At 40.4% G+C, this 144,179-nt stretch overlaps 6 protein-coding genes and 1 long non-coding RNA gene across 8 annotated transcripts; 3 read left to right on the forward strand and 4 right to left on the reverse strand.

Annotated features, from left to right (window-relative positions):
* Window positions 1-9,180: 9,180 nt before the first annotated feature.
* On the reverse strand, window positions 9,181-10,568 carry LOC116313131 (gastrotropin-like). The gene is made up of 4 exons (XM_031730706.2): window positions 10,440-10,568; window positions 10,156-10,331; window positions 9,938-10,027; window positions 9,181-9,314 (listed from the first exon to the last, which is right to left on the reverse strand). Exons 1-4 carry the CDS (start codon window positions 10,504-10,506, stop codon window positions 9,264-9,266), a joined length of 384 nt encoding a protein of 127 aa, XP_031586566.1. The 5' UTR covers window positions 10,507-10,568; the 3' UTR covers window positions 9,181-9,263.
* A 17,006-nt stretch (window positions 10,569-27,574) lies between these two features.
* On the reverse strand, window positions 27,575-34,494 carry elovl8a (ELOVL fatty acid elongase 8a). Its single transcript, XM_031730733.1, has 8 exons — window positions 34,482-34,494; window positions 31,776-31,832; window positions 31,493-31,680; window positions 30,640-30,720; window positions 29,907-29,963; window positions 29,703-29,817; window positions 29,457-29,584; window positions 27,575-27,742 (listed from the first exon to the last, which is right to left on the reverse strand). The coding sequence occupies exons 1-8, from the start codon at window positions 34,492-34,494 to the stop codon at window positions 27,575-27,577; spliced, it is 807 nt and encodes a 268-aa protein (XP_031586593.1).
* Window positions 34,143-38,386, reverse strand: selenop2 (selenoprotein P2). Of its 2 annotated transcripts, none has more exons than XM_031730731.2 (5): window positions 38,278-38,386; window positions 37,407-37,665; window positions 36,477-36,689; window positions 36,044-36,152; window positions 34,143-35,159 (listed from the first exon to the last, which is right to left on the reverse strand). In XM_031730731.2, exons 2-5 carry the CDS (start codon window positions 37,631-37,633, stop codon window positions 34,878-34,880), a joined length of 831 nt encoding a protein of 276 aa, XP_031586591.1. In that variant the 5' UTR covers window positions 37,634-37,665; window positions 38,278-38,386; the 3' UTR covers window positions 34,143-34,877. The 2 variants fall into 2 exon arrangements, with proteins under 2 accessions (XP_031586591.1, XP_031586592.1); XM_031730732.2 differs by having other exon boundaries at window positions 37,407-37,661; window positions 38,278-38,376.
* Window positions 38,387-39,682: 1,296 nt separating this feature from the next.
* Window positions 39,683-44,621, reverse strand: si:ch73-382f3.1 (uncharacterized protein LOC100151273 homolog). Its single transcript, XM_031730730.2, has 4 exons — window positions 44,209-44,621; window positions 43,806-43,965; window positions 43,176-43,351; window positions 39,683-42,989 (listed from the first exon to the last, which is right to left on the reverse strand). The coding sequence occupies exons 1-4, from the start codon at window positions 44,356-44,358 to the stop codon at window positions 42,606-42,608; spliced, it is 870 nt and encodes a 289-aa protein (XP_031586590.1). The 5' UTR covers window positions 44,359-44,621; the 3' UTR covers window positions 39,683-42,605.
* A 243-nt stretch (window positions 44,622-44,864) lies between these two features.
* toe1 (target of EGR1, exonuclease) lies at window positions 44,865-48,655 on the forward strand. Its single transcript, XM_039602503.1, has 9 exons — window positions 44,865-44,989; window positions 45,069-45,216; window positions 45,334-45,374; window positions 45,477-45,573; window positions 45,799-45,957; window positions 46,305-46,418; window positions 46,764-46,912; window positions 47,339-47,501; window positions 47,690-48,655. The coding sequence occupies exons 2-9, from the start codon at window positions 45,103-45,105 to the stop codon at window positions 48,443-48,445; spliced, it is 1,593 nt and encodes a 530-aa protein (XP_039458437.1). The 5' UTR covers window positions 44,865-44,989; window positions 45,069-45,102; the 3' UTR covers window positions 48,446-48,655.
* Window positions 48,656-49,916: 1,261 nt separating this feature from the next.
* tmem53 (transmembrane protein 53) lies at window positions 49,917-52,087 on the forward strand. Its single transcript, XM_031730727.2, has 3 exons — window positions 49,917-50,252; window positions 50,483-50,586; window positions 50,733-52,087. The coding sequence occupies exons 1-3, from the start codon at window positions 50,198-50,200 to the stop codon at window positions 51,432-51,434; spliced, it is 861 nt and encodes a 286-aa protein (XP_031586587.1). The 5' UTR covers window positions 49,917-50,197; the 3' UTR covers window positions 51,435-52,087.
* Window positions 52,088-77,165: 25,078 nt separating this feature from the next.
* On the forward strand, window positions 77,166-82,500 carry LOC120434521. Its single transcript, XR_005609145.1, has 3 exons — window positions 77,166-77,682; window positions 80,308-80,398; window positions 82,379-82,500. It is a non-coding gene; the product is annotated as an uncharacterized LOC120434521 (long non-coding RNA).
* Window positions 82,501-144,179: the final 61,679 nt, after the last annotated feature.

A 144,179-nucleotide genomic window follows, 5' to 3' on the forward strand; every position in this document is an offset into this window, starting at 1 on the left:
TTACTCACCTTTAAACTGATATGTATTTTTGGTATGTGTCAGCATGCTTGCATCACAAGAGAAAGATACTTTCAAAAAGGAGTCATGACAACGTTGTTCCTTGTAGCGCCACTGAAAGGTGAAGTCACCAGCATGTTGCTATTTTCATTTGCTTTCACCAATCAACAGGTAGCAGTTAATGTGAATTTTTGTGAATGGAGACAGCAGCAGATCTGGAACAGACTTGAAAGTTTCACTTATTTATCGCTGTTAATTACTGTATTTATCACAAACAGACTGTGTGTAACTTCACTCCAGTTGTACACTGAAGGCAGATAGATAGCAAACTGACTCTGTCTCATTGTTTCACCACTTTCTTAATCAGTGTTGGTGTCGTTGCTCAAAGAAAAAAAGTACATTATTCATTAATTTTCACAAAAGTAATTCAGTAGATTACTTAATTACTCACTTTAGAGACTTCAGAGTGATGGCTCTGAAGCCTGACTGCTCATCACTGCCTTTGTTACCTGCTGAAGTTCAGGCTCTGGCTGCTGGACTGGGGTTGCCATACACTCAGCTTTAACATCACTCTGGGTTTTTGGCTAGCTTTGTGTTAGCATGCTGTCAGTGAAGATGTTTGAAAACGAGCAGAGTTGTGTTAGCAGTACTATGTAGTCTGTAGTCTTGAAATTTCACCGTCATACTCACATCGTTATGTGCAATAAAAATACAAGTATATCCAGGGGTGCACATACGTGGTCCGCAGGTGCGCATGCACTGGCAAAATAAAAGACGCGCACCAGATAAGAAGTTGCAACGCGCGTTTGCGTACATAAGATTTTCTGGAGGAGGACAGACATTTGTTTAGAGCTCTTAAAGACGTCGAAGAAGCAAGCTCCTTTAAGCAATTACTTTGTTATCAGGTAGGACCAACCAGATTTCACCAAGACAGGGGGGAAATTCCAGCAAATTACCAGGGTTACCACAGTTGTTTCAGGTAATTCTGTGTTATTAACGCCTAGGGTGCCAATCACATTGTGGTATGTCACCCATTCATTATCCTTTCCTGAGTACTTTCGCTCTCTGGTTGTTGCTAGTTTTTCTTATTGTCTCAATCTAACTAACTGTCTCATCCCAACTAAATTAGTTTTTCTTTTTCTGCATCTTGTTATTCAGTTCTGTAAAACACTGTGATTTCAGCAGCTGCAACTGAAACTGGAACAGATAGAAACACTTCATTAGCAGCAAACAGAAAATCTTATTGAAGAGACTGAAAAAGAAACACAAACATATTTGGATCCACCTCGCTTGAAGTTTACTAGTTAGGGTTAATCTCAGGAATACAAAGGGTGCTTTATGTTTTGCCAAAAGTAGTCATGACAACAAACCATATAACGTTGATTTTGCTGTTTGTGATTTTTAGTGTGCATTTTACCTCCTGTCATAGTGTATATGCGTGTGTGTGTGTGTGTGTGTGTGTAGCCACCGTTCAAAAATTCTACACAAATCCTACAAAGAAAAAATTAAAAATTGTTTGATTCTTTGTGTCTTAGGGGATCCAAGTAAACCTTAATGTGAAGCCATTTTTATAGCAGGGATGAAATTTCGTTTCTCTGGAGTAAATGTAGAGATAATACAAAGGACAAAAACTTGTGCAAAGTAGCCTGAAAGGGTTCAATGCTGTGAGGCTACCCAAATTTCAACATGCCCAAGCTGAACGTACCACGGCCACATCTACTGTGGATATTTAAAAGTCAGCCACAGAATAACAAAGCTGATGCTTAGCAGTTATTTTTAACACTTCTTTTAATTGCCAACTGTCAAAAAAGAACCTGTGATGAGGTAAAACAAGTTAAAATTTATTTTGAACCATGCTATAGATGTATGAAGTTAATGAAGATGGAGGAGGGAGGACTACTGTCCCTTCTCGTTCACTTCTCCAAGGCTAGTGCTAGAAACAGCTCTCCCTTTTGTTTTTTGCTTCTCCATTTTTATCAAACACTAGATGTGCGCAGCTCGATACTGAAATATGGATTCTTCTGATACCAGATAATTATGTTCTAGAATCAATTCTCATAGAAAAAAATATCAATATTTTAGTCATTTTGGATCAATTTGTAGTTTGTCATTTCCAGGAACACAGTGGAAAGTAACTATACTACTGGGACTGTCTAAATGATTGGTAGGAACTACTTCTTCTTTCGCCTGCCATGGTGATATATGAAATGTATAAATACGTCACGTGTGCTCACTCGCTTAGTTGACAGTAATGTTCGATCATAAGCGGAAGCATGTGTGGAGCTATTTCAGCTCCATAAACAGCTAAGACGCAGTTTGTGACACATGTGCCAAGGCCACAAACCTTGTCAAACATAAACAAAAGTAAATCATTACACAGAATGTGATGAGTTTATGATGAGGCGAACGGAAGAGGAGAGGGACAGGTGTCGCTCATGGAGTTCTTCGGCGCTGCAGGCAGGCACTATCCCGGTACAGAGGGTGAAAATGTAGCGCTGTTGCATCTAGGTTCAGATTTTTGTGTTGATGTTTAAAGGCTGGGAATTCCCTGCATCCTTAAAACTCTGTTATCCCATTTGTTCTGATTTGCATACATAAATATGTTTATAAAATAAGTAATGAAATAAATACATGCTATGTTAAATAGCTGTATGAGTTTAGCTTTAAGTAATGTGTGTGTCCCCGAGATCACCTGACAGCAATTCAGTTGGCCTGATTTAGTCAGGTAAGGTTGTAGAGTAGAGCATTTGAAGTGGATTAACATAGGCTAGGAATCATTAAAATATACAGCGTACTTGCAGTACTATCTATAAAATGTTTCGCAGCTGTATTATTATTTTTAATCAGTCACATTGGTTTTGAGTTTCTTGTGTGATAATTCTTCATAATTAAACAATTACAACAAGTAGTCTGATGTCTTGTATTCATTATGAAAGTATAATTTGAAAGACACTGCTTTTAATTCAGATTTTCCAAACATGTTTTTGTACTACATATCGCCGACACCAGCCTGAGTTTTACTTGGTTTTAGATCGGAATGGAAATCAGTGGTATCGCACGTCGCTATCAAACAGTTCCTCCACATGAATGAATTTGTTCTACAAGGTGCAGGAAAGGTAGGGCAGGGCTGGTTGTATCATGAGATTTGATTGGGCAATATGAGTGGGTCAGCCCACTGGGCAAATCCCCGGTATGGCAGTTTACCAGTGCAGCTGTGAAGACGTGTGTAGCACACGTGAACGAAGCAGAAGAAGTAGAAGTGCTTCTTGAGTCACTCATGTGCTTCTTGTTTGTAGTTCAACTGCTCCTTCACTTGTGCCAGTTCTTCTGTTATGGAGAAACCAAGAATTCTGTCTTTCTTTTTCCCATCCAATCACATCCAACCAGCCATTAGTTTTCTTCTGCTTAGTCAATTCAGGGGTGAATTGGGCTAGAGGCTATCTTAGCAGTCGAAGGGCGGGAGCAAGCTCAAAATTTGTATGCAAAAGATGAAATTAGGGAGCGTCTACTTCTATACTTAGTAAAAAAGAAGTAAGTGAAAATCAGGCTGGTACACGTGGCTTTTTAATTACGACTCTGATGTTTAATGCCACCACAACCAGTGATAGCAAAGGAGTTGTTTTTTGTTTTGTTTTTCGCCTTTGCATTTGTGCAAATGCCTCCTCCAGTTTGTCACAAGTTAATCCTACCACGTGATTTTCATAAATGCACAGCCTAGAACACAATGGCACAGATTACAGGTCAACTTGTTTGGTCTCTGTGTTTTTCAGGATCCGTTCCATCCATTCACTTCCGCTTATCCTTTTCAGGGTCGAGAGGGGTGCTGGAGCCAATCCCAGCTGTCATAGGCTGAGAGGCGGGATACACCCTGGACAGGTCGCCAGTCTGCCGCAGGGCTAACACACAGGGACAGACAACCATTCGCACTCACATTCACTCCCACATTCACACCTATGGGCAATTTAGATTTTTCAATTAACCTATCCCCACAAAGTGCATGTCTTTGGTCTGTGGGCGGAAACCGGACTACCCGGAGAGAACCCATGCAAACACGGGGAGAACATGCATACTCCACACAGAAAGACCCCGGCCTGATGGTGGAATTGAACTCTTGCTGTGCGGCAACAGTGCTAACCTCCGTGCCACCGTGCTGCCCTGTTTTTCAGGATGTTATCCAAGAACTCGCTGTTGAGAGGTTGATCCTAAGAAATTCACAGTCCATCGGTCTGTGTGCGGAGAAGAAGATGAACGCGCTCCTTGTCATAATCCTTAACTAGTAAACTGTCTCTGGGCCCGAAAACTGAATATGTTTGCTCTCTGCAATGCTTTTAGGGGCACAGTGACAGTGTCGTTTTTTAGGAAGCAATATGACAATAAAAGCACTGGAAGCATCCTGGAGGTGCATCAGAAGAGAAAAATTGGCCAAATTTAAATATTTTAAAACATGATTTTTATGGGCTAGTTTATGTAATTTCCCATGTGTACATTCACCTGAAAGAGTTGTAGTGTAATAATAATCCAGGTATCAAGACCTCCAATTATACTGACTTTTTTTTGTAGTTAACCAAGTAAAGCATGAGCTCGTCATGTTTTACTTATCATCATGTTTTAATCTATTAATGAAATTAAATTACTAACATCCACAATGCTTGGTGATGCTTGTTCATACTTGAATAACACGTTGCCAGCTTAGGTAGAAACACAACACTGTGTTGACAGTCTGAGTCACAGACATGCAAGTACATATTGTGACTTGTCTCCAAGAGCACTTGAAGGTGCAGATCACAAAAACAGAAAGAGAAACACAATATGGAGATGTTAACAAGCCATTTTCTCGCCACTTCTGGTTGCAGAGATGGAGGCCAATCAGAAAAAGGCAGAATGGCCAATCAGAAACAGTAGCCTTGGAAATAGCCAATTAGGCCTGTTTGTCTGTGAGGACAAAGGAAGTGATATTGCAGAGTGATTGCGCCAGCGCCGAGCTACACAAACACGCTCAAATGACACCTTGCTTGTTGCCTTCCAACCCTAATTTCGCAGGAGTGCGAGATCTTGATTGCATCTGTGCTGGCGAGAGAGGACGTCTCATTATTACACCAAAACAATCGCCACCTCAGAGGCAAAAAACAGAGTTTTTGTTTTCATTAGGGAGCTATTGAGTCACCGGCTCTCGAGTCAAGGCCATCAGACGCACACGCACTCACACACATGTACATGCACCGAGGGTGTAGTCTGGCAATTTTACTCAAAAGATTTGTACCTTACTCCAGTCCACTTAATGAAGCTGTAAATTTAGAGACGTGAGGGCCTTTACAGTGCTCCTTTGAGAGCTGCTACAATGATCCTGGGACTGAGCTGGTTAATTAACTGATTGTTTGCTTGGCTTGGAGCCACAGAGAAAATGGGTGGATGTGGAGCGAGACAAGGAGATGAAAAGAGGGGGCATGAGGGGAGAGGATGGAAAAGAATGGGTGTGAAAGGGAGAAGAGAGCACAGAAGTGGTCAGGGGGCAGTAAGAGAGAATCAAAGAATAGAACAGCGAAAGGGGGGAGAGGATAGAAAATCACAGGAAACGGGCTTCAAGGGCAGCATCTCATATTTCAACTAACATGTGGATGCTGAACAGATAACTGTCTTTTGTGCTTGCGATTGCTAATTGAAGGTACAGCTGAGGCTGAGGGAAATGGCATTAATACAAATGTCTGTACCAAATTTCATGGCTGTGAATCATTTTACATTTCAATTTCATGGTGATGCTATGGGAAAAGCTGGGGGATCACCAAAGTTAGGAGGGTTTACTACCTGACACCAAAAGCACACGTCTGACCTCGGAAACATGTGATCCTCTTTGAAACGTTGCCTGTAGGCAAAGGTTGGGTGTTTCAAACAAGGACCTTTTCTAAACAAAATAAAAAAATAAAATAAAAATTAATAAATAATAATAATATTATTCATTCAAAAAAACAGACCTTCAGCGGGAGATGCTAGTGCCTCCTTTATCAGAAGTAACTTCTTGGGTGTTTTGAGACTGAAATCTTTAAAGACGAGAACTTCTCTATAAAGAAACGAAAACTTTAAAATCATAAAAACTGGACACCCAGAAGTCCCATGTCTGTGACCTGATGGTTCAGAGCTTGTATAATGACCTAACTGTTATGGCGGTTAGATTGTTGTTTGCTGGCTAGCTGTCGTGCTCCACTGTTCTTTCCAGACAGCACTCTCTTTCTAATCGTGGATATATGCATGAAGTGTCACATAGTTAAAAGACCTGCAGATCCTATGTCATCATTTCTCAGTTCTTCAAGGCTTTTTTTTTTTATGTTGTGCTCAGTAGCTATCTGTAACAAACCCACGACAGACCTGACCACATCATTTAGACTATTAACCCGGCAAGGCGTGATTGCGGATGCTGCTCAAGTGCGTCCCCCTCCCCCGCAGGCGTGCCACCGACCACGCCCCGCCACATACCCCCATTGCCCGACTGAGGCCAGGGAGCCATTCTGACGAACCTACCCCCCCAGAATCATCCCCAACTGTCGGCATCCCCATCCCATGGCCCAGCGGTGGAGACGTGTTGGTTCCGTGGGTTGGCCACGTGTACAGCAGTGACGATGATGCTGGTCTGGAGGCTGCCCGTGTGACCAGAGGCGACGGCGTAGCAGTCGCGCCCATGATCCGAGGCTCCCAGGCGGCTTGGCAAGCAGCCGGCGCACAGGACCACGCACCGGCCTCACTTCCACCAGAGGCCGGTGCGCTGTGTGGTCGGTCCGGTCCCGCAGTTCTTCGCACTGGTGGCATGCCACCGCCGGCTGCTCCTTCTGCGGGGCCGCGAGCTCAGCCACCATTTGGGCCAGCGCCTTCCCTGGCTGGCCCGGTCCTGGGTCTACCGTGCCCCAATCCTGGGTTTCGGCACCAGTGTAACAAACCCACTACAGAACCAACCACAGCTCACTGCTTTTCAGCATACTTTCTTTATTACGGTTGCTTGTTTACAAGCGGCTGCAGCTTTTCAGCCACCAGCCAAACACACACCAACAACAACAAAACCGGTGTTAGGCGTGATCGCGGATGCTGCTCGGGTGCGTCTGCCTACTATGCAGCTGCGGCGCCGACCACGCCTTGCCACACTATCTTAAAAAATATGCAGTTATTTTGAAACTATGAAATTCTTACAATGAAATGGATTACTTGTGGAGAACCTCATATATACCAGACCAGACTCAGAGGCATCCTTCATCATTTTTGATGGGTGAGCTCTTTGATCTTAGATTGATGGCACCGCACGCTTAAATAACAAAAAGACAAACAAACCTGAGATGTCAGAGATTTAAATCTGATATACAGGACGAACTTGCCCCTGACTTGGGAAGTCACTAATCATCATCTAATCATCCAAGTCTAATTACCTCCGCACAGGAGGTTATGTTTTTGGCAGCGTTTGTGTGCGTGCATGTCATTCTGTATGTGAATTCGATCGCTCAAAAAGTTTTGAGTTAATTCTAATAAAACTTTGTAGGGCATAGACTGGGGTCAGATTGAAAGGTCATTAAATTTTGCCTTACATCCTCCAAGGTCTTCAAGGTCACAGATTTAGGGTGTAACATGTAACACGTTAACAATCCATTCAAATTTGGCTTAAGGTCAGAGTTTAATGATTTATAGATAGAGAATTGACAAAAAGTCTGATTCATAAAAGCATGATGTGTATTGCTAACATGTACAAAACACCTATAAATAGAAAATAATTAAAGAGATATAAACTATCATGTCACATTTGACCTCTCCATTATAAGAAAGTACTGTCAAGACAAAGAGAATGACTTGCCTAGTTAGACATACACCTACATACTGTTTGTATAATCAAAGTAAATATGTGTCATGCTACTCTAATCTGATTTTTACTGCACTAAAAAACTTCCTTAAGTACATTTAAAACGAACAAAGAAAACAAAATCAGTATAAAGAAAATACAATACTGTTCCATCCATCCAGCCATTCATCCATTCTCCTCCACTTATCTTTATCAGGATCACAGGGCAATACAATTACCTTCAAAGTAAATACTGCCCACAGAGCGAGCTGCGTTTGCTTTACAAATCTTGTTTACCTTGATTCTAGTTCAGTGAATTTAAAGAGGTGGGATATATGTAGGAGAGTACTTACTTTTCTTTGTGAGCAACCTGTTTTATTCATTTAAATGGCAAAAATGTGTACAAAATGGGAACTAGGTGTTTGTCTGATATATATATATATATATATATATATATATATATATATATATATATATATATATATATATATATATATATATATATATATATATATATATACATATATATATATATATATATATATGTAAGTGTTGTTTGAGTACATCATCTTGTTTTTGTAGTCCCTCTTTCAATGCTTCAGTGCTTCTCTGACTGTGCTACTGAAAAGTTGTACTTGTTACTTGTTAAATTAAAACTCAGCGTCACTGTACATGAAATAATTCATCTTCTGGGAACCAGGAATTTCACAGTGATCCAATACTTATTCAAATTGTTGAGATATTTCAGTCCAGGCCAGTATGACTGATCACCATGTGTATTGATAAAGTCAGCCCAGGTCATGTGTGCAGAAGATAGATGAGTGTTTGCTGCACGCTGGCTTTGAGCCACCACTGGTTGCAATATAAACATTGGAGCTGAGAGGCATAGCACTTAGTCAGACTTCAGTTTTTTCTTTGTCTGAGATAAAAGTTTAAATTATTCCCTTCCTCCAGTTTCTACGAGAAATGACACCAAGTAGGTCTTTTTCTTAGAAACACTTATATGAGAGCAATTTCAATGCAAGCACTTGTAATTTACTGTCACATCTACTAACTGTAGCTGAGAAAAGTTCAGATCTTTGTCAGTGTCTTTGTCAGTCAGCTGTCAAACTGTCACTGTTCTGCTTAAACTCCCATTTCTGTCAATCTGGCAAATGTTCTTTTCTTATAGAAAACTAACAAACTAATAGACGTGTTTAAAGGTCACGCCGCTGCTATCCCCTGCAAAGTCTGAAGCCACAGTTGTGTCTTTATCGTACCCTGATTCTTTGTCATCAACTCTTGTAGCTTGAAAAAAAGCATGAGTTTAAACTTATATCGTCTAGAAATCACATCATATCCCCCAGAGTAGAAAACATAGACAGAAACACAGGTTCAAGTTGGCACGATGACCATAGTTTATTAATTAACACAAATATTGTTCCAAGGTCTCCGTTGTAACTGTTAAAGAGGAGAGTTAGATCTTCTTGCTGATTCTCTTCAGCACTACAGAGCCGGCTTTGGAGGTCTGCAGAAAGACAGGAAATGACTTCAATTAGCTTTTGCATTGCTTCTTTAAATCTGGTTTTATATTATGAAATGTTTCTTTTTTGAAATGTCAGACAAATTAAAAAATACCACTGTAACAGTAACTTTATACTTGTCAGCTTCTGGCCAACCCTGACACCTGAAAACTGCAGACTTTAGCAAATTAAGTATTTATAAATTAAGCAATTGTGTCAGTCAGCTGAAACAGGCTTCATTTTGAATTTTCCAGTCTTAGTGTGTTTGGCTTCCTTTGAACTGGATACATTTGTGCTGTTTTTCTCAAAAAAAGTGTGAAGTGTTGAAAATTTCTGAAAAGCAGACTATAAAATGGAAACAAAAAAGAGATAACCTGCAAAGAGAGAAGTGTCTCGTATAAATTCTCAGGATTAAAAGGTTGAATATGGGAATGAATTGGTTGTTAAAGTGCATTCAGTAGCAATACTCTGTGTCTCAGAGAGTTTTTTTTCTCATTAGCCGTTCCTGGTCTCCAGCTGAAGAAGTATAACTTTGATGACTCTAATGATCCCTGCGGGGAGTTGAGTGTAATAACTGCTGTCACTGCCCAACGTTCGCACCACTAAAAGCCTAAGTGAGTGTGTTTACCTCGATGAGTTTGCCACCACTGATCTCAGAGGTGTGGTGGTAGTTGGGGAAGGTCACGCTTATCTTGCCTCCTTCCATTTGTACTGTAGCCTGTAAACAAAATTGTGATATAACCAGTTAGGAGAGTAGCATTCATAGCTTTATGCTTCTGCTAGCTATAGCTAAAGCTTAAGACTAAATAAAGTTAATGATGATGCTTTGGATCATTTCCTTCCAACCTTGAATTTCTTTCCTCCAATGGTCTCCATGTCGGCCTCCTTGCCGATAGTGAACTTGTTGGTGACCTTGGCATTGGCAGGATATAAGAGGGTCCAGGTGAAATCGTTGCCATCCTGGGTGACCTCTGTGATCAACTTGTAGTCACGGCCCCTCTCGATGACATCATCTGGAATGCCTATAGTGGGACGGGAAGAGGATGCGAGGTCAAAAAAGGCCAAAGATGTGCAGAAAACAATGGAGAGCAGAAGCAGAGGAAGTGGAAAATTTGAGCCTGCGTTCTCACCTAGCACCTTGCAGAAGGCGTCGTATCCCTCCTGGGTCTCGGTTTCCCATCTTCCAGCGAATGCCATTTTGGTAGTGTTGGTGGGTGGAGAAGTGAGATCAGAGATGCTGAGGCAAGCTGAAGAAAGAGCAAGGTACTGAGACCAAGAATATTCCCTGTTTATATACTTTACATCTCTCGCCACCTCCTTCATTTGCATGTGATGACACAAGAGAGCAATTACAACTGAATATGATGAGTTCAACAGGCTACGAGGGAGAGGCCAATAAAAAGCATAAACGGTCGTTCATGGAGTTCACAGGCAGGGAGTAAAACGCTGACTGCTCTCTGGGTGAGCTGCAAGCTCACCTCTAGGTCAATGAACTCACCTGCAATGGCTTTATGGACATACCCTCCACTTTTACTGCTGCTGATTCGAGAAGTAAATAAAAAGACAATAAAGGCTCTATTTCAAGATACGATCCATCTTTTTCAAAGTACAGTGTTATGTCCAAAATGGAAACTGTCTGGGGTGTAATAGGGTCATCATTACCTATAAAAAGGCTATAATCATTGTCTGGCACCGAGAAGGCTCGAGAATATGATCTAATGTAATTGGAGCCATTTCACTGTTTTAAAGGTGTAATTTTTACACAGTCATCGCATTAGTATAAAGTCTGAAGACGTTAAGACAGAATTTTACACACAATCAATTATAACATAGTGCATGTAAATTCAAATGCATTATAATGTAATCCTTTCATCTAGCAGATGAGCTCCTTTACAGAATGTGGTTACATGGCATGGATTCAAAAGGGAAGTGTTTAAAGGATTAAGCTAGCATTTTTTTTTTTTACAGTCACCAAATCCTAGAGAAAAAAATAAAAATAAAAATAAAGACCAATAAAAACCAACAATGTATCAGCACATTTCCTCAGTTCCTTTCACTGTCTTTGGAATTCAGACCCAAACCCAGGGTTACCAAAATACAGACAAAACACGCAATAAACACAGTTAATGATATAGTTATTAACCTGTTCTTGTGAACGAAACCCAGTCACCAAGTATAGCATCATGACTTAAAAGTAAGATTGTGTTAATAAGGAAGCTGTACAGTATGGAAGCTAATTTCCAAAACTGGAAAAACTTTCCAAAAGTCAAAATTTGGGGTCATTATCTCAAAGTTTCAACTTAGAAACCCCAAATTAGGGTTAGAATTAGGTGTTAGAATGATTGGTGATAGGACAGGGGTAGGCAACTCCAGGCCGCGAGGGCCGGTGTCCTGTAGGCTTTAGATGTGTCCTTGAACCAACACAGCTGATCTAAATGGCTAAATGACCTCCTCAACATGTCCTGAAGTTCTCCAGAGGCCTGGTAATGAACTACTCATGTGATTCATGTGTTGACCCAGGGTGATATCTAAAACCTGCAGGACACCAGCCCTCGAGGCCTGAAGTTGCCCACCCCTGTAATAGGATCTCTTCTTTGCTGGTTTTGGTCTCCTCCATCGGTCCTACTCCCACTTAAACAAGGAATTTATAGAATGAATCATAATTATGGCACAAATGAATGTTTTGGCACTGAGGTAAAAATGTAGTTATCAAATACTTTTGTGTAAATAAGTGCATTTAATTTGTTTTTATGTTTTCTGATGAATTATTGATAAATATGTGATGCATCCTTGGTTTTTTGGATAAGAACAACAAAAAGAAAAAAATATTTGGTCATAAAAATGTCATTTTGTTGTCAGTGTAGGATGTGGCGTAATGTCATTATAGGAGATATGTTGATTTATTAGTGGAATATTACTCCATATAGATGACTGAAAGGCTTCTGACAGATGTGTGACAGCAAAACAGATGAAAGCAGTGAACCAGTGACAAAAAGCACTTGCTGAATCTTTCTTAAAGAAAAAAAAGTACATAGCCACAGTGCTAACACAATTACAGTAAAGTGTTGCTTATACTGTTGGTGGCTGAAAATTGTCCATTATGGTGACTATATGACTGAAGCACACTGGGCTTTCAGTTCTGACAAACTGTGAATAGGTAAAAGCTTTTGACGCTGCACTTAACTTTGATCTCACACAATGCAGCCATTTCCACAGATCGCTGATAGCGTTTTTTAAACCATGAAAAGTCAACTTGGCCTTGGAGCTCTTTATAGATACATAAAACATCATATTGGCCAACATCCTATAAAAGACACCCACTATCTCTTTCTTTTATTTCACTGTCACTCTCTGCCCTTTCTCACTCTTGCACACACACACACACACACACACACACACACACACACACACACACACACACACACACACACTAATCAGTGTGCAGAAGCAGATCAAATCCAGTTTGAAAAAAAAAGGAAAACACACACACGATATTATTCTATATTTGTCATGAGAATTTAACCTGCTGAATCTTTATCATTACAAATGCATAGTTAAAAGTGCATAGTCATCATAAATGTGTAGTTCAAACATCATTACACACTTTAAACACACTGAAGAGGAGGCATGGTCGAGAGCTTGCTTCAACTTCTAAGTGTGACATTAGAAAGAAAAAATATATGAGTTCAGGAAACAGAGAAAGTCGCAGTTCAGTCCCTCCTTGCCTGATTGCACCAATCTGCACCCTAAGCACTGCACAATGGCACTGCACTCTATGGTTTTTGATAGGCGTTTTAATAGCCTACAATACACTTGCTGAATTCGGGGTTTTTGTATCAGTGTAGAAGATTTTACAATATAGAATATATGGCTTGATCATAAGCTGAACATGTACCACCATGTAACACTGTGTAAGTGCTGGTGTGGATCCAGTTCTACCCTGGTGCTTTCTGAGAACCAGCTCAAGTCTTTAAGAACCAACTGTTAAGAAATATGTCTGTGTAGGTTCTCAGTCATCAAGGTCATGGTAGTCTATGGAGCTTGGAAAGAAAGCAACTGGACTTCTTTAGTAAGTTTCATCTCTCACCCAAGAGGCTTCTTCAGTTCTAAAACCAAATGGTGGAGAGTCCCGGGGACTCTACCAATTGCTGGGACTCACCACCATTTAGTTTTAGAACTGAAGAAGCCTCTTGGATGAGAGGTGAAACATCTTCACGAAACTGTCGTTCTTTAGACAACTATTAAGAAACAAAGAAAATCACGATAAGCTTCTCTACTTTAGCCCCTCTAATAGCCACTGGCAAGAATGGTTCAACTTTGGTAAAGTAGTTTTTTTGGTGGCGCACTGGTGATGGAAACGTGTGTAAATAGTTCCAGATTGAGAACCAGCAGCACGTTGGTGGAAAAGGACTACTAGACATCTGTGAGAAGTTGTTAAGTTCTGTGATTTTGGATAACTGGTATCAGATCAGAGTCTCTGGATTAAATTTCAAATAAAGAATAAACCATCACGATATTCACATTATTATACTGAATACATTTCATGGTGTAGCATTAGATTTAGCCCTTTATTATCCGCAGACGCCATGCCAGACACATAAATCTTAAATATATTTTTGAGTCATTGCAGTGATTCAGTGTGGCGAGCAGTGAGAAACTGCAATGTCAGGTACTCATTTTTCCTGCCATTAAAATCTGATGTTATGCAGAACATGCCAGACAAAACAAAGATTTCAGCCTGTTTCTGTCCGTCTGTCTCGAGGTCAAACTTATTCTCAATTCACAGTGAATAGTGAGCAAAGTGCACTTGTCTCTTGAGTTTATTGTCAGTGTTGTAATTGTGTTGGTTACATTTTAATAGTTGGCCGTAATTTCAACTATTGCCTAAACTTTTTTTTCCACTCTCCTCCCTAATTCCCCCAAGTGCGATTCCAACTAGATAATAAGTAACTAGGATTACTGGCCATTACGTTATTATGTCCAATCACATGTCGATGAAGTCATGCTTTACTTTTCCCCTCTCCTCATGTCTTATGAAAGGCATCTTTCGATATACACAAGAAAGGGGCACAAATAAAGGCAACTTAAAGGTAATGATGAATACTAAATGCAAGAAAAGAAAAAAACAAGGATATGAACAAACGAACAAGTAGTTAATGAAGAACAAGAGGGGGAGAGGAGGAAAGGAAGAAAAGATTCTAAAGAAAGATACATATAGATAGATTCCTTTTATCTACAGCTCTAAAGAGGGGATTTGCGATGGAGGAATTAAAGGAGGGGAGGCCTTGATATGCAAATGAAGCCCCTGCTAATCAAAGCAATAAGATTAGCCTTCCAAATTGAGATGAAGAAAGGCTCCATTATCTGGGCCGAGTGTCATGTTTAATAACGCGGAACGGCATGGTAATTCACTAGTGATGCAACTGGAGCCTATGTGTGCGTTTATGTGTTATGCGAGAAAAGTGGCTGTCTGCGATTTTTCGATGTGAAAATAGGAAAAAAAGACAAAGATGGTTATATATATATATATAGACAGAGAGAGAATTAAACATTTGAAAGACAATTCATGAACTTGTCTGCATATCATCCAGTGTGAGACGGAGAGTAAATGTGGCAGCATGAGAAGAGAAAGTGTGTGTGAGTGCGCGCGTGCTTGGCTTTGATGCTAAAGTTTTGTGCTATGTTGTACAGGGAAATGAAAACTCTGTGGAAAATGCTTCTGTAGAGGAACACTGGTGTATGCTCACACATTATCAGATAACAATGAGCCACGTGGTTTGATCAGGTACACATTTACTCAAAGAAGGAGTGCAACGCTTTACCCAGAATCCCATCCCAACGTGCACACTGCTAAAATAATTTCTGCTTTTCAAACCACAGTGTGACTGTAGCATAAGGTTTGCTCACTGCTGCAGCAAAGGAGGAATATTTGGTTATAAAATGCACATAAACAAAAATGTGAGATGTGTTTTGCAGTTACCAACCAGCAATCTCTAACTAGTAGAGCATGTGGAAGCTTACAAGCTGGATGTCTCTCCCAGGAGTTGGTGAAAATCAAAACAGCCCAATTGGAGAGGGACTATTGGGTTGATAGATGTGCAAATAGGATGCTGTTTGTATGATACCACATGGTAACATGTCAATATGGTATTTACACAATAAACAAGAAGCGCTGTGAGAGTGCAAAACTCCACCAATGCAGCTCACTCTCTGGGCAGTACTTGGGTTGAAACCCATTTTATTATACATGAAATAATTTTGAACATATTTTTTTTTAAATGTATACATGGTGTAGAACATGTGGAGCATTGATTTCATCTTTTAGTTAAATTCATCCAAATGTTTAGTGATTATAACTAGTGTTCAGGTTATCGAGGAACATTGCACATGTGTTCAAATTGTTATTTATTTAAATGGTTATAACCTGGCACTGTACTGCACTCGACAGCCCTACAAAGTTTTATCTGAATTTATGCAAAACTTTTTGAGATATCGTGTTTGCAGGCAGAATGACATGCATGCATAAACATAACCGAATTTATGTTATATAAGCCAAAAATGTAATGTCATTATGGTCTTATATGTCAATACTTATATAGCTGATCAGATTAGAAAAATGTATTGAAAAAGGGTATTAATCCACATGCACCTAGCAGACATTTCTTTCTTATTTTGGGATGTAAACAAACCTGCTCAGTGTTATCATCAAACCCGGTATCACTAAGGGTGTAGAGACAGAACATAACACTGAACGCATTTGCTTACGTTCGAATTTACAAAAACTGAGGGGAAAATACAAAACAGCTGAATTGTGAATTTATGTCTGTTTTACAGTGTTTGTTTTTGTAATCAAATTTACATAAGTGATATTTATCAATTCAGTATCACATATTAACAAAATTAATGGCTTCAGCCTAAACTTTACACCCACACAAAGGGGATCATCTCTTCGACTGTACAGTTTTAAAAAGGTAAACCTTTAAAAATGAAAGCTGAATGGATCAGTGAAAATTTCCGTAGCACAATTTGGAAATGCAAAAGCTGGAAAATAGTGGGGTTCCACTAAATTAGAAGAATTTCACCTAGCTTTAAAACGTAGCCTGATAACCTGCTCCAGCCGAGGCAGAGGGCTGGCCTCAGTGAGCTTGGTTCTGTTGGGGGATTCTTCCTGTTAAAGGAACTGTTTTATTTCTTTCTATCATCCAGTCAAAATCTTTACATTACAATATAAACTAAAACTGGGGTGAATTATATACTTTTCAGTGGTTTAATCATTGCATGCTAAAATCATATATATATAACGATATGTAATATAGAGGGGTAAAAAAGTACAATATTTCCATTTGAAATGCATTGGTGTAGAAGTTTATATTCTAGTGTAGCACTAACTATACTTATATGTTTTCCACCTTCTACTGCTTTATATAACAGAACAGCATCTCACAAGGACATAGGGTAGATTTAGTAAGTCAATAAAGTTTTTTTATCCTCAGGAAAACAAGTGAAGCAAACAGAAGGAGTGAGGAACAAGCAGAAACAGCTTCTCTGAAGCAAACGTGTTTGTGAGAAGCAGGACTGGCAATATCACTGGTGCGCAAGAGAGACTACCAATTGTTTATGGTAATTATACCAGTCTATCACCACTAATTTGAGCATGACCACTGATGGTTGAAAATGCTGCACATGGCACCTTTAACTCTGAAAAGCCTGAGAGGGAGAGCTGCCTCAGTAACTCAGGCAATGAGCCAATATAACCATTAAACACCAGGACAGAAATAGGCCACAGTAGCCGCCAACACTTAGCATTCTGTTGTTGTTATCTTTGCTGTTTCTCAATCCTTCCTGACAGCCTTACCATCCTTTGGGGAAGGAAACAGCAGTCACTGGTGATTACGGAGAGCCCACCACCCCCACCTCCACCCCTCACCCAGGGAGCCAAATTATGCCTGCATTAATATTTCATATTACACAAGAGAAACCACATGTGTACTCAGCCCTTTGTCTTTATGTCAAATGAAATGTGCTCGGCAATCATCAGAGGGCGAACCGACGTGGAGGGAGGAGGGGTGAGGGCAGGAGAGGAGGAGGAGGAGAAAAGGAGGAGATGAGGGAAAAGGAGGAGGGCAACAAGTGAGGCAAGAAGCGGAGAGCTGAGGGAAAAGATGAGGCGAGACCAGGTGAGATGAGCAAAGGGACGGGGAAGAGAGGATGTGTGGATGCCAACAAAGATGAGGCAGGAAGAGGAGCAACAAGACATGAAAGTGGTGGAGAGTGTGGAGATAAGGGATTAGGAGAATAGATGAAAGTAAAGGAGAGGAAGGGAAAAGGGAGGAGAAGAAAGGGGGGAATGGAAATACCTTTGTGCTTTAAATAATGTAGAGAGGTGAAGAAGTAAGCCAGGCTTTGCCAATGGACAAAGAGCCTAATTTGACATTTCGTCTCCATAATAGAAGAAATGCCTTTGAAATATAATGTCAAGCATGCACAGAAATGAGCATTAAAAATATTAATTTGGTAGTTTTACAACAGTAACTCCCCCCTCATTTGTTTCACAATAGTTTGATCCAGTAACTACCATTCTCTGACTCCTGAAAGGTGAACCTAAAAATATATATTCATTAATTTTGCTAGAATTTGTTTTCAAATGTTCAAATTTCCCAACTGGATTCTTGCAAATCTCACACAATAGCAAGTGAGGAAGGTTGATATGGATCCAAGAGGCTAGTTTTACAATGGAAGTGTGGTTGCATGTGGGACATTTTTCAGCACAAACCAAAAATTAAATTTTAAAATCTAATTTTCAGTAAAAACAATATTTTCATCCTAAACAGCTTGATTCAATTATTGCCATAATTACAGAAACGCTTTACACACCATTGCTGTGACAAATGCAGCAATGATGTAGCTCATTGGTTTTTGTGTCTTGCAGAGTTAATGAATTATGGCTTAATGAATCATCTAACTGAAGTTTAATATGAGAGGCCTCAGAGATGTAAACTCTTCTCTGGTTGGTGACAAACCACAGTTTGTTTTATAGTAAATATGGTTTGTGTGTTGCAACTGTGTGTGACACCTGTCTCCACCTCCCTTTTTTAAAATCTGAGTAGATTTGATTAAAGAATCGAATCAAGTTTGGAACAGTAATTGGATTGGTGATTGATTTAAGGCTTTCTTATAAAATGCCTTGCACTTCATAGTTTTCAGTGTCATATAAATTTAACTTGTTTGACCTCCAACATTTACTGAAAGTATACAAAGAAAACCATAAAATACTCTGGCTACTGAAAACTTTATAAAAGGTTTTTCATTTGATGAAATGCTTTAAATACCTAATATCAAACCTCAGGCGTAAATGTAAATGTAATTAGTGCTTAAGGCGGTACAAACCCTAACCTTGGCTATTGTGTTGTCCATCTTAAAATAATCAACTATGAATGAAACTGAGTAAACAGTGAAGGCGCTCAAATCAGTTTGAATTTGCAATCAAACCGCAGAGCCGAATCCAACCTTTCCCTTATCCATGATTAATGTGAGTTCACATCACCTGTCATTCATTTCACCATTATGCCTTCTGTTAGTTCTCTCCAGTTTTGAAAATGGGAAACCGCATGTAACGAGTAGACACACACACGCGCACACACACTGATCAGGCATAATATTATGAACACCAGCTAATATTGTGTTGGTCCCCTTTTTGCTGCTATAACAGCCCTGACCCATCCAGGCATGGACTCCACTAGGTTCCTGAAGCTGTGCTGTGTATCTGCACCAAGATGTTAGCAACAGATCCTTTAAATCCTGTAAACTGTGAGGCGGGGCCTCCATGAATCAGACTTGTTTGTGTGGAAATCCCACGGATGCTTGATTGGATTGAGATTTGTGGGAATCTGGAGGCCAAGTCAACACCTCTAACTGTTGCACTCCTCAAACCTTTCCTAAAACATTTTTTGCTTTGTGGCAGGGCTGGAAGAGACCACAGACATCAGGGAATACCATTTCCATGAAAGGGTGTTTATGATACTCAGCAATGCTTAGGTGGGTGGTACATGTCGAAACAACATCCACATGAATGGCAGGACTCTGAGTTTCCCAACAGAACATTGTTCAAAGTATCACACTGCGTCTGCTGGTTTGCATTCTTCCTATAGTGCACCAGGATGCACACACCTGGCCATCCATGTAATGCAAAAGAAAACATGATTTTGACCAGGCCACCATCTTCCTTTTCCCTGTGGTTTAGTTCTGATGCTCACTTGCCCGTTGTTGGCGCTTTCTGCAGTGGACAGAGGTTCAGCATAGGCACCCTAACTGGTCTGCAGCTATTCAGCCCCATACGCAACAAACTGTGATGCACTGTGTGTTCTGAGACTTTTCTATCAGAACCAGCATTCATTTATTCCACAACTTAAGCTTCAATATCTCATCTGTTGGATCGGACCACTCAGAGCAGTCTTCACTCCCCGTGTGCATCGGTGATCCTCGCCCATCCGTGACCTTGTCTCTGGTTCACCACTGTCCCTTCCTTGCACTGCTTTTGATAAATGCTGATCACTGCAGACCTGGTACACCCCACAAGAGCTGCATTTTGGAGATGTTTTGACCCAGCCGCCTAGCTGTGTGTGTATTGCCTCATCTTAAATGTTAAAGGACTTGTATATGCATAGATTTTATAGCCCAGAACTATAATACATGTATATAAAAGTCAAGATGCCCCATCCACTTGCTGTTCAAACCTTTTGTTTTTGAGGGGCAGCCAGTGTGAAAGACAAAAATATGGATGGACATTTAAGCAGCTCGTGTTCAACTGTGGATGAAATGAGCAGTTTCAACAAGGCCCAGTATACAAAGGAGGGTTCTTTTTGGCAGTTAGGCTTAGATAACCTGCCCAAAAGTAATGAACACACAACACAAGAGTTTACCTCCCTAAACATAGAAAAAACAGGAGAAAGTGGTTACGAAGGAAGTGGCACTACTTACTCCTTCTAAATACAGATCAAAATTCAGCTAATACAAGCACTTATGTGGCTGGTTGGTTGAAAGGGAAGCAAATGATCCTCTGCAGGTAGCAGCCATCTTGGCTCCTTATATAGGCTGTAGTCCTTGAGCTGGAGCCAGTCATGTGTACGCTGTAGTCTTTCCATCCAGGCGGCCACCTGCACAGTCCAATTAGCACGCTTTCTCCCCACAATACAGACGTCTTCATGGCAGGAAACACATAATGAAACAAACACGACAGCAGTCGTAACACCGCAAGTGGGGTTTCTCTTGTTGGTAAAAAAGATGTGTACACACACACAAGCTGTCCAATCAGTGCCTTTTAAAAGATGGGATTTATTCTTGAGGTTCAAAATTTGGAGGAAAAACAGCTTCTTTTCTCAAAAATCTACTTTTTAAGATTTTCACGGTTGCTCATTACATGCACACTCTTAACACGGGGCTATTAGCTGGTTGGTTGGCTGATTAAGGCTATCTTGCTTGTAGCTGAGTGTGTTCCCATCAAGCTGAGATTGCTACAGCCTCTTGTTAACCCTCATTGTATCAAACTACCTAGTGGCCCACCTTCAAGCACACTTACCAGCCTCCTCTTCCCAAACCACTCTTGCTACCAACAATTATGTCAGCATGTGTGTGCGCGTACAACAGTGCATTTGTGTGTGTGTGACTGTGTGTGTCTTAGTCCCTCTCACTAGCTAGGAAGTTAGCAGCAGCCACTCTGAGAGCGCTTCAATATCCTCTCACTGTAACCTGATTATTAATTACAGTCTGCCTCTAGCTGACCGCGGCCCAAACACTGTCTGGCACAGTTACCAAGGAGACAAAGTCATTCACAAACAAGATTCAGCAAAAACACATTTGAGTGCATTCACGGCAATGTGGTTTCAAAGTCCTCCTGTTTATTCGCGTCTTTCTGAACAGTGGCGGTTAAAGTATTTTAATTAAGAGCCATGCCGATCAAAAGTTATGCAATCAGGCCATATATAAGTGAAAAGTGTTAACGACCAGTTGACACCTCTTATTTTAGTTTGGCATAATCTCAGAAGTGCCATAACTCCTGAAACACTCAAGATGAAACCCATCATCTGCTCGCAAAACTGCAAGTTGATCAAAGTGACTGCATGCCAGAAAGTCAGTCATGCCTGAGCTGTACAGCACTCAGCAGTAATCAACCTGGAGCTATGCCTGCAGCGAGGCTGAGGGACATCAGTCTTTAAATGGGCTGCTGGCAATCAGCTGAGTGTGTGTGTGTTGTGTGTGTGTGCTTGTAACACACTTATGGTGAGATGGAGAGCAGATTAAGTGCTTGCTAGCAGCAAAATATGGCTTATAATGTTACACAAGTGTGTTGTTATTTTAGTACTGGTCATACAGTGCTGTTGACACTCATATTCACATGCACATGCATATGCACATCAATAACATACTTATAGTCTGTCACATTGTAGTAGACAAAATGTGCAATGAAAATTAAATCAAACATATAACACAAAGAAGTTAGCATGCCTGTGTGTAAACAGAGTTTGAGCTCCAGCCTGCAACTTCATACTGCAAATATGATGCGTGTAAAATTAGGGAGTGGCGAGTAAACGTCCCTTTGGACCCTGCTAGTGGACGTTGTGGTGGTGGATGGGCTGGAATAGCAGACAGCAATGCTGCGTAGCAGAAGTACTGGCATGTCAGATTTTGCAGCTTAAAGAAACTGCCAAACTGGGAGAGTGAGACATGTTAGTGTGCGTGATGCAATGCATCTCAAATTGTCTGCCTGAACTAGCTCGCAGGCTACTCCGTCCTTTCTAAGTCACAGAACAGAGCATTTGCTCCTGTCTGAAATAAGAATAAAGAGTTTACAGTAAAGTCTGCCAAATACAATACACAGGCTCCACAGTAACATTTCAATGCAGCAAAAGCAGCATGTTCATAGTGAGATCCAAATATGCTTTTTCTTCCAATACTTAATATGTGCAAATTTAATGATAGAATTGATCTTTGTCAGAACGGAAGAGAAATTGTGCAAATTCTTCAAAAAACTTTTATAACTGCTCTCTTTAAATTACACTGAAGGTGTTGTATGGGATTCAAGTCAGCGATATACTTGGCCAGGTCATAGTTTCACTTTTTTCTTCTGTAGCTTTGGCTATGGCTCATTATAATGTCTCACTCTTCCTCTTCTTCCAGGCACCTGCTACTGGGAGTCGTCTCATCACCCAGTATTCGGTATATCCACAGGCAACAGTTATGAATATCATTCGCCCAGAAGTTTGTGCTCTCAAGCCTCATTACACACCAGTTTCCCATTTTCATTGGTACTATGCTCTTGACTATTCCCTTTCACTACGGACTTGGTCAGGTTCATGCTGAACATGCTGAACTCCCTCTGAGCTGGGCCCATTTCCACGAGTAAGTGATTGTATGAGACATAAGTCATATATGAAACAAAAACATTAACCAATGGAAGAAATGGGGATTTCTTTTTCCTTGATTTCTCATTTGGGTCATAAGACCGAAGAATGTGCTCCTGATATTCACCAGGCTTCTCTTCGTGTTATTTTGCAAAGTTTAACCTTCAGGTTTTGTGGTGTGGAACAACCACAGGGTTTTTTTTCTTGGACATTGTCCAAATCATTGACATATTGCAATGTCCTTCAGACAATCTGAGCTGTCAGACAAACTCTGATTTCCAATGATAACCCCTGTGCCAAGTCTGCAGCACTCGTCCATCTGCAAGATTGTGCATGTAGAGAACTGCCAGTGTTGTGATTTTAAAACTGCTGTGACTCTGATTAGCGGTACTGCAGCTTTTGCCTGTCCTTTTCCAGTTTTTTTAAATTCCTGTGGAGACTTTTTTCCACATGAAACCTTATTGCAGACCCCCAGCATTAAGTTTCTGTTTCACAGTCTTTATTTTCAGCAGATTCATTAGTTTTTCTAAAGCATTGGTTTGATTGTTCAGAAGACAAAGCTTGTGTGTTTTATGATACCGTGGTTGTGTCCCGTTGCATAGGTATTTGCCTTCAGAGGGCCTACAGAGAGGGGTTTTCAGCCTACACAAACGTGCTTCTATGCAGTCGTCCAATAAATACATCAGCATGTAGCTCAACGTGGATGACCCTCTGCATAGGCTGAATGCTGATTGCTTGACAAGTGGGCCGGAACAGAAAGGCAGTGACAGCAGAAGAGCATGAAAAGCATAGACAGTTGCTGCAGTGGATGCTTTTCATTGTTTTTCACACTTGGCTTCACTTCAGTTCTTTGTGTGTTCTTTCTGTGGTTGTCTGAAGGACCAACGGCAACAAGCAAACGTAGCCCACATACGGTTGTACCATATACTTTGGACGCTGTTTCTATCTGGCAACAGATGCTCTCTGCAGTCCACTATAATCTGCCAACAACACTGCCAATGGAGAACCACACTCAGTTCAGTACTCTGCTTGTCAGATATTAGAAATCATACAACTGTTGAAAGGTTATACAAACTTAAAACATTTGTCATTAGAATAGTTTTGGTGATACACTCTTAAGTAGGTTAGGTTAGTCTGTTATAACTTCAGATGTCTTGAAACATATTTTCTTCCTGATCAAACAGTAGCAAAACCAATTTTCCATAATTTATTGTTTAAATGCAGGTGATTTATTATCAGCCATTTGTCATTAGCTCTTAGTTCTAAACTCTCCACTGACTTATTTTCACTTTCATGTCTTGAAAGTCATCTTGGCTAACTTAAAAGCATGCCACTGCAAGACGAGCAAAGACGATGGAGCAGCTACATCAGGGCAAAGTCTGGAGGTCCTGATCACATCAGTCCCCGGGTGCTGAAGTCCTGTGCTGCCCAGCTGTCTGGCATCCTGCAGCAGACTCAGGGTGAAGAGATGCTGCAGGATGCCAGATAGCTGCAGCACAGGTGCTGGTGCTATGGAAAACATCATGTTTAGTGCCGGTACCAAAGAAAGCCACCCCTTCTGGCCTTATTGATTTCTGACCAGTTACCTTGATGTCAAATGTCATGAAGGTGCTGGAGAGACTGGTTCTTGCCAGGCTTAGCTCACAGGTGAAACATCCTCTCGACCTGCTTCAGTTTGCTTACCAGCATCTTGTAGGAATGGACAGTAATGTTATTTACCTTTTGCAGCATACTTACTTTCACCACTGGTGGCATTGTGAGAATTACGTTTTTTTTGTTTTGTTTTTTTTCTAGTGTCTTTAATACCACCCAATTTGAATTTGTTCTTTCTGCCTGTAGTCTTCTTTTTCAGCTTCTCTCAATCAGTGTAGGAACCAATGCATTGCACGTGCGTCACACAAACAATGCCCCATAGGACTTCTCCATTTTAAAAGCTCCTACCTTTGAAGCACACAATGATCGCCACTGTGATTATTTAGCATTTCTGAAACGATTGTGTAGTGTTTTAGTTTCCTGTAAACTTGTTGACATTTGAACTTGACTTACTGGCCTGTGGTTTCAACATAAGCACAAGTTTTTGACAGTTCCAGTGAAATAGTGAAATACGCCATAAGAAATTCAGCAAAACACTCCACATTAATGCACTGTATAATGCACTATAATGCATACTTTTGGCAATCTAATCATGCAGTAGCAATTAATGTAACAGGTGCAGGACTTTGCCAAGGAGCCGCCTCTCCCTATCCTTCTAGAAATGTGTGCGTGAGTGTTTTCTCAGATGGAAAAGCCTGTTGTTCTTTGAAGGATCAAGGGGTTATCTGCAGCACTTACCATAATGCTGCAGCAACGTTTCAGTGGGCCAAGTGAAGAGTTTGAATTCATGCTGCTGCTGCTGTACGGTTAAGAGTACATGATCAACACTCTTTATCAGCGCCGTAGTTTTTGGTAGTTTTTGTGGGAATGATGGCAGTGAGGTATCATCAGATGGTAATATATGTACTGAAACTGCACCATACTTGGACATAAATAGGTCTTTAATTGTGAAAATGTGAAAATGTAAAGCTCATAACAGAGTGCAACTAAAACCATCATTTGTTGTCCCATTTCATTAAAGTGTTTAGAGCTGCTGCTAGATTATTTTTAAAAAGCCTGTGATCAGTTGCTGCCTAATGCAATTTTGTGGCTATAATAATTTCTAATTTTTAATATGGATTGGGGATCAGCTTTGCATTTTAAAACTCTCCTTTGTAGCAATCATTTGTTTTCCTTCTGCTTCTTTTCTTTTATATTCCTTGAAAAAACACAAAAAAATATGAGATTCTATATCACTTATAACTCCAATTAACTTTGGAATGTTGATTTAGCAACTTTTTCATGTTCATTGTCATCTCTTATTGAGTTTAAACATAGGAGAGTCAAAACTGATATGCTAGTCTAAGAATTTATTATAAGGTATTGCATATTTGGCTAATGTATTTCTTCCTTTAATGGTCCTTTCATTTCTGTCTGCAAAGGTTGGAGAATGGAACTGTCTCACTCGTCTGCCCAGTTATATTTTTACATCATGACAGATGGGGTGGATAAGTAGGTGGTGGGTGTGGTGTCTCCCCATCGGTAAGAGGGGATTATGTGCTGGGAACTTTGGAGGCAAACACAAGTAGAATAAATATATAGAGAGCATGGAGTGTCATTCTGTATGGGCAACGTCAACCTACATCTGACTGCCATCCAGTGGGTGTAAAACCTCCAATGGAGATTAAAAGTATTTTTCTAATAGCAGCTGGGGGAGGAAACACAGTTAACATGTATCGAGTGTGTTTGGGATCTTGCTAGATGAAAAAATAGAATGACTTAGAGTAGGGCTTAGAGTACGCTTGGGGAGTGTGATTGTGTGTACAGCGTCTCTTTATGTCCGTCTCCACGTTGGGTGAGTGTTGAGTAATTGTATATGAGAGCATGAGGGTGGGAATAGATGTTTGTATCTGTGTGTGCCTGTTTGTCTGTGTCTATATGTCAGGTTGGGTATCAGACGCCACCTCTCTGGGGACATCTCAGGCCCTCCAAGGTTTGGAGGCCCATCTCCCCCACCACTTCCCTGCCGGTGGCAGACGCCTCAGACATCGGTGCGTTGGTGGTTCTTTGTGTCCGGGGTGGGCGCCCAGGTACCCACCGGCTCACTCCTTGGCGGCTGCTTATCGGGGCCTGGAGCCTGGGGCTCGCTCGGGCCACTGGGATGGGGTGCCTCGGCCTCTCAGCCCGGGGCTCGGTCACTCAGGCACAGCTGGCTGCCGGCGGAGCTCACGGGCACGCCACTGCAACCCCCGGCTTCTGCTCGCGGCTGCTGAGTGACCCCTCATCTGGGACTCTCCTCAGCTCTTTCTGGGATAGCAGCGCGGCTGCCCTCTGTTGGTCTTCCTTGGTCTCTTGTGTTCTGGGGGCCTCTGGATGTCTGGAGTTTTGATCTCCTCCATACCTGCTTCATGCCCTGGAGGACGGGGCAGTGGCCCCCCACCCTCTAGCAGATCATTACATGAAGGAACCTTTTAAAACAAGCGTTCATGCTCACAGGTGCACACACGGGTGATCACACACACAAACTACACCCTTTTTGGCTCCTACCTCAAAGCACACTGTGCGCTGTCGATCTTACGTGCTGCACAATAATGTTTAATATTTAGTATTTACTGTCATATTCCCATATATCATTGTGATGTTGTTTATTACTCTCGTTTTCTTCTGCTTGCTTTCTTTTTTTCTTTCTCAACAGGTGATCCAGGTGGTCAATATGTATTTTTTGTCTGCTTATTCTGTTGGTTTTTGGTTTTTGCCCTTCTCCCCCGTCCCTCTTCTCAGCTGTTTTTCTTTCCCTCTTTCTTTCTCCCCTTTCTTTCCACCAGTCAAGTCTGTCCCGTATTCAGCAAGTGAAAATAAAATAAACAATAAAAGGTGAATCAAATGGACCATTACGGCAAGGCTGGGATGGTCCATTTGGTAAAGTAAATCCGTTGGGCATCTTTCTTCGCCTTTAGACAATAATTCTGATGGCAAAAGAACCAAACGGGACAGGTTAAAAAAAAAAAAAAAAAAAAAAAAAAAAAAAAAAAAAAAAAAAGAAAAAATAGAATGACTATTCACTGCACATGAATGTAACCAGCACTGTTGTGAAGCAAACATCTCTTTATGGGGGTAAATATGCTTCACCTGTCTGGTGTTACATTATATTGTAAGTTTATATCCCATTTTTCATACATAATAAGAATTAACATCTAAACAGTCACTAAAATGAAATGATCAGGATAGCAAACAAACAGAGATGGATTTTTGTTTCTTTTTATTTCCTTTTTTTCTCTTTCATAACAGTTTTGAGTTTAAGTTTTCTTGTTCTTTTCGACGAGGTAGCTTCTGTAGTAGAAGTTACTGAAGAGAATGATGAGGCTGAGAGAATATGCCAAAACAGTGATGTTCATTGAGTCAGGGAAGTCACAGTCAGCAAACAGATTGTAGGTGGTATGGATAGTCACTATGAAAAACTGGAGCTGTAAAGAGAAACAATAGCATGATGGTAGACTTTCAGAGCACTCTGAGTACAAGAAAATTACAAGTTGATGGTCACGTAAGAGATGAAAGCAGTAGGGGGTAACAGTTAGGCAATTTTCATACTTCCTAGATGAGCTATATAGGCTTGAACACTTTCAGCAAGTTCCTCTGTATATTGGGTGTACAGCTCTAGAGTGGTTGGAGAAATATCCACAGTCTGTATATAGAAAATGGACAAAGCCATGGTGATGTTACCAAGTTATTAGAGATGAATCGTTGTCTTGAATGGGCTCTTTTACCTTGCTGTTTTCAAACGACAAGAAAGGAGTGAAACAGAGGGGCACTACATGCTTATAGGGTAGTGACATGCCAGACACATGGGCAAGCTTACTCTCTCACTGGACCATAAGTTACATTTTTATATATAATATTATATTTTATATAAAAAATTGAGTTAAAATTGAGTTGTCTTCAGTGTGACTGGAAATTAGTGATTAAGACCATAAACTCGTCCCACAGAAGACAAGCAAGAGTTATTTTCCCATTGACTTTTACAGAAAGCAGAGAAGTTTGCCCTCTGCTGGTCATTAAAAGAATGCAGACTTAAGCCCATCTTTTATATACAGTCTATGGAAACGACTCCAAAGTTATTCTTTAGTTACTCATAAAAAGGAATGAAATTATATGTAATATTGATGATGTCATTATTAATCTCACACCCAGTGACGCTTATATGGAAACAAAAATAGTAAAGATTAGTTATCTTGCAGTATGTGGTGATTTTTTGGTCGTTTCTCAGTAACATATGATGACATTTATTGTGTAACCATATACATATCATTCAGATACTATGCAATATGACTGTTTTCTTTTTCTTTTTCTTTTATAAAAACAGTGTAGGGTTGTCACCAGAGAGTCACACAGGCAAAGGTACTCATTAAAAAAAGAAAATAAGTCACCATGTGAAGGTGTCCATTGGATTCATAAAGCTAGTCAGCTACCTCAGCTTCAGTTAACTAAATTGTAAAGACAAGTGTTAATGATGGCTTGGGGGTCGTTTTGAAGGTCAGTGCAATTATTGTCACAGAATGGCAGTCAGGCACCATACTGACCTATATAAGCTGAAGCCATAGGGGAAAGAAAAACACACAGGATGCATTGTCTTTTCATTAGACTATAAGTAGAAAACAGATGGTCCAGTAGTTAGCTGAGGAGCATCAGTGCTGCTAATCTGTCTCGTTTTGCCAGCAGTCAGTCAGAACAATGACAAACCAATCAGGAAGCCTACACGTTAAGCTCATCAAAACCAAATTATTAAGCCTCTGAGATCTAAGTCGTCGTTGGTGATGACTAAGCCTATCAGAATAAGGACTTTTTGGTCTTATTTAGTGTGCGAGAACAAAGAAAATATTTCTAACTGACACACATCTACCACTTTTTATATTTTTTTCCCAAAAAGTCAGTTCTGGCTTTTTCAGGATTATCACCTGCAATGGTTTAGTAGTAGTTGTTGTTGTACAAGCTCCTAAAGTACACATAGCAGAGTCAGGAAGGTGACTGCCTTTATGCTACAGATAGAAATACAGACTGACAGCTTAATGAGCCATAATGAATTATGCAAAAAGATAAGAGGGAGCTAAAAATTAAGAGGAGATCGTTTTTAAGTTAGAGGATGATCACTGTAAGATGAATGTGACTGAGATGCATACTGACCAGCTGTAGGGTGGTGAGGTAACGTTTCCACCACAAGTATTTAGTCATGCTTGGTCCCACAGCTGCCAGGCCGTAATACATGTACATCACTATATGGACGAGGGAGTTAATCAGACCTATCAGGAAAGCTGTAGACAGACACTCTGAATGAGAATCATATATTATCTTCTTGAATATTTCTGTTTGCTGCTCAAAGACTCTTTAATCACAGTATTTTGTAAGACCGGACCAGTGGGTTGTACTCACACTGTCCACCAGCCACATATTTAACCCCAGCCCACCAGTTGAAGATCATCGTGGCGTGATGGTAGACATGGAGGAAGGTCAGTTGACTGTTCTTCTTCCTTAGGATAAAAAATATCTGAATCACAGAATCACACAAAGACAGTTAGGCAGAAGTGTCTTGCAGCCATGGAAATACATGCTCGTATAAGCTTGCTTGAAACTCACAGTGTCACAAAGCTCTATAAATTTGGAGAAGTAGAACCACCAGCACACTCTGGCCATCTGTCCAAAATTATAAAAAGTACAATATTAACCTTCATGCACTGCAGTTCAAACAATTAAAAATATATATATATACACAGTTCTGTAAAAAATATTGAGACATGAGCATTCTTTACAGTTTTGTATGAAAATTGGAATTGCAGAAATGTACTGAAATATGCAAACATAAATGGAAACAATTCTGTACAATTCCAATGAGCTGCAAAGTCCAACTTTATGAACACCTCTATTCTTAAACACAGCCCCAACTCTCTTAGGATTCTTTCTTATAAAGCTTCCTACTTCTCAAAGACAGGACTGTCAAATACTGTTTATCTGATGTAGACAGCTTTTTAGGCCCGCCACCTCTTCTTTTATGACATGATGTCAGTAACAAAGGATCCAATTTAAAATTGGTTCTTTGCTAAATTGTCTATTATGTGTAGACAAAACACTGTCTCATCAGTCAGCGTTAAGTGGGTTAAAAAACAAAAAAAACTTTCTTTTGAAAATGGTCAGGTACAAGGAGTGGACTGAAAATAAGTGAAAAAGCAACCAAAGATAAACTTCAGAAAGCCTGGAGAGTTATTGCTCTGCAAAACAGTCTGGCTGCTTGGAAACAAAATCCAAAGAAATGGCTCAAAAGTTTTTTCACAGTACTGTACATGTCAAAATTAATTTAGTGAAAAACATTTACCCTCATGGCCAATGGGCTGTCACTGTAGTCGACTGGCTGGCACAGCAGACTGTATCCTGCCAACCAGGAAGAGGTAGTAAACTGGAAAGAGAAAAGCTGCTCACATATCTGCTTGTTTTTTCTTTCATTTAGCAAAACGTCGTTTCATTAAATAGTTAAAAATCCTTTACCAAATATTCCATGAAGGAATAGGACACATGAACCATGCAGGACCATTTGATCTTTAAATCATACTGTACACAGTGAAAATGTAGCTACTGATGCGCAGCACAGACTCCCAAACAGAGCCGATGGTAAAATGTCTGTTTACACTCCGACAGATGTGGATTGCTTTAGGTGGTGTTTCTGTCCAAAATTACCTATATTAAACTATTTTATAGCTCACATTAGGATTTTACAGATTCACAAACTTTGACAGCCATTTGGATGGTTTATTTTTTTATGATCTATTTGCTCTGTGTTTTATATGCCAATAACTGTTTTAAGAGAGTTGACATGCGAGTACTAGAATCCACTTGCTACAAACTGCTACAAACTGAAACCACTGGGAAGTGAAGTGAGTTACATTGATTATCTCAAAAGAGTGGAAGGTTCTGTTGGCATTTATGTATCACTGGACACAAACGAGAGATACAGCAGGGATTGAAGGACAACCCCCAGAGGTTCTGTGTCCATCCCCCAAAACATCAGAGCTCTTTTGGTCCCATGAGTAACATCTACACAACATTAAGCAGGTGGTTTTAATATCATTGGAAGTTGTTGTATTATCCTATACTGACTTCCTTTTAGCTGCTCTGAATTCCAGCTCCCCGTTGTCTTTTCCAATAGTTCCTTCAAGCAGTATGGTATTTACCTCATAGAACATGTAGGCAGACAGGCAGACCATGGCAAAGTTGTAAAGTATCAAGACGGATCTGAGGTTGACTGGCTGCCTCCTTGCCATTAGCTTTGGCCCCACCCATATAATGATCAAGTAACACAGAAAGACGCAGCTAATTGGCACAGGAGAATAGACCAGAAGCCAGTTGTCTGTCCTTTTGTCTAAATGACAAGAAGGTGAGAGAAAAGCAGAAAGACTTTTAGAAAAAAAGAAACTGCTGATTTCTGAGAAAAAATGGGTAAATTAATTTACACGCCTCCTTTTTCCAAAATCCCATGGTAAAATAACTGGACTTTCTGCCACACAGTGAGCGCTTGAAAATCCTGAAACAGAAAAAAATAAGCAACAGAAACTTGAAATTGCAAAGCTGAAGCAAACACAAAGGTTTTAAAATGAAATGGATAATATAAGTCTCTCACAGAAAAACGGAAAACCTCAAATGTCTTTTTTGGTGTAATGATCACACTTGCTTATATGGCATTTATGCTGTTCTACATTATTGATTTTTCTAATATTGTATTCATTCTGCAAAGGTAAGGCCAAACATGATTTGTCACTGCATTAAAGTTTCATTTTGTTGTACTGCACTGGACGAGGTCTGGTTTCAAAACCCTCATCATAAGATGATGACTACACATAAAGTCATTTGCAGGTTTTTTGGTACAAACCATAAAATGTACTCATATAAACTTTTTTATATCAGTACAACTAACTGTTCCCAGCACTTTGCACGCTCATAAATAGTACTCTTCTCAAAAAGTATTTTGCAACAAACAACACCTCGCTGCAAAATTGATTAAACTACCAGGAGATAATCTGGATTACAATTTAAGGATTATGTGCACTAATCCAAACGTATCTCTTTTGATAATGGATGATAACTAATAATCCTTTTGATGAGTAGCTGACTGATGTGGACGACAGGGTGACCTGGTGTGATTAAAGTATTACAGTGCTGCCATCTAGTGTCTGAAGATGAACGTTGTGTGCACAGCAGGTATGTTTCTCTTTACTTCACTATCAGACTTCTCTTGTGGTGTTGCCCCATGTTTGCCTCAGGCTTGGCTAGAACTTAAGAAATATACAGTCTTTTTACAGTTAAACTGGATCACTACTGCTCTAAAATGCTACGTCTCAGAGGAGTTGATTCATTAGTTGCACTATTATATAAAAAAGAAAAAAAATACAAGAAGGGGGAAATCTGTATATTTTCAAACCTCCTACTGGACTTTGCCATGGGATCAAAGAATGGAAATAAATTTAACAACCCTACTTTTTCCAGGCTAACACATGCTTCATCCACCATTAATGAAGCCAATGCCAAAGAGTCCGAAAGTGCAGTTCTTCTAATGGCTTCCAAAGAGTATCAGTCCCAATAGACTGCCATGTTAAAATGTCACTCATTAAAATAACAGGTATCCAGCCTGGTAACTATACTGGTATTGAATTTGAGCACGTATGTGGTGTTGGTGTCTTTAATAGTATTTTTACTGGAATTCTAAGCTAAATATTGTGGCTACAGCAAGTTGGTGCTCCAGTTTTGATGTCTTTGTGTTGCACCTATACTGTTGATGGATGCAGCTTGTTAGCCAAGCTTGCTAGCCTTAGCTGATGACTTTAGCACGGCACTGTCATGTCCAACACCTGGTTTCAAAGAATGCAACGGGGCACAGGATAAAACGATAAGGTCGAGTCTTCCAAAAGCAGAGCCCAGAAATCAGTGGCTAATTCCATCTTTTATATACAGTCTATTCATCAATAACCAATAATATGCAGTGGTGAGGAGATAAATTTGTTCTTTAACAGTCTGTTAATATTAAATGCACTCTGCTACTTAATGTAAGTTAAAGCACTATTTAGAAGCAGCAGGCTGTGTGGCCAGAGCTAGGCTAAGCAGTTAAGCCTTACCTGTGTCCTCATAAGGATTGACGGAAAACAATCCCTAACAGAGCCGAACAGAACTCCTATGTGTTAAGGTTTCATGTGTAGAGTAGTACTGAAGGGAAAGTTACAAGAAGATGCTTTCAAGACCAGAAATATACAGTATTTCAAAATAACAGCATGAGCCTATGCATCTTCATTTATGCAGCAGTTATCATTAAGATAACAGCTTTTAACCACAGCAGCCTCCAACAATGTGAGGAGAATCTACAGTAAACACAGCTGAAAATAACATTCACATTCAAAATAACATTCACTTTACCTTCATTGTGATGGTCTATAGCTGTGATTTCTCTCTTCAGCTCTGTCCTGTCAGAACATGCAGCATCTCAGTCAAGTCCTAAGCAGGACTGAGTTAATCAGTGTGTGTGCGCGGTTTAACATACAGTACTACGGTGTGTAACTGCCAGCTAAATCCTATCTGAAAATGCTACTGCAAGTGTGACTGAGGAAAATTCTAAATCATATGATACAAAAAGTCGAATAAATTCATTAAACAGCTTGAATTTTCACTTAATACATAAAATAATAAATCACTGGGTGTCTAGATAACTACCAACAGACCATTGGTTTAAGGGAAAAGAAGAAGTTAAAGTAAATTAATTGAATCCATTTAACACTGCCTTGCTACTGCCAGGTTTTTCTTATTACTAAAGTTAAAAATGACACATACACTCCCAAATGAATTAACAGAAGAGTCAATTTTAATGTTAATTTTTAATAAAAATCACTTGGTCTCTATATCTGCTTTTTTAAACAAAACATTTTATAGTTTCTTTCCACACTCTGAATTCATAAGAAGAAACGTGAGTCACGCAGCAAACATGCAGTGAGTAACAGTGTGGGCTAAGCCTGTAGTGGATCAGGTGGGTCAAGCAGAAACGAATACTATGAATGTCTTCTACATGCAACACAGTGTCTAATGATTACATATGATTAGTATATTCAGTTTTAAATCACCTCCTGTATTCCTTAAATGAAAAGATGCAGTAAAGAACAATTAGCACACACATATCACTACAAATATTCATCATGAAACATGCTATTAATGGTAGTCATATCCACTTTAAACAGTAATCTAACTGAGGTTTGCTCAGCAGCAGTGCGCACCCTCCCCTGGCTCTGTGTGGGTGACAGTAACTCTTGATCCATCCCATCTCGCCACACACATCCATCCACAGTTTTCTGCAAGCAGCTTTTACACTGCGGACTTCATTAATGTGAGGAGATGGTGGAGAATGGTTACTTTATCCACACAGAGATGTGGAGTGTGGAAATGCCAGGAGACAAACCACAGTATAATCACTGCTTATAATTAGACAATACAATAAAATAAAAATGCACAAAAAACATTCAGATTCTAATCAAACTACACCAAAGCAAATTACAAATGTTAGTTATCAGTGCTGCTGCCAGATTAATGATCATGTTGGTGCTGCTGATGGGGGGAATGGTGGTGGTGATGAGAAGTAGAATCACCCTGATCCTGCTGATGTAGCGACTGATTCTGGTGACTGGAATGTTGATCGTGGTGGTGATGATGAGAGGGGGGGTCATCATGATGATGGTGGTGGTGGTGGTGGTGGTGGTGGTGAGTCCTTCCAGAAGCTGTGTCTGGCACTTCTGAACCTTCGTCAACAAGCTGAGCTGTGCCATTGTTTGTGATGTTGTTACCACCGACAGATGAAGTAAAATTTTGCTGGAAAAGAGGAATACACAGTCACACACACCATATTCATTATTCGTGAGGTAAAGCTGCATCACACTCACAATTGTCACATTTATTTCGGCCACTTGGGGGCAGCACATTAAAGTAAAGGCACAACACTGATGTAGTAAAATTTGATCAACTTGCTATTAGTTACCATTAACATTAGCTAATGTTTCTGATTAATAATCTCTGCCTTGTTTTTAGTCAGCCTCATTTCTGTTAAATGCACTGCTGTTCTTAAAACCTAATTACTACTTTTTTCTGTTTTGTTATTTTTTCTCGATCAAACCAGTTTTATTCCCAACATTTATTCCTGTGGCTGATGAGAACCCAAACTGAGGGCCAACTCAAGACAACTCAACTAACTACAAGAGGCCAATCTACCAATAAATCCCAGTCAAGTTAAAGTGAAGCTGGCCAACAATTCCTTACCAGTCCCTCACTATGAAAAGGAAACATTACAGAACATAAAAATATTGAGTGGTTTATCCATCCATCCATTTAACCATCCATCCATTCATTCATCCATCCATTCATTGATCCATCTATCTATCCTTCCATTCATTCATCCATTCATCCAATCATCCATCCATCCATGCAGTCATCCATCCATTCATCCATCCATCTATCCTTCCATTCATTCATCCATTCATTTAACCATCATCCATCCATCCATCCATCCATTCATCCTTTCATCCATCCATCCATCCATGCATTCATCCATCCATCCATCCATCCATCCTTCCATGCATCCATCCATCCCAGATGTCATAGGATAAATGACGGGGTACGCCCAGGTCTGTTGATTAGTTCTGTGAACTATAACATTGGACTTCATTCATTTCGCACACATTTTTCCACTGATCACTCACAGTGCAGTTACAGATATTTTTCTGATAAGTAGCTCTGATTGCAGCCTCTACGAAAGGGTGATGCAGGAAACTGTAAGGCATCACTATATGAAAGGTGAGGAGACCACACCTGGAGAAAATGAAGCAGAAAGAGAGGGAGAATTGAAACGCAAATTCATAATGTCCACATGATGCATACAAATATGACACGTGTGTGGAACTAAAGGAAGAACAACTTGTTCCGTCTGCATGGGGTTTTATACATGTTCTCTCCTCCACTCCTTGATGTCCACATCATACCATTATCTACATTACCCTGTTTTAAGTCACACCCTGCTATCTATGTAACCGTTCCCATGCATGATTTAAAGCAAAGTTCAAACATTTAAAGTGTTTTGCCCTAAATAAAATCAAAAATATGAGGTAAATGTCATGAAGGGCAGGTTCATCTCACCTGTCATAAACCAGGAAGTCATCTTTGTCTCCGTCCAGAGCCTCCCACACGTCATTTTGAAAAGGTTGCTGCTGAAACACGGGGACCCCGGTGGGAGCACTTCTCTTCAGCTCCCAATACATTGCTCTGGAATGAGCGTCACGCTCATTTACTATTATGAAAGACACCTCAGTCATGTTGCTGCGATTCAGCCTATCACGCAGGCCTCCAATTCTACGGATGAACAGATGGAAGAGAAGATAGAGAGCTGGGTATAATCTCACATCGCTGTTAATCTGGACAGTTGGAAAAGGTCTTTCTAGAATCACAGGACGCCAAAGCCTCGACTCAAGCAACAAGGAGGGCTTGTCTGTCTTCCAGTTTTAAGAGAAAAAACTGCAATAAAAGGATGATAAATCTTTACTACACTGAATGTGCAGCAGAATCATGTTTAGAGGCTTATAAGAGGAATTCTGAGCAACTGTCTCTCCACAAGAACACCTTTTGTACATAGATCATGTTTGTTTTACATTTTGCTTATTTTTACTCTTCAAAATAAGACAAAAAATTCAGCTCAGATTATATGGTCTAATAATACATAATTTTTCTTATATTGTTAATATTAGTATACTGTAATGTTGTTTCCCAGCAATTTCAGTAAACATATGAGAGATTTAAGGTCTGTATAAAGACGGTGTGGATTTCTTTTCTGTTTTTCCTTTAACAGCATGCTATCTAGTAGTCTATTTAAAATGACTTTTTTAAAACTCAAATACGAGGACTATCGGGAAATAGTGTTTCAGAAAAAAGGTTTCAGAAAATAACAACACTATAAAGTAAAATTGTATTATTAAGAAGCCAATAAAAAAAAAAAACATACAACTGGTTAATGAGTTTACTCTTCAAAATAAAACTTAAAAATAGGAGTTTCAACTATTACAACTTTCTTACTTGGATGCCTGCCTGAGGCAGAATTGTCAGGTAGCCTTCAGCAGCGCCACCACAGCCACGTTTCCCAACAGGTCTTGCATGGGTGCATATCCCTTAATGTCCCACTGGGGGGCAGGTTTGCAGATCCTGGAGGCATCATTGTCCCCCTCCACAATCAGAGTGCTGTGTGAGGCCCACAACAGGCCTGGCAATGCTGCGAACAGCCACAGCGTCAAGAGAGAGCTCATTGTCTCTCCCTGGCAGCCTGGACTGTATCTACCTGACAAGAAAGACATTGTGCAATAACTGAAAAAACAAAAACAACAAATGTTTGGCACCTAATGTGAAGAGGTGAAGAGAAAAAGTCTTTTCCAAGGCTTTGTGGCACAAAGTCAGGGAAAAAGAGATAGCACATGCAGACTAGACAGTCTGGGGTTCAATCAGTAGCACTCAGTCTGATCCAAAAATAATTAAAAGAGCAAAACATCATTGTGTCTGTCTTTACATGCGATGATAATCTGCAAAAAGAGCCGGGGTAAACAGTGGGCACACAGAGGTATTTTGGGGCAAATGGAGAGCACGCAAGCATCAAAACAAAGACAGACAGAGACAGACTCAGAGTGTACTGTCTGTCTGTTTGGATGTGATCTGGATCACCTTGGTTACATAATAAAGCCTTTTTGGGTCGCCATTGAAAAATTTTTTTTTCCTCTCCAAATTTAAATGTTTAGATGTATAACAAGTATTTAAAGTGTACAAGACAGGAACAGATCTCTGTGGTAAAACTGCATTAGTTGGAATTCCACAAAATACACCCCTACAATAGTTAAGATGTTTGCCCTTCAGAATAAAAGACTTAAAAACAAACAGGTTAAGCCCAAAATGATCTTACCTTTTCTCTTTCTCTGTTCTGCGACCCAAACATGCAGACAGTAAACCCCTGTTGTTTTTAAAGCCTTTGAGGTTGACTAAGCACGTCCCCCAAATCAAACAGAGAGACAGAGACAGAAGGAGAGAGAGTGTGTGTGTGTGTTTGTGTGTTTGTGTGTGTGTGTCTGTGTGTGAGACTAAACAAAGGACTTTATTTGAATGCAAGTAAATTTGAGTAAAATCACACTCTTTATTAATTTAATGTACTATCGCACAATTCTGGTTACCTTGTTGACTGAACAAGCAGTTATTGATTAGGTGGTTATAACTATTGAGTGGACCGATATGAAACATGATATTCGTGGTTCCTCGATTCCCTGCACATTTCTAGTAATTCGACTTCTAGGCTATAGCACTGACTCATCTAGGCTGTAGCACTCTGTGAAGATCATGTGGTTTTGAGTAAAATGTCGAATTAAATATTTTGATAATTTAGATTTAGTTACGATGAATGAGATTTAGTGCAGACCTTCCTGCTGCCTTGAGAATGACATCTACCCCTGGTGCTGCATGTAAGACTATTATCCAAAGGTTTTTACTGAGCCCACTCTTACTCTGTAAAACTGAAAACATTACCACCCACCTCTGTTGTACTTTGTGTGTGGTGTTAAATATCAGATGTTAACTGCACATTACACTATAAAAAGCTGGTGAACACAGTAAACGTGCAGTTTTTCAGCTGCTCAGTTATAGTTACCTACCTATGTGAGCCAAGCTTTAGAGTGTGCAGAGGTGAGTGTCACCATGACAAACAAACACAGGGCTCCATTTAAGAAAGAGTTCAAAGGCCAAAAATCAGTGATAATCAACACGAAAGAGTCAACTTGAAAAAATGTACTGAAAAGAGCTGTTTGGTCAATAAATGGGGACGGGCAGGAAAACTGTGCTTCGTGTGAACCTTGCAAAGTTGATGGTTAATCTTCAAAAATGTAGAAAAAAACAAGATCATCTGTTTACACTGACTTAAAGTTTTCGTGCCATTGAAGGTTAAAAAGCCAGCTGCAATGTAAATAGAAATATTGGCTTTTATGTTACCGATTTGTTCAAAGTCCAACCTGGGCAGCTGTTTGTTTTATGTGGGGAAAAGTAACACACATGACCTGAGATTAAGTTACAACAGTGGGATTTAATGAGACTTGGGTTTAAGTTTTATCACTAGTAAATTAATATGCTTTCATTTTTATTCTAGCATCCAATGTTAGCTGTTACTGTGAGCTGCCTGACATGGAGAACGTGTATAGTTGTGGTCAGAATTTCCATCTGGTCATCATGAGCATAAATGTCATGGTCATTTGGGGGTTTTAACGACTTCTTTGAACTGTGATCTTACAGTTACAGCATTACTTTAATGACTTTCAAAAACAAGATTCCGGTGCACAAGTTTAAATTTATTGGATTTTCTCTGATCCACACAGGATCAAAATTATACATACAGGCTCAAATAGACACATGCAGTCATTTAAATCTTTTAATAAGTATTCTTGTTGGGGATCATAATTGAGCACAACTGGTAGTTTCTCTTTGCCAGTGAAAACAGGTAATGTTTACTGTATTGACCAGTACTCCCAATAGGAAGGTCTCAGGAACTCAGGTATTATAGTTATGTATTTTCTAAATTAGGTTTAATTTTTATTTTAACTTTTCGCTTTTAATTTAATTGAGTTTTTATTAGTTTTTGTGTTATTTGTAGTCTTTTTAGTTATTATTGTATAATGGGTATATATCAGAGGCAAGATTTAGGAAAATGAGTATTCCAAAAAACCAGACCTCTATCCAATACCTCAATAGTCGAGTTTTACCAAAGCAACATACCAAAACTAAGTATTTTCCTCTGTTTTTTATTTATATTTTAGCTAGTTTTCCAAATTCACAAAATCATGTTACTTTAATCTTTTTTGCAAGTTTTTTTTTTTCAGTTAATAAAATTATTAATTGTTTCCACATCTAGTTTAAGTGAACTATAATAACCTTGCAAACAACTATCAAAAGTACAAGGTGTTCGACTGCTTTGTTAAGGTCTGATAGTAGACCTAAACTGTCCCCCTCAAATGAGGGGAAACTGGTTAAGAACCACTAACGTTTGCAATTGCTATGAACTGGGAACTGCTGGAACACCGGGGTCACTGTCCACAGAGCAGAGATTTTTACATTGCCATGGGAGTGGATGCCAACCAAGAAAGAAGCCTCTGCATCAAAATCAACAACCTGAGCCTCACTCGTGGATGAGAAAGAAATGCTTTCTGCATAAAGGTTTTATGGCCAGATGAGGCAAAGGCTGAGCCTGTTGGCCTCAGTGACAAGAGGTATGTTTGGAGGAGTAAAGGAGAGGCTTTCAACTTAAGAACACTGTACCAGTGGTCAAGCATGGTGATGTTAGCATCATGCTCTGGGTTTGTTTTACTGCCAGTGGTACTGGTACTTTGCACAAAGTGGACCGAATAATGAGAGAGGACTGCCTCCAAATTGACCCAAATGTATCGGGAGTCTCAACATCACAAATTGACAGCTAGACAGTTGAAACATGGACATAATTGGTTGTTCTAACATGACATGATCTCAAACACACAAAGGAGGCCAACATTAAGCTGCCAGAATGGCCTTCCCAAAACACTCAAGAGTATCGACAATTTGTGGATTGTGCTTAAAAGTCATGTCCGTACCCATGGAAACAGCTACCAAAGGTGTCTGGTTGAGGTACAACGGGCTAAGGGACATTTAATAAAATATTAGTGGAAGTATGTATATATTCAAGCTTCTGTGTAAATTTCTAGGTTGTACCTTGACTTAAACTATCCAGAAAGTTTGAACACTTCAAAACAGAGCAAAGGGGAAATTCTCAGACTGAAATTTACACTGTAGTGCAGAATTAGGTTATTCACCAGTGCAGGATTTACCCTTATTTCCTTTTCCATACATAGTTTTTGGAACCTTATTGAAAAACAGCGAGGGTCTCAGTTGTGTACATGTGACCAAAATAAGGTACAGAAATTCAGTTTTATTAATGCTTAAATTGGAGAGGTATGATTGAACAATATAGTTTGATACTAAACCCGTCTTGTGGTTAAAGACATAAATCATGTGCTTTACACCCCACCCTAAAAAAGAAAAAACAAAACAAAAAGATAGAAAGATTGAAAATAAATAAGAAAAAAGAAAAAAATCACAATGTCGAGGGAACACTCTGTAATGAGATGTGTCTATATGAAACTTAAATAAAGTTAAATATCCCAAATACTAATTTTATTATACATGTAAACAGAGCCAGTAAAATATCAGCCAAGTTCAGACGTGAGACACTTGACTTTAAAAACACAAGCATCAAACTTGTCAGGTTTGTGCAAATGATCCCTCTAAACAATTCTCAACAACAATCAGTAACAAGCTACATGGTACACATGCTCTGCACATGTTCAAGCTCACAGTGGGTCAGCATTTTCATAGGTGGCGAGTCCATCCCCGTTTCCTGCTGTTCTGTCAAAGCTGCTGGCGTAGCAGTGTCCTTTGCTTTTGGTGCTGGTTGCTCTCAGTTGCTTTTATATCGAGAATCGTTTAACAACTCATGACATATCAGATTTTAATGCACACTACACTCATATATATATATATATATATATATATATATATATATATATATATATATATATATATATATATATATATATATATATATATACCCCACATCTCAATGTGTTTGCTTATCATTGTTAAGGGCTCATTTGATTTTAACCCAGTCTTCCCTATGTTCAACTCATTAGTAAACACCTAGCTCCAAAGTAGGAAATGCAGTCTTCTGGTGGAAAGTCTTGTTTCACTTGTAATAAGCTTCACTGTTTCTCCTACCACCTCTGGTCTCATGATGGTAGTTGGATTTTGCCAAGCACCTATTCTGCATTATAGTCAAGCTAAGGGAAGCTGACATTTAAGCTGTTTCAAATAGATTCTCTTAATGCCACGTACCAACACCAAAGGTTATATTTTTATCAATACCTCTTTGGCATCAGAGACCTGAAAAAAAAAAAAAATCAGCAGTAACTGATTCTAGATGGGATAACAGCAGGGTGGGAAGAAAATACTACAAGTAAAACTGTAGGCTAACTGCTGTCTGAGCATCTCTTATCAGCTGATCACACGCATATAATAGAATAGGTTGCAAGCATTTGCAAGTGCAACCAGTTGACATAACAAAAGCAAATTCACAACAAGTCACTCAAGGAGGAGATACAAAGCACAATGTCCCTCACAGCAATTCAGCAAATCTTATCTTTAGTCTTTAGCAATTCACGCAAACTGCTAAGAAGACAAAACACCTATCAGTTCTTCCTCATCATTATCTCCAACTTCAGGGGGACTGTCGCAGGTGGCCATGAGCCCCAGGCCTAGCTCTGCTAGCTCCTCGCAGCTCATATCAGTCGTCACCATGATCTTAGTCTCCAAACGGTTACACAGAGTCCTATAGGAGGGTAACGGGTAACCAATCTCTCTCAGGTACTCGTACCCCTTGGTGCCAACCGCACAGCGGATATTCCGGGCTTTCAGAATTGTCTCTGGAGACCAGACAGCACGTCGGGAGCGTTTGGTGAGTGACAGGGCTCGGATCTGGTCCTCATACAGAAAGTTCTGGAGACCCTTTTCAAGCCGGTCAAGTCGATAAAGACGTTTCTTCATCTCTTCAGCCTGACAGAAACAGGAGTGTATGGTTAGTTTGGGCCATTTATTACACATATACACTCATTATTTTGTAACAACTTTCATAATAATTTGCATAACGCAATGAAACCTTACAATGCTCTCCCCCCCCCAAAAAAAAAAAGCCCAACAGACCAGGTTTTGATTTGCAGAGGAAGTCATCAGCTATCCTACCTCTTTTTGTAGCCTTGCAGTGTGTTGCATCTCCTGCTCCAGCTGTTTCCTAAGCAGCTGGCAATGTGTGCAAGGCTGCTGATCTTCAGATGTTCTGTCCGCATCTTCCTCCTCCAGGCCAGGCAAAGGGGTGCGTCTCGCATAGCCATGGTCCCCGAAATTCAGCTCCTTCTCCACTACACCAAAACACAAGGCAAAAAAGTGCAATTAAATTTCTGAGAACTAGAATAGAAAAACATCCAAACAAGAAGATATCTTCTTAAATATTTCTGCAGACATAGAGCTAAGTTAACGGCTCAATAACTGTACATAAAACTTCTGGGTTTTTCTGTTGAGACAAACATTTCTGTTTTTTCTGCAAAATGCTCATCTACGTTTATGTGCAACCAGACAACGCTTCTTATGTGCAACGTGTTGCTGGGCTGTTTTTACTGTATTTTCAAATAGAAATGCGTTCTACAGGGGTTCATGATGTGAAAAGTAAGAGATAACAGACAACCATACAGTAAGTGTTGTGACCTTTTACACACAGCAAGCATTTTGTAGTTCACCAAAAATCCATCCATTCAATTCAATTTTAATCAGAGTAAAAAGGATCCAGAGCAACTTTACACCTTAAATTTCCAGTACCTGGCTCAGGTTTCAAAGGGTGCAGGATGTAGGGAACCGTGAATGCGGGGTAGGGAGGTTCTCCAACATTGAACAGAGTGGGGATAGCATTAGGTTTCAGCTTCTTCCCCCCAGCTGGAGACCTGGCTATTTCCTCAAACTGGCTCTGCTCAAAATGGTCCTTGAAGAAATGAAGCAAGTGCAAAGAAGATATACACTCAATCCAAATAATGAAAAACCAAAAGACAATAACATGAATTATAGGTATTATGACAAAAAGTTAAAGTGACAATTAGCTGAACTCAGAAGATAATTATCGGGTGAATAAATATATTAATCCTAATTCTATTTATTCAATTAATCCATGACTCTAGTCTGTTTAGTTTTGGGTCTACTTTTTTCTGCTACTATGTTGTAAACTTACTTGACAGAGTCTGGAGTGAGGAGTTGGTTCAAAGTCCCGTCGACAGTTCACCACCCATTTCTTCTTCCGCACAGGGTCTTTGGGGAACCGAAACAGCTGCTTGCCTATGCTGGTTGAATTGGAGCAGTTTGGAGCGGAGCAGCCACCCATTGCACACACAGTCACAACAAACAGCAACAGCAAAGCTAAATGTTAAGTTAGCTTGGCTTGCAATACAGCTCAGCTGTGACTTTTAATCATTACTAACTGCGTGCACGCTCTAAAAACGAGAAAATGTTACACTTGCATCAAACGTTAACTTGTGGGAAGCACAGTCATGCCCTGTAGATTTTTAACAGAAAAAACAAAACATGAAAACAACTTATATCATCTTAGCGGGGATAAAATATAGCTGACTTTGTTTGAGCCAAAATGGCGCACTTCCCCACGGTCGTCAAGTATAGTGACGCACTGTTTGTATGCGTCTGTCTGAAATGCCTGATTGAAAATACCACGTAAGCGCAAAAAGCGAAACAGAAGCGGTCAAATGAAAACATAAAGCACACACGCTTGATAACGTTTTACGCTAACTAATTTTTACATTTTTTTGCAAGTATTTAGTGGCAAATGCTCTTTATTTGGAGTCAGGAAACATTCGAACTGCTGTGAGATATTTTGTCACAGGACCCAAAGAAGCACGTTGAAATGTTTTAGGAAGTTGTTAGCGGTTGATACAATTAAATACTCCAAAAAAACAACAGTAGTTAAAGTAAACACTGCGATTTTAAAGACACCGTAACAAGTAAGCAACGAGCAATGTCTCGGAAATCCAGCAGCTGTTAATTAAAACTTTTCCTGAGATAAACTAGCTCATATTTCAGGTAGTCGTCAGTAACGTTGCAGTTTGAGACAAGCATGGCATCTTCGCTGGTAGTTCCTGTCATTGATGTCCAGAATGAAAACTTTAAAGAGCTTTGGCCTGCTATGGTCGTGGCTATTAAAACGGCGTCCTTCGTTGCACTGGACACGGTAATTACAAGTTCTTACGTGTTGAAACAATTTGGTTTCTTCCAGGTTTCTCGTCACTTTAGAAGCACAGTTTGTAACGTGGGAGTTTGCAGAAAATTCACATTCCTGTTTTTTTAGGAGCTGAGCGGTCTTGGGAACAGGAAGTCCTTGCTGGCTGAGTGAGTAAAAGTCTTTCTGAGCTGAAATAGTATTAGTTGGTTGTGCAAGAAGCCTTGGGAAGTAGATGCTTGTAGTTTTCTCTGACTCTTGTAATATTTCAGATCCATTGAGGACAGATACAAAGCTATATGTCATGCAGCTCGGTCCCGGTCCATCCTCTCGTTGGGAATCGCCTGCTATAAGAAACTTGATCAAAAGGTGCAAAATGATCCTTTTAGTGTCTTAAATGTTGTCATGTACTACACAGTAAACCAGTTATTACACAGTACTCATAAGTGTAACATGCTGGTACAGCAGTCCCAGTTAGACTGTTAATACACATTTAAATAACACTGTTAGATCTATGTGTATCAAATTACAGAAACTGCCACTGCAGACTTCACAAATGCCACAGGTGATGCATCCTTCCTTCTCTTCCCCCAGCCTGCAGATTCGTACCTGGTCCAGGTGTATAACCTCATCCTTCTATGTTCAGAGGAGTACATAATAGAGCCCCAGTCAGTGCATTTCCTGGTGCAGCACGGATTTGACTTCAACAAGCAGTACGGCCACGGAATCCCGTACTGCAAGGGCAACAATAAGGTAGCGATTCCTGCATGCTGCTTTGACTTGTGTCGTCCATTCTGAGTGTTGTGTACCTGCTGTGTTCACTCTGCTGCTTTTCTCTGTTATTTACCACGACTATGTTCTGTCCAGCTCATCACATGTACAGTGACTAACACACACTTACGCAAAAGCTCTACAAGGATGTAGAGCTTGCTCAGTCAAAAGGTGTACTTACTTTTTCAAATAATATTACATCTGTTGACCTTTTTTAAAAAAAAAATACAAATAAAATAAAAAGTGTCTAACTTAACACGCCAGGGAGTAGCAGTAGGTTTGCCTCTGATGTCAGTTCATTTTCCTCTCTGTTCTTTGTTCTTTGTAAGGGAGGTGCAGATGACCGCGGCGTGCACATCCGAGCACTGTTCACTGAGCTGCTGCGTGCTCGAAAACCCCTGGTGCTACACAATGGTCTCATTGACATGGCTTTTCTGTACCAGGTGCAAGTTGTTGTCTTGTTTTCACTTTCCTAAGATGTGAAATCTGTTTATGACATTTTCTAAATACCTTTAACATTTATAAAGTCTTTATAATAATAGAACTCTTATATTTACTCTATAAGATTGATGTTTAGCACTGTTGTTTCACATCAAGATGGTCTTGGGTTCACAGCCAGAGCATGTCTGTGTAGTGTACATTCATAATAAAAGGAAAAACTCCAAGGTTAATGCTGCCTGTCTTGTGCCTGGATATGTTTTACAAAACTGATTCAACAGTTCTAATGACTTCCTGGTCAGAGAGATGTTTGAGAGGATTGACGAATGTTTGTGTTTTTTTTCTGTTAGAGTTTCTATGCTCACCTGCCCGAGCGCCTGGCCACCTTTACTGCTGACCTGTCAGAGATGTTTCCTGCTGGGATATACGACACAAAATATGTCACAGAATTTGAGCTTCGACTCTCTGCCTCCTATCTTGAGTACGCCTACAAGAAATGGTGAGTAAAGTTTTTTTTATTTATTTATTTTTTGTTTTTATTGAATTTTATAGTGGACGTTAATTTGCCACTGATATAATTTGCACAACTTGATGCTAATTAAGTTCTCTAAAAGGTAAACAGGACTGTTCCACGTGTGTCCTCTGTAATGTAATGCAGCAGTTACCAGTATGTAAAACCAAAGAACAAAGCCCTTTAACACCTCTTAAAATAATTGATAACTCAATTTTTAAATTTCTTTTATTTTTACCTATTGGCTAAGTCGATGATGAAGGTGCTAAAATTTGGAGCAGAGCAGAAATGTCTGGTGTCCATAATTATGTCAGCGTACCTTGTCTTTGAAACATTAACCCTGTTTGTCCTTTAAAGCCAAACAAAATCAGCCAACTATCCCTCTTCTTTCATATCATGTTCTCTTCTTCCCAGTAAGCTGGATAATGGTCGCAGTGTGGGCTCTGGAACAACTGGACCTCATGTTCACATAGAGTTCTGTCAGTATGCTGGTCACATGTCCACCTATGTGGACTACAGGGAGTGTCCAGCTGTCGCTTCTGTTGACAAACAGACTGACATCTGTCAGCACTTCTCTGTAAGTTTCAAGCTTGGATTTTTATCCAGAGGAATCTTCAGTTGTACAGTTGTGGAAAACTAAAGCGCTCTTTTCTCTCCTGTGTTTTTTTGTATGTCTGTTATAATGCAGGAGCCAAATAGATATCATGAAATTGTGTGTATTTTTACTAATTTACCTAACTTTGTGTTTGTTTGTTTGTCTGCCAGGCATTTGGTTGGTGTCCGAATGGCACAAAGTGTCCGTTATCCCATGACACAGACCGCATCATCCTCCAGGACGAGAAAAATAAGGAGGACAAGTGGAAGAAAAGGAAGAGACAGAGAGAGAAGAAGAGAAGTGAAGGAGAGGGCTCCTCCATCTTTGATGGTGCTCCGGAAAATAAAATCCCCAACATGGAAGTGGATCCAGAAGATCCTCCAGGAGACCAGCGAGGGACAGTTGCTGAGATGTGCCCAGATGGTTTGCCAGCTGTGGACAGTGATGGAAACACCCCACAGAGTGAAGGAAAGAGCTTGGAGACTGACAGCAAGGGGAACAGTGTGTGTGATGAGAACATAACAATAGCCTCAATTGATGACAGCCGGAACACAAAAAACAACACAAATGATGGAAAAAGTGGCGTAGGGAGTGGGACAGGAGCAGGCAGAGAAAAGACGAATGACCGCTCAGCTGGGATTGAAACCCAGAAGAAGAATGCTGACGCAGGGACACATCGGGCAGGATTTGATGCCTTTATGACAGGATACATCTTCGCCTACTCCTGTACCGTCATCAGGAAGGAAGAAGCTAGAGAAGCAGACAAGGAGGAGGAGGAGGAGGAGCAGTCGTGGCTTCCTACCTGTCTTAACAAGGTCTATCTGAGCGGCAAGGCAGCTCCTCTCAATGTGGTAAAGAGTACCTTCTCCAAGTCGTCCAAGGCCCACATGCAGAAGATGGAGATGGTGTGGGGCGGAAGGTGTTGAATTTTGTCTCTCTTGGTTCGTAAGGAATAAATTCCACAGACTTGGACTTGAATCCAGTGACCATTGGGGATGTTTATTGTTTGAAATATATTTGCTTGTAATTGACCTTCTGTAAATGTCATGGTTCACCCAAATCAGGTGGTCGCCATACTTGGTCAAAACCTCTGTCCAGATCAAATCAATCCAATAAATACCAGTGTCAATATATTAGTTTTTCCTTCAGCCTCACCATAATTTGTGTTATTTCAGTGTTGGCATGCTAAGTCATTGTCAGCATTTAGGCATACTGCAGTTAGCATTCAGCCCTAAAATGCAGTGTTAAGCTGTGAGTGAACGGCAGGTTTACTCCTGACTGTGAATGAGAGGACAGTTCTGGTGTAATCATCATTTTATCCTAATGGTGAAATGTTCCTGGAGGATGGAGGAATTGATACCACTGACCTAAATCTCATAGAACACCACTTTCTAATGCAATCATTAATCCATTTGTCAAATATTACATTTAAGATCCCTTGAGTATCAAGGAATTATAACAACAATGGTGAATGAGCACCCAGTTTCTTAAAATCAATGCAGCTTTGCGTTTGAAAAAATATCCCATAATATTATGCTTACAGTTGATTAAAAGATTAAATGTGTTTTTCTGCTCTTAAAATGTGAGTTGGCAATCGTCAGTAATTAAGATATGATAAAAACAATCCATGGGTGTGTGATTTATAATTGAAAGGGAAGTTTGGATGTACAAAGAAGGAATAGTGGATACGGTGAACAAAGGATGTTGAATGTGGAGCTGCCAGGCAGGAGGAACATAGGGAGCTCACAGAAAGGATCTATGCATACAGGGAAGGAGGACATGCAGAAGGCTGGTATGAGAAGGATAGGGTGATATGGAAGCAAATCTACTGTAGCAATCCTAAAGGAGTTGTCCGAAGAAGAAAATCTATTGGGTTTCTTTAAGTGCTAACGGCTGAGCTACAATAAGGAAGGCCCCAAATCATCTAATCAGATTTTTACTACTTTAAATAATTTAAGTTATAACATGCTGTGGGTGATTATCTATGAACTATTTGAAATGTGATAAGTGAACTGATAAATTATGTATTTAGGCTCTACTTAATGATAACATATGGAGTTCACCATTCAGTTAAACACACATAGAGAGTTAAGTGTGATAAATGAATGAATGATAATGAAATATTGAACAATCAGTAGTTAGGAACTGAACTTAGCTTAAATAAAAATTAATATTTCAAATGATTGTGTTACTTCTTAGATTTTTTTTTTCTCAGAGATTATAAGGGAATTTGAAAACCTATTACAATGACAAGTTATCTGAAAAAAAAACCCCAGTATTCTATGCGCAATTGTTACTTTTTTCTTTCTTTTTCAAGTAGTTTTTCGTTTATGGGACACACTGAGAAATGACATGAAAGACGAGCTAAACGAGCAGGAGCAAAATTGTAGACGCAGTGGCGCCTGGCATGCAGAAGAGGGCGGTAACGGGCAGTAAGGTCATCTTCACGCTGCTGTAAAAAAGCAAAGAAGAAGAAACACTCCCGTCGGGAGGAAGGAGTGTGTGTAGTGGAGGAGCTGGTAACAGTCCGCGGACCTTTAATGTGCTTGTCTCCTTTGGTTCACACAGGCTTCACCTCAGCGCTCTGTGGCACGGTTACAGTTATTTTTCTGTAACGGCCAAATGAGCGACACAACGTTAACGTCAGAGAACCGCAGCTGATACTCTAGCAATCAGAAATGGCAGCCGATGAAATAGACTACAACATCGTGTTTCCAGATGCAGGGACGTCGGGTGAGCAACATTTCATTGTACTGTATGCTCATGCCTCTGTTAGCTTAGCCTACACGCTAGCTGTGTATTACAAAGCCGCGTTAAAATTGTGGGGGGTTTTTTCCCCGGTAACTGCTTGTTTGGACAGTTGGAGTTAATTTAGCCTAGCTTGCTGTAACTGTTTGCCTTATTTATTTTCTTTATTTCTTTGTTTTTTGTGTGTGTGTTTTAATCGTGTGCCTTGTTTTCAGAGAGACACTGGCAGGGGACAAAGGAGCCAGTTGTGATACTGTTGGGCTGGGCTGGATGCAAAGACAAGCACCTCTCGAAATACAGCTCCATCTACAATGAACAGGTTCAAACTATATGACACGAGCAAATCACCTGCTCTCATCCCTTTATGGGGATTGTGTCATTATAAATGTTGCACAGGACTGGCCAGTATTTTATACATCCACTCCTCTCATTCATGCTCTTTGTCTTTGTTTTCCGTGCTTGCAGGGCTGCGTCACCATCCGCTACACGGCTCCTTTGAAGACTGTCTTCATCTCCGAGTCGTTTGGATACAAGGAGCTGAGAAACACGGCTCTCAAACTGCTGGAGATCCTCTATGACTACGAGGTGGAGAACAGTCCTATTTTCTTTCACACGTTCAGCAATGGTGGCTTCATGCTTTACCGCTACATTGTAGAACTGTTGCACAGTGACAAACAGTTCAGTTCGCTGTCTGTTGTCGGGGCCATCGTGGACAGTGCTCCAGGTAGTGGGAACGTCCGTGGGGCCCTGCGTGCACTGACGGCCACCTTAGGGCCAAAAATAAGTCCTGTTTTAAGGTACATCCTCCTAGTGCTCTTTGCCGTGACTGTTTTCCTTCTGAGAATCGTGCTGTACCCGTTGACCAAGTACATTCACAAGAACCACTACGATGCCGTGCAGGACAGGCCGCCCGCCTGGCCTCATTTCTTCCTGTACTCCAGGGCTGACCAGGTGATTAGGCACAAAGATGTCGAGGTCTTTTTGGAGACTTTGAAGCAGAAAGGTGTCCCTGTGGACAGTTTTGATTTTGTCTCCAGCCCCCATGTTGGCCATTTCCGGTATTTTCCTGAAGAGTATACTCTCAAGTGCCATGACTTCCTGGTTGCCTGCATGAAGGAGTTGGAAGGAACCGAAACAAAAAAGAGACAACACATTCAAAGTCATTGAAATTTCTGCAAAGCTGTGGTTTGCAGATGACAAAGGGAAGAAAACCAGACTGCTGAGTCAGTCAGTGTTACAGTAGGGTGTGAAATCCTGCCAATTTATCAAACACTAACTCATGTGCTGATGAAGTATGTGAAGCAGTTATATACCACATGAACCTGATGATGAATACAATCCAATCGGTAGCTATACACTGGAGAATTTGGACTCTATCCTTTGGGATAATTTAAATATATTTAATATTGATGTGAAATGTGATTTATTGTAGATTAGCGGTAGTGGTAAGCAGTTTTGAAAATGAAAAATCAAAATCTGGTTGATCTGTATCTCCTATTTATTAAATTTAATATATACGTGGTTATATTCTAATGGTTTTATATCTAATGAGAATGCAAGGGTGCTTCAAGGAAGGCAGATTTTAAACGTGATTGAATGTTTTCTTCATTAATGGAAGTTTGAAAATTGTTGCCACGTAGAGTAAATTCTTTTTATTTTCCTGTGCAAGAAAAAAAAAAGTAAATACCCAGCCCTAATATGTGAGTTTTAACATGAATTTAATTGAAGGACAAAGCTGATTAACAATGAATGTATATGTCCTCTGCAACTAATGTGTTCTTTTTAACTGACGTGCCTTCAATAAACCTGAATGCTCAGAACATGTCGTAGATTTCTTTTGGTAAGATGCCTCGGTTATTTTTGCCAAATAATAGGTCTCATGACATAATGATGTTGTGTTACAAACCATTGTGTGGATCTGCCTACATTATGAAGCCTGATTCCTCTTGAGCAACATGGTGGCCATAGTGCAGCGTGTTCCAATGAACAAAAGCCGGCAATGAAACATCTACAGTGGGGAAAATAATTTGATCACCCTGCAGACTATTTTACTTTGCTCACGAAGAAATGAACAGTCTCTGTTCACTTGTTTTTGTTTCATCTTAACAGTGAGAGACAAAACATCAACCAAAAGTCCAGAAAGATACATTACATAAAAGCTATTTCTCCCAATGATGCAAAGCAATGTAGTAAGTATTTGATCCCCTACAACCAAGCCAGAATTCTTGCTACCCCAAATTGGCTGTGTCCATATGATGCACACATTAAAATCAATCAATTACACATACTCTTAGTCTCTCCTCTCTGTGTCTAAAGCACACCTGTCCACAGAATGCATTTTTAGGACCAAAGATGTCAAAGGATGTTGGAGATAAAGTTGTAGACCCTAACAAGGCCAGAATGGGCTCAAGATCATCAGCAAGAAGGTGAGAATTGCTTGTGCAATTGGAAGAAATATAAAATGATCATCAGATAACCTCAGCCTAGAGCTCCATGCAAGATCTTTCCTCATGGAGTGAGATGATGATGGAAAAAGTGGTGGATCAGCCAAAAACTACATCAGCTGGAGCAGTTAATGATCTGGAGGCAGCTGGGACCACAATCCTCAAGAACATCATTGGTAACACACTATGCTAATGGACTGCAATCTTGCAGCCCACATAAATGCACAGGTCTGCCTTGTGGTTAGATTGAACCAAAACGAAGTTATTTGGCATCAGTAGCATCACCTGACAACATTGGTGCATCCTCATAATGAGATGATGGTGCAGCCTGGCAGTGACAGATGGACTGAACCATAATGTCCCAGAGGCGTTCTACTGGATTTAGGTCAGGTGAGCGTGGGAGCCAGTCAGTGGTATCAGTTCTTTTATCCTTCATGAACTGCCTGCGTACTTGCCACATGAGGCTGGGCATTGTTGTGCACCAGGAGGAACCCAGGACCCACTGCACCAGCGTAGTGCCTGACAATGGGTCCATTCATCCTGATGCCCGATAATTTGAATCTGGGCAGTGAGTACAGGGCCTACTAGAGGATGTTGGGCACTAAGGCCCCCCTCATGACTGTTACTAATTGTTTGGTCAGAGACATTAACACCAGTGTCCTGCTGGAGGTCATTTTGTAGCTCTGACAGTGTTCATGCAGTTCCTCTTTGCACAAAAGGAGCAGATAATGGTTCTGCTGATGGGTTAGCCCTCTTGAGCACCAGCCCAAATTGAGGAATATAAATCTAATTTAAATGCACAGGAATTCACCACCAGCCTGAATACTTCTCCGTGGCATGGCCACTTTTTAGGAAAGCAAGAACAAAACCATGATGATATTGAATGAAGAGAAGGCACTGGGCAAGAAAAGTGGCTTAATAACTACAAAGAGATCCAAAGAATCTGCAAGGCACCTAACTGGAAACACGAAATGGCTACACACACGACAGCTGCATGGTCGGTGGTCATTTTACACTCTGTGTTTTAGTCCTCTACAGGAAGGTGGTCAGCTTTTTTGTCTGCACCCAGGCCCTCGATGAGTCCTTCCTGTCACCTATAAATAAAATCCTCTGATTTAATTATTCATGTAAAATGTTATCCTAATCGCAGTGTTATCAAAACTGATTATTATAGGGGATTTTAATTTGGAGAAACTGTTCTTTGAGTGGTTCAGATGGCTGTCTTATATCAGTTCCAGATTCCTTCACCTCTTGTACTTGGTGAAGAACAGATAACCTACTTTAATAAACTTTATCAGCAGGGCTTACTGAAGGGAGGACATCAGATGCAATCCAACCATTTCACCCGCACTCCTGTCATGAGACATCAGGGCCTGTTTGAAGAGCACGGCTCTGAAATGGTCCGGCAGGGATGGTTATTGAATGTCTACGACATGTCAGATTTGACATTTGAAAGAGCAAGTGGCTGGCATTTGTCTCTGCGCCAGGCCAGGCTCTGGTACTTCATGTATCATGAAGAACTGCTTGGAGGAAAGGGAGAAAGAGGAAAGTTTACATATCGGCACAGACAGATGAACATCGCTTACTGGAGTGCACGTTGTGAGACAGGCCGCTCTGATCCGCTGTTAGTCTCTCTCTGATGTCCTGCAAGGGCTGCCTCGATAACTCTGAGTCAAAATGCCGTGATATTTAATTTTCACTTTCTCTTTTTCAAAGTTACATCAACACCAGTTGTAGACTGTATTTCTATGACCTCAGAAACATTGACAAGAAGATTTGAGAATGGTAGAACTATTCTGATAGCAACGATTCCAAAACAAATGCAACCGTGTGCATTAAACTGGCAATCTCGTTGCCTTTAAATTGGTGGTCTAAAAGACAGAGACCTGGTCTACAACCACTCACAGTCAGTCGCCACCTTTAAACAACTTTGATGCATCAAGACTGCAATAAAACACAATTAGTCGACTATCAGTTTGCAACTGACCTGGGTTAAGTTGGACATTACTTAACTGTTTGTGATAATAAAGCGTTTAAATATAATAAATCTGCAAAAATTGCAAATTGAATGACATCTACATTGATAAAAATTAACATTAACTATTTACATTCAGCCTTCAGCCAAAATCTTATAGATGTGAAAAGATAATCCTTCCCAAATAGTGACGTAGTTGCTGCAGGCCAGCAATTTAACTGCAAAATGACACTGAGGCTCAGCAGCAATGCTTTTATATAAAAGTATATCTAGAAGACAACCAGTCACTAACCAGTCGAGTGCGATATTACAAAGAGACATAGTGCAGATGATTTGCGCTCAGTGGTGCAGACTGACTCAAACTGATTGCAACCTGTTGGCAATCTGCCTGCTTTCAGTATTTGCAAACCAGTCTGTCTGAGAGTGATTGAAGTCAGTTGGAGTCAAACCACAGTTGTTTGGAAACAGGTGGCCTCTCACCAGGAAATTGAAAGTGCTTGCTTGAGGTTGAGGGTCTTGCATGCTTAACCTCTAATCTAGATGACAAGTTGCAAGGAGGATGCTGTCTTATTATTACTCTTTTTTTATTTTATTTTTTTAGCCATTTAGCAACAATATACTATAAGATTAGTTTGAGATACTTTCTTGAGAACATCAGGATAATGTGGACCATTTTTTTCTGATATGAAATTATGAGGATATGACTTGACATAAATTTTGCAACGTTACATAGTGGTAAAAGGCCAGTGATAGCAACCTTGGTATGGTTTCATGCTACTATGAAGCACAGAAAAAAAGGGACGAGCTACTGTACAGTTTATTCATCCACCCTCCATGGCTGTGCAGACTAAACCAAGGGAGTATTTGCCTTCATTTCTAACTCTTCTGTGCTATCATAGGAGTCTAAACCTTCCTAACATGAATAACTACAGCTGATGTCAGCCACCACATTGGCAGTTAAGAAGCTGCATACCAACTTTAAAATGACATTTACCAACATAAACCACCACTGCTTGGTATTAGCAGAACAATTTAATAAAAGGAAAAATGACATATACTGATTGCCTGAGGTTAAGATTAGCATTTGTTTTAGTATAAAAATAAAAACCAACAAAAAAAAATAAAATATCAACAGTATGTAAATGATGCATTAATGACAACTGGAAACTCGCAATATCCATAGGGCAAACCTGCAAGCCTTTTGGTCTATGGAGTGACACAAATATTCCTGAAGAGGGCAGCATTGTCTCACAATTTCCATGTTGCAGTTTCTCAGTAAAGCCTGAATTTTGCACTAAGCCAACTAGAGTACAGTGGATATATTATTCTTGGTTCCTGAGGGGAACATTATCTTCAGAAGCTACTTCAGTTCATGTTGGGACTGCTTTGAGCTGAATAAAAGTGGATACTGTTGGTGCTGGAATGACCTCTGCAGGTGAACGGCAACATCAGATCCCTGAAACCCTACTACCCCCTTTCTTTTCTAATTTTTTTCAGAGATTACAATTGACTCTAAAGAGAAATCGCTTGTGGTAAGGGTGGAAGATAAAAGCAAGAAAAGAGAATAGCTAGAGGGTGAGAGGAAAACGTCATGCTACCCTTTCAGAAACGCACTGAAAGACGAAATTACCCCAAGGAAGTTAATGAAGTCTCACAAGTTGATGAGGGGAAAATTGCAGTGAAGAGGGGTCAGCGCTTTCTCTTTAGCCTTTCCTTCTTCCGAGGAAAATGGCTGCGGTCAAGATCCATACTTTTAGAGGACGTCGAGCACTCCAACGCAGAGATGAAGTGAGAGATGAGGGGGAGAGCACCAAGATTAATGGTATTAAGTGGTAGCACTTGGCAATGCGGTAACATATCGTCTGTGTTCTCTATTCTGGGCTGATAGTTTCATAGACCTTGGCTTTACACGTTGACTTTTAGCTATGATTTACAGGATTCAAATAATCCTAGCGGCTTTTCATCATCGGAAAAAAACCTGCGAGCATCTCCGGTATGGAGTCACATTAGTGCCGGTTTTATCAGAAAATGCAATCGAATGCTTCCCTTCTGCACTTTGGATTGCTGGTTATCATGCAAAGCCAAACACTGAACTTTGTCTCGGTGATTCGGTTTATTCTCGGCAACAATTTCCCTTCCGTTTAATGTCACTCTGAATCGAAAGGAAATGTTTGTATTTATGTACATGTTGACATTTTGGATGCAACCCTGTGAACCCCCTTTCTAGATCATTGGATGGGGATGTGCAGTATTTTATCTGACAGGAACATGTACACCCACAGATACACGCGGTTTGAGATATCATCTAATGGCAAATCTTTGTGGCTTCCTCTCTGGTGATTTGGACTGATTTTATATAATGTTTGACATTTTGATTTTACGTCTGACATACTATCTTTCCAGTTGATAACAGTGATTTTTCTTCTCTGGGGTGGGGGTGGTGTTCCCTTTATGTGAAGTAGCACAAAGAGAAAGTTACATGTTTCCACTAATAGGAGCTTGTGCCAGATTTTGTATTAATTTGATCAGTGATTATTGCATCTTCCTCACACCGTGCTCCGCTGGGTCGTGCTGTCTTTGCCGTGTAACGCACGCGGTGCTGAAACCTTGCTTTTCTCTCTCGCTCCGCGGGACCAGCCTTGTGATCAAGTTGAGCGGGGGAGCCGAATAGAAGTCACTCAAGTCACCCTCTCTTCCCTCTAATGAGCAAAGCGTCCTGTGGACGCCAAGTCCGAGACAGCATGGGAGCTCCCACACATGCACACGCAAGAAGGATTGCGTGATGTGTGCGAACAAACACCTTCAATAGGATGAAATCCAGAGGATCAGGACCAAAGTCCCATCTGCCTTTGAGTGACTTTAAAAGGTCTCATGGTGTTTGGATTGAAGAATGAAGAGAATGTTGTGTGTGTCTGTGTGTAAGTGCGTGTGTGTGTGTGGTTAAAGAAGGGAAGCGGTTGTTGGACCATACGGGGAGCCGTCATCAAAATCTCCCCTGGTCTATCTCAGCTCCTCAGCCCTCTACTTAAGACCTAAAGAGTAAAAAAAAAAGAACGATGGAATGTTAGATAAAGAGGGAAAAAAAGGACAGGGAGACACAGAGGGAGAGGAAGATGGAGAGTGAGAGGAACAGCAGTGTAGAAACCCCTCAGCGTGTGTGCAGCCTCTCTCCCATCACGCCGTACAGCGGGCTGCCTCTCTCAGCCTATTCAAAGCGAGTGTGTGCTACTGAAGGAGTGTGTGTGCTTCTTCACAGATGTCCTTGAACAGAAACCCCTCGGCTTTGCGCATCCCTGCTGCCACTGGAGAACATTTGACAAGCAGCAGGCTCTTGTTAGAGCGCTGTCAAATTAAAGGTGTGTGTGTGTGTGTAGGTCTGTGTGTGCAAGCGTTAGTGTGTGTTTCAGAGGCTCTATTCAGAGCCCTGTCAAATTAAAACTACCAAACAAACTGTGCGTCTCACACAGACAGGCCAAGTCCCATGTATGATGACAGTGGTAGGCCTAGGGCTGCTTTGTCTGTGTTTGTCTGTGTGGTGGGTGAAAGTCTGTGTGTGTGTGTGTGTGTGTGTGTGTGTGTGTGTGTGTGTGTGTGTGTGTTCATATACGTAAGAAAAAAAGACTGGGATTTTGCAGTAGGTTGTTTTTTTTACGTAAATCTTTTGCTTGTTTGCAGTAAACAAATACATACATACTTTACTGCGGTTGAGGATGCTGATGTATCTAAAAAGAAAAATATATACAGTGCTATGAAACTAGAGTGTAAAATACGTGTACACATTTTGCTACTAATTTGGCTGCTAAAGGATGATGTTTTGCATAAATAACCAGCAGTTTAGTTTTGATACATAAGCAGTATTATTACATTACAGTCAGTAAATTCTGCCCAACTGAAAAACATAAGAAAGCTAAAGTATGAACTTAAAACTCTCCTACTGAGGTCTAAAAGAGGATCTGATGATAAATCATGAAAAAAAGGAAACCTGTCTCGACATAGATGTATATATATGCCGTCTTCATATGGGGAGTCCTCATCATTTATCGGATATCCAGCTGTGTGTGTGTGTGTGTGTGTGTGTGTGTGTGTGTGTTGGGAGTATTAAATACTGTTTAACCCCACAAAGAATAAACATAATCAAAAGTCAGAAATAAATCCTCCAAAATTATCATTACTTTAAGATAATCAACTGAAATGAATTTGACCAATTCACTATAGTGAATTGTAGTGTTCCTGTTTCTCTTTATTCTTTATTATTATTCTAGTTGTGATAGTGCTTTTTCATATCAAGAGTTACATTAGTGCATTTTATATTGTAGCATCCAGTTCAGTGGTCTGCTTAGAATAATTCAGGAACCAGAGTCGTCCTACAGACTCCCACGCCTGAATTCCTGCTGTGTATCATTAATAGATTTATCAGAAACTTCAACTAAAGAAGCTCAACAGTTAAACATATGATCACAACATTTACAAGAATATTGTATTTTTTTTCTTTTCTATGATTCTAATATGTGCAATATTGCCATAGTCATGTTTTTCTCCTGAAACAGGCGATCCTTTAAAAAAACATAAAACACAACACAAGGTGCCAGAATTAAAACCCCCGTTAGCTTAGTACTATTTTGCCAGTTGTGCCATTTAATCTTAACATTTAATACTTTCAATGCACAAAATGCTGTCAATTTAAAAAAAAAAGAATTAAAAAAATTCCGTTACAGTAGATTCCTATGAAGGAATCTACTGGTGAAGTCTTAAAGCTAAACCTTGACCTATATTTATTGTACAGATATCAAACTAATATGCATCTTCTGAGCATCAAAGTGGAAAAATATAGTCCTAAAAATATCAAATTATTCATTTCAGAGTTTATAATTACAGTCGTGGAGTGAAGGCTAGATTCTGGAGAGATTTTCACCTGGAGCATGGGTCAAGGTAAGTGAGAGCTTAAGAGAGAGATTACAGTTTAAAACCAGCGTTGCTGCTATATTTAACTTGAGACTGTATATAAGGACAGAACTCTATGGTTGGGAAATACCTAAATTCCCATATTGTATTGCTTGTACACTACAAAAGCTGTGTAAGAGTTTTAACTTTGCCTGCATTAGCAAAATGTTATGATTTATGCAGTTGCTGGCAGACTAATATCTTTAGAAGTTTTTTTTTCCTTAATCTTGTAGCCAGGAAGCCGATTCATCTTAAAGAGTGATGAGGGAAGGTTGCTCTCTATGCAAAACGCATTAAAGCTAAATGAGGAGTCTATTACTCAAATCTGGCTGATAATCCGTTAGCTAAAGACCCCTGGCCGCTAACTAAGTAGATTAAGATATGTCATTGCCACCGCGACCAGGATGACAATAGTACATCTCCTTATGTTCTCAGACACACACACAGTCACAGACCGAACGTAACATATTGCCGAATATGTCGTCCACAGCCACAGTTCTGCTTGGCATTCTCCCCACTCGCACACAGACACACACTCAGTGCTCAGTTAATCTCTTACTTTCTTTGCATTTGAACACACACATAGAAGCGCATACACGCAGTCTACACTTCTGCCACTTATCTACATACACTGTCTCTTTGCCAGCTCACTTCATAGAATTAATTCTGTCCTCTCCGCCCACTCTGTTGTACTGGTTACGTGTGTGTGTGAAGAACGCACAGGGGACTCATGAAGAGGCTGTGTTTGTGCGAACATGGACAATTCATCATGGCTTGATTAACACGCAAGATTTTATCTCCCTCTCTTTCTCTCCCGGCACAATGCTCCTGTGGTGATAATTACAAATAATTTATTCTCACTGGTAAATGAACCCACGTTCTTTGTAGAGAATAAAGGAAACACTTTCTGTAGCCCAGAGTAAAGATATGTTCGCTAAATTTGGTGTACAAACTTAAGACTTGTGCTTGCATGTATGAACGGTAAGTTTTGTTATATATGGTAATCTAGATATTTATGGCAGCTCAGTGATTTAACCTGAGCAATTAGAAAATTTAAGTTGGAAAAGAAACGGTCTTTTAAAAACGACGGAGGCATTGACTCAATCAAAGAACCAATCAGAGGTTAATTTAGCCAAAGATGGTCAGCCTACACAGGCCAAAATAAAAAGTAGACTCCAAGGCCAGAAAACATCTAATGTGTCACTATATACCGCAAGGCGCACTTAAAATCCTTAAATTTTCTCAAAAATGGACAGTGCATCCGGTACGCCTTATGTATGAATTCTGGTTGTGCTTACTGACCTCAAACCGATTTTATGTGGTACATGGCGCTCAAAAATCTGTCAAAAAATGTTTTAGTACGACTTTGGTAAACTACGAAGCCGCACCGCTTGATGGATTGACGGAGCATTACGGCTACCGTAGTCAGGAGCCTCGCGGAGTAATCTGGGTCCAAAACTCCGTCCGGTTAAGGTCCCAAAGTCAAACGAACACTGCGGCACCACTGAGAGTTAATAACTGTCTAAATTCTTTAATCTTTAATAACATGATCAAGTTGCTGGTTTACCAGGTGTAACAATTAAGTTTAATATCCAGGCATCCATGAAAACAGAATTTATTAAATTCAACAGAGTTAGAAGTTAGCAGGAAGTTAGCTCGCTAGCCACTGTGTTTATGTTATGCCAGCTATGTTGGCATAAAATAAACACAGTGAAGCTGGAGGATGAACGCTAACCTTTTTCCACTCGATAAAAGTTAATGTGAGGGTTCCTGATGGTTTGGGACAAATGCAGTCATAGGCAGGATGCTGTAAACGGACCAAACTTCAGTCAGGAGAACAACTGAGATAATCCATCCACAATACGAGGTTAGTCATTAACATACTGCAACAACATGGGAAAAGAGCAGCTGCAAGAGAATACAACATTAATGAATCAATGGTACAGAAGTGGAGGAAGCAAGAAGAATGTGTTTAGCAAAGTTTGACTTATCTGACTGTTTTTTTTTCACTTAATGCACCTTATAATCCGGTGCACCTTATGAAAACAGACCCGTTCATTGACAGTGCGCCTTATAATCCAGTGGGCCTTATGGCCCGAAAAATATGGTATGTGTAATGTGTGTTATAGTGAAATATGATGGCAGCAGTGTTATAGTATGGGCATGTGCCACCACAATCAGGTGAATAGTGTGTTTTGTTGATATGACTGCTGATACATAGAAGCAGCCGAATGAATACTGACGTCTACACTCTCTGCTCAAATTTAGCTAAATGTTGCAAAACTGATCCAAAGCATACTGCAAAAACAACCCAAGAGTTTCTCAAGACAAAGAAATATTTTTCAAAGTCCACGTCAGTCACATGATCTCATCTCGACCCTGCGTTTCGGTTATAGTAGACAAAAGTGAATGAAGGAATCTTTCCCTTCTCTATTCAAGTGGGTGAATACAGACTGTGCCAAAAGAAAAAGCTTTTAATTGTAACAGCCCAGATCCTAACGGCCATTTCAAATTCAAACAGAAAAGAAACCTCTGCAGAGGTTTGATCACTGGATTTTATTAGCAATGGGTATGCCCCAGTCCTGCTCTTGTATGTAGATAGAGGTCATTTTCATCACATCCCTCCATCTCACCTAATCTACATTTTCATGTGTATGTTGTGTATGTGTAGCCTAGTTGGCATTTTACTTAATTGTTTTAGGTTTACACACAGCAGATTATCGTCTCTTCAACTGTTCGCTGCGTGTAAACATGCGCAAATGAATACAGCACTAAGAGTAAGTTATTGAGTTAAGGAGTTGCTATGAAGCACAGCTGCAGACAGTGGATGGCCCAGGGCGGACATCAGTGTCCACATCCTTCCAGACCTTGGAGCTGGTTGACCTGTGCTGGGCCTGTCTTGTTTCCAACAGCCGTTTGTTACTAATTAATGGACTGGAGCCCATTCTCCAGCACTGAGTGCAACACAAACCACATGCATTAAACATGACCGTGCCTCCCCTGTGCTGCCAAAGCCAGGAAGACAGAGAGATGGAGGGAGTAAGGGACACCAAGAGGAAGAGAGAGCAGCGACATTACAGAACAACATGCACCTGTTATGTTTCCAATGAAAGAGGAAATACAAATATCAACAACTGATTCTGAATATCAGAAGTGCATAATGATTTTAGGTATTTTCTCCCCAGGCAACTGTACTGTGCAGACTGAGTGAGTAAAAGAAGCATGTTCAGCAGAAATGATCATATTTAGAGCAGAGTGTGGAGTAATAAGCTATCAGCTGACATAGTTGGCAAACCACAAATCAAAAAACTGAACAGATGTAATACAAAGACACAAGTGCTAAATAACAGACTCCTAAAATTTCACTTACCAACACTGAAACTTCTTGGACAAGTTGTACCACACAGCAAGATATTAGATGACACATAATTCCACTGCAGTGGTCTCTGGTGACCACACCTCAAACTTTAAACTTTAAGCAGAATCTAAATAAGTGAGGTATAAAAGAGATTTTTCACCTTTTACCACCTGTGTCATAGAGACGCAGGTGGCAATATGTTATTTGCTTGGGTTGGACGTTTCAACATGGGAGTCCATGGTGATTAGCTTGCTTTGCAGCCACTGAAGAACTGCAGATTTTGGCTTCACATTTTAGCCACAGAGGTTACAGCTGGTTGTATGGAGGCAAGAGTCCGTGTGCTTACAATTCATATTCACAAAATGTGGCAATGCAAGAGCTGGCTTGTAACTGGTGCTGTAAGGTAACATAAATAATTCACAAGGCATTTTAGTGCTAAGAGCACGAAGGGAGGTAACATATTTAAACTTAAAAAAGCCCCCTTAGGAATACTGATATTATAAAATGGGAACTAACAGAGTGGAAAATACTTAGAGAATTAGCAACTCTCGTGAAAACATTTAGGGTGTCTGAGAAGGGCCTTTGAAAAGATTGGACTTGCCCTTTAAGACTGAACGCGTCCTTGGTGGCCGTCACCACACACACCTACACATGCGCACACACTATAACACACATTAATGCATAAATTGCCATTATCCGAGCTGCCGCCGGTGGCAGAAGTGCCCCCACCAAGATCACCTCAGCTGACAAAAGTTAATTTGCACTAATGATGTTTTACTCCTCTCATTACCTTAAATCATCTCCTTCCCTTCCCCACCCACTGCCTCTTTGCTGCAGAGCGGGAGGGAGATGCAAATAGAAAGGTGCCGAAAGAGTCATGTCCACAGAGAACCAAAGAGCAAGAGAACCAGAGCTGAATAAGTGAGACACAGTGAGATGCACAGCGGCTGAGAGAGAGCAGTCAGCAGTTTGTAATTATTATTGTTCTGGATGAAGTTGATGTTCATGCTAGCTCTCCTAAACAGCTCTCCCACCACTCGCTGTTAAATATTTTACGCCCTTGTATAATTATCAAAGCTACTCAAATTAATTTTTGATGGAAGGCATATGCACTCAAGTGTCTTTACTGTACAGCCCGCTGTAGTTGTATTTATGTTGTAGGCTTAAGTGGTGGACTTTGTAATGATAACAGAGTCCAAGCTTAACAAGTGTAGAGTGTTTAATGTGTAAATGAGCTTTTTTCAAATTCAAGTTAGAGTATTATGGTTTTATGAGTGAAACAGACTAATGAGTGTTTTGTTGTGCTGTGCCAAACTTTTTCTGCCTCATTTGCTGTTCCTGCTCTAGGCTGTGAATCACTGGTCTAGTCAAAGCAAAAATCATGTTCAATTCAATTCAATCACCTCTAGGTGCTTTTCAATATAAGGTAAAGCCCCTACAATAGAGAAAACAGAGAAAACCCCACAACAATCATATGACCCCCTGTGAGCAAGTACTTTGGCGACTGTGGGAAGGAAAAACTTTTAACGGGAAGAATCCTCCAGCAGTATCAGGCTCAGGGAGGGCAGCCATCTGCCAAGAGCGGTTGGGGGTGAAGGGGGAAGACAGGACAAAAGGCATGCTGTGGAAGAGAGTTAGAGATTAATAATAACTAAAGATGCAGAGTGGGTATAAACACATGGAGAGTGAAAAAGGTGAGTGAAGAAGAAACACTCAGTGCATCATGGGTAACCCTCAGCAATCTAGGCCTATTGCAGCATAACTAAGAGAGGATTCAGAGTCACTGGATTCAGCCCTAACTATGAGCTGTATCAACAAGGAAAGTTTTAAGTCTAATCTTAAAAGTAGAGAGGGTGTCTGTCTTCCAATTACAAACTGGGAGTTGGTTCCACAGAAGAGGGACCTCACAGTTGAAGCCTCTGCGTCCCATTCTACTTTTTAATATGCTCGGAACCACAAGTAAGCCAGCAGTCTGACATTAAAATGCTCTATTTGGTTTCTATGGTCCTATGAGGTTTTTAAGATGTGATGGGACCTGATCATTCAAGAACTTGTATGTGAAGTGCTGAGAGAGAAAAACCAAACATCTTGTAATTTATTGAATTTTGCAGGGATGACTGGTTTGGTGAAGCCATCGTTTCAGGTTATGCCCACACTAAGGCCTCAGTTGCACAGGTCTAGAGAACGGTCTGCAAGGCAATCTTCTAGCAACTAAAGCAATCACAAGGAGATTCTGTGGACATCACCTTCTGCGGCCAGTTTCATATGCACTCATTTTTTCCACACATAACCTTAGCTAAAATTTTGTGTCCTATTATGGTGTCCTATTGAAGGACATAATAAACTGAAACGTGGAAGTGATGCCGACATTGTTTTGGAAAACCTTTAGCATGAATGCATTTTAGCCTGTATTGGCAGAAACCGGAGATGGTGGTGTGGACACACACGTTGGCTTCATGGTTTGGTCTTTGATAAGTGACTCATGATATCTTAGATTTCTGCCATGAGAAACTTTCACCTTCTGTCACTCCAACCAAAGACATTTGTAGCCTAGCAAACTTTACACATTAAACACATTAAATAAGCATAGTTTCTACTATAAAATGTTACCCTTTAAATCAACCCCCTTAAATGTATTTTGGCCTTAAATTTCTTCAGTCTTGAGATTGTCCGATGGATTTGCAAAATAGGTCAAAGGCCCTTGTCAAAGCCTAGATGTGACCTGAAGGCAAAGGGCACTCTTTAGTGTCACTTCTCAATGTGCATTGTTAACTTTGTTAACATGCATATTTTAACCAAACCCTTTTCCTAAACTTAACAAAGTAGTTGTAGTGCCTAAGCACGAACAAAACAGCAAGTAAAGCGATGCACAGTCAGTCATCTCAGGGGCCCTGTAAATGTAATTATCCCAGCTGGGCATTTGTCAAAGCAGGGAAGACTCCTAAGTAATGCTCCAGATGATCCAGGAGAGAAGAAGGACAACCTCTGCCTAAACAAAAACCATTGGTAATCCTGTATGTGGCATGTGATCAGCTAAAATTAAAAATACTGTGTCTCGGTGACTTTCAAAATCCAAAACACGCTACACTAGAAACTGGTCCTGACACAAACAGAGCAAAATAGTGTACAGAGTTCACTGTCAAGGGGATTACTGTGAATTATAAACTGGGGAAACCAAACAACCTCTGGCTAAGTGGATGGGAGAAAATAGAAGAAGTAACTGTCCAGGACTGCCATCTATTTATACCTAGAGGCCACTCTTTCAGTGATGAGGATCTACACCTCTTGGACTGGGAGTAATGGTAGATTGTGCGAAGAGTCAAGGAGTCCATTTAGGCAAAAATGAAACGCCATCTCTGAATTGAGGAAAGGTGACAGTGATTGCACTCCCCACTCCCCAGTTGGTATCTTCCATACAAACTATGGGTCATGGCAATTTGCATATCAGTGATCATGAAACTGATCTTTTGGCTCATTGTTATGAAATGGTATCTGTTTGGATCATTGTCCAACTGAAGAAACCTGCAGTGAGCTGAGATTAAAGAAGTCAGTTGGATGAGTGATGAATTTCTCCCACTGAAAATGCAACCTCCAGATGATGTGAATAAACTTTTTAGGATGTCTAAAACAAAGCTCCCACACAAGACACCAACGGTGGCCTCATGGTTGACAATCTTGTGCCACTGACCCAATATTGTTGTAGTTATGGTGCCGAAGCCACAGAATACCTTAGTGACAGCATTTGATGGCCTGGAAATGAAATTACATTATCAAAATCTGGTTGTCAAAATCTAGCCTTACTTTTTATTGTTGTTCTTCTTTCAAAGTAATTTCTAAAACAAAGCAACCAATTCTCTACTGCCATTTACACCAACACACACTGTGTGAATGTTCATATACATTTTTAGGTGTGGACAGATTTTTTTTTTCAGAAATGGTGATAACATGTTCGCCTACATCTGAATCAGGTTGGTTTGAAGAGATAGGTTTTAATCGTTTTATTTGTCCAAAAGGACTCGACGTCCTTTAAGCTAGAAAACAAAAATGTTCACTGTGATTGTTTATCAGAGCTTTTTGAAAATGATACATACTGTAGGGCTTACATGAGATCAAACTACTTGCAATTTACCAGTTAAATAAAACTGTTATATGGCTACTTATGGCTTGCAGTATTAGTGACTGGTTAAAAACATCTCCAGCTGACCAGCAAAGTACATGGACCTTCAAATGATACTAAAAAGACAGTTTTGCATGTCAAATGTGCTGGGATACACACATGTGTATTTGTACTTAGAGACAAAAGGAAAGATGTGATGAAGACACAGACAGACAGACTGACCTGAGATGAAGAAAACACATCATCCCAGATACTGGACTCTGTCTATTTTAGGGGCTGATCTGTTTCTCTCACATGCACACACATCATGTCTGATATGTCGTGATGTCCATTTGAAAAATGTTCCCGTCAAGCAGAAAGTCCTCGCTTGGTTGTCATGTAACCCTTTGATCCATCACACAAGACAGTTCCTTATACCTCATCCCTTCATACCTGGTGATCATCACTCACGTGACATTGTACCTACCTTAAACTGGACATATGTATGTGTGGTACACAATACATGTGTTTGTGCCACGAATGAACAGATAAGGTTTATATATTCAGGTTGACATTTGTTGCACTCCGGGCCACTAACAGAATGATGATGGAGATGAAACCGATACGTGCAGACATCAAAGAGGAAAGCTCTTCAAGGCCTTTGACACACAGTGAGTAACATAAAAGAAGCCAGATGGTGATGAGCATTACCGAAGACAACAGTTATTATGTGAAACATCATTATCCTTATGTTCAATTTCTGATTTAATTATATTTGGAAAAAAACCCTTTTTCTTGTAAATACATATATTTGTATTATATATTGTTAATTAGTAAAAAAGAATTGGGCTTTTCTTTTTCTTTTTTTTAAAGAAAAAGAGCATGAGAAAGAAAGAAAGCAGATAGTGAATTATAATAGAATCTTTACTCATCTCTCACTAAAAGCCTCCTACAGAAACAATTACAGATAAAAAATGAACATTGCCTATTTCAAACAGAACATGTGCACATTCATAACCCCCTAAACCAATTGTAAAAATGGCTCCTTCTCAGGATGAGCTGCAAATGTTTCCAGACTAATACCATTTCCCTCATCAATCGGCTGCTAATGACTGTGAGGTTTCAGAGTTGATGTGAGGGAAGGGTCGGTGGCACATAACTTTGTCTGGAGAACATAGTCTGCAAACTCTGGGGAGCAATGCTTGAGAACAAAAGGTAAAATCCACAGAGACTGCACATGTGGCTGCCATGATCCAGGATCCATTCATTCATTTATGTCAATTAACTTTCTATGTGAGTGTGAGAAAAGATGGCAGGCCACTTTAGTATTGAAAGAAAAAAATGTTGGATGAAATTGAATTTTTTTAATGTAAAATTTGGTGAGTGGAGGATTCTTTTCAAATTAGTCTTGGGATAGCAACTACTAATATATGATAAAGCAGATCCAATGGAAGCTGGCACCTTTGTTAAACAGCATTTAAAACATTAGATATATTATTAACCTATAGCCTATACATTATTACTGATGAAACACTTTCAAGCAAATGTTTTGGGCAAACTGTGTGGCTTTTTATCAGGGAGTTACTTTAACTATTTTAATAATAATTTGGAATTCCAATCAAACATCCATCTCCAATGCTAAGGTGACATCAGGCCCATAGACTGACAATTGTAGCATGAAGAAATGAAGCCGAAGCTCAAGTCCTTAAACATCCATTTGATGCAAGGAGCAACTCCTTGGGTTGCAAAATGAAGAGTCAATCTATAGAAGCCTACGAGAGAAGAAAACTCCTTCTCAATTGATTTAAATTCGCAGCAAGCAATGCCCTCATGAGTTTATGCTTTTGATCTAGTTTAAAATCTTAGTTAATAGAGCAGGGTGTTCCAAAAAACAAAACAAATAAACAATATTCCTGTTTAACATAAATGAATGACAAAGCAGGGAATTATTGGGTTAAAAAAGTACTCTACAAACCAGTGATGGCTACACCTATCTTCTATAGAGTCTATGGTCCACATCGATCTCTGTTGGAAGTTTCCATCTTTGGAGTTTTCCTGGAGTGATGTCATATAATTAGAAGCTACATTTACAATACTAAGTTGTTGTCAACTTGTTGATTGTAATTATTAGTAAAAGAATATATTTCAATTAGTGTGTCGCAAGCAACTGTGTATCACCATTCTAAACTCAAGCTCGGGTTTTGTTGTGAAGCCTTTCTTTGGGGTTTTGATGAAAACTGCAGCCATGTAACTCATCTCCATGTATCACCACATCCACAGCCCTACGGCCTTTGGGAGGGTATAGAATCACACGGACCAAACATAATAAAGGTAATTTACTGCCAAGGCAAATTCCATAGCTCTGGGCCTCCATCCCATGTTAAACAGCCTGCTGACCTTTAGCGTCTGATTTCATAAAGAGGGACACAATCTGATTAGGGCTGGAAGGATAAAGGTCAAATGCACTCTGAGTTGCGGCAAAAGCGTCGCCGCTAGCTGGCTGGAGACAGAATGACCATCACTGAGAGGGCTGCAGCCAGCCCTGAGCATGCCCCAGTGTGTGAGTGTGCATTGGACAATGGGATTGAGGCTATGCGTGGTTGTGGGTGACAGAGGTGGGGGCAGTAACGGCAGTTAGCCTCTTTGGCCTTTGGAGCCGTTACCAAAAAGGGCAACATATCTGACATGGGTGGCATGCTCCCTTTTGATGTCAAAGTAATCATAGCTTCCTATGCACACAAGCATGCACACACCAGGTGGTGCTGGACCAGCTTTACCTGATAGCAACTTCAGCTCAGCTGAGCCTTGAAGCGCATCACTGGTCCTGACTTTCTTTCCTTCTTGCGCCTTTTAATTTTGGCTTGTGGGAAAGCGAATGTCACAACACATTTTAAAAGTGTACTTTTTACTAGTTGATAATCATTATTTTTGTTGCCTGTCTCAAAATGCTCTGCTGTGGTCCATGAAAACAAGACTTATTATTTTGATTATAAAATAAAGGAGGCTTCATAATGCCTGCCTTGTCACAGTAAAAATGATCTAAAAAATAAGTACTAACTGCTGCACCAAGCACTTCTCTCCAAAATTATTACTGAGATTTTGGAACATTGGCAACACTACCTGTCACTGCCACTGATGCTGGTCCTGTCGAGTACTTTTCACACAATGAAAAGAGATAAGATGAGAAGAACATACGGCTATCAAAAGGTTTTAAATTCGTTAACAACGTACAATACAATAATGATAGCCAAAACACACATACAGAAATATACACACAGTTGTGCTGCATGTGTGTGTGTGTGTGTGTGTCAGCGCAGGTAGTTTGTCTCTCCTGTGGATGTTCTTGGTAGCAGAGCTGTCGTGTGTTTTACGAGGTGCCCATTAAGGAGCTCACATGGATAATGCTGATTGCATGGGGTCTGCCAAGATATGCAGTTCTGTGTGTGTGTGTGAATATTTGTGTGTAAATTTATCACAGTATACGTGGACAAATTTGCTGCTGGGAGTGTGTGTGTGTGTGTGTGTGAATTTGAATGCATTGTTGTATCAACGTACATAGTCAGTGTGTCTGTGCAAGTATGTGTGTGTGTCATAGTTAATGTTGATTGTGTCGGGGCACAGCAAGGTGCTGACAGTGCCGCGTCTGCTGAATGACGGAGATGATGTTAACAAGCACAGGGAGGCGGTCACCACCCCTCTGTTTACAATATGGGGGTGCTAAAGCTGTCGAGACCATAACTACCGCACACTGCTGTATGTGTGTGCGTGTGTGTGCATTAAAACCTCCTTGTCCTCCACCTCTTTGTTGTCACACTCCTCATCTCTGGGTCGCTGCAGAGCAGCTTGCCTGGCACTCCAGCTGAGAGAGACAGAGGAGGAAAGAGACCTTTTCAGTCTGTAAACCTACATGTTAGTGGTTCCTCTAAAATGTAGATATACAGGCACACATAGTACACATTGTAAGATAGACATTAGATAATATACATACACAGTAAAAATGATAATAAGAAGCTAAGAAAGTCTGGATATATTTTGTGTACTAGGACAGGGGCTTAGCAGACTTTATCAATACATCTATTTATTTATTTTATTACAAATAGAGAAAATGCCAATGACAAGTTTCAATAACCTAAAAAAAGGTGCTCCCTTATCATAAGGGGTCACCAAAGCTGGGAGCTCCAGATGTTTTATTTGGCATCAGATACAATTCTTGACACAACCCCAAAGGGAATTTATGTCTGGAATCAAACCTGTGACATTCTGTTTGCCACACGAATGTTTTAAGCACTACAATCCTCATGCACTAATGTAACATGTCCAAATTAGTTAGTTTTTGTTACTTACCTGATTAAGATAAGATAAGATAACCTTTATTAGTCCCACATGTGGGAAATTTGTTTTGTCACAGCAGGAAGTGGACAGTGCAAAAGTTATGAAGCAAAAATTAGAATAAAATAAAATAAGAATAAATACAGTACACAACTGTACAGAATAGAATAAAATAAAATATACAATAAGATAAAAATAGAATACAAATGCTATATACAACTGAGTAAAAATACAACGATGCCAGGAAGATTATTGCACTTAGTGTTATTGCACATGTGTGTGTTTGATCAGTTAAAGTCTTTGTTGTGGAGTCTGACAGCAGTGGGGAGGAAAGACCTGCGAAATCTCTCCGTCCCACACCGTGGGTGCCGCAGTCTCCCACTGAAGGAGCTGCTCAGTGCTGTCAGAGTCTCCTGCATGGGGTGGGAGATGTTGTCCATCAGGGATGACAGCTTAGTCACCATTCTCCTGTCACTCACCACCTCCACTGGGTCCAGAGGGCATCCCAGAACAGAGCTGGCCCTTCGGATCAGCCTGTTCAGTCTCTTCCTGTCCCCAGCAGAGATGCTGTCGCCCCAGCAGACCACACCATAGAAGATGGCTGAGGCCACCACAGAGTCATAGAAGGTCTTCAGGAGTGGGCCCTCCACTCCAAACGACCTGAGTCTCCGCAGCAGGTACAGTCTGCTCTGCCCTTTCCTGTAGAGGGCGTCTGAGTTATGAGTCCAGTCCAGTTTGTTGTTCAGATGAACACCAAGGTACCTGTAGCTGTCCACAGCCTCGATGTCCATACCTTGGATGTTCAGTGGTTGCAGTGGAGGATGCTTGTGCCTGCGGAAGTCTACCACCAGCTCCTTGGTTTTACTGGCATTGATCTGGAGGTATTTCAGCTGGCACCAGTCCACAAAGTCCTGAGTCAGTCCTCTGTACTCCTTGTCGTCCCCATCAGTGATGAGGCCGACTATTGCAGAGTCATCAGAGAACTTCTGCAGGAAGCACTGGGTGGAGTTGTGGGAGAAGTCTGCAGTGTAGATGGTGAAGAGGAACGGAGCCAGAACCGCTCCCTGTGGGGCCCCGTACTGCAGAGACGACCCTGTCCGACACACAGCCCTGAGTCCTCACATGCTGTGGTCGGTCGGTGAGGTAGTCCAAAATCCAGGTAGTGAGGTGATGGTCCACTCCAGAGTTCTCCAGCTTGTCCTTCAGAACCGAGGGAAGAATAGTGTTGGCTGAGTATCAACAAAACAGCAGTCATATATCTACGATACCAATTAAACAATATAAGTATTTGCATGCTGGAAATGGAAACTTGATTTTCGCCATTTGTTACTGACAGTAGCGCCAAGCCCTGCCTTTTAACCTGGACTATCAGAAGACATTCCATTTAGCCTTTCTCCAAAAATATTAGGGTTAGGGTAGAGTAGGATTAGGGCAACTCCTACCTGTACTCTACCTATGATGAATTCCATTCATCCATCAATCCATTCATCTGTCCATCAGTCCATGCCGTACCCTTATCCAATTTATGGTCACGGTGGGTTCATGAAGCCTATTCCTGCTACAATAGGGCGAGAGGCCAATGATGACTTACAGGGTCAAAATCTAATCAAATCAGAAATGTTGAGGAGTTTCTTATGAATTAATGAAATATTTTTCATCACAACTTGATTGCAAATTGAGGGGCAGTTTCATGCAAAATTACTCTTTAATTATAAATTTGTGTCTGATATAATATAACTGCCTGCTTTAAAAGTTTTTGCAATTACTCATCCACTTGATAAAAAATAATGCAATAAACCTGACCATGTATGTCTTCATGTTAGATTCAAGAGGCACTTTCCTTCTTCCATGGATGAACGTTGAACAGCTGAAGTAAATTTTCATAACCTGCAGGACACCTGCCCTTGAGGCCTGGGGTTCCCACCCCTGGTCTAAGAAGTAGCTTTTAGCGGTTTGTTTTGTTTTTATTCTTGCAATTTCTCTGAGCGTTGCATGGTCCAACTTTGGGGTAAATCTGTGAGATGTTAATTTCTGGGAAGACTCTGTCATTTGTGTTAATACACACCTGAATCCTGCAGACAAGCAAACTGCTAAAATGTCTGCTTTCATAAAGGTGATCACACTCGGTGGTGATCAATTAATCAAGTTCATTTGATTATCAGAACCTCACTGCTACATACCCTCTTAATGCAGTGAAGGTGTATTTACCAGCAAAAGCAGAACCCCAGGACACAGTGCTAAAAACTACTGCCATAATACGGCATTATTTTGGTCTTCATCCTATTTTCAAGCATACAATTATCAAAGTCCGTTTTAGTATACCATTTTGAATGAAAACAAATCACTGACAGATGTCACAGAAGAGTTCTGCTGAGCTGTCATGAATGCTGGCAGGTAGCAAATGGACAGCATCATTTTGGTGTGAAGGACTTCAGTAATCTATTGGAGAGGTTTTTTGTAGCAGTCTAATGAGATTAAACACCAGAGTATTTGATTTGAAACAGTCTAAGTTAACACATTTGCACTCTGCTTGTTTTCTGTGCAGAACGGAACAAGTCATACAACGTCCCCACTTTGATTTATCAAAATATTAGCATAATGGCTTCCTGTTCTGGCTCGTCTTTCAGCTTTTTGGATTCAATAGTTGTTACTGGGGGTGAAACAGCAAGATACAAGGCCCTTAATGGGTCCAAGTTAAAAGCTTGGCTCTTGTAGAGCACCAGAAGTTAAAAGCTTACACAGAGTTATCATAATAGGCCATGCTCAACGTCAGCCAAGTCGTCTTTTTGAAGCAAGCCTAATTTCCCATGATGATGATGATGATCGGCCGGACAACATGCTCAGAAACAATTAGCGCTGGTCGCTGAAGTGGACACTTTCTCCCAGTCAGGCATTGAGGGCCAGGGCATAAATAAGTCCCCTTGTCAGCTATTGCCAAGCGACATCTAATGACTCTCATTAATATGCAAAATAGCTGCAATTTTTCTTTCCTATGTGTGTATGTGTCCTTCTTCATTTTGTGCACTTGGTCCATCCAGTGCAAAGTGACCAGCTCAAGAAAATTTTTAATTGCGAGTCAATTATGTCATTGAGCCCGTTTAGATGTTCATTTGTATGCAAATTTGTAGACTGCTGGAAGATGAGAAGGGAGCTGGCATCAGACAACATGGAGGGCAGAAATACCGAAAGATGACCCACACACAGAGCAGACTGCATGACATGATTCATCATTATTTTGGCTGTGCAAGTACTGAAAACTTCAAGGCCTTTTGGTAATGTAGTTAAGAGTCTCTGCTCTTCAAACGTATTAAAGTTTAAACAAAAATATTTGAAGCTTTTTTTTTTATACCTGTCTCTTAAACCTATGTATACGCTGGGCCGGGTCTAGACAGGCATATATGAAGAGCCAGAGAGAAATGTAAAGTGGGCACATGGTGGCAATGGAGGCGGAAAACGGGTGGGGGTGCTCTGGATAACTGTTTTTGTCATGTAATTGGATTGCACTTTGTCAGGCCTCTGCCCTAAGACCTGACCAACTTGGGTATCCCACCTGAAGGCTAAGCTTCTGTTAGGTGCAGGCTGTGTGCAGACAGGTATAGGACCCAAGGTGCAGACTCCGGAGACCAAAGGTGAACTCAAAACAGCTTTAATACTGAACTCAAAAAGGGTAACATAACATGACTGGAAAAAATCAACACTAAACTTAAACCAGAGGACTAACAGAACACACAGCTAAGTAAACGGTAGATCACGAACAATGACAAACTGAAACACAGGGCTTAAATACATAGAGGGAGCAATCAGGGAATGGGCAACAGGAGGGAAACACAGCTGGGGCAAATCAGGACTAACGAGACAAGGAAAGCAAAACCAGATACACAAATATGAAACACAGACTTTCAAAGTAAAACAGGAAACATAACACAGAGACACGAACTTAACAAGGGGATACAGCCGACAGGGGAGACAGAGCAACTATAGAACACAGAGACATAAACCATAAGACGGAACTCTAAGAAACCCAAAGACTAGAAATGATAAATAATATAATAAACTCAAAAGCCCCGGGTCAACGACCCAGGCATCCTAACAGATTCTGCTGATCTAGCTTTTAGGGTCACTGAGGAACGCAAACCCCCTGACCACGTTAAGGTGGCAGTCCCTCAGGGGGAAAACTGAAAAACAAAACAACAAACAATAAAATAAAATATTGCTCATCAGATTCTAACAACTAAAAGCATGACACTTACCTTAATTGGATGGCCTATATTAAGTATATTCGAACCCAACAATAGTACAACGATAGTACTTCTCAATATTGCCAATGTTAACAAAACTAAAAAGGGTAGGCGAAGTTATAAAAAAAGACAATCCACAAAATCTTGAGAAATAAAACTGAAAAATAGAAATAAAGAATAAAATAAAATATCCATCCAGATCTTTACAACCACCAACATAAAATCTATCTTAATTGGATTGCCTAATTCTCAAATAAATTTGCAAAATAAAGTAAGAATAAAATAAGACCTCTTAATATAGCCAATATTTACAAAACTAAAAAGGGTTGGCATAGTAATTGCCAAAAAAATTGCCATGTCTTTTCCTAGAATTCTCAAATTAATTTGTAGAACATTACAGATTTTGTCTTGTTTTTATTTGTTTTGCAAGGAACTGAACTCTGTTTGCAACTTAACAGCTCCACTCTTCTTTCTCCTAAATCCACTCTATAACAAAGCGCCTTGAGGCAACTTTTGTTGTGATTTGGCGCTATATAAATAAAATTGAATTGAATTGAATTGAACAACAGTCTCCTGCTTCCCTTTCCAAAAACTCTTTTTTCATCCATATCCAAGTTATTTGTTATGGACTTCTCATGGGCCAAGATCAGCAAATTACTCTTTCTTTTATGTAACAAAAGTAAATAATCTTTACTAAAATCACTGTAATTACATCAGTATATGGTTTACTCACAACGTTCTTATACTTAATGGCAATAAAAAAGAATTCATTTTAATAGGCACCAAATCAAAACTGACTAAAGTCCCAACCAGAAGTCTTTCATTAACCATTGATAACTCTGTTGTCACACCCTTCCCTCAGGTTAAGAGTCTTGGTGTCATCCTCAACAGCACTCTTTCCTTCACAGCTCATATGAATAATATCACTCGGTCTTCCTATTTTCATCTCCGTAATATTAACCGCCTCCGTCCTTCACTCACTCCAAACAGTACCGCCATACTTGTCAGTGCTGTTGTCACATCTCGTTTAGATTACTGTAATTCTCTTCTCTATGGTCTACCTCATAAATCTTTCCATAAATTGCAGTTAGTTCAAAATACAGATGCTCGTATTATCTCCAGAATTAGATCCACTGAACATATAACACCTGTTCTGAAACAGCTCAATTGGCTTCCAGTTCACCTCCGTGTCAATTTCATGATCCTGCTTCTTACTTTCAAAGCGCTTCATAACCTCGCTCATCCAAATTTATCTGATCTTCTCCATACATACTCACCCCCTCTTACACAGGTGACCTTGAGGGTCTTAAAGGTGCCTATAAATAAAATGTATTATTATTATTAGTATATGAAACAAGGAAACTGTTGAGTGCAGGGGCTGGGCGGGGATTTGTGTCGGGGTCTGACAGACACAGGTCCTCCAGTCAGCTCTTCGCAGAAGTCGAGTCTACGGTAGTGCAACGTCTACGCTGACTGTAGACGGTTACGTCGTTTTCATTGGCCCGGAGTCTACGGTGAGCGTAGACACTGTAGACTCGGGCCAATAGGAGCGCCGAAACCCACTGTAGACGACCAACCGTCTGGTCGACGGAAGTTGCGTCACCAAAACAAAAACAACACAGCGAAGAAGCCGGCAAGTCCGCTATTTTTTTTAAATGGAAACTGGCATTTCTTCTATGTTTACGTGAAGTTACAGAGTCTGGATTTAGCGGGAATTACACGACGCTGAATAGCGCATTTAAGCCTTTTTCTTTGTGGTAAATGTTAGCCGCGCGCTAGCCGACATCTAATGTATTACGCCCATTTCTAGTCTTTTCAGTGGCTACAACTGATGATCGCGGCATTAGCAATTCATGTTGTAAATCCAGACGCCCATGCACCTCGTCAGCAGGCCTGGTGAGAAGTATGGTCTTCACCAAACCTGCACACAGCAGCTGCTCAGCCGAGCCGCTGTCTTCACTCACGGACACGCGTCTTCAAGTCAACATGGTGCTTTCCGTGGCTCGTTACAAACGATCTGAGATATATGAAGTAGTAAGTGTATTTAATATCATACTAGGCAGATTTACCTCACTGCCATTTACTACACATTTACCCGTGTTTGGCTATTGTCAGTACATCTCGCTCGTTGTAAACTTACTTTAGGTATGTGTAACATTCACAATGATATTGTTGATGGTAACGTGTATGATTCCAGCCTATCTGATAAGCACTTTTGACTTTTTGTAGTTCAGTTCACTGATTGACTACCCTGCAGTGCTGTTTTCCTGTATTCCTGTTTCATCCACCTTAATAAAGTGTCCTGTGTTACAGTAACAGTGAGTTGTGGATTTACTTAATGAATGCCCAAGTTGGGCTTTAATCTGCCTTAGACATGTAGACACAACTATGTAGAAACACATAACAGACCTGAACCAAAGAAGCAATGTGTACATGCAGGCAAAGACAAGTTTTGGAAGTATTTGTACAACACATGCCTCAGAACAACTTCGGTGTTTCCTGGAATTGATTAGGAAACACTAACAGAGCTATTATCTATCTGTTATGTGAGTCAAATTTCCCCAGATAGTCTTGGTTGACATCAGGTGACTGTGAAAGCCATGGTGTATGATCACGCCATTTTCATAATCAACTATTCAGCCTATTTGTCACAGGACAAACATAATCTCTGATAGCAAGTTTGTAATGATTTTACAACTCTTTTACCTTTGACAAGTGAACCCTAACATGGCAGCAAAGTGCAACAATGTCTCTCTGTGTAGGGGTCAAGTGTTCAGGGCATGCCTTTAATTTCTTGCCTGTCTGTAAATGACAGTGTCATGGCATGAATAATCCTTCAGATTTTACCAGTAGAAAAGTAAAACAATTACATTGTCTCATCAGGAGAACCTAAAAGACTCCTCTTATGGCTAGTCTTTGCACATAATAATCACAGAAGAAAAGAAAGGAATTGATTTTCAATTGCGCTTAGTTTCAGGAGACTTTCCAAGCTGTTGGTTCAAAAGAGCCAAAAGAAAATCCTCATCGATGTTGGAGTAAAAACTAGATGCTTTTATTGTAATATACACTGATAATGCTTACTGTCCTGTCATTGTAAACCAGTCAAAATACACAAATAACACATTGTGATCATGCTGAAGACCACAGACAGCATTCCAGGCGTCAGGTGAGATAAAGGAGCTGGAAACATCACCTGATAAAGAAAAAACAGACAACAGACTGAATGAATGAAAGAAGGCTTCTTCATTGAACATTTTCCCCCAATCACAAGTCTCATCTTTCACTCTAGACTTTTGACCAATCACCGATCAGGATGAATTGCACTACTGTACTGTGCATCCCCCTTCGCAGCAGGCAGGCTCTCAGTGGTGCTTGTGGGATCGAGAAAAAAACACGCTTCTCTACCAGATTGAAACTGTGAGAAAAACAATGGACTAGTCCCCCACTGATTGTACAAATATAGATGTATTTTTTAGTTGTTAATTATTTCACGAGTCGCTTTTACTCCCGTCAGTCACCACACGGAGAAGTTCTGAAATTAAATAACTTAAACCATCATGTGACATGGTTTGCAATAACACTGTAATCAAAATAAACCCAGCAAATAAAAGTGTAGAAACATAAATACCTGTTTATCACGGTTTCATGAAACTCAAATTGACAGAGATACAGTAAGCGCACCTCATTGCCTGCTGGAGCCAAATAGGAGAAAGTATCTTCATCTCAAAAAACTCAAAGGCACGTGCAGGGGAGGAGGGGCTTGAGCACCTGCCCCTTTCCTCATGAGTGCCCCAAGTGCCCTTTTCTTGAGGCAATTTTTTTTTTATGTGTGTGTGCGCGTGTGGAGTCGTGCCTATGTCCCTCAACAATAATATTTCACAGTTTAAATAAAAGAATCTGGCTTGCATCAGTCACATGACTACCATTAACCAATGATCGCCCCTTCCGTCAGAGCGCGCTGGTTACGAGCCGGGAACGAGCTCGGAAAGAGCATGCGCATTCTTTGCCGTCTGAGCGATGCGCAGACTGATGAAACAAAAACCAGTAAGCTGGTTTACAGCGTACACTGTAGTCTATAGCACACAGGAGTATTAGCTTATTATGTACACGTTGGCAAGCTGTCTTGTGACAACTGACGAATTGAAACAAGTGACCGTGCTGTGTGTGCAACAGAGCGACAAACATTACCTGTCCTTTTATTAACTTCACAAGTAGTGCTGGTCCTAGCTGCTAGAACTGGGTAAGGCTGTCATGGATCTGTAGCTCTGTCCACCGTTTTAGGGAACATATTTTGATTATTTGATTTGATATTTTGATTTTGATTGGATTTATATTTCAAATATGACAAAATCCTGATTTTACAACAGCAAAATTATTGTATCTCTACAATTTAAAGATGATAGTCTAACAAATTGAATCCTCATAAATACTTTATTTTATATTTATTACTTAATTTTTTTATTTGAATTACTTTATTATTACAGCACTAGGAATAAATAATAACAGAAGGATTCTTGATCAGCACCATGATGCAAACTTGTGGCCATAGTATATACAGTATTCTGGAGAAGGTATAAAATGTCACTGTATGTGCGTGTGTATGTGTGTTTTATGTGTATAGATTTTTTAAATTATTACTCATGATATAACATTGTCCAGACATGCCATGTAAGGACATCAGGAGGAACAGTGACAAAAGGAGCTGTGTGAGGCAGTGGATCGCTCAGCAGCTGGATTAAAAAGAGCACAGGTAACAATAACACATGTACCAGTTGATGCATTGCAGAGGTATTCAAGTATAAAAACAATAATAAACACAATGTTTTAGTTCTTTAACATTTTTCTATTATTACTTTATTATGGATTAGGTGCAAGAGTTTTTAAGTGTGGATAATTAAATAATAGATTAATGCAATAGCAAATTGTGTTTGTTCTCAGATGGATGGCAAGTGGAGAGTGATAGATGAGATGAGGAGATGGAAGGAGGAAGAGAGGCAAAGAGTGACTCACAGGCAGAGCTTAGTTTATTTCTCACAGTTTTGTTACCTTATGGTTCCAAGTGCTGTCACCACTACAGTGGCTTGCAAAAGTATTCGGCCCCCTTGAACTTTTCCACATTTTGTCACATTACAGCCACAAACATGAATCAATTTTATTGGAATTCCACGTGAAAGACCAATACAAAGTGGTGTACACGTGAGAAGTGGAATGAAAATCATACATGATTCCAGACATTTTTTACAAATAAATAACTGCAAAGTGGGGCGTGCGTAATTATTCAGCCCCCTGAGTCAATACTTTGTAGAACCACCTTTTGCTGCAATTCCAGCTGCCAGTCTTTTAGGGTATGTCTCTACCAGCTTTGCACATCTACAGACTGAAATCCTTGCCCATTCTTCTTTGCAAAACAGCTCCAGCTCAGTCAGATTAGATGGACAGCGTTTGTGAACAGCAGTTTTCAGATCTTGCCACAGATTCTCGATTGGATTTAGATCTGGACTTTGACTGGGCCATTCTAACACATGGATATGTTTTGTTTTAAACCATTCCATTGTTGCCCTGGCTTTATGTTTAGGGTCGTTGTCCTGCTGGAAGGTGAACCTCCGCCCCAGTCTCAAGTCTTTTGCAGACTCCAAGAGGTTTTCTTCCAAGATTGCCCTGTATTTGGCTCCATCCATCTTCCCATCAACTCTGACCAGCTTCCCTGTCCCTGCTGAAGAGAAGCACCCCAGAGCATGATGCTGCCACCACCATATTTGACAGTGGGGATGGTGTGTTCAGAGTGATGTGCAGTGTTAGTTTTCCGCCACACATAGCGTTTTGCATTTTGGCCAAAAGTTCCATTTTGGTCTCATCTGACCAGAGCACCTTCTTCCACATCTTTGCTGTGTCCCCACATGGCTTGTGGCAAACTGCAAACGGGACTTCTTATGGTTTTCTGTTAACAATGGCTTTCTTCTTGCCACTCTCCCATAAAGGCCAACTTTGTGCAGTGCACGACTAATAGTTGTCCTATGGACAGATTCCCCCACCTGAGCTGTAGATCTCTGCAGCTCGTCCAGAGTCACCATGGGCCTCTTGGCTGCATTTCTGATCAGCGCTCTCCTTGTTCGGCCTGTGAGTTTAGGTGGACGGCCTTGTCTTGGTAGGTTTACAGTTGTGCCATACTCCTTCCATTTCTGAATGATGGCTTGAACAGTGCTCCGTGGGATGTTCAAGGCTTGGGAAATCTTTTTGTAGCCTAAGCCTGCTTTAAATTTCTCAATAACTTTATCCCTGACCTGTCTGCTGTGTTCTTTGGACTTCATGGTGTTGTTGCTCCCAATATTCTCTTAGACAACCTCTGAGGCCGTCACAGAGCAGCTGTATTTGTACTGACATTAGATTACACACAGGTGCACTCTGTTTAGTCATTAGCACTCATCAGGCAATGTCTATGGGCAACTGACTGCACTCAGACCAAAGGGGGCTGAATAATTATGCACACCCCACTTTGCAGTTATTTATTTGTAAAAAATATTTGGAATCATGTATGATTTTTGTTCCACTTCTCACGTGTACACCACTTTGTATTGGTCTTTCAAGGGAATTTCAATAAAATTGATTCATGTTTGTGGCTGTAATGTGACAAGATGTGGGAAAGTTAAAGGGGGCCGAATACTTTTGCAAGCCACTGTATGTCATAACACATGTTTAATCAGCTACCATCTCTCCTATGGACTTTTTACAGTCTACAATCTCAGATCAACACGGCCCTGCCCTCCAGCACTATCAGCAACAGGAACAGCAGCTACCCCTCAACAGCAACATTGTACCCCATCAGGTAAATCATAGCCTACGTTTGCTTTGCATTGTCCCCACCTGATGACAGTGATATAGTTTGATGCGATGTCATATTAGATTCTTGATGAATGTGGGTTGTTCTTCTTCAGCCTGGTTCTATGTGCCCCTTTTTAACTTTAAGCACCCGCCCCTTTAAACATCTCTGCACGACCCTGGTTTATACCAAATGAACTGCCCCATGTTGTGTATCTTTCTGGATTTCATACTTATTGAGCTACACACTTATTTATTTTACAGGTTATGCAGTACATAAATCAAAGTTCACATGTTTTATGTAACTGAAATCTTTAATTATCTGGGCTAAAGAAAATAAAGTTATAGACTATATTTAAATTAAACATGTGTATACTTACTGTATTTGGTTGTATTTAAACCATCCATCCATCCATTCGCTTCCGCTTATCCTTTTCAGGGTCACAGGGGGCGCTGGAGCCTATCCCAGCTGTCATAGGGCGAGAGGCGGGGTACACCCTGGACAGGTCGCCAGTCTGTCGCAGGGCCAACACACAGGGACAGACAACCATTCACACTCACATTCACTCGCACATTCACACCTATTGACAATTTCGATTATCCAATTAACCTATACCCACAAAAACCATATAAAATGGATATTACAGCAGGTAACACCAACATGGGTAAAAAAATGGCTTTGGTTTTTCCACCCCATTTGATTCCCATGCCACTTTCATGCCAACCTAGGCAAATTTCTCTAGATCTGCCCCTGGTTGGCACATGGATGCTGGACCATTCCCTATAGGCCTATGTGATTGGGGACTTATCTCTTGATCCTCCATTGTCACAATAATTTTCACGCATCCAAAACTGTGAATAAGTTAAGTGATTAGTGGTCACATATGCGCAAAACTTCAATGGCTTAGCAACCACCTAGCAATAGGATATAGTTCTCTATTTCTTTTCACATTTAAGCACCGATAATAACTATATTTTTTTATTTTATATAAGTGCTCATTGTTAAAGTACATTTTCAGTGTTAAAAAGCTTTGGGAATGCATACCATTAAGTGAAATATGAAACTGTGTCAAACTTACAGTATTCACATTTTGATCACTTCAGGTCAGGGATACCTGCATTAGTTTTTGGTTTACCAGTTACAGTATAAACCTAACAGTATATAATGTCAGCAGTGTATGATGGAAGACTTTAAATGCGATGGAAAAAAACAGTCCTATAAACTTGTAAACTGTGATTAATAACATGCCTTTTCTTTTGCAGTAAAACATAATCCTAAGTTTTGCAGCTCTTATTTAGTGCAAGCAGTAGACTCAAGGTGTGGAACGTAGACATCATCATTTCATCAAGCTATCATCCTTAAAATATGTTCCTGTGGTTTAGAAGAGTGGGTCAGCCCCAGTAAATGATTCCCAGATTCATCATCCTGCTGTGATCTGATCTGATTCGCTCTGCTGTTGATTAGACGCTTATTGGAGCGAGGAGATAAGACATCAATAAGAAGAGATAGAGGAGAGGAGGAGGAGAGAGTAAATGGTGATAAAATGAAGGAAAGAAGAAAAAGGAGGACAAGGAGGGGAAATTATTTTACTTGTTTTTCTAAAAATTTCCCATATATTTATACATATATACTTGTGTATGTGTGTGTGTGTGTGTGTGTGTGTGTGTGTGTGTGTGTGTGTGTGTGTGTATTGTGTGAGTGTGTGTCCAGTGCTTCCAATAGCAGTAGATTATCCAGGTGACACTGAGCAGTCATTACAGCAGCCATCAGCAGTTAATGAACAAATGGAGTCCACAGCATTCCCACTAAATTCATTATCACTGTATTGGACTTGACAGCAGATTAATAATTGGTTTGTCACGTAGATATTTTGGATGATTAATTCCCGTATTGATTAAGAAGAGACGACAGGGTGATGGCGTGTGTTGACGGGGTTGACTAAAGTGTCCACACCAGCAGCAGCAACCTACAAGAAGTCAATGGATGGTCAGTGAAGAGACTAATCAGAGCAGTTGTGAGAGAGTCACTGCAGCCCAATTGAATCAAAACTGCAGTTTGTGTCTTGTTGGACTTTTCTCATACTTACTCTCTTTTTGTCTTATTGCTTTTGGAATCCTGGAGTTCCTGTAGAAACAGATTGATGTTATCTAATCTTTAATAATTTGTCAGTAAGCATACCATAGCACATGGTTTCAACATTAAAACACCACCAGAGGTTCTTCGTGGTTGCTGTCAGTTTCTGGCCAAGCCTGACGTGTACCATCACCTCTGCTGACACTGGCCTCCAGCCAAGCCACCGGATGGTCTCTGTTGCTGGCTTCCTGCTACAGGACCACTGGCCAATCCCCTAAACCGCTCCACCGTTTTTTGTTGAATAGCCCTTGAACTGTTTTCCCTGCTTTTTGGACTTTTCTGCTACTTTTGCTACTAACTTGCCTCATGTGCTTGTTAGTAGGTTTTACTTCACTGTCATGTTATCATTTGATTACTTTCACCTGTTTCTTATTTTCTGCCAGCAGCATTGTTTTCCCAGCTTATTTAAAACCATGTTGGGATAGGCCCGGGGACCCTGATGAGGACAAACACAACAGAATGGATTAATAGATGGATGTCATCCAAGTCTGCAGTTTTGATCCATACGTTTCACGACATTATGTCATCCTTTTTCTCATATTTCCCCACACCATGCAACTGGTTGTGCCGTTGGCTGCTCCTCCCTGACTGGAGTTTTTCCTTTCCTTTGAAAAGTGCTTGTTCATTGGGCATCATCTGATCTCCGTAATACTGTATGGTCTTTACATTACAGTAAAGCAGTAAAGCACCTTAAGGTGACTGACTTGGTGCCATATACAGTAAATAAAGCTGAATTAAATTGAACTGAATTGAATTGCTCCTGGATGTTTATGGCGTTTTCCAAATCACAGAACCTTCTGGTTTGGTATTCATTTTAACATTAGTTATACTAAGTTTGTCAGATCAGAGCTAAAGCGAAAATATTTTTTGAACAGAATGACACTGCATGCTAAGCGTATTGTCTTTGCGCTACACTGTGACTTTAGATGTGACAAGAGGATACCAATAAATAGATGAATTTGTAGCAAGTAAACCGAAGACAATCCACTAAAGCAGGGGTAGGCAACTCCAGGCCTAAAGGCCCAATGTCCTGCAGGATTTAGATGTGTTCCTGAACCAACACAGCTGATTCAAATGGCTAAATTACTTCCTCAACATGTCATGAAGTTCTCCAGAGGCCTGGTAATGAACTAATCATTTGATTCTGGTGTGTTGACCCAGGGCGATATCTAAAACCTGCAGGACACTGGCACTTGAGGCCTGGAGTTGCCTGCCCCTGCTCTAAAGAAACATCTTTTTAGTGCCTTTCTGTCTCCCTTTCTTTATATATATTTTATGTGTACTTGTGCTGCTTGATGCTCTGGGTCCATACAGCTTTCTCTCAGAGGGGACATCTCGTTGTCTATCCACTGAGCTCAGATTCATTAGTATTGATCAGCCATGTACTGGATATATAGATCCACCAAGTATATAGATAAGCAATTTATAAAGAGAAATCGTGGTCTACATATATAGATTCGCTATGTGTGCATATAGATTAACCACGGACAGGTTTACTGCGCATCTGTACAGATCTGCTCTTCTATGTCTCCGAAGAAATAACTTGACTGACCTCTATTTAGGTGTTAATTTTTGTTGTCATGTGCGAGTCTGTTAGAATTATGCATGAATACAAAAACACGAAGCAACATAATGAAACTGATTTTCCCTTTTGAAAATAGGCGTGGATAAATATGGCATTTTGAAAAGTACTGTCGGCAGGTGACAACCCCTCCACTGCAAGATTACTAAATAAAAAGGTGTAATGCATTCATATGATGCCGGATGTTTGAATAGATGGATTTACAAGTGTAAAACCAACACACCTTTATCACAGAGGATTGCTATCACAGAACTGGACTTCAACAGTTGAAACTGAATGCTTCTTAGTCACAAATGGATTGAAGTTTCCCCCTTTTGTGGGACGGATGGGGATTAAAATGATATCCACTATAAAGTTATCATTAAATTCACCATGTAGCATTATTCTATCAACAATTCTCCCACCTCTTCCCCTTTTTAATTTACACATACACAAAACAGATTACTCTGATGTATTCATCCAGACGTCAGTGGCCGCTGTTCGTCATCACAGCATCTGTGGAGATGATAAAGTGACGATGGGCTTCATTTCAACAGAGAGAGGGAGAGGAGGCCTCCCTCACAGATTAAAGAAAGCCTTGGTTTCCACAGGGACAATGGGGGAGAATTACCATATGAATATGACCACAGCACCCCGGCCTCTTAAGACCATCAATCTCCCCACGCCAAGCGCCATGATGCCAGATAACCCCCCGGATATCCCCTCTTAACCTCAATTTCTCAGGATGTATTAAGAGATGGTCGCCACACGGAGGAGGGGAGAGGAGAGGGAGTCGGGAATGAGGAAGGGGCTTGTGGTTGGACCAGCAGGCGCTGCCATTTTTCTGTGCACACCCTCTACCCCAACCTGAAACAAGTTACAGTGCAATTAATCTTCTCCCAGAGGAAAAAATATGGCAGCTAAGTGAATTTTACATGAAGATCCTCCCTCTCCTTACCTGCCTTTCTCCTGTATCACAGCATCTATCAGTCTGGAGATTTGTGTAATGTAGGGGGTGGGAGATTCAACTGAATGTATGTATTAATGTGTCAAACTTGTGGCGGGATGGAGGAGACCTGTGGTGAGATGTCAGCATTGCTGAGAAAGGTGCTCCATAACATCAACATTTTAAAAGAGAGGTGGTGCCTTTGAGAACATGCAAAAAAATTAAAAAAAATAAAATTAAAGCTGCAATATTATATTTGTTTTCACTGCACTTAGAAAGACTGATATATCATCATCTTCTTGATTTGCACTAACAGGCTGTTGCCTATTTAACAAATCTTCATTATAGTTTTGTTCTAGTTTTAACATAGTAATGTAATGACATACAAATTTGTCTGTAACAGATTACTGTTCCTATATTTAACAAAACACCTTACTATGAATTTGTTGAATTATAAGAAAAGATTGTTGATGGTTAAATGGAAACTGTGCTCAGGAAAGAAACAACTTCCCACCAAACATGACATTCAATCTGTCTCGTCACCTGCATGCGTCACATGCAAGCAGAAGGTGGAGTGATACTCAACCAAGCAGCAATGGCTTGATTATACACAGGTAACGCAAGCAGAAATCGACATGTTTCTGAGTGCTAATGGGCTGGTTTTAATCAATTTTTCTACTGGCTCTGTGTTGAGATCCAAATACTTTATAAAAAAACTTTGTATATGACCATATGACGATAAATCTGTTCATTCTGATTTCTTTTATGGATGGATTTTGCCCTAATACTTTTGCTGTTAACTGATAATTATGTGATAATTATGTGCTTTTAAAACAGACTACCACATAACTAATGCAGTGAGTAAATAAGTAAAGTAATGCAATGTAAATGGGAAAGGGACTGGTTCTCGAGTATTATTGTCTATGACACTTGAAAAATATTCCACAAGATGTATGAAATACAAATAGAAATCACAAGAAATAAAGTGTTACATGAACAGCAATATGGGTTTAGACCAGGGGCGATTCTAGGATCATAGCTTTGGGGGTGCTGAGCACCCAGAGAGCTGCCCAGCCAGGCAAGATAAGCTTTACACATCACGATGAGACTTCTTCCCTGTCTCTGTCAGTCCCTGCATCCTTAAATGTCTCCAGTTGTCCCGAGTTCCCTCTGACTGTCTCCTTGGTGCATTTAAACCCTGTTCCTCCCTGTCCTCATCGTCTGTTGTCTTCATCTCCGTTATCAGTCATCATAATTTTGCCATCTCTGTGCAAGTCTGCAAATTTCTTTATTAAATCATAAGATTCTTAAATTCATCAAGTCTCTCTGTGCCTGGGTCCTCGTCACAAAACATGACATCACTGTTTTGTACATTTTAACACAATTTAATCCTCACATTTGTGAAAGAAAAGCAAAACACTTTTTTGAGAAGTCTGTAACCAAAAGGCAAATAACCAAACCACATGAACATCTAATAAAAGATATAAAATATTGAAACACTGATCCAACATTATCCTTTATTGACGGATCATTTGATCTTACACTTTTACCTGAATGTGGCTCCTGTTTTTGAAAAAATTTCCTTATATCCATTATGAACCTGACTGTCTCTCTGTACACACACACACACACACACACACACACAACAGGAGTTATAAGGTTAATGGGCATTCAGTCAGTTAGCTAGTTAGTATCCATTTCAAACAGGACAGTGGTAACAACAGCAGGCTACGGACAATTTTAAGTTTTAGATTTTAAATAGGCTGTATACATTTCAGTGGGAGCAACAGGACGGTCAAATGTCGCTGAATTTACTACAGAGCAGGACGGATTGTAGGGTAGCAAACATCGTCGGAAAACACGTTTTCAACACTGCAGGTTACCTGGGTGTAATGTTTTTCAGCTAAAAAGAAACATGACTCCTATCTAACTACATAAAGAGTAAATGAAGGTTAAATGCTGCTAATATGTCCTGTTTTAATCCAGGCACTCCACCTCCTTTTTACGTCTCTGCACTCAGAGAGATGGACAGAGAATCCAGCTAATATTTGTTTGTCCTAACTATAAACCTGTCCCACTCTTGAAGGAATTTCTTTAAACTGGGCAAACATTTTCACTGGGACTCGTTAGTGAACAGATTTTGGATGTCAAATATCAGTGTCACTACTACTAATAATAAGTTGCCCTAACTTAGTTATCTTAAGTAAGCTTTAGTAAGTTTTTTTGATGCAATGAGTTTGCATAAGTTTTTTAAGTTCTGGGAACTAATTAGATTGTACAGTGTGTGACCTGTTTCACACAATGAACTGACTGAAATAGAGTTTGTGATTATTTAATATGTCAGGCTGGCTCCATCCATCCATCCATCCATCCATCCATCCATCCATCCATCCATCCATCCATCCTCAGAATGGCAATATATTTGCCTCAATACATATAATTTCATACATATATCCATCCATCTTTATCCACTTATCCAATTAAGTGGGGCTGCGGCCTATCCCAGCTGTTATTAGGGTGCGAGATGGGGTACATCCTAGACAGGTCTTCAGTCTGTTGCAAGGCTAGCACAGAAAAACATAACCATTAGACAGATAACAGTCACTGTCATAGTCACACCTATGGTAAATATATAATGAATATTAATTCTAACGCATGCATGTCTTTTTTTTAGACTGTGGGAGGAAGCTGGTGTACCTGTAGAGAATCTACGCAAGCACCAGGAGAACATACAAACTTCCCGCAGAAAGCTTGTAGCCTGAATTATGTTTCATGTTGTATATTTTAATCCATATATGTTTTCATATTTTCAATTCATGTCCTGCAAAATATTTATCTGGCGTATGTGTGCACATAGTACGTGTGTGGGTGGGAGTTTCAGGATGTACAATGAAAAGCACATCCTGCAAACCAGGTGACAGCTGTTTGACTTTTACACTCCACTGATTATTCATTAGCAGGTCACACTGTAACATCACCTCATTGTTATCGGAGTGTTCAAGCTCTCAGAACAATAGATGTGAGATATCAGCACATTTAAAAAAAACCTCTAATATCTCTAATTTCCTTATTTTGTCAGGTGTGGTGTTCAAAGGGCTCACTGAAATAAAAATAGTCCACCACATCCTTTTCTGCAGCTCTGCAGTTCAATCAGGGAAGTCGTGGTTATTCTTTTGCTTTAAACGTGATGTGTGAAAAACTCTGACTTACAGGAAAGTTCCAGCCTATTTCAACCTTAGTGGTTTAGCTATATTGTTCAGTTTAACTTTACCTTACATCTAATGGGAAACCCATTCCAGGCTCACAAGCTATACAATATTAGCACAATATATACACTCACTCTAAAATCAGAGGTGTCAAACTTTTCCAGATTCGACCTGGAATACACTTCAGTCCAGCCCACTATACTGCTTTGAAAAATATGAAGGAGAGCATAAAAATGTTGGACTTTTCACAGAATTTTCATAGGTTTTTTAATTTTTGCTAGTGGAAAAGATTTGCCACACTTTGCAATTGTTACTGCACCAAAGTAACAAAGTAATAAATAAATATTAAGATATCTCAGGGATTACATGACTTCTTTACACTGACAGAAAGGGGACTTTCACTCATCTGGCTCACTAAAGTTCAAAGTGGGCTGTATGTGGCTCACAATGCAATATGAGTTATATGCTATGCAATATGAGACAACCCTGCCCTAAAACGAAGATGGCTATTGCACTGCCCCTCCTCAAATACACCAATCCTGTCTCCATTCCTCAGAATGCACTCATGCATTCTTTGCAGTCTGCATACTTCCTCCTATCATACACCTGAACCCCTAACAGGAGTAAGCACTGGAACTGGACTGATGGCGCATGTCCTACCTGAACCTTCCACATCTCTTATCGCAACAGCAAGTTTACCTTTTTAAAACAGTATATATGTATGATTTTATGTCCCCTTTAAATTTTAAGGTTTCTTTCTAACCTTTGAAATTCGTCTTGAAAAGGATAATGGATATATTTAAAAGCGCAAAAGTTTGGGAAGACGTATTCAGGGCAATAACTGAGTTTTGCCAATATGTGACAGTGTTTTGTACATAAACTGCAATTATGTGGACCACACAGACAACCACACACAAAACAAAGAAAAATAAAACAAGAATAAAACAAAAGCATTTTATCTGAAACCAGAAAAAAGGAAATGACGATCATTTAGTAGCTGCTTTAGTAGCCACAGTTTTTTTTTTGAGTGGACAAAAAAACAACAACCTTGAAAATACTAAACCTAAAAATACTGCACTAAAAGAAGCAGTAGAAATACAACAAAGGGAAAAGGTCAGATAATTATTGAATATGATCGACTTCCCCATTTGTTAAGCAGATGTACCAGCGGATAACATAATGTACATGTCAGGATGGAACAGCGGGAGATCCATGGCCTTAGAGGTAGAGTGGGAAAGAGGGAGTGAGAGAGACGTGGACATGGATGCGGAGAAGAGTGAGCCGACAGTGATGTAGATGCATCAACCTTTGCGAGAAAGAGCGACAGAGAGCTGCAGATGGGAGAGGTGAGCGAGAACACAGGTGTAATAGATTTCTGGTGTCTATATTTCATGTTGAAAATTGGCCGGTACATCCAAGCGGTTTGATCTATGAGGGCCGTCGTCTTAAGAAAAAACCTTAGTAAATGTGTAATTTCTCCCTTGATGGAACACAGGCAAAAGGCTATTCTTCTTATTCCCCTCTCTCCAGCTTTTTCTTTCTCCCCCTCTTTCTAGGTGGTTTCTGCACTCCCTCCATCCCTCCCTCCTCCCCTCTTCATGCTCCTTGATGTCTCCATTTCATTACCGGCCCTCCATCTATCAACCTCTCCTGTTTTCCTTTTTTCAAAGAGTGACTTTCCTCACACACAGTTTTGGACGGGGGCAGTGTGACTTGGAGGGGCACCATGGCCACTGCAACTGTTTCCATCCATGTGCGAGCTTTGTTGTGTTTCTACAACCTTTTCCTCTATAGCTGCCGTCTGTTTATATATTTGCTTGCATGCACATGTCCGCACATGCAAATATGCGCTAGTCTATGAGTAAGTGGCTGAATCCCAGCATTTGTTTCTGTGACCCTCTCTGTGACCTCTGTGCAGTCAGAGGAGCAGTTTTTGCGCCACACAGACTTGATGTCAGCAGTGAATAGAGACAGAGCAGCAGCATTATCAGAGGTGCAGATGTAAAAAAAAGGGGGTGGGGGTGGGGGGGGCGGACGCTGGAAATAAATGGGGCACGAGGCCTGAACGGTGCTGCACTACTGATGTGTAAAAGATAAAGAAGGTATCAGCACTGATCTACGAGCATGACGAGAAGGAAGGCAGCACGGAAAGGTGAGAAAAAAAGTAAAACACACAAATACAAGTAGATAGAAGCAGGTGGAAAGAGGAAGACATCTCACTGTAAAGGTGGGAGGGTTTAAAAAGCCATTGGAGAAATTTCAAGATCACAAATTTTCCAGCATAAAATGTCTTTCAGTACACCCCACCGTACGAGACCAAAGCAGGCTAAAATGAATGACTATTTATGTATCTGTGATAAAAAAAAAAAAATCCTATTCTGCTCTGCAAAGCAAGTACATTTCAATTTTGTATTTCCAGCCTAACATTTTTATTTTAAACATCTGAGTATTAAAAATAAATCACATTGCAGAAATACCATTTTGAGCGGTATGGTATGAAGTGCTTAATATTTAAATCAAGATTAAACTAACAGAAGCGTAAACAGGGGCAAAACTTTCAAAAGTGCAATAAAGAAGAAAACAAATATGCCAATTAAGAGCTAAATCTTTTCAGCGGTGAATGATAAATGAACAAAAGCAGTCACAGATCACATTAGAATGAAGCTGCCGCCGCTGCTGGTTGGTGCTGATTGTACTACTAATAATGTGAGATCAGTTGTCTCTATCAGCGGTGGGCAGGGCAGGCCTTTTAATCATGGTCTAAGGGGTGCCGAGCCTCTCTATCATCATTGAACTGTGTCCAGGGCTAATTGTGGCTATATTTCACTGTCCCTGTGGCCTGCACACCGCAACGATCTCCTGGCCCGCTGCAGAGCCGCACACACACATCCTGCACATATAGGGCTGAGAGGGCTGCGAGGGCTGGGGATGGAAAAAGAACACCAATTTACACATTTTCAGTTTACTTGTAAAAGCATAGAAAAGTTCAGGACACAGGGACTACAAGAAGGAAGTTCTCTCCGTTTTCTGAAAACAAGCTTTTTCTTTTTTCCCCTCCAGAGTTAAACTGCTGTTAATAAGCGTATCCTGCAGATGTTTCACAATAAAACCTCTCTCAAGGGGAGTGGGCTGATTGCATCTCATAAACACCTGGAGAGTGTTTAATGGGGAACAGACTGAGGAACAGCAGCGAGAGCAGATTAATACAGCAAAGAGAGCTGAATGGCAAATACAATGAGCTGAGGTAAAATTTCGAAAATATGAACTCCCCTTTTATTCCCGTGGTGTCAGATTCATTGGCATCAATGTCCAGGGGCACCTCAAGAATTTTTTCATAGGGGTGGCCATATGGGGGCCACTGAAAGTATTGAGTTGGCACACCAAAAACAGAATTCCAGTTTTATTATGCTGCTGTCAAATATAGGTTACTCATTTTCCTCTCTCTTGTGCTCATGTTTATTAAAATTAGTACCAACATAGGACAGTGTTGTCAGGGGAGGCCACTGGGGGGGTCCAGCAAATTTTGGGGGTTGCCCACCCCGAGCCCCCAGCCCCCCTTGGTGGCGCCCCTGTCAGTGTCTATTTGGGGGTGTCTTTTCACTCATTTGTTTTCTTTCTCACTCACTAGGTTTAGTTGCCAGAAGCACTTGGAGCTTGGTACCTGGTGTGTCAGTGTGTGATGTGTGTACTCCTGATTCCTATGTGACTGTATGTGATGATGATTTGGGATTAAGACCATGCTGAATATATACACTTAAGATATACACTGAAACAGCCCTGACCCACTGATGCATCCACGCCTACTAGACCCCTGATGGTGTGCTGTGGTATCTGCACCAAAGTGTTTGCAACAGATCTTTGAAGTCCTGTAAATTGTGCTTGTTGTGTTCCTCAAATCATTCCGGAACCATTTTTGCTTTGTGGCAGCGCTTTTTATCCTGCTGAAAGAGGCCACAGCAATCAGGGAATATCGTTTCCATTAAATGGTGTACATCGTCTACAGCAATGCTTAGGTAGGTGTTACAAGTCAAAGTGACAGCCACATGAATGGCAGGACTCAAGCTTTCCAAGCAGAAAATTGTCCATCACATTCCCTCACCAGCTTGCCAACTTCCCATAGTGTATCCTGGTGCCAGGTGTTTCCCAGGTAAGTGATGCATGTGCACCAGGACATGCCCATGATGTAAAAGGAAACTTGATTCATCAGACCCGACCACCTTCTTAAATTGCTCTGTCCAGTTCTGATGGTCACGTGGCCAGTGCTGGCATGTTTGGTGGTGCACAGGGGTTAGCATGGGCACTCTGACTAGTCTGCGACTATGCAGGCCCATACACAACATACTATGTATGCACTGTTTGAGCTACAGTAGTTCATTGGATCAGACCACACAGGTCAGCCTTCGTCCCCCCATATGCACTAATGACCCTGTCGCTGGTTCACTACTGATCCTTCCTTGGACCACTTTTGATAGATATTGACCTCTGCAGATCAGGAACATCCCACAAGAGCTGCGGTTTTGGAGATGCTCTGACCCAGTAGTCTAGTCATCACAATTTTGCTTTTTATCAAACTCGCTCAAATCCTTGAGGTTGTCCATTTTTTCCTGCTTCTAACATCAACCTTGGAGGACAAAATATTCACTTGCTCCCTTATATATCTCATCTACTAACAGGAACCATGATTAAGAGAGATAATCAGTGTTATTCACTTCACCTGTCAGTGGTCTTAATGTTATGCCTGATCAGTGCACATCATGCAGGTCTCTCCTGACAGCCTCTCAAAAATAAAGGCCTAGTTTTCAATTAATTTCGAGCTAGCTACAGACTAAAGAATTTATGGTACCTCAAAAAGTGTTTAATTGTGCAAATTAATAATATTTTATTACTCTCTAATAGCTGGTTTAATAGACATATACTTATGCACACACACACACACACACACACACACACACACACACACACACACACACACACACACACACACACACACACACACACACAAATAGAGGTAATATTTTCATATGCTTTTTACTCTCCCCCTTTCTATAATCACTCCATGTTTCCTCTCTGCCTTTCCCTCACCTCGACACCAGTGGGTCACCTCTGCTGCAGAAACTTTTAATTAAAGTTAGAGCTGCCACAACTGGACAGCTGAGAGGTGTCGGTTGGGGGGTGGATGAGTAGATGGATGCTACTGCACGTCTACCTCTGAGCCAATCCTTTCCTCTCTCCTTTTCTATTCATCTCATAATTTTGTTCCTTCTCTCTCTCCACAGTGGAAGCAATTTCCATGAATTTGACTTAATGGACGAGGTTGTGTCCCTAATATGCAACAATGGATTGACACCCAGACTAAAAGTGCTGCCCTGAACCTCACGTCTGTGTGTTCCATAATCATTTTCACACAGACACACATACAAACACTTACACTTCTACTCGTTGAGTGTTTGGACTTGTTTGTGGAAACCAAATCATATTTGTGGTAATGTACACCTCTTTCTGGATGTGTATTACTCTAAGTAAGGAGTGACTTCCCAGAGTCATTAAGCAACTAAAAGCACTACACCATGTTAGCTAAAACCTCTTGAATAAAGGGCTTAGCTTCTTTGTTTACACTAATGTCCAGAACGGAAATGTACACTGTATTTTTTTTTTCAGTGTGTAAGTAAGAGACACATGTAGAACAATTTGCCTTTTGCTTAAGAAAATGTTCAGATTAAGGAAGGAAGACAAGCCTAAAAATCAGCTTCACCTAAGGAATCAGACCTGAATAAAACATGCCCATGACACAAAAGTACCTACAGCCTATCTGGTAGCACTCTGTCATCGCAGATGGCTTTCTGTGGTTTCCAAAGAAATTGCGGTTACTGTACACACACGCGTTTGAGTGTGTGAGTATACATGTGGACATGCTTTGTGTGTGCATTTGTGATTACATTTAAATCCCCCTTGTACTTCCCTGTAGTGGGTCTTGTTTCAAAAACATCCTCTAACACATTTGCACAATAGAGGAGCACACACTTAACACGGGCACCTGACGCCAAAAACGCTGGGCCAACATTAGTGGCCAAAGCAAATTATGAAGTTTAAAAAGCCACATAACAGTGTTAGCAAACGAGAGGTGCTCGACAGCTCTCAGCAGAGAATGACATTAGGTTGTTAAGGAAAGATATAGGATATAGGGTCAGCTCAGACCTAATGCAATACTTCCATGGTTGCATTTGATATATAAGTTAAAGGATTCATTGGTTGCTGTAATCGTTCTTCTTCCTGTAAGAGTCAGCCTTTAAATGGTGAAGGGGAATTAATCTGCAAGCTTTACAAAATCTGAAGAAAGACAAACAAAAGAAAGTTTAGCTCAAGGAAATAAGAGGCAACATATAGTTTCTAGAAATTAAAAAAAAATCCTCATTCAGGTAATGTAAGAAGTGTCCTGCATAAACAAAAGGGCAAAGGAACATTATAAATTTGACCAGGCTAAACAACATTTTTTTTCTCAGGCAGCCATCCTGACAGAGATAAAGTGAGGGAGGGGCCACATTTTAAATAAATATTGTACACATAGAGCTGCGTTATGCTAAACAACATGAGTTTTGGAACACTTCAAACGGGCCCTTGTTCCCAAAACCAAGAAGTTTTTCAGAAAAAGACTGTTGGCATAAACCTTCCACTTTAATGCTAAGTCCCCGTTTCATTTTTATTTTTATCATAATTCTCTATTCTCTGCCTTCTCTTTTTGTCTTGGCAGCAACCTGGGGTTGTTTAGTTTCCCTTTAAAGACATCTAGAGATGCCTGAGTTGGTAATCAGGCCGTATTTTGGCCAGGTGTGGTCTGCATCCATATTATGTATGGTTGTACTTACGCAATGCTTTGAACAAGAGTGCATGATCACAATGTTAACATGCCAAAATTTAGAAGGCAGCATCCTTACATTTAATATTTTGCACTAGATACAATTTGAAGCAAAGTCTGATGGGAATGCAATTAGTGTTGCAGATATTTGGTCATAAATCAAGTTGTGACAGATTAAAATTTTGACCTGAACGTGACACTAGATGAAAGGTGAAGGATTATAAAAAGAACCACTGAAACTGAAATTACATTTTTATATTTAGATAAGGGTTTTCCAAATAACAGGAACATAACAGCATAACAGTTTTAGTTTTGGGCTGATTTAAGTTCAGGCTTGGTTATTTTGATTGAATAAAATTCTGCACAATAACACTTAAGAGATCAGGACATGGCTGAATGGCTGGTGTACAAATTGCAGGATCAGGTTTTGTATACTGAGTCACAGTTATCATCAACAGTTAGCATAAACAGAAATGTTTGAGGTCAGGGAAAACTATAGTTTTAGTTAAAAGTTACCAACCAACAGTGTGCAACAGACTGTTTCTTTATGGCTCAGTCACACTAGACTAAAAATAGGATGACAACCTCGTTGCAACTAGAAAAAACTGTTTGTTGCCCAATACTTGCACTAAATTTTTTCAAATTCAGTGAGTGATCACTACCTTTGATTTTAAGTCAGTTGCACAGCAGAAGAAGCTTTTTCCAAGCAAACATACTCTGATTCAGACAATCTCAGTCAGACTGGACAAGGTTTGCAAATACCTGCCATCTAATTTATAATGCAGACCGATCGCAACACATTGCATTCAGTCTGACTCCTTCTGTACTGATGTGTGTAGCACAGAGATTACCTCTCAGACGAAAGAGCTGTCAAAGGATGCAGGGACAAGACTAGAAACCTACGCAAGACTGGAATGGACTATAGGACCCTCAGAAAGAAGCTTGGTGAGGAGATGACAAGTGCTAGTGCAGTGATTCAGAAAATACAGTGACCTTCAGTCTGGAGCTCCATGTAAGATCTTGCCTCATGGGATGAGGATGATCATGAGAAAGGAGATGGATCCACCAAAAGCCACATGGGAGGAGCTTGTTAATGATTTGAAGCCAGTTGGAACCACAGTCATGAAGAACACTGATAACACACTATGCTGTAATGGACTGAAACTGCAGTATCTGCAAGGTCCCCCCTGCTCAAGAAGCTGCATGTACAGGCCCATATTAAGTTTGCCACTGAACATCTAAATGATTCAGAGAAGGCTTGGGAGAAAGTGCTGGTGTCAGATAAAACCTAAATCAAGCTCTTTGCCATCGACTCAACCGGCTGTGTTTGGAAGAAGAGAAATGCTGAGTATTACTCAAAGGACACCATCCCCACAGTCAGGCACGGAGGTGGAAACACTATGATATGAAGATATTTTCCTGCTAAGTGTATAGGACAACTTTACCACATTGAGGAGCCAATGTTCAGGGTCATGCACAGTAAAATCTTGAATGTGAACCTTCTTTCCTCAGCCAGGAGGTGGGACATGGATGGGTCTTCCAGTGTTTTGTGTAGAGAGCTAAAGTTTTTACTTGCAACAGACAAGCCACAGCCAAGAAACCTACAGGATTTAAAGAGTTTCTGTAAAGGGGAGTGGGCCAAAATCCTTGCTTTCATGTGTGCAAACTTGGTGTCCAACTACAAAAAAACATCGTACTACTGTACTTTTGAGAAAAGGTTTCGTCACTAAGTACTATGAGCTGTGGGGATCAAATAACTGTTTCTCCCACTGGATGTCAAATTGTAAAGCAAAGGAAGCCCATCCAGTTGTTGGTGCAGACCAGCCAATCTAAATAATAATAGCTTGAAAATGTTAACCATTACAACACAATACATTGTATGACTTATATGAATCTTCTGGTGAACTGTGGTTTTAAGGATTTAGCTATTTATTCATATTTGCAGAGATGCTGTTAAAACAAGGGAAAACGACAAGAAAATATGTGGATTTGTGTCACAATACTGACAGATCTATATAAAAATGTGTATTAAACGTCCGTCATGTATGACCTAATGCAGACGACAGTCAGTGGATGGGCCCTTCAGTCCCTTGCAGGAAGTATTCAGTGGAGAGATGGATGGAGGCAATCCTTCCTTCCCATCAACCACCTCATTAGTCCCCCTCAGCCATAAAGCCGTCCCATCAGGCCATGCTGTCATAACTCACTTTAGAGCATTGATTTTAATCACAGCAAATGTAAACATACGTATTATCAATATCAATGCGCAAAATAACGCTGTAATATGCAATTACCGAGTGGCATTGATTTTTCTTCCCTCTCCCCTTTTCGCCTCTTTTTTTCCTCCCCTCCTCTTCTCCCCACTTCAATGTAATCATGGGATCGTCCTACTTGGAACTGATTTAATAAGGTTGTTATATATAAATATATATAGCAGGCAGGCATTGGCTGAATATTACAGGGATGATTTTCATAAATTTCAATGCAGAGTGTGAGTGTTTAGCCTGGAGGGAGGTGAAACCAGGATAGAGCAGGAGGATTTTATTGTGGTGAACAGGGGACATGACAATCACCGCATACAATTTCTTCTCTTTTCAGTGCAGCTTAACCTTTTGGGAATTTTGTAATCAGTGTTAGTATGTCGGAAAAAAGGTGAAACCAAGTAGATTACTCAAGGATAGGAAGATAATATTAGTATACTGGAGAGAGGTGTTAGGGGACCTTTTCTTTTTTGCAGTTTTTTTTAAACAAAAGTTACTTACACTACATATTTGACTGCAGATAAGGCGCAGCAATTGCCCTTTTAGAAATAATCATTCAAAGAAGCTAATCTAAGGATATTGTTACTGTAAACCAAAGCACTTTAATCATAACCTGAACCACTTAACACGCTGTCATAACACCAGGAATCATGTTTGGAATCCTGTTTTTCTTGCTTACCGGTTTGTCCTTCTTTAGCAGGCAGGCCAGAGGAATCTGAAGAGAACTTTAGTGGTGTAGACTGGATACACACATTAGAAACAGGTGGGTATGTTTCCCTCGCTTGAGAGCGAGTGAATTTATAGAAATGATGCAGACATTTTTTTATGCTGATGAGTATATTCAACATTCAGAGCAGTTGAACTGTGCTTCGTGCATTCATGCAGGCTCTTTGCTTACGGAGAAGCAAAGAGCCATGGAGAAGCATTGTACTGCTGGCCAAGGAGATGACCTTCAAAAGGAGATCAGATTTTTTTATGGGTGAAATTATTTGAGAACTCTTTGAGAATAGGAGTCTCTTACTGGAGTGATTTACATCAATTTAGAGCTGCTAAACTAGTGCACTGACTCCTGCTCTTACCTGTTCAGTTTATTTTTTCTCTTTACAAAGACGATGTAGCTCACTAAAGTAACAGCAAAGAATGATGAATGACAGCGTTATCTGTTGTGAATTTCTTAATCTAAGATTTTAAATCCATGAATCACCTGCATTTACACATTTTGACAACGATGTGTGCACAAAGAAAATCTTGCTATCTAACTGAAACTAAATATTATATATGAAGCTTGTTGACTGTTTTTGTGACATTAAATCAAGTTATTCAAGCATTTTTCTGTCAGTTTTTTTTACAACATCCTTTTGTATGTACACCTTCGCTTTCATCCAGTGACACTACAGCCTTCTATATACCACACACACATTCTCCAAATCCACTTCATATGTGGTTTCAGGTGACACCGACTGGACTCCCACTTGATCAATCTGTCACTATTTGTCACTGACCGCTTGCATGTGTAAGTTCGCCTGAGTGTGTATGGGTATGTTTTTGTACAAAACCATTCAACGTGACTGCTTCCAGTGAAAGGCCCGAGTGTTACTTGTCTGTATGTGAAACAGCTCGGAAAAAATGGAAGAGACAAAAGAGTGGCAACAGAGAGAATGTGGAGTAAAATCAAAGTGAGAAACAAAGACGAGAAGAAGCATTCTGATGGAGGCTGAGAAAGAGGGTGAGAAAAAAGGGAAGATGGTACACACAGATACCAAAGAGGAAATGGCTTTTAAATTATTGTGCCTGGAAAAATATGGTCCTCCATAGGTGCTAGGGGTTAAAGGAATGAAGAAGCTAGCTGAATAAATGATTAACTACATCACAGGTGCAGTTTTTATATGGCCGATACATCTCTGCCTCCGCTCACAGCACAATCTCGCACTTATGCGAGGGGCCCAATCCATAACCATAACGCAGGCGTGGCAGCATGTTCTTGTATATCACGACATTTTCTCCATATGATAATGCTCATTGTAGCACCCATATCTCTGTGTCTACTGATCCCACACACATAAACAGATGTCACCTCTTTTAGTACTTTACAAAGTAAGAGCCACATGGCGCAAAGTCATAGGATTTCTTTATTGGCATCCTTATCCTCTCATCATAAATCAAAAGCTAGTTAATATTTCATTTGTGCGCATGGCATGTTTATTAAAAACATAAACACTAATTAACCATGCAGTGACAAATGACAAATCTCTTCTCTTCTCTTCTCTGCTCTTCCATAGCTGTTTTTTATTTTATTTTTTTTTTTTTATCAAAATTTATACCTGCAATGCTTTGTTCTCTGGTTTCATTCAGAACAGTTCTAATGAGGACAAACTGCTCCCCAGTTGAGCCACAATGGCTCTGCTGCCTCTGAAAAGAACTAAAATGGCTGAATGGAAATGAGAGGGGCAGAGGAGGTCAGCCCTCGGCATCAATTCTCATATTACCACACTCACAAACACACACACGCGCACACACAGATTACTATTGCACATTGAGGTGTCACAGACGCATAACGGTGACAGCAGCCATCTCTCTAACCATCCCTCTCCCCTAATATCATCATTTGAATCTCTCTCTTTCTCTCTCTTTCTCTCTCATCTCCCAATATTATCATGTGAATAGCCAGCAGGTGATGGGATGTTGGACCAGGGATCAGATTGAGAAAATATATTAGGAAAGGTGGAATAAGTGCCCACTAACCCTATTAGCATATCCCCAGAAAATCCAGGCAAATCATTTATTCATTATTTTATTTATCTGGCTGTTACAGTGATTGATAAAAGAATTTACAGATTATATAGTATGAAGACATTCCAGATATGTAAAGAATATTACAACATGTCACTTTCTAACTGTCAATTACAAACTGGCATTAACTGTGAAAAACAAATAATGAGGCTGATCACTACTGATAGTTCAGCGCATGTTTTAAACAAGTAGTAGCTGCTCTTATTACTCCTAATTCTCAAGATTTCCTATTAGCTGCATCTTCACTGGTGAATGACCAGAGAGACTATAAAATACTGACAAAACATAAGATCTGCATTTAAGTACACCTTGGCTGACTTGTGGCACCATACTATTAAAAAAAAGGCTAACACACTGATGACTAGTTGTTGTTTCATCTGAAAAAAAAGAAAAATGTACAAAAATTAACATTTACATTTACATTTTTTTGAAGGGTGTGCAAATAAAGCATCTAAAAATAAGCAATTAAAGGTTAAATAAATACTTGAGGATAGCAAAAAAAAAAAAAAAAAATCATTTTCTGTAGAAAATATTAATATCAAGTTTATTTAAACCACTACTTGTTAAAGATTGAAAGCACAAGTAAAAACATTAGCCCAGGGCAGGGCAGCGGCCATTTAAAAAGTTGTCACTTGGCTCCACCTGTGATTAGCCTGCTATACCAGGATAAAGTGTCTGCTGTAAGAAAGGTGGAGTCTGTTATTAAGAAGTTATTAAGCAAAGGTTTTGACACTACACCAGAAATAACACAGTGAGTAACTTCTTTTAAGGTGGAACGGCCTGCCTTTTTTTTTATTGAAATCTAGCATTAGCTAGAACGAGAGAAGGAGCAACGACAGTTTGGGTCCTTAAAATTCCTCCACTGCTGCGGACTGAGGACGTCAAATCTAATGGGTGAGCCAGCGTTTAGTTTGTATAGCTTGTGTAACAGATAAAATGTTGTTTGTGTGGCTGTGGTCAGAGTAAAGACCGTCATGTACATGTTATGTACTTTCTATACATTCAATACTGTGGACAGGGCCTGCTTTAGCTTGGAAATGATAGATGGGTTTAAGTGAGTTTGTACTTTGGGTGGAAGTCATTGTTGACATTTTGTAACTCCTTACTTTTAAATTCTGCTGTTTTTGAGTTTTAATTGCTCTAGTTCATGTAATTTTGCAGTGTGTAAAGACATGTAAATGCAGTATGGGTGGATGAACATAAATCTATTAATATATTTTATTTAATATAATTGCAGTTTACCAAGTTTTCTTTTACTCCTCACTTAAGCATTAGTTTTTGTTTAATGCTCATGCATTATTGTCTTCTGTTTAGAAGTCATTAGTGCATTTCCTATAGGTTTTGTGAAGATGAATTATTACTTAAATTCTTTAGCACAGTTAAAAATACATTTAAATGCTGCTCTGGTGTGGAAATTAGAGTATCATGTTCTGTATCCTGCGATTGCCCTCTTTTAGATAACAGTTATAATTCACACTATTTAAAAACCATTTATGCCATTGCTCCTTTCTGGTTATTGGTACAATCATGAGCAGACGCCATCCAGTTTCGCAGAGCTGATGATCTTGATTTTTTCCCTTTAGCACTTTAGAGGACAAACATCTAAGAAGTGATATAAAATTCATTTGAGTTTTGTTGTCTTTCAGTAAATCCAGTAAGGATAACTAGTCTTCTAAGTCAGAAAAAAAAGGAAAACAGTTCACACAAAGACACATAGATGTTTCATACTGCTATCTACCTTGCTCACATTTTCTTTGGCTTACTGTTCTCTGTTTCTCTCTATTTATATTGGTCAGTCTTCCCTCTCCTTCCTCTGAGGAGTGCTAGTGAGGGGCAAAGAAATCATAGAGCCATCAAAGCTTGCCAGCTGTAGGAAATGTCTTCATTTGCAGCGTGCTAGCCTGACACCTGAGCTCCAGGCTTCTGTGTGTATGACTTTGTTGTCTGTGCCTGGTTGCACGCCTGTATATGCGTGTGTGTGGTTGTGTGTGTGTGTGAGACTGATAGTCAGCCATCCCAGCTCCCCAGCAGGTCCGTCTTTAAATTGTCTCTGTGTGTTTTATAGCTCTGCGTGTGTGAGTGTGCGACTGTGGGCCTGTGCCCCATCCATCAGTGTTAAGATGGCACATTACTGTTAATGAATGATATTTGTGTTCAGCGTGTATGTCAGGAGGGAGGACCAGGGAAGCAAAACAAGCCCTCCCCAATCACCTCACCTCCAGCCTCCTCATTTTCTTTGTCAGTCTCTTACTTGTTTTGCATTTTAGGATACTATTCACCTGAATCTTTGGAGAGCTGTTGCATATCACCTTAATTTTGTTGTGTTTCCGAGCACAGTGAGATTTACGTTTCTTTTCATGTACTGAGATGATTTTACTAGAGTAAAATAAGGCTTGACTGCTACTTTGATGAGCATACGTGCAGATTAGCATGCTTTATGTGCATGTGTGGTTTATTTTACCTCTAAATATAGTTTTTTTTTAAATATTTGTTGACACTGTGTAGCATCCATTTATGCTTTTACAAAATTCTTCAAGTTGTATGTTATTCTTCTCTCTTGTGTAGTTGCTTTCTGTTTTAATTTGGTGACTGTTGTTCCATGTCTCATGTTTAGTTTAACTTCCCACTAAGTCATTATGCTACTTACCCTCAGCTGTGTTTTCCCCTTGTTAGCTGAATCTCCCCTCGTTCTTTGCGTATCCTCACTCATTGTGTGTTTCCTTGCCCTGCGGTCCCTGATTCTCGACTGTTTTGGATTCCCTGCTGTGCATATGATGTGATTATTATTGTTATTATTATTGATAATGTTATTGTTGTTGTTTTTAATTATTATGTTCAACAGATAAATCTCTGGCAGACAGATATACATTACCATGAAGAAGTATTTACACCATCTCTGTCATGGTCCTGGGTCTGTGACCCAGTGTTTTGAGTATCATTATTATTATTATTATTATTATTATTGTTATTGTTGTTATTATTATTATTATTGTTATTATTGTAATTTGTTATTTCTGGTGTTTAATATAAGTTTGGTTGGGTGCCGCTGAGTTTTGTCTATGGATTTCCTGTTTTACTTTGAAGGTCTGTGTCTTACGTTGATGTTTCTAGTTTAGCTTGCATCCACCTGGTCCCGTTAGTTAATTTGTATCAGCTGTGTTCCCCTTCTGGCCCTGTATTTATAGTGTGTATCCTTCTGTGCTCGTTGTCGCGTCGTACCACCGTTCCTGCCTGCGTGTTCCGTTCTTGTGCCATTTTGAATTTTGTACTTCGCCAGCAATAAAGCCGTGGTTCTTTTGAGTTTACTTCTGCCTCCACGAGTCCTGCACTTGGGTCCTTTTTCCTGCCTATACCACACACAGACCATGACTTCCTGATTTCTTAGTTTTCTGCACATGTACGTACGCCACACCAATTATAATATCAGACAAAGATAAGCTGAGTTAGAGCTGGGCGATATAAGATTTTTTCATATCACGATATGTTTTTTTCATTTCAGGCGATAACGATATATATCACGATATAAGCCAAATAACTATATTTGTAAGATTTAAATGTGCCGTTGCTCACAAGTAAAATGTGAAATAATCAGCAGCTTGTTTTGATTTAAATATTTATTTCCCATAATAAGTTCAACAGGGTAGATGTACTTAAGGAACATGAGGCTTCAGTTTCAGATAAATAAAGGCAAATATTGCAAACTACACAAAAGGTAGCCGCTAAAGCGTTTAAGTTTCAAAATAGAACAAATAAAACAGACCACTAAATTGTCAGTTCCACTTAGAAACGAAATATTAATTCTAAAAATAAATCTTAGTTTGTTTTACAGAAGAACAGACAAAATTGACTAACTTTTGTCAATATCAAATAAACTGAGAACTAAAAGGAAATTCTCAATCTCTCCTTGTTGTATAGCTTCGCTATTACCTCAATTAGCTGCTTGAATTCTTCATTTTCGAACGTGTTTATTGGTAGCATGTCTTTAGCATGACGGTAGGCTATGGCATTCGTTATGTCGCTATGTCTCTTAGCTTTTTTGTCATATGGTAAGACGCTGGAGAAAGCTGACTCAATTGACTGTTGCTGCTTCGCAGCAGGATTCTCCTGGTTGTTTTCGATGACTAATTAGCGCTTTGAGTCTCACGGAACTTCTCTGGCCCTTCCTTTCAACAATCTCTCCGGCATTGGAACCGTCATCTGTGTTCTCTTCGGTAGCCTGATCACCCAAGCTCTCGGTTGATTTTTCTCTAGTCGGCACACTCATTTTCTCCATTAACCGGCTGGCATGGCGGCTGGCTGCTTCCCAAACAAATACACATGTGCGGCTGGGCACTTGTGCTGTACGTAACAAATCACGTGACGTGACGCTGCGGCTGTGATTGGTTCGGCTATGCGCTACTTAATTTGGATTGGCTGTGCTTTCTTTTTTTTTAAGACAGGAAGAGAGAGAGATGAGGTCTATCGCAATAGTTTCATTTTTCAATCGAGAAAAAGTTATTTCGCAATACATATCGTTATCGTTCTATCGCCCAGCTCTAAGCTGAGTAAATACAAAATGTGGTTTTTAAGAAACATTTTTATTTATTAAGGAAAAAAAATGTGAAGTTACCTCCCTTGTTAAAACATGAATTACCTGTGATTAACTACATTGTTTTTGGAAAGCTGTGTTATATTTCATTGGCCACACCCAGGCCTGATTATTGCTAGACCTAGTAGTAACTTGTGGAATCAAAAAATCACTTAAATAGAACCTGTCTAAGAAAGTAAAATAGACTAAAAGATCTCAAAAAGTAACACATCATCCCACAATCTTAAGAAACGGCTGAGAAATCAGAATCAGAATCAGAATACTTTATTGATCCCTATGGGAAATTATTTTGGTTACAGTGCTCCAGTACAAACAGTAACAAAGACAGACAGTACACTAAGTAAGAAATAGCACAATATATACAATATATACATGCATACATATATGTATATACATATAAGTCACTTATTGATAAATAGCTGAATAAGAAAGAAGAGCATGTACAAAAAGGGTGTAGCTATTGCAGTATACAGTGTGTTAAGTGGATGAGTTGTACAGAGAGATGGCCACAGGCAGGAATGAGTTCCTGTGTTGTTCAGTGGTGCTTTTTGGTAATCTCAGTCTCTCACTGAACGTGCTCCTGTGACTGACCAGCATGTCATGGAGTGGGTGGGAGGTATTATCCAACATTGTCTTTATCTTGGACAACATCCGCCTCTCCGACACCACCTTAAGGGATTCCAGCTCCATCCCCACAACATTACTGGCCTTACGGATCAGTTTATTGAGTCTGTTGGTATCTGCGACCAAAGTTCATTGACATCTCTCAGTCTGGAAACGATTGCAAAACCACTTCTAAGGCTTTGGAACGCCAGCAAACCACAGTAAGAGCCATGATTACAAATGGAGAAAACTTTGCACATTGGTGAACCTTCCCAGGATTGGCTGATCTACCAAAGTAACTCCAAGAATGCATCAACGGTTCATCCATGAGGTCACAAAAGAACCCAGAACTGCAGACCTCACTTGCTTTAGTAAAAGTCAGTGTTCATGATTCAAAAGTAAGAATGGAACTTGCGTCCATGAGAGAGTTCCAAGACGAAAACCACTGCTGGCCAAAAAGAACACAAAGGCTCGTCTCACATTTGCCATCAGCCTGTGCACTGATAAGAGAAAATTTGAACTTTTTGTAAGGTTTGAGTCCTTTTACATCTGCTAAATAGAACCTGTCTGAGAAAGAGCATTTCATGAAAAGAACGTCATACCAACAGTTAAACTTGATGGTGGTAGTGTGATGGTCTGAGGCTGCTGTGCTGCTGTGGATGACTTGTCATAATTGAAGGAACCATGAATTCTGCTCTCTACCAGAAGATCCTGAAGGAAAATCAGTTCATGCCCTGAAGATCAAGAGCACCTGAGTTATGCTGTCATGTGACTGTGTGTGTCGGATGGACAGACAGAGGGATGGAAATTCACAAACCATGAGGGAGAACGTGACAAAGAACAGAGGGAGACACAGACAATATATACAAAAGAAAAAGATAAGGCAGAGAGGATACACCTGGGGAACTCAGCTGAACAGACTCTGACTGACGAGGCACTGGAAGCAAAGTTGAACATTATACACATGAGGCAGAGAAATACACTGAAGGTGAATTAATATAAAATAACAGGGAATCCAGACAGAACACAGAGAGATCAGATAGACAGGGGAAGATGACCGGAGAGACAAAGGATATTAAAGCACAGAGACTAGACCAGGGGTGTGCAACCTCAGTCCACGAGGGCCGGTGTCCCTGCAGGTTTTAGATGTGTCCTCGAACCAACACAGCTGATTTAAATGGCTAAATTAGCTCCTCAACATGTCCTGAAGTTCTCCAGAGGCCTGGTAACGAACTAATCATGTGATTCAGGTGTGTTGACCCAAGGTGAGATCTAAAACCTGCAGGGACACTGGCCCTCGTGGACTGAGATTGCCCACCCCTGGACTAGACAGACTACAACAGGAGAAGCTGATGACAAGGCAGAGATAAGACCAGGAACAGACTAGACACAAAATGGAACTAACATAATAAAACTAGAACCAGGAACTCGAAAATAAGAAACACTCACTAAGTTAAACCACAGATAACTGCAACACAACCATGACAAAAAGCCAGAATGTCAACAATACAGAATACAGAACTGCAATAAAGAAATTATCAAAACTAGAAACCTCCCAAACATCCCCAAAACTCAAAACGCTGGGTCAGTGACCCAGGGAGCATGACATATGCAACAGGATAACAATCTGAAACAGGCCAGCATGTTTCTGTGCTTGTCTCTGAATTTCTAAAAAAAATAATAAAGATTGTGGACTGGCCTAGTCAAAGTCTGGTCTTAAATCTGACTGAGATGCTTTCGGCATGACCTTAAATGGATAGTTCATGTCTGAAAACCCTCCTGTGCGGCTGAATTAAAACCATTCCTGTCCTGTCCTGTCAGTTCCTGTTTGGTAAGTGGTGCAGATGGTGGAGATGGTGCAGACTTTTTGTATACAGCCCCTGTGTTGGGGTTTCAGTTCAGCCTGTTGTTGACGTGGATACCCCGGTACTTGAACTCCTCCACCACATCAACATCCTGTCCCAGGAAAGACATGGGCCGTTTAGCCGTCCTTTTCCTTCTAAAGTTGATCACCATCGCTCTGAACTTTTCCTCTTTTGAAGCAGGTGATTCCTTCAAGGTTCACGCTGCAAAATCAGACAAGACTTCTGTATTCCTCCCCCTGTCCTTCACGTATACATCCAACCAGTGCAGAATTAAAAGTATTTCTGTAGGCGGCACAATCTGGAGTTGTACTCTAGTCTGAGGTGTACAAGGTTTTTTTTAAGTGAAAAATCTGTAATTTCTTTACTAAAATGCACCCTTAAAACAATCAGCTTTTGTCAGCTTCTAAAACTGTATGCTTTGCATTAGCATTAATGATCAGCACATGAAACAAAAGTCTTGGTCCAAATATCCATTGGCTCCACCAGAAGCCCCCAAGTATTGACCGTTAGGCATAAGATGCCTCTGGGGATCACGGATTATTAAGATGCCAGATCATTCATTTTAAATGAGTTGAACAAAGCGATCTGCAACCCCCAGCTAATTTATAATATGCAGATGTCATCTTCTCACATGATGCCTTCCCTTTCTACTCTTTCCATCCACGCCTCAACCTCTCATTTTCCTCATAGCTCTTCATCATTTATAAAGCAGTGGGATGCCTGATGCAGGCCTTCATGTAACAGATTCCAATGTAGTGTGAAATTTGGACTTTGGGTTTAGACTAGCAGCATCAGAACATGTATTTGAACTGGAGAAACAATAACGCCCAGTCTAGCTTAATGATACGACTAAATCCTGTTGTCATAGGTTCATTAGAGTTACATTAGTTATATCTAGTAATTAAGTTCTAGTGCTAATCACAGAAATTAATACAATGTTACTGATATAAGTGGGAAACATCTGATTCTCTGCTCCATAGAAAGTTGAGAGATTAAAGGTCAGGTTAACTTATGGATTGAAGCTCTACAACTGGTCTTCAATGTCTTGCTCTAATGAAGAGTGCAGAAGCTCAAAGACAACTAGATCATTGTAAAATAATTTTGATAACAGTGTTGTCAGTTACCTTGGGATGAGCTGGTTAAATTATAACGTACGAGAAAATGGAAATGTGCTCATCAGTTCAGTAATCCCTAAGCTGTAGTTTCAGTTACATTGATTAATAATGGCAGGAGTAGGGTGTGCATTTTTCAGATTTCATTTGACTTTATTAAGGCAGTATATTGAGAAATCTTGCAGAAAAAGAGTTGATATATTGCTCAGAAACCATTTATCTTCAAGAAACCTGAAAAATATGACGAGTGATGAATTGGTAAAAAAAAATTGGAGCTTTTTACAGTAAATCATCACCATTTTCTCCACACAGGAGAGTGTCACCCATCAACTGGTGCTAAAAGGAAGGGAAAGTGAAGATGTCAGGTGTCAGAACACCAGTGTGAATCTTACTGTGCAAAAGAAGCTCATAATCCACTGCTCACAAATTGTTATGAGGTTGAGTGCTGAGGCAAGCAGAAGCACGGTGACTTTATGAGTGAGATGGGTAAGGGGGGTTGGATGTCAGTAATATGGTCTATATGAAGCTCCTGTTCTCCAGCTAATTCTTGAATAAAGGACATATTAATTTAAATAAAGTTTAAAGAATTGTTGCCATTTTTTAAAATCTGTCCTTAGAAGGAGAATTTTCAGACATGACATTTTGCCTGCTGCAGTAGAGGGGCAGAGGCTGGCTGGCTGGATGGATAAATAGACATGTTTTCCCAGTGTCAGGCAGGGAGACAGCGCTCTGTCACACAGGTCCCCAGCAGATGTCACTCACTCATTAGTGAATAATGTGGGAGACCAACCAGCCACAAGCAGCCCTCAGTGGGCCTTGATACAAGTTTAAGACCATGTAGTGAACATGTTTCCTCCCACCTTACTGAAATTAACAGAACCTAAATTCACTTCTGCTGACTGATCAGGTCACTGCAAGCTAATCTTCAGCACTTCAGGTAAAGGCTGCTGAAGATCATATTTCTGCTTTAGCGTACCACAAAATAAAGACGGGAAAGCAACTGACAAGGGGAGGAAATACCGAGTTTTAAATCCGCGTCACTGTCCGGAATTAACGTGTGGGGTGATGTATTATTTAGCCACTATGAGCCACAGTGCAACCTCCAGTTAACCCCTGATGTTCATGTCCTGCTCTGCCTGCCCTTGTTTACGTGTGACGGGTTTCACCTTGAGCAGTGTCAAAAAACACTGTATGAATGTGTCAAACAGGAAGCTGAGATTAGCTCACCATCATGCTATTTCCCATGACTGTAGTGAGCTGTTAACAAGCTGAATAATGCAGTCTGACAGGGGCTGGGCAGATAGGGCAAGTGATGGGTGGAGAAAGGGAGGAAATCAGGAGGATGGGCAGGGAACAGGCAGTGAGGAGGGCAAAGTAGAGGAGGAAGAGGGAGCTGAGTGGAGAGTTTGAGCACTGGGTGAGGTTACAGTGGGACACAGGTGTTGTAAACATCCTGTGAGGTACTCAGTCTCTGTTTCTTTATCAACATCAAACAACTGGACAGTAGAGCAACAGCATGTGGACAATGCTGATTCACTCATCTTATGATGCAGCTGCCTCACACAATATGTGGAAATCATGTTTTTTTGTGCATAAATATGTATATAACTATGTACCACTTGTAAAGCAAACTACTTACATCTAGTTAAGGGCTTGGACACAAACATTACAAATGTTTGCCAAATACACATTTATTTCTTGCATCACATCTCTTACCCGGTTGGTTTTATTGAATGCAATCTTTTGACATCTTGCAGTTTGATTATTGTGAACTGATCTCTGGGTGGGGAGTTGGTAATATCTGGTTAGCATTTACTTAAATAGTAGAAAGAGTTGTTTGCTGCAGGAATCCCCCCCAACTTCCTTTGTTGTGTTTATAGGCCTTATTGGTCTTGTACTCTATATGATTAGTTCTCCATGTTCCTGTTTCTTCCCCATTCAAATGATATATTAAATTAACAAACCAAGCAGATTTACAAGGAGGCCAGAAGAACCCTCCTAATTACTTTCCAATCAGTACTTCTTAGACTTGTTTTTCAGTTTAACACACATGCTGCCATATAAATTTTTGTTGTTGTTTTTGTTGTATTTTTGTTTGCTGTGAATCTTTTGCTTTGAGTCTTTTACCAGCCTTTTCATTATCATTCGACAGTGTGTGCTTGGAGAATGGAACACATGTTTACTTCTTTGTTGTTGTGTGACGTACGTGTATATTTTTGGATCGTTAGAATGTAACACAGTAAGTGTATGTAATATCCTCATTTGCATGAACTTTCTGGGTCTTTGTCTATAAGTCATCTACAATAACACAAGGATGTGTGTTCAGTGCAGATGCACAAATGGTAAAGGTTGAAGATGTATTGTGTAAATCTGTGGTAGACACCTCTGTCATGTTTTCTTGGGGCATGAATCCATGTGGCTCAGTGGGCAGGAAGTAGCAAAGTCAGAAACAGGAAACAGGAAGTTATTAGCCAGGATGATCTGAACACACTGGGCTGTGGAGTACATTAAGAGAGCAACAGCATACACACACACACACACACACACGCACACACGCACATTTACTGCACCTGGCATTATGGTGTGTGTGCAAAATAAGGAAGAGGAAGCCAGTAGAGATAGGCAGATGTCTGAGGCCAGACTATACTCTCTTTATGTGTGTGTGTGTGTCACTGTTCCAACACCTGCAGCATCACAGCCAGTCATCACAACACAGCACTTCCTGAAAACACTGTGAGACTCAGGTAAACCTCGAACGTAAAGGAAATAAAGGAAGCACCTGAATAAAGGAGAGAACAGTGTGTTGACAGCGTGTGGTGCAATTTTCCTGCCATAACTCGCAAAACTAAACTGTCTTTGGAGGTTAGATAAAATCAATAAATATGAAATTCCAAACAAATGAAAATTTTCTTTGTGTTAAAATATATGAAACAGAATGAAACTCTGCATGTAACATGGATTTAAGTGCTCTTTGTATTCATTTAAAAGCAAAATTTATTAGTTGCGCTTGTGACATTTCAGCTGTTGCTGTTCAGCCTAAAAATATTAAAATATATTTTGTGGTTTATATTGTTCAACACTGTTTGGTAACCTCATCCTACTGATGTAAGTTAAGTAATTTTAGTTATACGTGCAGTGTTTTATTGTCCTCAGTGCACCCTGCGTGAATGACCTAAGAAATCAGGAACTTCAAGGCCAACAAAAAGTAGTGACCTCATTAGGGCTGTTCAGGATATAGGATATAAGTCAAGTTATGTGAGATAAACTCCATAATGTTTTGATTGGCTGATGCACAATCTGGCTAGCTGGTTGGCTAAGTTGTCCATTTCTCTACATGCCTGGATGCCTACTGAGCACTTGTGACAGTATTGTTGCATGAGGATTGTTTAACTTCAGAATTACTGGCTGAGCAGAATCCTGTATGTTCTCACTTTCTTTATATAGAGCTCTATCAGGCAGCTGCTTCCCCAGACTGGAAGACAGGAAAGGAGGGTCACAATGAACTGGCAGTGTGTGTGTGTGTTTGTATGTGTGTGCGTGTGTGTGTTTGTGTTTGTCCCAAGCAGGGATAGCTGCCAACAGCCACCTGTGTCCTCTGGCTTTGCCTTGTTATCTGTGTGCTAGCTTCCTCTGGCTTCCTGTGGACACGTGTCTGCTTGACTGGACAGCATGACTGGAGACACCATAGGGATTCCTCAGTTTGACACAGCACAGTTTGCTTTAGGTGAAAGCTGTTTAATCTGAGAAAGACTACCATGTCTCTTTATTTTGAGTAAATCATTCTCTTTTCCTCCTAGTTAACTTATTTACCTCCATATTTGTTTTCCTATTCTCCGGTTTTGCTTCCTTCATTTATTTCTTTGGTCCTTCCCACCTAGAAGCAAGAATAGCTAAATTTCTTGTGAAATAGGGTTTTCCCAATTAAACTACAAAAACTTCTGAAAAGCTTGACCCTTGTTTTTAACTCCAACATGAGGAGAGGACACCGAAACGATCGAAACTCAGACCTTGAGAGTGGGTGTCATGAATAGTCCTTCTCTCTCCTCTATCTCTTCTCTCTGCCATTTTTCCATCCATTGCCTCTAATCCTGATGGTGTTAATTGAAAGTCAGGAGAGGGCACTCTTGCGGTTTCATTATTAATTTAACACTCAGGGTAACTTAAAGTGCAATTTTCACCCACATGTGGAACAGAAAAATCAATGGCCACAACAGCACCGAGCATCAAGGTTGATTACTGATGCACAGGCAGAGACAGGCGAGACACCAGCTACTTGAAGAGCAAGAGTGACGCGTGTGTTGGGTGTCTGGGTGGTTTTTGCTAAGTGTTTCAGATGTGTCAACCCTGTTTTGACACCTCTTTCTGTAACACAAAGCAGTGGGTAAACACAAAGACCTTATCAGCTGATTAAAAATGACACCTGATGGAGGTGCACTCAGGTGTAGTCAGTCCTTCTTGTGTGCGGATCGCGCATGGCTGTGTGTGCATTTCCCAATGTTTAATTGCACGCATACATGACTCTGTGTCTTATTACCTCCAAATGCACACTGGTCTCCTCTGTGCTGCGGATTAAATGGGGGAAATAAAGGTATATTGCTCAGTAATGCAACCTGTCCAGTGAGTTGAGAGATGAGCAGCTTGCCCTTTGCGCTGAGCAGAGTCACAGAAGATTTAGAGCAAGCAGATGGAAAATTCTAATATGTTAGCCTAACCCTGAATGGCTAGGAGCTAATTTATTTCAAACCCTGCACAAGAATTATAGTTTCTCCTCAGCACCTCCCCATCTTCCACCCACACACAGCAGTCATCCTCTTCAATTTCAAACACAAGTAAGGAAATTAACAAAGTACCCACAGAGCAACAGGACTTGAATGTAAAACAAAAAGTGTACAACCCATAACAAAGCAGATTGTACAGTTTATCTCCTCATGGACATCAAAAATTAACTCAGTTTAATGCAGCAATTAACTGCAAGTATGCCACAGTCAGGTGATATTAAAACATAGTAGAAAAGAAATAAAAATGACAATTTATTGATAGTAGATGCACTGCCAGGAACATTACTCTTCCCATCCGCAAATGATGTATGCCTTTGCTTTATTTTAAGCAATTTCAAGTGCTTTGCACGTTAATTCGGTTATTCTAATTTATGACCAGGGCATTATGCAGCTGATACTGAATTACTTCTTGATTGAGGATCACTAATAGCACCCCCCCCCCCTTCTATTGCCCACTTGCTTTCAAATCCTGCTGCATGTAAACTCTGCATGAACAAGTCTTTTCTGCAATAGGTAAATGGTAATACGGCCCTCGCTGGGGGCCAGAAGGACACAAACACAGGCAAGAACACGTTCAAAGAGGAAATTATCCTGTTAATTAAGACAACCCACGTTCATGCTGAGATGCACACATACCCAGCTTTGCCCCCTCCCCTTCATTTGCATCTAGCAGGATGAGGTATTTCAGTGTGATCACCCTGAAGTGGACACGTCTGTCTTGATAAACACTTTATGCAGATGAGCTTCCACTTGTTTTCCCTTTCTTAAGAGAGGGAGCGAGAAAGGGAGAAATAATACCTCTCTAATTGACCCATTTGGCTGCTTCTCTGCCCACAGGAGGAGGCCTCGGCTTTTAATGTTTGATCGGCCTAATTTCCCCAACACATCATTAGTGGCCATCTTCAGCACCGACTCTTAATAACCTCTTTATGAGGCGAATGGATGCCGTTAAAAGTCTTTGTCTCTCTCATCTCTCTCATTCCTCTCCCCAGGTCCCGGACCCTCCTCGTCCTCCTAATTAAGTCAGATGTTTCAAAATATGGTAATGGGGCCTGAACTTGTTTGAATTGAATAAGCAAGCATCTCCTGGACTCTTCTGTCATTTACATAATTTCATTATCAGGTAAAACACACTAATTGTTGAGTGTGTGTGTTTGTGTGAGGAAGTACATGTGCAGGGTGAGCCAGCAGTTCTTTGGCAGAAATGCAGCACTAATTACAAAGCAAATGGCAGCACTCCAGAGCCAGGGTGTGTAAAAGCAACAAGCCATTTACACAGAGGCTAATAGATTCCTGAGCACCAGCCTGGCCATTCCAACAGTGTAGGGCAACATTTTTAGAGCAAAGCTGATGTTTTATTACACATTGTATCCTAATAACAGGCCGGTGCTTCTAGTCTAATGCTCAGACCACCAAGCCAATTGATTCTCATTCATTTGTTCATATGTTTTGGTGACAATAATCAGCTTTATAACCTATTTGTGAAATAGCTACAATCAAAGACGTACAAAGTAAAGTCAGATTGTTATATTTATTCTCATCAGAGTGCATCTGGTGTTTGACAATCACAGGATCTGTTTCGCTTGTCTTCTGTCTTCCCTGTAACAACTTCTACTGGGCAAAGCATGATGTGTCCATGTAAGGACAAAATAAAATAAAATAATGTTGTGTTTATGGCCTTTGGTAAGTTTCCAACTAATGACAACATGTTGACATCCTGCTTGTTTTTTTTGTTTGCGTGTGCAAACCATGTGCTTCCTTTGTCGTGTCTCCTGCAGTGTTTTTGTCCAGATCACACACAGCTGTGACCGTCTCTCTGTGTCACGCTATCAAACTTCCCGTACAGGCAAAACAACATAATCACGCTTGTTTTAGACACTCAACTGATGATTACTGATGCAGGCTTGCTGGGACACAGCTGTACAGAGGAATGATGACACACAAGTAACTTTTCAAGCAGAGCAACAATACTAGTTCGGAAACACTTGGTGTTCAGCTGTGACGCTCTTGATTGTTTTATCGATTATTCCTGTTTATCAACCCATGTCAAGAAAACCTGTAGTTAATAACTTAATTAGTTAGTTGTTAAATGATCTGCAAATAAAGTAAAGTGAAATTTTATTTCTGTAGCACCTTTTGATAAAGTGCTTCACAACAAAACTACCAGAGCATAATAAAAAGAGTTAACCAAAGGCAAGAAAGTCTTGATTTAAAGTCCTCTTGCTGAAATCAACTACTTGATTTACTGATCTGTTGTTTAAGCATTTTGACTGCCAAGCTCTTTTTGGTAATATTATATATATATTTTTAATCACCATCAATCAAATAATAAAAACTTTGATCACAGTGTTTCCGCGCATGTGTGTGTGAAAAAGTTAATGAGAAAACCATGATTCCACCCTTCTCATTAAATCATTTTTCACCTAGTAGTCTGCATCTCCACCTTTGATGACATATACACTTCGGGTTTTTTAGATCCCCCGGCAACGTCTGGGTGTTCTCCCACTCCCTCACATGGAAGTATGCGGATAGCTACATAGTCATCAGAAGCCAATCACAGCAGCCTACTCTCTTTACGCCGTATGGCATTTACACCAAATGGTTATTAATTGCCAGACATAGTTAGACTGGGAGGAGCGGGCATTAGCATCAGAGTGGCAGATTGCCATTGAGTCTGCTAAATGTGCAAATACGCTCCGGTTAAATTGCCAGTTTATGACATGAAAGATCTGAAGTTGCATTTTTCATATTTTCATTCCTTATTCAGTTTTTTTACTAAAAGATCCAGTATCTTGGAAGGCTCAATATATACTGAATTACACAAACTTTATACAAGCTGTTGTATAATTATACAAACTGATATGTCTCAATTAAGTATGATGTTACATAGGTTTGCTTGTTTCTTGTTTCTTCTTGCTGAGAGTCAAATATTAGGATCAGTTTAACTCTCATGCTATATAAGGAGGTTGAAACAGGAGAAAATTAGTTTAGCTCAACATAAAACCTTAAAGCAGGGGTCCTAGTACCTCTTTCCAAGGTAAACAGAAATTAGTTTGTAGAGTTTGGCTAACCTAACCTAGAGTTTGGCTAGCATTAGCTCAGAGAATGGGCATGTCAATACAGTTTAGTCTTGCTACTGCCATGTTGACTTTTTGTGCTTACATAAATGTATTCCTATATTTAATATGTACATATATATATATGTATATATAATATATATGACATAAAGACAAGAAAGCTCCTTACCATGCATGGAGGGTTTCACCCCAAGTCCAGCACCCTGAGGCTGTACGCTAAGCGGAAGGAAGGGGCCGGGACTGGTGAGTGTCAGCACCACAGTCCAGGATGAGACAAGAAACATCCATGAATACATCACGAAGATGGCCCCAACTGACAGCGTGCTCAGTGAATACCTCAGGCAGCAGAAACCCAAGAAAGAGGAGGAAGGCGAGGAACCATCATGGAAGGACAGGCCCCTGCACGGTATGTACCACCGGCAGATAGAGGAGGTGGCTGATATCCAGAAATCCTACCAGTGGCTGGACAAAGCTGGACTGAAAGACAGCACAGAGGCACTAATCATGGCAGCACAAGAACAAGCTCTGAGTACAAGATCCATAGAGGCTGGGGTCTATCACACCAGGCAAGACCCCAGGTGCAGGCTGTGTAAAGATGCCCCTGAGACAATCCAGCACATAACAGCAGGGTGCAAGATGCTAGCAGGCAAGGCATACATGGGCGCCATAACCAAGTGGCCGGCATAGTGTACAGGAACATCTGTGCCGAGTATAACCTGGAAGTCCCGAGGTCAAAATGGGAGATGCCCCCAAGGGTGGTGGAGAATGACCGAGCTAAGATCCTGTGGGACTTCCAGATGCAGACGGACAAAATGGTGGTGGCTAACCAACCGGACATAGTGGTGGTAGACAAACAGAAGAAGACGGCCGTAGTGATCGATGTAGCAGTTCCGAATGACAGCAATATCAGGAAGAAGGAACACGAGAAGCTGGAGAAATACCAAGGGCTCAGAGAAGAGCTCGAGAGGATGTGGAGGGTGAAGGTAACGGTGGTCCCCATGGTAATCGGAGCACTAGGTGCGGTGACTCCCAAGCTAAGCGAGTGGCTCCAGCAGATCCCGGGAACAACATCGGAGATCTCTGTCCAGAAGAGCGCAGTCCTGGGAACAGCTAAGATACTGCGCAGGACCCTCAAGCTCCCAGGCCTCTGGTAGAGGACCCGAGCTTGAAGGATAAACCGCCCGCAGGGGCGAGATGGGTGTTTTTTTTTTTTTATATATATATTTTTTTCCCAGCAATGTATACTTCTGCTATGCATCTGCACAACATTGTTGCTTTATTTCATTATTTATTTCTGAGAGCAGATTTAGTCCTTGTCTCTCGCTCACTGTGTCAGAGTACTTGAACAAATGTGATGCTCTTTCATGTAGAGCAGCGGTCCCCAATCTCAGTCCACGAGGGCCGGTGTCCTGCAGGTTTTAGATGTGTCCTTGATCCATCACAGCTGATTTAAATGGATAAATTACCTTCTCAACATGTCTTGAAGTTCTCCAGAGGCCTGATAATGAACTAATCATGTGATTCAGGTGTGTTGACCCAGGGTGAGATCTAAAACCTGCAGGGACACCGGCCCTCGTGGACTGAGATTGGGGACCCCTGATGTAGAGTAACCAAGAAAGCTGATATGTACACTAAAAATGATTTTTTACACCGTGATGATTCGAGCAACAACACATCCAGGCTCCATTTTTTCCCTCCATCACTCATATAAAGCAGGTGATTGGCTCTTTCAACACTATCTTTGGCATTACTTAATAAGTTTTATAATCAAATGTCTTTCACTGATGTCTCTGATTGTCAGTTTCGCCTTAACATTTGTAAATAGAAACCAAAGCACTATGTCTTGACATATAGTAATCTAAGCTCTGTGTCCAGCTAGTCGGATGTTCAAGGTCTTTGGTGAAACTGTTATTGTTTACTTTTAAGCCATCTTGTTAATACAGTTTTTTGCATTTGCTTAGTCTAAATTCTAAAACCTTTGCAATACATTTTTAAAGCAGGAGTTGATATCTGTTCCCTGGTCTGTTAACTGCTAATGAAAGAATTTTCTGAAATTATTGGAGTGGTTCCTTAAGAGACTGGCACTTCTCAAAAGAAAACTAACAAGCACTTTCTTTTCTCAAGAAATTGTTAAAGGGATCCAGCACAAAGTGGTCTTAAATCCAGTGAACAAGTCATTTTGTTCAGTCATTTGCGTTCACTTTCACTTGTCCTCAGTGTAGCCGAATGGCTGCTACTGAAATAAGTTGGAGTAAGGTAGACTACTTCTTCCAAGAAAATTCATTTTGATTTTGAAGTGGAATTACCTTACCACCTTGGCAGCTTTTCTCACTTACTTATATACAATAAGATGGATATTTTTTAAAGTGCGCAATGTACATACATCCTCTTCCTCCCTAGCTGATTTTTCTGGTCCCCTCTTTCACATAATTCGTGACACCACATAGCTCTTCATCAGGTGCTGGCTGTCAGGGCCTCTTGCACATGCAGACGATTACCTTGTCCCCTGATTGCCATCATACAGGGAGGGGGAGATTTTTTTCTTACAAATTAGTGGATAAATAGATACCCCACCACCACTACCACCATTCACCCCCTCTCCTTTGCCAACTCCACCCATTCACCCTGTGCCTAATGACGAGGGCTGGAGAGCCGTAATGAAAAACTATACATCACAATCAGCCGGACAGTCCTATTCATGGCTATGCATTATGCTCACTAGTCATAATCATCGCTGCTGTGACAGAAGAGATGTGGAGAGAGGGGAAGGGAGGAGAGAGTACGATAGAAGAACAGGTGATGTGAAATGGTTTGGGATTTAATTGTAAGCTGGAATGAAAGGAGAAAGCGTAGTGGAGAAGTAGAAGAAATGAAACAATCAGGACAGAGTACACGGTGGTCTTTCTGCACTGGCTCTGGGTTTTTTGGTTTTTTTTTTATCACCCTTGTAATGAATGTACTGCACACCAGTGTTGCTGCAGTGAACTGTAGCAGTGTTACCTGCCTGTCTTTTTTTCCTGTGATTAGGATGTTATAGTTATATTATGAGATGCTTGGAACCGCAGGCAGCACCAAAAACCATTGCAAGATTTTGAAGCTATGGTCCAAGGTTAGGAATGTCTTCAACCTAGTACATTATATCAAATGTCAATATTCAGTGGCAATGCAGGAAGCAGCATGTTCTTTAAAAAAAGAATGGATTGGTGTGTAATGCATCCCATTCAGACTCAGCTATTATTGCCTATTTTCCCTATAACCAGGTGGTTTAACTGCCTCATTTTAACCATGTCTTACCTTGAGGCCCTTCAGTAGTGCACAATAACAGCCATCTTGCAGGTTCATTGCATGTCATGTTGTACCAGATGAGTCTAATAAAATCCTGATTACAGTTCATGCCTGTGACTGTACAATATTAGTTTGAAGCAAGACAGAATAGCCTACCTACAATGTAAATGAAAAAAACAAAAACAAAATACAAACACACATCCAGTGGCTGATTGTAACATCTACTTATGTACAGTCCTTAAGTGCAGTTTTGTACTTAAGAACTATTGAGATGTGTTTGAGATGGAACAGAAATGAAAACAGAACGCACTGATTTGCAAATTGCTAACTCATAATTTATTCACAATAAAAAATAGAAAACAAGTTTAAGCTGAGGAACAACGTAAGAAAAAATTGAGCTGATGGCAGCAAGAAACATTTTGCAGTGAATTAGGTTAACTGACAACAGGACATAACATGATTGGGTATAAGAAGAACATCTTAGAGAGGCAAAGTTTCTTAGAAGTAAAGCTGGACAGATGTTCACTAATCTGAAAAAATGGTCTTTAAATTGTAAGGTAAGACAATGAAATCCACAGAAACGTATTCACAGAGCTAAAGTTTTCCTGTAGCCTTCTATAGGTCTGGAAGTTTGCAGCCACAGCTATTGTTACCTGGTGGCCTTCAGGCAGATTGCACTTTCACATTGGCTTCATTTTTCGATTGTACTGTCTATGACTAACAACAGAAACAACAGTCATGGTCAAAAGTTTTGGCAGTGGCAAAGTCTGTTTTTTGCATGCACTTTGTTTCAGTCTTCATGTAGAGTTTTGCTAATGCTAAAACCTTTGACAACAACTGTAGAATTGTCAATATAATGAAGAATCCTTATGGATGGGAACTGGGTGTCCAAACTTTCAACTAGTGATCCATACTGATAGATTTTGGGTTTTTCAAAGAGGGAGGAGATACACTTTTCATGCATCTGAAAACATGCTTTTTTCACAGCGCTTACTCTGTGGTAATGTTAATCCTACCCAAGTCTGCAGGTTGCATGCTCTTTGTTCGCTCCACACCAGCTGTATGTTTGGGATCACACTGCTGCTGTGCAGTGAATACAAATCTAAACATGTAACCAAAACTGATTTGAACTGTGTGGTGGTTTTTATGGATGCTTGGACTGTTATCACAGTTGTGATACAGAAACTCTGTTTCTTCCACACGTTTATGCCCACCAGTCAGGTTTTGGCCTGCCCCCCCAAAAAAGAAAAAAAAGACTCATTGGAAGTGTAATAAAAATAATTTAACCAGTATCTTAAGATTGAAGTTTAATTTAATCTAGCAAAATACAGGACAATGCATAGACTTCTGGCTTTTTTCTTTAACTATATGTGGACAAATCATCCTTAGATCCTCGGTCACCCCTACAAAGACCTCTTTTGAGTCACGAAACCCCCTGAAGCTTAAATGGAAAGCTCCAACTCACCAATGGGGTTACAACAAGCAGGAGACCATTGGGATGGTATGTGTCTTGGTCCAGCTTTTGTGCGAAAAACAAAACTAAAACAAGCAAATATAGACACGGTAACGCGGACAGTTTCAGAAAAGGCAATCCGAGATTAAGTTTTTCACTGTTATTCTTTATTTTCTCTCTCAAACAAACGCACCTTCTAACACAGATGTTTTTTCGCAGCTCGTTAACCAGAATAGCTCCTCTACATCGGCTTATCCGGCTGCTGCCACATGCTGAGCTACTTCTGCCATCCACCATCCTCAGGACAGTAAATGCTGATGGTGTGTGCCTGTTAGAATATGCAGTCCCAGTGTGTAGGTGTACTTACAGAGTCTTACATGTGTTTGTTGAAGATAGGCGGCAAGCAAACTGGGGAAGAGCAAAAATGGGATTGGCAGAGAAAAAAGAATGACAGACACAAAGTAAGGAAATGGCAGAGGTATAGAAGGCACACATACAAACACATTTACCCAGAATCCTTTGAGAGTGCTTTGTATTAGGACAAAGCTGCGTAATAAAAGTAAGATCACATAATCACTTTGACTACAGCGGAAAACCAGACCAGCTAAAATACCCAGGGGACAAATAATAAGGTTCCCCTATCAAACGTGTTGGGACCATCTGCTGCCAGGTGTATGTGTATAAAAGTGTGTCTGTGTATGTGTTGGCAACACAGCAAGCAAGAGAAAAAAAACAGAAAATGTGGAAGCTTTTATATCTCACAGACATATGCAGGCTCATTGCTACAAGCGCACACACCTATCCTCTGTCTGTTTTTATAGAGTGGCCGCTTACAAGCCACCAAATGTCATGGCTGTAGTTAATCCCATACAGCCTGCCTAATGAGACTGTACTTCACACACTCACCTTTGAGGGTCTGTGTGTGCGTTTGCATATTCACTTAGTACGTATATATTAACACTAGTGCCTACACATGCATGTTTGAGGTGGTGAGTGTACTTGTGTGTATACGTGGATGGGTGTGTCACCTCTGACCTTGCGTTCACCCACATCTCATTCCATCTCATTAAATATGTATATCTTATCATGTAACCATCTCACAAATGCTTTCTTTCACACACACCTACTCGCTAGTTGTAAATTCTACCAAATGACAGCGACAGGGTTGTATAGAGAGAGAGAGAGAAAGAGAGAGAGAGAGAACTGAACGATTAATGAAAGAGGAATGATAGCAGAAGGGACATAATGACATGTCTTTCTGTTGTCTTTGTGTACAAAGAGTCTTGATCGAATCTGACCTAATAAAATGATGTGGTATAGTGATAAAAGACAGCTGTGCTCTCCTGTAAAACACTGCATCCTCAGCATTAATTATTGACATGACTGAGGTGCTGCTAGAAGGGTTTACAAGGCGAGAAAACATGATACTGACCACCAGCACAGTTCATCACAGCTGAACGTTGGATATACCCAAACTACAGTGGGTGTCCACAGGTTTCTTACCAGCCAAGAAGTAGTACTAATCATTAACGGAAATTATCAACAGGTTCTGCACACTGAGTTTGCCTTTAATAATTTCAACTCTGTGTGTGTGTGTGTGTGTGTGTGTGTGTGTATTCTTTACCTAGCTTGAAAATGCCTCATCTGATCTTACTTGGCGAGACTGATTCCCGGGCGTGGAGTAAATGCAGTGTTAAGGTTACTGGAGGTGGAAGGCATTTCATTTTGGGGTCTTTGTGGTGTTGCTCTTTTTGCTAAGTATGCTCATAATCAAATGTAAATAAATGTCATATATATATACAGTATATGTGTCATATATTGTAAGATCTCATGCTTTATTTGTTACCTCAGAGGTGATGTAAACAGTAAAAGGTTAAATAACGTTTAACAATAAACATCCCCTGGCTGTGACATCTGCCTTTGATGATGGTAATATGCCTGTGATAGCTGGCATTACATTAATATTAATAAAGTCAGCAAGTCAGAAAATTTGAAATGTATTGATAAATATTTAAATATGCTTTGTTGGAAATACAATTATTTTGTCATCCCTCATTTAAGTAAATACTCCACTGGACAGAAGTTTGACCCAGGAATAGAAGCTTCACTCTTTTCCCTTTTTAGTTTACCATTCCAGTCTACTTCTGATGTTTTTTTTATCCTTTTAAACTGAATCTCTAAATTTAGTCTCAGCATTGGACAAATACTGTACAGGTTTGGGTCACTATTAAATATACTAACATCCAGAATGTAGGAAAGTAGATCTGAACTGGAGCGGTATAAGCTTTAAAAAATTCAGCCAAGCTTGACCACTCTGAAAAAATAGGTCTCTCATCCTGTTTATCGAGTTCAAGTTGATCAGATTTTACAAAACACACATGCACCAAGGTGACAGGCAGCAGGGGCAAAGCCACAATCGATGGCCAAACAGGGAGTCCGCTACGGTAAATGTGTGCGTGAACATACTTCTGTGTGTGTGTGTGTGCCTGCATATGAAAAGCCAAAACAATGGGCCATCAGATTGAAACTGACTTCACCTTGTATCTTTTGGCCCCGGCTTGTGACAATAGATTGGACAGGAAATCCAATGGCAAGCTGAAAGACAAGGAGAGCAGAAGAGGGGGATGGAAAAGCAGAAGGAAAACAGATTGCCAGCATGCTCCTGATGTGTAGGGGTGTGTGAACATATATATTACTGCATCTTCCTAATATATGCATGTGTTAGGATTTACGTGTTTTAATGTGTATTCAATAAAACTGTGTATTGACTTTAAATATTTGGCATGGTTTCAGGTGCAGGTGCTCTGACGTGTTAGTGAGTGAACATGAATGTGTGTGGGTGTGCTTGTGTGGCGGATGACCCGGCCCATTTTAATCTGTGGCAGAGAGAAGATGTGGTGAAAACCATTATCACTGTCTCCCTGTCGCTGATAACAGCCCGCTAATCTGTTTGCTGGAGGTATTGAACAAATGCATTTGTGCCACGGATGGACAGGGAGAGAGGGGATGAATGGAGAGATGGGAGAAGGTGTGCGTGTGTCTGTGTGTGTGTGTGTGTGTGTGTGTGTGTGTGTGTGTGTGTGTGTGTACAAGCAGGGGGTGGTCAGAGGGGTGCTGATGAAAAATGAGAGGATGAGGAGGTTGGGAAAACTTCCCCGACAGCAGTAGCCTCCCTGTGACAACAAGGAAAGAGAGAGAGATGAGGAAACGGAATGAGCGAGAGGTAAAGACAATGTGGGAAGATGGAGGAAACAAATTGGGGTAATGACAGAGACGGATGAAAAGAAATGAGAAGGAGAAAGACTGAATGAAAAAAGGGAAACAGCAAAGGGAGAGGCGAGAAAAAAAAATCAATGGCACGAGAGTGTCTTCTGATAAGGAATGAGAGAAAAAACAGTTCATTGACATTGGAGATGTTGGACCGAGAAGCAGATCATGTGGTGGCTTAACCTTAACATAAGCTAAAGTTGTTTATTTTTTTGTCTGTGCCTTAAGATATATATTCACTAGCTGGGACCGCATCCTCGGTAACGATGGGCGATGAGGGATGAGGAAGTGTGAACTGGTGCTGCGGTTTGGGGAAGGCCTCGAAGGGGACTGGCGACAGCTCCCGAGCCGGGCAGATCCCCATGTACTAACGAGAAGAGAATGAAGGAAAGGAAGAGAGGATGAGAGGAGAAGAGAGGGAAAATGGGGGGTAAGGGTGGGGCATGAAAATGAGAACAGCAGGTATTGGTGAAGGGGGCTTTTATAGCCTGAGGCCGGAGGGGGCGTGGAGGAGTGGTCCCGCTCCTGAAATTCAGATGATATCTCCACTTATTCTGTTAGTCCATCAGTGGTTTAGAATACCGCTGGATACTACAAAAGAATCATAATCACCCCCTCTGTGTTTGCACTATCCAACACTAGCTTGACATAAGAAAGTTGTTGAGAAGGTGTCAAAGCAAATGTATTTGGCAAGTTCAAAGGACATAATTAGAGTGTAAGGATACGGTTGTGCCTCTAAACTTAACGTAGTCTTGTGCTGTCGCCCCTAGAAGGTGGTGCTGGGTTACACAGATGTTTAGAGGCTGGGAGTAGTAGTTAACCTATGAAATGTTGAAGATTGTTAAGGTGTAAAAGAAAAGAATAGGTAGGCCAGAGAGGGGTTGTAACTCCATGAGTACCATGTCAAACACAAGGAGAGACATGCCTGATTTTTACCGCGTCCTTTCAAACCGTCACCATCATCAATGTCTGTCTTTCGAATCTGTCATATTGTCACAATCTTTTTTATTTGGGGAGGTTGTTTTCTTCAGTTTCCAACCTGTCTTAGTCTTTCTGTGTAAGTGTCTCTCACTGCCTTGTGTGTCATCTCTTCACCTCCACTATCACTTCTCTCCCTCCTGCTCTGCTGAGGCCCTGGGGCACCATCTGCCTGCTCCAGCTAACCCTTGTATAAGTTTTCCAATTGCAATTCCTGCTGGATTATGGCATGGTGGTGAAGAGAGGACATTTCCTCTCTGATTATATATTTGATTCAATGGCGTGATTATTGGAGCAATATCTGTGTGTGTATGTGTGTGTAGATGGAGAGGAGGATGATGCTGAGTGGGGACAGAGACCTTGACCTCACCCAGGGGACATGGACATCCCTGTGCTTTCTCTCTGGATGTCCACACACACAAATCGAGACTTGCAAACGTGCAAACAGATACATACATGTGTTCCATCCCCCAGAATCCCTGCTTGCAAATTGCTGTCGTTACACACACACACACACACACACACACAGATTTATACACACAGCCCTCTTCATCCTCTAGCCCTGAGGTTAGGGGCTGTAGATGGCAGACATGGAGATTGGTTTTTAGTTAAATGTCAGTGGAGGTGAAAGTACTGCCCAAAGGCACATGTGTGTATGTGTGTGTGTGTGTGTGTGTGTGTGTGTGTGTGTGTGTGTGTGTGTGTGTCACCGTCTCTCATTCTCTCAGTTTCTCTCTCTTCCATGGTGCCCATCTTTTGCATCAGTTTCTGTCTTTCTCTTTGTCTTTCTTTGTCTCTTTTGTTGTTTGTGAAAAACTTTGGGTGCCTTTTACAATTTTTTTTCTGACTCTTGTCTGCCCTTCCATAAAATATGGGATTTTGGGTCAATTACACGCATGCCCTAAACCATACCCTGCATGTAAGGGATATAATGTACTTATGCAGGCTAAAGTTTGCAGAGAAAGAGACTGGGGTAGATTGATGGGTGACAATACACTGTACCTAATAGGCTGACCGATAATCAACATTTCTCTGAACTAACTGTTCCTAATCCACGTTTATCATTTTAACTAAGAAAACTGAAGTCCTGTATTTTAATCCATCGAGAATGTTTCCCCAATTTTAGAATTGCCCCCTCATCTTTTCTTATTCTCTCCTTTACTGATAACCTCAAAGACTTTCAACCTTGTGTAAAATTTGGGCTTGTTCAGTCACATGTAAGCTCATGAACACAAATGTCTCGAGATAACAGTGAGACAGGCCTTAATTTTACTCTTTTTCTTTTACTATTATTGACAATTGCTATTGGTATAAAAATTTAGATTACCGCAGCTTACATTTATTAGGCAAATTGTTGTGGAATATTTGAAAGTCAGTTTACCAGGCAGTTACGTTGCAATGGCATGCTGCTGAACGAACAGCTGGCTGCCAAGTGTGTGGCACAGCTTGCATGGGTGACTTCCAGCTGGTGCATCTCATGAGCACCGATCCAAAAGATGCTGTGCATCTGGTGCACAGCAGTGACCCGCTTGGCCTTTTCATTGTTAGCGAATATAAACCAAAGACGAGTTAGAGAAATTTGACTCATGTCATCATCAGTTTGTTCCCACCATCTGAGATTTGACAGCTGGATCATGCCAAAGCTGGGCATGAAAATGGCTTCAGAAACTTGGCATCCTGACCAGAGTGAATATTTGAATACTTGTGTATGTTTGTTCCAGTGTGTGTGGCCTGTCCTGTTTAAACCCAGATGTGTCAGTCAGCTTGGGGTGGCAGTTGTCAAAATGGTATTTCCAGCACCAGAGCTGGAGGCTTCTCTGACACACACACACACAGACACACACACCTACACACACACACACAGACACACACACAGATCATGTCTCGAAGGGCTGTTATTGTTCTAATGTGACCCGTACGTTGTCTGTCCACCAATCTGATCATACGGACCACTAAACCACAACACTGCCCCTAACTGTGCACGTGTTGACTGCATGCTCACTGACTGACAGCTGTCACAAAGCCTGAGAAGCAGTAGACCGTATGCACTGTGAATTTATGCGTGTATGTGTGTCAATGTAGATACTGTATAGACAGAAGAAAAGGTCACTGTCTGTGAGCTGTTTGACTGTCAGCTGCACTGGGCTGATGTCGCACACATATAGAGGGTGGTGATCGCAGCAGATGGTGGTTGTTAAACTGGGATCATACATACACATGCTCACATCTGCTGGGGGAGACACACACATCACTGCCAGAGTTTCACTAGGCACCCCAAAATCCATCATCCCTACTGGCAATAGTGATGGCTGTGTTGGTTCACAATGGAAGCAAAATAACTTACCAGCTGTGCAGTTAAAATATATTTTGTTTTGAAGTTCTTAAGAAGAATTAACAGATTTCAAAAAACTGTCAGCATCATTTCAAAATAATATTTGTAGTATTGGAAATTACTTACTTTGTTTGCCTGTGCTAATAGACTATTACTCCAACACTACATGACACGCAAAACCAAATTTTAAGTTGTGCAAGGGCAGATAACGATAGCAAACAAGGAATGACTTACATACTTATGGATGCGGTCCACTTGATGAGATCACCACATCATATTTAAAAATGTTTGAAATGTCACAGTCTCTGTAAATATTCAACCACTGAAGTGCTGTAAAATGAGCTGTGGCAGGACAGGGATTTTATTGTTATCTCACGTTCTCGGCTCTGTTTCACTTACCATACTGTGCAGCGTCCATTTGAACCAAAGCACCACAGGAGCTGAAAGAGCAGCCAAGGCAACAAATGAGCCAATTTGGAGACACAAATGCCCTGGCATAATACTTTCCCATAGTTAAAGCCTACAACAATACACAGAGGCAGAGAGTAATTGTGACATTAGTGGTTTGGAGTGTATCCCTGTAGACCAATATCCCGTCTGTCAGCATATGCATGTGTGCGTCGCCGCAGTGAGTAAGTCAGACAGTTAATGCACAAAAGGAAATGCCCATAACTCTTGGAAATCCTCACAACTGGTGTTGTTGCACATGAAGATGTGCATAAATAAATAATGAACTACTCATTAGCTGTCACTCACTGGAGAGGTACAGTCATTAAGGGCAGTGTTGATTCATTTCACTACTTATGGATTGCACTATTAGGACTGTTTCTACTGATTTCCAGCTCCCATTAAATTAAAACACTAATTTATAAATCACCTTGTTTGAAAACCCCCCAAAAACATTCTATTCACACTGTCATTAGTGTATACTGCTGCGATTTTTACGCACGATCTGATATCGTCGTGTTGGTGTTGTTCCCAGATCATCATACTAAATGTTGTTCCAGGATCAACATTGCAAGTGACCAATCAGAATGTTGTGATGTCATACTTTTGCGATTTCGGGAAAAACCGCCGTAAACCACAGAAGACAACTAAAGTGCACGATCGCATAATTTTTTCCTAGAAATTCAAAAGTGATATTGTATTATTTTTTTCATGAATTTGAATTTTCATCAAAATAAAATCAAGAGGACTGCAGAATACACCAATCAGTATGTATGTAAAACTCTCAGAGCTCCACTGGAAGAAGCTCAAACGAAAGTGAGATTTCTCCAGATGTATGTGTTTCACCTGTAGCCTATCCCAGTACAAGAGTCAGATTATATCATATAAACAGACAGCCATTCACATTCACAATCACACCTACAGCCAATTAACCTATAAGGCATGTCTATGGGCAGTGGCAGACAGCAGGAGTACCTGGAGAGAACTCAAGGAGAAACAGGGAGAACGTTCCTGAACCAACCAGGACCTTCTTAAAGTGAGGCAACAGTGAAAGCAACAATTTTCCACTCAGAGCCCTCAGAGTTCTGTTTATAAGTCAGAATCACTGATTCACAACTTTATACAGTGCTTTAAATGCTTTCTAATTGGCAAGCTTACACTAACACTCCAATGTATGTATCATGAGTAGTTAAAAGCTCAGTAACATACCCCATGGATGCAGATTGACAGTAGACAGACTGGAGCTAAACTTCTAAAAGGAGCTGTGAGATTAGGCATTTATGACATTTTAAAATGGTAATCACAAGGGAAAACCCCTAAAAAATTTACTCCTAACTAAGAAACCAGATACTTTGACGTTGAAGAACTGGAGGGAAACTGAGACATTCTTAAATCTCCGCAACCACCTGAATAAAGTCCAAACCCGAGTACAAAGATCAAACTGAATAAAACCCTACTGTCCTATTGTCCAAACCTAGCAACCCTTACACACATGCTCCTACCACCATGGCGTTTGCCTGATAAATGGCCATCCCCTGTGCCTATAAACAGCAACCACTTTCTCATACACACACACACCCACACACACACAGAAGGAGCTCGGCGCTCCATTCTAGCCCACTAATTCCTATTCATTTAAAACAGTCACCAGGGCACGGTGTAGCCTAGCTCGGCCCCAGACACCAGCCATTCATTATTCAGCTGCTCGCTTTATGAATGGCTTACAGGTGGATGCTACAACAGCAACAGAGAAACACTGCTCATAAATCAAAACACACACACACACTCTCTTTTTTAAAGACTACAGAGCCTGGAGATACAGGGCCTACGTGTTTGTTCATGAACGAGAGTGTGCAGCGTCGTCAATTTCCCTCTGTGCACTTTCTCTTGGTGCTGTTTAATTAGTAATGAGAACAAATATTTGTTTGTTCCAAAACTAAGAAAGGGAGGGGAAGTAAGAGAAAGAGCAAGCGAGAGGGAAAGGAGGGAGAGAGAACGGCTAGAATAAATGAGTTTCCCCACGCTTTCTGTCACAAACAAGCTGTCTAACTGTTGTTTCCTCTCCACAGGCAGCCAGTGACAGAGATGGCCACTATACTAAGTGTGTGTGTGCAATCCAACAGGAAAGCACAGGGCAGCTGTTTAACATAGTCAGTGATATAACTAATAGATCACACAGTGTTACATTTGTCAATGTGGCACTTTCTCCTATATTGAGTTACACTCCAGGGCTTTCTGTGTTCCTATTCCTCCCTTGCTGTATTCTTCTTCTTCTCCTCTTCCCTTGCTCTCTGACTCCCTTTTTTATCTGTCTCTACTATTACTAACCTACGCCATCTTTCTCAGTTTCTCTCTGCAAATTATGACTGAAACTACATACAGCAAGGGAGATCAGCCTACCAGAACAATGCACTGGTCTGGTCAAGATGTTGACAACATTCTCACCCACAAACCATGATGGATTACAAGATAGCCCGTGTGTGCTCTGAGAGTTTCGCTGTGCTGTACTTCAGAGTCCACTCCAGTGCTCTTTCTGCAGAACTGTAATATGCTACCTAAATGTACTTTGTTGGGCAGTATTCTGTTATTTATTTTTAGCTTTCTAAAGTTCAAAATAGGAATATGCAGTATATGAGGGTTGCATAGACTCTAAAATGTTAACAAACAAGTATAGCTCAAATGTAGTACGGCGTCTGAGACATCTCCTGTGACTCGGACAAGAATTGGATGATAAAGTTACTTTCTAAAGAAGCAGGAGTAATGTTTGCAGGTGGTACATCACTTAGTAATGTCTTGGTGAAACATGTAAATAAAAGTAAATAATAATCTTGACATGGAAAAACTAAGTAAAGTTTAGAGCGAATAAAGAACACAGTCTTTAGTCAGCGCCAGTCATTCATAGATGTCCCTAACCCTGCCTCTGTGGGTGTTGTGGATTCCCTGCTTGCAGGTTTCAGTAACAGAGAAGAGCACTGGGTTAAGTGAATGACATATTTTATTTTAGCTTGCTTTTAACAAAGCTGTGTTCTACAAAGCAAAACACATCAGCAATGGAAGAAACAGTAGAAAAAAAATCACTTTCCTGTGTGTTTGTGTCTGTGGAAAGGACTGCAGTACTTACAGTAACAAGCATAGTTGCTGTCAGCTCAAGAAAAAGAGTTGCTGGCTCGCGAGGCTCTTTTTCTATAGCTGATTTCACCTGGGTTCACTCGCCAACGCTTTGCGTCAAACTCTGAGTGCGCGCTTCAAAAAGGAAAATTGTTCTTTACCATGTTGTCTCTCATTCAGCTGAGTGATAAAGTTTGCTCCAAGAAACATAAAACCATGAATCTAAGTGTGCTTCACAAGGATGTGTAAAGTATGTGCAAGAGACCGAGTGTGTACAAGAGCTCATGAAGGCCCAAGCAGATTTAGTAGAATTTAAAATAAAAGAACAAAAACAAAACATTAATGCAATCAAGTCGCAGAGGGATGGTTGTAGGAACTTAGTGTCTGTTGTAGTGATAATAAACACAGAAACACACACACAAAGCTTTTTTTTTAAATTTTCCACTTACCTTGGGTTTACTTATTTTTCTTTTGTGATTTGTATACTACATGATGTCTGAGTGTGTGTTTGCGTGTGTGTGTGTGCACGTGTGTGTCTGTCTGTCTGTAAGAGAGAGAAAGTGGTGCCATTGCAGCCCTGATTGATGGATCCTTCTGTGTTCCACTCAGCTTGTCTTTCACAGCCGGGCCTCTAATCCTGTTTCCACCCTGTCACTTACTCTCCTAAACACACCTGCACGTGTGCACATTTATATACACAAACATACACACACACACACACACACACACACACAAACACTGATTCTCTTCCCAGTTCGTCAGTCACGCAGATACACACCAAGATATGAAAGCAGTATGTGACAGCGCATCTAACAGCACTCTCAGCAGCCACACATATGCTCACACCCATACGCACACACTCACACGAGCACACTCTGTGGTTTAGTGTTGGTTTTTGTTTTCCCCCAGCTCTTAAAGAAAATAGCTTATGTTAGGTTGTGTTGTGTTCAGTCAGACAGAGACAGACATATAAAGATCATCATTATTTGCAGCATGTAAATGTGCGTATGTGCACATTTGTGTTTGGTTGGTGAACTCATTTAACTGGACTATTCATAACAAAGTTCATAGCTCGGTGGATTTATGATTACGTCTGCATATATATTTTTAGCTACAACTGCTTAGCTGATGTATCTCATTGGCCTGTTCGCTTGCATGTAAAAACAGCTTGAAATTTGCCTGAAAACTATAAAAATGTTTGCAAAAAGTAGAAACATTTTTAAAAAGGCACACTAATATGTTATGAGTCATTACCATTTTGCCTAAAGTTGTTCTGCTGATATCAGTCCGCTTACAAACTAACTCCTTGCAACATATATTACAGCAGCACTTGATTGTGGTATAGCCTACCATACATTCTGTTCATCCTCAGCAAATGTGTACCTGCACTGCAGTGGTAATAAGACCTGAACCTACGCAGCTTTGCTGCTCAGTCTGCCTGCACAGAATGGTGGTGGATAGTGCTGTATATAAATCCAACTTTACTGTTTCTCACATGTGGACTTTACTTGGGAGGGATGTCCAGTTTTTTAAAAGATTGTCAAGCACATATATCGACACATTTTACCATTTTTAATTTTACTACTTTTGCTACTCCTTCATGTCAAAAGGATGTAATTGAAGCGAATCAAGATTAGAAAGTGGGTGAAGCACTTTAGGTACGTCCTACTGAAAGAACGCCTGGGACAGACAAAAGAAACACTGAATAATTACATCATTTGACTGGCTTGGGAACGCCCTGGGGTGTCTCCTGGAGTGTGTGATGGCCACATCTGCAACCACACAACAATAATGTCTGTAACCCCAGTGCACCAACACTTTTGAGTTGTCTTAGTTTCATATACATAAACACATAAATAATGATAACATTCTTGAGGTCACATTGTCACAAACATTAAATTGTTGTACGTTCAACTTTCTTTTATCTTATTTGCTATCAGTTTCTTTCTCTGTTTTATTGGTGCTGTGGGTCCATTTGGCTGCTGAATGCAGCACTATTATATACAGGAAGTGCTGATTGGGCGCACAGCTCCATCATGGGGAGTATGATTATGTGACTTACTGTAAATGTTTGATTTTGTTTTCTTTGATTCACAAGTAAAGTATTTGTTTAGTTTTGTGTTTGATGACTATTGCTGCAATTTGAAGTAACTAGTAAACTAACATGTTTTGTTTCTTTTTGGTAGATAACTTGTTGTAGTGTTTGTTTCACCTTGTGTCAGACTGGTTGGATCAGCCAGTATTTAAGTTCTCTTTGTCTTTATTTGACCTCTTTGAAGGGCATTGTACTGTTATTTGACATTTTTGCAATTTATTTTTTCATTTTCAGGGAAAATGAAATCCATTTATTTCCAAAATTACTACTGTGTCCTCATGTCTAACCACCTCAGTCCCTCACAGGTTGTCTCTGCTTAGACTGCTTAGAAAATGCATGGATGGCTGGATGGATGGATGCATGTAGGCATACAAACATACTTTTCCCACCCGTTTCCCACTGCCACAAATAGAAAAACTATTTATTTATATTTAACATCAGTATGAAATTGTATGATAGTGAATGGAAGCTGCTGGACCTGTTTAACGGGAATATTTTAAAAGGGAATAGCAACAGTGATCTTTTGCTTAGCCTATGTATACGTACAGAAGTTAACCAACCGATCTAAAAATGCAGCCAGCTGTGAGCTTTAGATAACACACAGGACTAACTACCTGTACTCACACACACTGCACGCACACACAAACAGTCTTGCAGCCACGCATGATTCATAACCCGGTGTGGAGCCTTTTGACACAAAGGCAATAGAAGCAGCAGCTTGTACAAGCCTGGACTTTTATTCCTTTCAATTTGTCTTGCTTAGAAAAACAAACCAGTGAATACGTAAATAAAGCGGTAGGGAGAGAGAGAGGGAGAGAGAGGGAGAAAGGATGGATGAATGACCCTGGCTCAGCGGAGAGAGGAGGCACCAGTGAGGTACCTCCTCTTTCTAAAAGTCTTGCTTTGGTGAATGTGTGCATATGTACATTTCCATGTTGGCATGGGATATCAAGGTTATTTTGGTTAATTAAAACTAAACTACAAACTGTAGATTAAAAAAAAATACTTCACTACCTTTACAGCATTTTAATTATTTTTATTTATTTATTTTTTGTTCTGTTTTGTTGAGAGAAAAGTTGTGTTAGTTACACAGCTTCACCCTGAAACTAAAAGCATGAAAAACATTGTTTCTGGTAACTTAAGCGTTGGGAAGAGGTGGAAGCCATGGCTTTGCAGAGTATCCTCAAGGCCTGCTGCAACTATAGAAATATGTGTGTTCATTGTTTTTATATTCAGTTGACAATCTAAAGGTTACAAATAGTTAGGATTTATTTGAGATGTTATGGATCTAGCATTTCCTTTGTTGTGCTTAGTTACAAACATTTAAGGTGAACTGTCATTAAGCACATTGTGACCGTCAATGTACAGATCAGATAACCAAAAATATCTACAGCACAATGAATCTTGAGTAGGTTTCTCTCTCTCTCTCTCTCAGCTGTGATTTGTGAACATGAACACTGTTTCCCTCTGGGGTCTGATGGATATGGGAATCATTACTTAACAGGAAGTACAGCAAACACATTAAATCTCTCATCCTGTCCACCTTCTCCACATCCTCCAAACACCTCCTTCGTCTTCTTGCTCCCTGGGCTGCCCTGTAGTTTAAATACACACTTTTCTGACAAAAGCACAGCATTGATTCTGAGACAACACACACACACACACACACACGCACACACACACACCCACACCCACACACACTAAATAGTACACAACGCAAAACCCAGGAGATTGTTTTTTCATAAGAGGAATGGTGAAGTGTGGGGGTGGGTGGGTGGCATGGCACTAAGTGCCTAGTGTGTGTGTGTGTGTGTGTGTGTGTGTGTGTGAATATGTGTGGATAGCCAGGCCAGTAAAGGGAGCATGCTTTATGACAAGTGAAACGAGCCCAGAGAGAAGCTGTCCAGTTCAATACTTCATCTCAGCACAGAGCAAACTGTGCTGTGTTGATGAGAAACACACACACACACTTAGGCCACAGCTCATTTCGTAGCAGATTGTCTGTTATTGGTGACAGTTACACTCAGGAAAAGTCCACATGCATGGATACAGGTGTACACAGTTAGGAGTTATAGTACATCTCGACCCACGATAATAAAGACAAAACTGAAAAAAATAGCTAGCATTTAGTAATGACAAGAAGGTGACCACTGAAATTTATTGTACCAAAAGCCAGATGAGATGCTTTAGAACTTCACATACTCTAAATTAATTTAATTGAGGTTTATATTCCAAAATAAATTCAGCAGCAGCGTACAGCATGCATACACTTCTCTACACTGTATATCCCAAATGACAGTGCACTAAACTCAAACATCTAAACTTGCTGACTTTAAAAGAAGCTCACCTTTGTGTAGACACGGACAAAAAAATCATCATAGCTGAGATGTTTGAGTTGACAGGAATGACACATGACATCTTTGCTCATAGAGCCTGCCCGGGTCCTGCTGTTCGCTGATCTCTTTCACTGAGCAGGAGGTGAGAGAGCTCACGTCAGTTGCCTGCAGGAACTGGTGAACAAGCCACAAAAACCCCCCAAAACATCTTAATTCCAAAACTTTATGGGCTGCAACATCCAAAACAGTGACAACGGGCTGGTGAATGGCTCTAGTTTCCTGCAATGAAAATTAAGATGCAGTGTATTTAGCAAAGTTTCAGTAAGTAAAAAATGGTTTTTTTAACAATGACAAATGTGCGATCTTTTTTTTTTTTTCCAATGCTAATGGTGTGCTAGCATGTGTTGCAGCCTGAGCGTGTGGCTTTTTGATCATGAGAAGGATTCATGGGACAGCGATGAGAGCTTTTACATTTCTTCTGTATTTTGGGGAGGGGGAGAAGGTAAAGGATGGCTCTTTAAAGTTTGCAACTAGAAGTGGCACACATGAATAAAATACAGTACCTCAAGTAAAGCAGACACACACACTGCCGTTTAATGCCTCTTAGTGTGGTTTTCCACAGTAACAGTAACAGTTGTATTAAAACATACCGGCATTACAGTATAATAATGCATGCTAAATTAGCAGGGATGGAGCCACTGCAGACACACCACACATATATTCCTGTCCAGTCCAAACAACATGCTCCAATTAACACCCCCTTAATCGGCATTCAGCAGCCCCCCACCCTACCCCCAACCCTGAGCAGAGCCCTCTGAGTCCCAGCAACCATTGGAATTGACAAATCAAAGAGCAGACATCTCTCAACAAGGAAGTAATTGGCCTGACCCCACGACCTCTCGTGCCTTGCATCAGGGATGCATTGAATCAAAACCTGCTACTATGAGACACACCCACACTGCTAACTAGCATCTCGGTCCCTTAAAACACACGCACACACTCTTAATGTATACAGTAACACTTACACACAAAGACGTCATTAGTGGCTGTGCTGCGCTCATCGCTCATTAGACACAAACTAGGGAGAGAAGTTCAGTTGATGGGGAGACAAAGTGGCTTGTATTGCACACACACACACACACACACACACACACACACACACACACACACACACACACACACACACACACACACACACACACACACACAGGCATGTGCGGACAAACATAGAAAAATGACCGGGTCTTCATCTAGTGAGGATGAGAAACTGCAGAGCTAATAAGGCAGTCTTGCAAATAGACAAGAAAGAGGAGGAGAGGGCGGAGGGAAACGATGGAGAGACTTCCATTCCTCCCTGCTGTTTAGAGGAGTTTAGATTGTTGGTGGGACAGAAAAGGTCAGGCTTAATAGAAATACTTTATGTATACAAAAAATAAAGGCTTTAGTAAATACATGTCTTCATCTGCAGGTTTCACTTTTTTTTTTCAGACTACAGGATATCAACAAAGAAGGGTGTGGCTTTGGAAACAAAAATTGGTTTAGTGCCAGTACTTTCAGTCAGTCCAGCCGGTTGTCTGAAAGTATGCAAAAGAGAAAGAGGAAAGGTGGAAAGCTAGGTGGACAACATGTTCTCACTCCCAAAGTGTAATATTTTACGCTAGGTGACAAATCGTCAACATATTACGCTTCCGGGCACCCAACACGTCTCTAAATGACGAGATCGGAAAACAAGGAAACATGAATCAGTCTACACATGTTATTAAATTAAAGTGCTGGTTAGGGTTAGGGATAAGGTTAGGGTTAGGGCTGGAATACATGGCTGGAACGTGTATTACCACGGGACCGTCATTCTACTGGATTTCACCCATAACCCGGCACATAGCATAAGAACGCGGAAGGTCACCTTTCGCATTCCTCAGGAACGTGACAAATCGTCATCATGTTACGCCTTGGGAGTGAGAACGGGCTGAGGTGGAACAGTGAAATGAACTACTACTAGAAGGCCAGTATAATACGCACCACCTAAATTCAATCAGCTTATCATGTCTGTGCGGTCATGATTGATCATGCAACAATGTAAAGTCTGTCAAGTTTCTCAGTCACAAAAATGTAAGATTTTATGACTCAGTCACTGCCTGATCCAGCAGCTATTGAAACATGCAAAAATATCATGTGATTGTGTTCCTCTGATAAGGTCAAAGCACATGCAAAAATAAAAGCACAAATAATAAAAGCACTGGTTGTTTTTCCAGGAAGAGTCAAAGAAACAGATGATCATATATAAAGCTGTATCTCAAAGCTGCATGTTGCCCATAGAGGCATGTGGAAACATTCTAATTAATTATTGCTCTTCTTGGACTAAACAGTGGAATTATTTAGGGTTGAAGTGGCATATTACTGAGCCTGTGCATATATATATCTTTAAATATTATCCATACACACACAATAACATAACATAATGATGGTATTTGGAAGCCAGTTCGGGGGTTGCTGCAAATAAAGACACCACACAGGAGTTAAGTGTTATTCATTACACTACATACTGTATGCTAATGAGGTGGTTTTATTTACTGGACTTGGAGGAAAAACTCATAAGATCATCCCAGCGGTTTATAGTGTTAACCAGTTGTAAATCTGTTCTCTGCATTGTTATAAAGGATAAATATGTTTCCCCTTTATGTTGAGGGGACAAGCAAACTTAATTCCACATCAGCATGTATTTAAATGGCACTAGGTTTCTGTGAAGGGATGGTTATTTATAGTTAGGAGACTTTCCGTTTCCTCGTGTGTATTTATACAAGAGTATCTAGTTTATATTAGCATAAAACCATGTACCTGTTTGAATACAATGATTTGCAAATCTTATGCATCTAAATTTTATTCACAATAGAACACAAAAAATATCAGATGTGTAAACTGGAACGTTTTACAAAAAAACATGATCCCATTTTAAATTTGATGGCAGCAGCAAGTCTCAAAAAGTTGGGTTGGGGCAACAAAATGATGAAAGTGCGACGGTAAAGTGAGGACTGCTCCAGAACTTCAACAGATAACAAACTGATGAGCAGTTGTGCTGGAGCCACTGTTTCTACCTGCTCATGTTTCAACAGTAGAGTCACTCTGACGATCGCTTTAAAGTCTCTTTGTGCTGGTTTTCATCTTTGCTTTGTGCTGTCAGCTTTGTGTTCATACCAGTGACTGTAGAAACGCCTTTCTACAGTCATTGGTTCATATCTAAATACAAAGAGAAGGATTACGTGTGTCCTCATTAGGATAGAGATTTGTATTAGGGGCTGTAGGTTTATATTGTTAATTTGTAAGTATGAGACAGTATGTTTGAGATAATTTTACAGAGTAACATGAAAGTAACGTAACGAGTAGTATAACGAATGTCTTTCTCCTGGGTGTAATTAAGTAACGTACTGCATTACTTTTAAGAAAAGTGTTCTGTGTATTTGTGTATTAACTTCTTTGCTTTACTGACCCCAACACTGATCACAACAAAGAGGGGAAATATGTCCAACATGCACAAGCATGTAATTAATTTACATGAATTTAATGTCTTTGATGTGGTGATTAGAAATGGTGCTGACTCTCAAAGCGGAGCCAATGAGAATCGATAAGGGAATTTGATAAGGAATCAAATCGATCTCTATGTGGAATACACAGGGATGGGATACTTTTCTCTAGCAGTTACCAGGGGGTCACGGACCAGTCCCTAGGCCTGTGTGAAAGAGGTGTTAGCAATCAGTATCACAGCAACTTCCAGTAACTATCATCAACTACTCACAACTGGTTAGGGAATACACCAGTGGCATGCGAGGACTTTTACAGAAAGCAGAGCCAGTTGCTGCTTGCCCTGCATGCTGGTTTTCCATCAGTTTATCCACAATGTGAATGCTTAAACCACCAAAGAAAAGCTGCTAGTCTTTCAGTTTGCCCAGCTCCAGTCATTGCAAGAATTTCAAGCAAACTTTTTTCAGTTTGCCATTATGGAGTATCGTGTGTTGAATTTTGAGATGAAAAATGAACATAATCCATTTCAAAATAAAGCTGTAACATGACAAAATGTGGTACAAGTGAAGCGCTGTGAATAATTTCCGTATGCACAGTAGGTGGTGTGTATCAAAGTAACGCCTAGATGATTTTAAGGCCCAAGGTTTCTCGTGGCAATATTACTTTATAACAAGATTAAAAAAAATGTTATTCACTCTACAAGAGTGCCATTAATGTTGTGGCTGAATGGTGTAAAGTCCTGTCTGTTCTTTTTGAGTTGTACATACAGCACACAAACACATACTGTACATGCTGTTAGTTAATCACTGTGCTAGGGAGAGGACATAGCCTATGCTAATGTTTTAGTTAATACCTCAGTAGCTCTCCTTGAGAAATACATTTGTTGTTTTATTATGGGCTTGTTTCTATAATTCATAGGATGCATGCCATTGCAGATGAATGAAGTTGGTGAGAGTGGAAAGATAAGTGTAATTCATTGAAGCCTGTTACCATTGTTTCACTCCACGCTTCTTTTTTTGCCTTTCTCATCCAACTTTTCCTCTGTGTCTGTTCTCAGGGATCATAATATTGTGACAGCTGTTAGTGGTGTTTGCACCATTAATGATGTTGCCTCATGGACATGAATAACTATTTTAGCAAGTACAGACCGTTCTGGGAGGCAAAAAGAGAGAAATTAAATCAAACATTTAAGTGTTAACTTACCTTGACACTGTAGCAGTGTTCATAATTGCAGCAACCCACTAAATGAGAATGAATTGAAGAAAAACTGCACACCAAATGGAGTATCCATATGAAATGTGTGGAATCTTTTAAATGACTGTATTTCTGTGTAGAGATGATCAAAGTCCAGATCATTCATTCAGTGGGACCATCTGCGTCTATCAGATTCAAATTCAGTCCTTTCAGTATTGACTAACCGTTAGAGCTAAACTCAAAAATGTTAACCTATGGTGGACAGTGTTGGGAAGGTTACTTTTAAAATGTATTCCACTACAGATTACAGAATACATGCCCCAAAATGTATTTTGTAACGTATTCCGTTACATTACTCAATGAGAGTATTCTGAATACTTTGGATTACTTAAGATATTATAATGGTTTTTACAGTTTAATGAATGTACTATTACTGTGCGATTTTTTACCATTACTGAAGGTTACTCGCCATACCAATACCAACTAGATTTTTAAATCTTAATATAAAATGAGTAACAGTAGGGTGGACATTAGGTAAGGCTGCACTTTTTGCAGCGATTTCGTATAGAAAACTATTCCGGGCGTATATAAAACAGGTCCACAGCTCCAAACCGTAGTAAAGGGACTTCTGGCTAATACGTCGGGTTCTGTGTCAGGCTCATAGCTGAAAACTAGCTTTACTTGGCTGTCTGCATAACTTTGTTAGCGAGAGACAGAGAGAGGCATTGAAAGGCTGTTCCAACAGAACTTATTGTGCACGAACATAGTGTACAGTCGAGTCTTAATAGCTTAATTACAACTGGGCTCGTCAGGCACTCTGCAGTGGTTATTATTATATTTACATGCTTCCATCTCACGTTTCTGCTCAGTGACAGCTCGGACTTTTCCACTCTCCTTTTTCTTCCTCCCTCGCGCTCACAGACACATAACGGGTATGGCAGTCAATTCTCCCTGCAGCACGGACTACACTGCCCATGACGCTACATTGTTTAGGGCTATGCCTGTAACACTCATTAAATAATTTTTTGAATAATTTTTAAAAATATTTCTTCACGTCATTATGCAACTAGGGGTGACATGGGCCACGAGATCGAGACACAGACATTAGAGCGTCTTAATGCATGTTTTGTTTGGGTTTCCACGCCGTTGGTAGAGAGGAATAGAGAGGGCATAGCCTAACATAGGAAACAGGAAAAGATTGTTGTGTAATCCATTTATTTCAACAAAGTAACTGTATTCTGAATACCACCCTTTGAAACGGTAACTGTAACGGAATAAAGTTACTCATATTTTGTATTGTAAATACGTAATGGCGGTACATGTATTCCGTTATTCCCCAACACTGATGGTGGAGACAGGAACACATTTTTTTTTCATTTAAAGACCTATATATAATGTAATATAATACTTTAATGCAGTGGCTCCCAAACCTTTTTGCTAGGCCCCCCTTTGTTTTACAAGAAAAACCTTTGCCCCCGCACAAACACATCCTCCAAACACACACACCCATATTTTGTTTTCAAACTCCATTGCTGTTTATTTCACACCTCAAACATTTAGTAAACAATTAAACAAGTAAAAGTAAACTGCAATAAGATAAACAACTAACTCTTTTACGCTACGTCCACACCTACACGGGTATTTTTGAAAACGCAGCTGTTTCTATGTGTTGGGGCCTTTTGTCCACATGTAAACGGCATTTCAAATCACCGAAAACTGAGACTTTTTAAAACTCCATTTTTGCGTTTACGTGTGGACGAGGAATACAGAGTCACGCAATGTCAAAGGTATGTGCCTTTTTTCACGTCATACTGTGCGCCACGTTATTGTTTACATGAGATGAATTTCTACAATCGTGGATAGAGACAAAATACTGTTACTGTTAATCTATCTTCAGGTTTTACACGCTTACATACACACACGCAGTTAC

The sequence above is a fragment of the Oreochromis aureus genome, linkage group 18 (genome assembly GCF_013358895.1).
Source record: "Oreochromis aureus strain Israel breed Guangdong linkage group 18, ZZ_aureus, whole genome shotgun sequence".
Taxonomy (NCBI): domain Eukaryota; kingdom Metazoa; phylum Chordata; class Actinopteri; order Cichliformes; family Cichlidae; genus Oreochromis; species Oreochromis aureus.

Excerpts from the sequence above, each read along its gene's own strand:
- LOC116313131 (XM_031730706.2), bottom strand. The coding sequence starts at position 10,506 with ATGGCATTCGCTGGAAGATGGGAAACCGAGACCCAGGAGGGATACGAC. Across the intron at positions 10,028-10,155 it reads TTGGAGGAAAGAAATTCAAG|GCTACAGTACAAATGGAAGG; the intron begins GTTGGAAGGAAA and ends TTTTGTTTACAG. Across the intron at positions 9,315-9,937 it reads GTGGTGGCAAACTCATCGAG|ACCTCCAAAGCCGGCTCTGT; the intron begins GTAAACACACTC and ends GTCTTTCTGCAG.
- elovl8a (XM_031730733.1), bottom strand. Across the intron at positions 29,818-29,906 it reads TTATAGAGCTTTGTGACACT|ATATTTTTTATCCTAAGGAA; the intron begins GTGAGTTTCAAG and ends TCTGTGATTCAG. Across the intron at positions 29,585-29,702 it reads ATATGTGGCTGGTGGACAGT|CTTTCCTGATAGGTCTGATT; the intron begins GTGAGTACAACC and ends GTCTGTCTACAG.
- si:ch73-382f3.1 (XM_031730730.2), bottom strand. The coding sequence starts at position 44,358 with ATGGGTGGCTGCTCCGCTCCAAACTGCTCCAATTCAACCAGCATAGGC. Across the intron at positions 43,966-44,208 it reads CTCACTCCAGACTCTGTCAA|GACCATTTTGAGCAGAGCCA; the intron begins GTAAGTTTACAA and ends CATTTCTTCAAG. Across the intron at positions 42,990-43,175 it reads CTGCAAGGCTACAAAAAGAG|GCTGAAGAGATGAAGAAACG; the intron begins GTAGGATAGCTG and ends TGTTTCTGTCAG.
- toe1 (XM_039602503.1), top strand. The coding sequence starts at position 45,103 with ATGGCATCTTCGCTGGTAGTTCCTGTCATTGATGTCCAGAATGAAAAC. Across the intron at positions 45,574-45,798 it reads ATAAGAAACTTGATCAAAAG|CCTGCAGATTCGTACCTGGT; the intron begins GTGCAAAATGAT and ends CTCTTCCCCCAG. Across the intron at positions 46,419-46,763 it reads ACATGGCTTTTCTGTACCAG|AGTTTCTATGCTCACCTGCC; the intron begins GTGCAAGTTGTT and ends TTTTTCTGTTAG.
- tmem53 (XM_031730727.2), top strand. The coding sequence starts at position 50,198 with ATGGCAGCCGATGAAATAGACTACAACATCGTGTTTCCAGATGCAGGG. Across the intron at positions 50,253-50,482 it reads TCCAGATGCAGGGACGTCGG|AGAGACACTGGCAGGGGACA; the intron begins GTGAGCAACATT and ends CCTTGTTTTCAG. Across the intron at positions 50,587-50,732 it reads GCTCCATCTACAATGAACAG|GGCTGCGTCACCATCCGCTA; the intron begins GTTCAAACTATA and ends CCGTGCTTGCAG.